The sequence below is a fragment of the Heteronotia binoei genome, chromosome 2, assembly GCF_032191835.1.
Source record: "Heteronotia binoei isolate CCM8104 ecotype False Entrance Well chromosome 2, APGP_CSIRO_Hbin_v1, whole genome shotgun sequence".
NCBI classification, from domain to species: domain Eukaryota; kingdom Metazoa; phylum Chordata; class Lepidosauria; order Squamata; family Gekkonidae; genus Heteronotia; species Heteronotia binoei.
In genome coordinates this window covers 127,228,577-127,331,139 of record NC_083224.1, presented here as the reverse complement: position 1 = coordinate 127,331,139, position 102,563 = coordinate 127,228,577, and the positions used below count along the sequence as shown (strand labels likewise).

General features: G+C 44.0%; 1 protein-coding gene across 2 annotated transcripts; it reads left to right on the top strand.

The window, feature by feature from the left end:
- The first annotated feature begins 14,371 nt into the window (after positions 1–14,371).
- ANKRD13C (ankyrin repeat domain 13C) lies at positions 14,372–101,155 on the top strand. Of its 2 annotated transcripts, none has more exons than XM_060232015.1 (13): positions 14,372–15,014; positions 28,858–28,899; positions 37,152–37,256; positions 45,240–45,325; positions 48,365–48,410; positions 49,166–49,232; positions 51,103–51,247; positions 51,964–52,095; positions 52,395–52,556; positions 65,395–65,474; positions 70,638–70,736; positions 86,132–86,232; positions 99,748–101,155. In XM_060232015.1, exons 1-13 carry the CDS (start codon positions 14,651–14,653, stop codon positions 99,876–99,878), a joined length of 1,560 nt encoding a protein of 519 aa, XP_060087998.1. In that variant the 5' UTR covers positions 14,372–14,650; the 3' UTR covers positions 99,879–101,155. The 2 variants fall into 2 exon arrangements, with proteins under 2 accessions (XP_060087998.1, XP_060087997.1); XM_060232014.1 differs by having other exon boundaries at positions 14,413–15,014; positions 65,392–65,474.
- The last annotated feature ends 1,408 nt before the right edge of the window (positions 101,156–102,563 follow it).

The window sequence follows — 102,563 nt, the reverse complement described above, 5'->3', positions numbered from 1 at the left end:
TTCTACATGCATTAGTCCTTAACTTGGAAATAACAGTTGGCACAGAACACTGTAGCCCAGCTATATTCTCTATAGCAGCCCCCTATTGGTGGAATCAACTGCTGGAAGAAGCAAGAGCCTTGCGGGACCTTGTTCAGTTCCACAAGGCTTGCAAGACAGCTTTATTTCAACTTGCTTTTAATCGATAGCCACATATGGGGATACTCAAGAAGACTGAAACTGAAATTATTGGAATGTATTATTAGCATCAAACTGTTTTAAAATGTTTTAATTGTTATATTGTTTAAGGTTTTAATTAGTTAATGTTTAATATCTGTACATGTTTTTACAGTTGTGAGCCACCCTGAGCCTGCTTCGGTGGGGAGGGCAGGATATAAATCCAATAAAATAAAAATAACTAAAAAATTAAAAAACATATTATCTAATGCCAACCAGAATCTGCATCTCACTCCCCTTCTGCAGACACTCCACTGATCAGTTACCAGGTTCAAGTCAAGTTGCTAGCAATCTCATATAAAGCCCTAAAGGCATTGGACCTACATACCTGCAGGATCACCTCTCTTGCTATGGTTCTGTTGTGACAGCTCTGCTCACCTGAGTAAAGCCCTCTAAAGGTACCATCCTGAAAACAGGTACAATGGGCAATTGCCCATTCACATGCATTTTCTGCAGTGGCTCCTATACTGTGGAATAGTCTGCCTAAGGTATTAGGAAGGTCCCTGCATTTCAAGCTCTCCACAAACTGTGCAAAACAGAATAGTTCAAGAGGGCATTCCTGTAAAAGGAGCAAAGCTGCAGCATAATGGTTTAGCTCAGGAGGTAACATTTATTAGGGATAATAATTGCTACAGTGATCGCTCTATTGCCTTAAACAGATATATTTGCATGCACTGTTAGTTTTTTCCTGCATTCAACAAACACAATCCAACTGCCTTTTTGTCTTACTAAGAATCTTTGCTGTTAGATTCAAATGATTTCATACTTTGTAATCCACTTACTGATTGACTGAAATATTTTTCCCCAACCATACTTGTAATCCATCTTGGGTCCCAGTGAAAAAGGTGGACTATAAATAAAAATAATACATGAAATAAAAGGGCAAGATTGGAACACTAGAGAGACAAACCATGTAGATTTTCTTCATCCCATCCCAATAAGATTGAGATAACTAAGGAATCATCTTTTGCATGTTGAGATTTTTTTTCCTTGTTGTATATATTGGGCAAACACATACAGGAAAGGACAGGCAAACATTGAAGGACAGGCAAACACTGAAGATGGCAATGTTTACAGGCAAACACTGAAGATGAGCAAGGCTTAGAGTAAAGTCAAACCACACAGTCCCTCCACCCAACGAGCAAGGTATTATATGCCTTTTTCAAAAATAGTTTTAAAAATGTATATTACAAAGAGGCTGGGTGAGGGATGGAAATGGCGAAAACAGTACAGGAATGCATATAAGCAGAATAGTTTTGAACATTCCAAAACAACTGAATGTTTTTTCAAGGTTTGAGGATCCTGCTTGCAATCTGTGAACCAACTGAAGTCTAAATGAAGGGGTGATTGAACATCTCAGGTTTTATTGTGACATGAAGATGTTATCTCCCTTGTAGGCTTCTGACCTAGAGCTGAACGGAAGTATCATCCAACAAATTATTCCTTTTCATTCACTGAATAAATGAAACACCACTTATATCCTTTTCAGCTGCAACTGAGTCCTAAAACATCTTACAGGATGAAGACTAAATAAAACAACAAAGTTTAATACATGTTCCTTGGAGGGGGACACTCTCAGCTAAACTGGATCCAGTCTCTCAGGCCTATCAATGTTATTTGGAGGTTGGTGGTAGTAGGGTTGCCAAGTCCAATTCAAGAAATACCAGGGGACTTTGGGGGTGGAGCCAGGAGACATAGGGGTGGAGCCAGGAACAAGGGTGTGACAAGCATAATTGAACTCCAAGGGAGTTCTGGCCATCATATTTAAAGGGACCGCACACCTTTTTAAATGTCTTCCTTCCATAGGAAATAATGAAGGATAGGGGCACCTTCTTTGGGGGCTCACAGAATTGGACCCCATGTTCATGTCACATCGTGCTTTACTCTTAGTAGCATGAATGCTGGAATGACGGGGGTATGAACAGCAATTGATTGTGAACATAATCTCTACTCCAGACAATTGTAAATAAATGTGGGTTCTTTGCATTATTGACAATTTGATGTAATGGTTAACTGTGCGAACTCTTATCTGGGAGAACTGGGTTTGATTCCCCACTCCTCCACTTGCAGCTGCTGGAATGGCCTCGGGTCAGCCATAGCTCTTGCAGAGTTGTCCTTAAAAGGGCAGCTTCTGTGAGAGCTCTCCCAGCCCCATCCACCTCACAGGGTGTCTGTTGTGGGAGAGGAAGGTAAAGGAGATTGTGAGCCACTCTGAGACGCTGCGATTCGGAGTGGAGGGCGGGATATAAATCCAATATCTTCTTTTTCCGATTTAATTATCAGTACCTTTACCTTTAATAAATAATTCTCCTGGTGTGGTAGCAAATCTGACCATCTTGATTCATTGGGGCTCAACGTACAGTACAAGCCTTTGGTCCATCAAACTATCAGTCAAAAGTACTTGGGTGCCATTGGTTCAGTCTGTTTCTCTCCCGCCTGAGTGGCTGTTGCCAGCCAGCAAAGCTGATGCTCTGCCTCCTGCAGTCCCAGGAATGTTGAACACACTGCCAAAAAATTTTTACTAGATGTTTAATCCTGGTTTAACTCTGTCCCCAAGCTGACATTCTACACTAGAATCATAGAATCATAAAGTTGGTTTCTATTATTCTAGTGTAGAACGTCAGTTTGGGGACAGAGTTAAACCAGGATTAAAACTCTAGTGTGAAATTGGTCGCAATCTTACCTCAGAGACAGCCATGTCTCCAGCTCTTCTCTGTCAACCAGCCTCAGAAAGGGCTGCAGAGCTCCTGTGGCCTCACGAAAGGCTCAATCAATAGCCCACACAGACAGCCTCCCAGCACACGCAGCCTCTGAAGGCTGCTGCAATAGCCAGGAAGCCTGGTGCCACCTCAGAGGGCAGGGCTGTCCCACCTTTACTGTCTTTCACTCCCTCCTCCCCTCAGCCTTGCTCCAGGATGGTTGCCTGAGAAGAAGATAGGGAAGTATCACAGGGTTATTGTTCAGATCAAAGCATGGAGAAGAATGAGGAGAATGATGTAAGCTGCTTTGGTCTCCCCCCATGTGAAGAAAGACTGTTGTTTTCCTATCTAGAGGCTGCAGGGTTGCCAATTCCAGGTTAGGAAATTCCAGATGCCAGAGATCACCTCCCCTTGAGGTGGGGGGAGGGAGAGTGAATGCCTTCACTTAGGCGGGTAAGGCTGCCCTTGACTCAAATTCAGAGTCTGCAACTAGTGCAAAATGCAACAGCCAGGTTGCTAATGGAGCTACCTGTACGGGAGCACACTCAACCTGCGCTGGAAACGTTGCACTGGTTGCCTGTGGCATTCCGGATTTGCTTAAGGTGCTGATCATAACTTTAAAGCCCTATATGACCTGGGACCTGTCTACCTTCAGGACCACCTCTCCCCATAAGTACCCCAGAGAGCACTACGTTCAGGATCCCAAAATCTTCTTAAGATCCCTGGACTGAAAGAAGCTCGATTGTCAACCACCAGAGCCAGAGCGTTCTTGGTAATAGCCCCTGCTCTGTGGAATGCCCTCCCCAGAAATATCAGGGCCCTGTGGGACCTGCCTCAGTTCCTCAGGGCCTGCAAGACCAAACTGTTCAAACTTGCTTTTAACGGTTAAGCGGAGGTGGCTATTATTCCACAGCACTGACAATCTCACTGAAAAAAATATAACTGAAACAAGAAACATCAGAATAACTAGAACATCAACGTGCATTTTGGACTTTTAATGATTATATAATAGAAAAGATTTTATTGTATATTTGTTTTTAATATTTGATGTTGATTTTATTTGTTGTTAGCTGCCCTGAGCCCGTCAGGGCGGGATATAAATTTGATTAAATAAATAATTAAATAAATAAAATAAGACACCAAGGATGGAGAGGGGACACTTACCCAGAGGCCTTTAGTGGTACCTTTTCAGGTTGATGGGAAACTCCTGGAGATTCTGTGGTGGAGTTTGAGGAGAGCATACAAGTTAGGGCTTCAGAGTGGGGTCTGCCAAACACAGGTTCTTGCTGTGGAAACTGACTGGGTGATTTTGGACCAGTCACAGACTTCCAGCCTAACGTGCCCCACAGAGTTGTTGTTCAGATCAAAGAGGGGAGAGGAGAATGATGTAAGCTGCTTTGGTCTCCTCCACACTGTGAAGAAAGACTTTCCTTTTCCTATGTAAAGGCTGCAGGGAAGGGTAAGGCAATGGAAACTTGAAGTCAGAGGGGCAGATAAAGGGATGGCTGCATCTGGGGGTTGGCTACCTTACACCTGGCTGCTTGCTACTGTTCAGCAGCAGCCCCTCTATGAAAGCCACTGTTGCATAGGAGTTAGGGCTTCAGAGTGGAATCTGCCAGACCCAGGTTCTTGCTGTGGAAGCTGACTGGGTGATTTTGGACCAGTCACAGACTTCCAGCCTAACCTGCCTCACAGAGTTGTTGTTCAGATCACACAGTGGGAGAGAAGAATGATGTAAGCTGTTTAAGTCCCCCCCCCGCCCCCAGGAAGAAAGACTGTCATTTTCCTATGTAGAGGCTACAGGGAGAGGGAAGGCAATGAACATAAGAACATAAGAGAAGCCATGTTAGATCAGGCCAATGGCCCATCCAGTCCAACACTCTGTGTAACACAGTGGCCAAAAAAAATTATATATATAAAATTATATATATATATATATATATATATATATATACACATATACACACCGTGGCTAATAGCCACTGATGGACCTCTGCTCCATATTTTTATCTAACCCCCTCGTGAAGCTGGCTATGCTTGTGGCCGCCACCACCTCCTGTGGCAGTGAATTCCACATGTTAATCACCCTTTGGGTGAAGAAGTACTTCCTTTTATCTGTTTTAACCTTTCTGCTCAGCAATTTCATTAAATGCCCACGAGTTCTTGTATTGTGAGAAAGGGAGAAAAGTACTTCTTTCTCTACTTTCTCCATCCCATGCATTATCTTGTAAACCTCTATCATGTCACCCGCAGTCGACGTTTCTCCAAGCTAAAGAGAAATGGAAAGCTGAAGTCAGAGGGGCAGATAAAGGGAAGGAGATAGGATTGCAAACTCCAGGTTAGAAAATTCCTGGAGATTTAAGGGGTGGGGCCTGGAGAGGGTGGGGTTTGAGGAGGGAAAGGACCTCAGACAGGTACAATGCCATTTCCTCCTGAGGAACCACTGGAGATTACTCAGATGTACAACTGCTCTCTAGATGGCAGAGATCAGCTCCCCATTAGGTGGGGCATAGTTAATGCCTTAACTTGGGTGGGTGGGAAGACAGAAAGGGTGGCAGGTACTCGCCCAGAGCCTCCTTCTAGAGCCCGTTGTATTTTTCTTCACAAGGGGCCTTACTCCTAGTCATTAATAATACTGAAGGCTTTAGAACACGGGTGTCAAACTCATTTGTTATAAGGGCCGGATTTGACATAAATGAGACTTTGTCGAGCCGGGCCATGTCAGGCCGGGCCATCTGTGTTCCTATTTAAGATTAGGTAACAGAGATATAAACGTTATAAAGGACACAGACAAACACAATTAACATTTTTTTTTCAAAACTTAAAAATAAAACATTAACACTCATTGGTCTTAAAGGTGCTTTCTTTGAATTTCTCCCATGGGGTCCAGGGAACTGAGCAAAAGAAGCTCTGGCTCTTTCCTTCCTTCCCCAGGGGACCAGGAGGGGGAGGAGTCTCAGTCAATAGAAGGAAAAGAGGCTTGGCTCAATAGCTCTGCTGTACAATTAAGCAAGCCTGGCAAAGCAAACTGTGATGCAGAAGGAAGCAAGAGAAAGGTAGAAGGGAGCAGATGACAGCCAATTGCTTGCAGGTCTGACAGGAGCCCTACGGGGGCTCGATTCGGCACTTCTACACAGATGTTTGTTGGCAGGTTGATTTTTAGACTTTTTATTATGTTCTGTACTAGCAAGCACAGAAACAAGATCCAACTGTGTGTATTTTTCAAGCTATTGTAAGAAATTTGGATTGTGAGAGCTCTTTCTGTTGAATACTACAAATGTATCTACTAAATAAATTTTAAAAAGAGGGGGAATGGCAAATTTGATTCCTTTTATAACAAATCTACTTGCAATGCCACACTGGATCACTACGTTGATTGCTTTTGCCATAGAATTCAAACTGATGTGATCAACAAACACCACCACCCACAGCAGAATCTCAACTACGCTGAAAGGAAGGACAGAGACAGTCTCAGGAACAGTATGAATATTACTATTAAAGAGGCAGATAAAGGAGGAGCTGTTGTTATCATGAACACATCAGACTACATCCAGGAGGTTCAAAGACAACTCTCAAATACTTCTTTTTACAAACCACTGGACTCAGACCCCACACAGGAATATAAAAAAGAACTAAACAAGATTACAAAGGAATTACCACTGAACATTCAGGAACAAATCCTGTCAGACACATCACAGGAACCTCAACCAGGTACTTTTAATCTCCTACCCAAAACACACAAACCAGGCAACATGGGACGCCCCATTGTGTTAGGGATAGACAGTATGACCGAGGGGGAATCAGGATATATGGACTCTAATCTAAGACCCTATGCCACCAGTGCTCCAAGTTATGTTTGTGATACCAAAGATTTTTTGAGGAAAATATAATCTTCGAACAATCTTCCAGAGAATATTATTTTAACCACCATGGATGTGGAATCTCTGGATACCAACATCCCACATCAAAATGGATTACAAGCCAGAAGTGACTAACAAAAACACAGCTAGACTTTGCCACCAAACTGTGCCATTTTGTACTCACACATAACTAATTCAGATTGAACAATGAACTGTTGCTACAGATCAATGGTATACCATGGGCACCCGCAAGGCCCCACAATATGCTAACATCTTTATGGCTGACTTGGAGCAATGCTTCCTAGACTCCCACCCACTCCTACCTCTCTTATACCTGCATTACACTGATGACATTTTTATAGTCTGGACAAATGGAAAGAAGCCCTGCATGCATTCCGACCAGGCATTCAATGACTTTCATCAACCTGACAATGAACCAGTCTACGCAAGAAATAAATTTTCTGGACACCAGTGTAAAAATACACAATGGACGCATAGATACTACCTTATACCAGAAACCTACTGACCGACAAACGTACCTGCATGCCTCCAGCTACCATCCCAAACATACCAAACAATCCATTGTACACAGCCAGGCTCTATGCTACAGCTGCATCTGCTCCAATCCCACTGACAGAGATTCGCACCTGAGAAATCTACAAAAAACCTTTTTTGGAACTAAAGTACCCACCAGATGAAGTCAAGAAACAGATTAACAAAGCCAGCATTATACCCAGAGAAAACCTGTTACAAGACAGACCCAAAAGAGACAATAACAGAACACCACTAGTGGTCACACACAATTCTCAACTGAAAACAGTTCAACGTATCAACAACTCACAACCTCTATTGGAAAGTGACAGCTCTTTTTCAAAAGTACTGGGAGGTAAACCTTTTCTTGCACACAGACAGTCCCCTAATCTCAAACAACTCCTCACCCACAACAATACAATATCTCATCTGAGCATGGACACCGGTACCAGAGCTTGCAATAAAGCCAAGTGCCAATTTTGCTGCCACATACACCCAGACAAATTTCCAAGTATTACCATACTTGGAGGGTGACCTTGCTATGAGAAGTAGCACAGAAAAAAGGGTAGAGATCCCAAATGCTCTAGTGAGTCATAAAAACCTTATAAAGTCATTATTCAAAGGAAGAAGAAAGAGTATACTGGAAAACTATGGCAGGAACTTATACAGGCTGTGAAACTAAAAAACTCTGCGCTTTTTTGGAAATTAACAAAGATTGGGGGATTTAAGAAAGCCTTTCCCCTGGACATGTATATCCCTGTGGAAACATGGGCTGCTTTCTTTCAGAATTTATATGATGACAATGTTCAACCCCCTTTCTCAGGTAACACAGAGAACCTCCCTCAGTGGCCACCAGTTAGTACGCAAGAAATAAAAGCTTATATAATGCAACTGAAAAATAGGAAGGCCCCAGGTATGGATGGCATACCAGCTGAGATGCTTAAAGAGAATGTAAATTGGTGGGCACAGTTTCTGGCATCTTTTTTTACTTATGTTGATCAAACAGGCCGAATTCCAAAGCAGTGGGGGACGGCTATAGTTGTCCCTATTTTTAAGAAGGGCAATCGAAATAATCCCGCCAATTATAGGCCCATAAGTTTTTAAATATTATAAGTAAGATTTATACAAGACACCTTTTAGAAAAATTAGAAATATGGATGGAACAAGAAGAAACCATCCCTTTGGAACAGGCTGGATTTAAGAAAGAAAGGTCGACAACTGAGCATTGTCTGATATTGCAACAGTTAATTGGGAAGTACTCTGATAAAGGTACAACTGCTCTGTATGCTGCTTTTATTGATTTAAAGGCAGCATTTGATTCCATCTCAAAGCAACGATTGTGGCAAAAACTAGCGGCTTCTAATATTGATAAAAGGCTGCTATTTCTCATCCATGGACTTCATGAAGAATCATTTCTTAGAGTGAGATGCAATATGCAGGGATTACTCACAGAACCTATAAAAACTCAGAAGGGTGTAAGACAGGGTTGCCTTTTGGCCCTCATCTTATTTAACTATTACATCAGTGATATGGTGAAACATATGACTGACACTAAATTACACCCTCCAAAGCTGGCTCTTCGCCACCTTTCAGTACTGCTATATGCAGATGATGTGGTACTGTTATCTAGAACACCTATTGGGTTGTGGAGGGCATTAGACAGCTTTGCTAAGTACTGTGAAAATGAATGTTTGGTAATAAATTTTGAAAAAAAACAAAAGTGATGGCATTTGGTAAAAAAAGCCGAGGTATTGGACTATGAAAGGGAAGAAAATAGAACAAGTAACAAAATTTACTTATTTGGGAATGGTAATTCAGGATACAGGCATTTATACTGAACATTGCAAGATGAGGGTGGAGAAAGCGGAGAAATCAATGTATGCTATCTTGAGATTTTTTCATACTAAGGGGGGCTTTTATGTCCCGGCAGCACTGAAATTGTTTCAATACAAAGTTTTAACACAACTGCTCTATGGTATTAACCTGGGCATTTCGGTTAAAAATCTACAGGCTCTTGAGAAAGTGCAATCAAAATTTCTCCCTAACATCTTGCAGCTTCCGCCAGGTGTGCCAAATGCCCTTTTGCGATTAGAAACTGGGCAAATGAGAATTGAGGCCAGAATTATGTTATCTTCGGCATACCAATGGCTAAAGATCCATACAAACAAAAAAGGTCTTTTCCCTCTAATAATTTAAGACCTCTACAGGCTAGGGTTGCCAAGTCCAATTAAAGAAAAATCTGGGGACTTTGGGGGTGGAGCCAGGAGACATTGGGGGTGGAGCCAGGAACAAGGATGTGACAAGCATAATTGAACTCCAAGGGAGTTCTGGCCATCACATTTAAAGGGACAGCACGCCTTTTTAAATGCCTTTCTTCCATAGGAAATAATTAAAGATAGGGGCACCATCTTTTGGGGCTCATAGAATTGGACCCTCTGGTCCAATATTTTTGAAACTTGGGGGGTATTTTGGGGAGAGGCACTAGCTGCTATAGTAAAAATCTGGTGCCTCTACCTCAAAAAACAGCCCCCCCAGAGCCCCCAATACCCATGGATCAATTCCCTATTATTCTCTATGGGAATCGTTCTCCATAGGGAATAATAGAGTGCCTAGTAGACATTTCCCTCCCCCCCACACACTTTCTAAAGGGGGGGAGGGCCTCCATACCAGAGAATCCCCCCCTCCCTGCCCCCTCCCTCTCTCTCTCTCACACACACACAAACACTTACCGTACTTGGTCTTCCAGCAGAATGTGCTTGCTGGGAAAACGAAAGTAAGGCTGCACAGGAAAAGAAAGGGAGGGGCCGTTCCTGTTTCCTGTGCAGCCTTAAAGGGCCATTCCTGTTTCCTGTGCAGCCTTAAAAATGGATCCCAAGCTGTAAAACAACATGATGCCTACAGGTATGTTCTCTCTCCCCCCGCCCCCAGATTTTTTAAGAGCGGGGGAGGAGGCTGAAAATTTGGGGGTCCCCCGCCAGGGCGGGAGGGTTGGGAAGCCTACTACAGGCCAAGGTGGCTGCAATTGGTCAAAAGCAACTTACAAAGTATAGGATTTTCACTTGAAAACCTCTTGGTGCAGGGTTATGCCAAAGCAAAAAGTATTATTAAACAAAGAATTTGTGTTTCAGAGAGACAAAGGGATCTAGAACAGGCCCCTTCTTTTTTGGCACCTACTGAGACTAAATATGTTATGAGGATGGCCAAGTACTTTTCTTATTTGGAGGTATCAGCTCACAGAAGAGCCTTTACGTTCGCTCGATGCGCAGTCATGCCCTCAAAGGTGTTAGAAGGGAAATATAGAAAAGTCACGTATGAAGACCGATGCTGCCCTTGCGCTATGGGAGAGATGGAGTCGATTACTCATATGTTTTTTTGATACCCATTCCACCAATTACATAGGGATAGGTTTGTCTCCCCGTTTGTAGTTAAACCAATGGCAGACGCGGACGGGGTGTGTTTGGAGAAACTCTTGGTGGATGCAAGTCCATATATCTCTAGACAGATAGCTAAATTCTGCCATTACCTTGTGAAGTTCCATACTAAGAAACAAGAAAATTGCAGTCTTGTATGAACTGTTGAATTTTAGGTTATATATGATTTTACAGATTATGATTTAAAGGATTTTATATAAATTTGAACCAACTTTGGATTTTATAATCAGTAAAATGTATTTTAGTTATCCTGGATCTGTATAGCTGGGGAAAAGTTTTATGTATTTTATGGTGTTTATGTATTTTAGGAGGGTTTTTACATGATGTGTTATAGCTTTGATATTGGTCTATGACCGTAATAAAGTTTACTCATTCATTCATTCATTTATACTAAACCCATCTTCCACTATATTTTAATGTATTTTTCCTAATGGCATACTAGAATGATGTTTATACGTATGTTACATGTTGAAAGGTAAAATAGTTGGAAGGGGAAAACTTCTGAGAAAGAAATGCCCTCATTTTGGCCCAGGCTTACAAGCAATAGAATAATTAACAGACATTCTCACATTCTGACATGTTACTGTTCTATTGGTTTTCCATACTAATGCTACCCAGATCAAAGGTTTGCTCAATTAGTTAATTTTGCTATTCTGCCATTGAATTTTAACTTTGTACCATTTTGCATTCTAAACCACTGCCTACCAGCTATATGTAACTCTGCTCACTGTATCCCATTTCATTGTGCATGCACAGAAAAGCTTACATTCTGAATAAAACTTTGTTGGTCTTAAAGGTGCTACTGGACTCCTACTTTGTTCTATACTTTCTGCTGATACTATAAGAACATGGAGTTAGAAGTAGGAGTGACAGCAGTGAAAAAAGGTAACTTTTGTGCTATTACTGTGTCAGCTGAATCCCATACAGCTGGATTATTTAAGATCACCAGAGGTTTAATAAACTCAATAAGGGAATCTCTAGATTTTTGGCTAATAAAATCTCTTTCATCTGATCCAACTTGGATGCCTATTTTAGAACCACTTGTGAAGTTAGTATGGAGCGTTTTGGATTTCTCTCCCTAAATGAAGTGGAGTTTGGTAAATTAAAAGCTGCTGTGTAAAGATGCTTGTCCCTCTGGCCAAGATAACCTCTTTGATAAAAGATTCTTTATCAAAAGGAGGCATTAGTGCCAAGGAAGATTTTTCAAATTATAGGTCAACATCCCTTTTGGAGGCAAGGTAATTCATTGGATTGATGTCTGAATGAGGCTTATTCCTTTTCTTTTTAATTTCAGAACTGGTTATGGGACAGATGCAGCATTGGTGGCAACTGTGGCTCCATCTGAAGAGGAACAATAAATTTGTGTAAATATTAAATTTTTCTTCTTGGTATTTCTGTATTTTGTGTATGTACATCTGCACCTGGGTCATGGCAACTTCTGGTGACTGACCTCTACTGGGGGCCTGGAGGATATTCAGAGAGGTGGCTGAATAAAGCCTACCCCTATCCTCCTGACTGCTGGTATTTCAAGAAAGTCTCCCATTCAAGTACTTGCCAGAGTTGACCCTGCTTAGCTTCTGAGATCTGATAAGGATTTATAACCCACCCTTCACTACCCAAAGGAGTTTTTTTGTTTAGCCTTCTTGTTGTGGCACAGTCTTCAAGTTCCACAGGAGTCCTATGCATTGGTCTTCTTTCTGCAACATTCAATTGTTGGGAATGGATATCAGGGCTAGGAGTTTATATGCACTGGGATCGCCAACTGGATCCAAGCAGAGACAGATATTCCGGTCTTTTGTTAAACTCCCTGAAGCCATTCCCCTAGCACCATTGTTCAAAATAATACAATTTGAACGAGTTAACAGTAAAACAAAGAATGATAGAGAGGTATCAAAATGTGAATAAAGATAGGTATTGACCCTACCAGTCAGAAAGGAAGCACTAAATATGCAGAAGATGTATAAAGAAAGTCCCGTATTCAATGCACCATATTTCCAACAGTGCCTATGAGGGGAAACAGAGGAAGGATAGCCTATCAGAATAACAGTGAGATCATGATCATTCCTTTCCCACTCCAGCCTTCCAAATCAGGAAGGGGGGCATTCCCCTCACCCAGGAGAACACTGAGTCAAAGTACATAAACGTGCATAGGACTGCAACCTAATAGCCTGCTTTTATGTATACTGAAGGTGTATCTAACACCAAGGATTTCTGTCTTGAGTAAGACCAGCTGCACAATTCCACGAGGCAGGCATGGGATTGGGTTGTGATAAGATGGGGTACATAAAGCTGTGTGACAAATTTAATTTTTTGGAGGGGAGGAAATCTTGGCTTAACCAACTGTGGTATATGGGATGGTAATAGTGATCCTGATGTGATGTAAAAATGTGGCAAAATAATGCTAACACCCATGCCAACATGCGGTAAGAAGAAGAGATTTGATTTATACCCCACCCTTCATTTGGAGTCTCAGAACGGCTTACAATCTCCTTTCTCTTCCCCTCCCCACAACAGACACCCTGTGAGGTAGGTGGAGTTGAGAGAACGCTCCCAGAACTGTTCTTGAGCAGAACAGCTCTGACAGAGTTGTGACTGACCCAAGGTCATTCCAGCAGTTGCATGTGTAGTGGAGAATCAGACTCAGTTCTCTCAGATAAGAGTCTGGACACTTAACCAGTACACCAAACCGGATCTCGGATAATGTATGGTTGCATTAAGCTAACAAAACTATAAATATAGCTGATGTTTGCGGGACTGGAGGCTGATCAGATGAGCAGCACATGGCAGTGCTCAGTGACCACAAAGAGAGAAATCAAGGGAAAGCATATGAACATCATGAACACAAATATGCCTGGTGTGGAGAAAACTGAGAACTTTTCCTCCTTCTCTCATAGTACAAGAACTAGGCACACCCAGTGATGTTGATTGGAGGTAGGTTCAAGATAGTGAATAGAAAGATCTCCAGGCCAGGGACCCTGGAAGAGGGTTGTGTGGGGTTTTTTGGCCATCTTCTGGGCATGGAGCAGGGATCAATGGGCATGTGTGTGTGGGAGGTATGTGTGAATTTCCTGCATTGTGCAGAGGCTTATATTAGATTATCCTGGAGATACCTTCCAACTCTATGATTCTGTAACCATGGGCCAATTATATACTTTCTACCTAAGACACCCCACAGAGCTGTTGTGAGGATAAAATGAAAGAGAGAAGGATGATGTAAGACACTGTGAATCCCTGTCGGAAATATGGGGCATTGGACACAGACTTTCTGCATACATCTTCTGCATATTTAGTGCTCCTTTTCTGACTGGTAGGGTCAATACCTGTCTTTATTCGCATTTTGGTACCTCTCTATCGTTCTTTGTTTTACTGTTAACTCGTTCAAATTGTATGATTTCGACCGTTTACCAATAATGTCGAGCAAGAATGTTAGCATTCTGTTTCTAATATCATATCCTCAGAATACTTCTAAGCAGCACTAGCCCTCCTCTTTCCATCCCACCATACACCCTTCTGTTTACCCCACCCCGGAGGAGCCCTACCAAGCCTTTCACCACCGAGTAGCCAGACCTATTAACAGGACCATCACTCATTCACGCCTTCCGTTTGCCATTTGCTGTCAGAGAATGAACATCTCGCGGTAGCTTCTGCGATCTCGCTTTATTGAGCCTTGTCAACTCGCGAGATCCGGGAGACAAGATGGCGGCGCGGTCGAGTCGCTGAGAGAAGCGGCAGGTGGAAGGAGGTTTGAAGGCGGCTCTGCAGGGCTTCTAGCCCCTGGGCCTGCAGAACGTCCCCGGATGAGGGGAATGCAGACTGGACGGGAGTCACCGCCGCAACTTTGAACGCCTCGAGGCCCCCGCAGCGACCGCGGCTCCCTATCGGGGCTCCCTTGAGCTCGGGGCCGCCGCTGGCGATGACCGGAGAGAAGCTGCGCTCGCTGCGCAGGGACCACAAGCCTAGCAAGGAGGACGGGGACCTGCTGGCACCTGGCGAGGAGGAGGCTGCAGTCGCGCCCGGCGGCGGAGGCACCTTCACTGGGGGCCGAGCCGGAAGCGGCAAGGGCGGCCGTGCTGGGAGCCACCGCATCTTCACCAACCACCACCACCACCGGCTGCCACTCAAGGGAGGATCCGGGGGGGCGGCCATCGCCGCCGGCCCCGAGCCCGACAAGTGCTCTGCGGCGCAGTTTCCTGTCCACGAGTGTGTCTTCAAGGGGGACGTGAGGCGGCTGTCAGCGCTGATCCGCACGCAGGGTATTGGCCAGAAAGACAGTCACGGTAAGCGGTGGCTACCCCACCCCTGAGCCTTGAAGGGGGCCGCTAAGTAAGGAGCCTGGCTTCATCCCAGCCTATTTCTAACCCCCGTGGCCGGTCTTCCTATTAGTAAACACCGTGCGTATCTGGTTTGTTTCGCTCCCCAGACTGAGGTCGGCTGAGCGGGCCTCCACCCTTGTGTGGTTGTGGAGTAAAGTGTTTCTGTTCCACCCGTAGAGTTCAAGCCCTAAGACGGAGTAAACGTTAAAAACGCACCCCACCCCCTTTCCTCTTCCTAAGGAACTTGGCCATAGCCCGTCCGTTGACAGTACTGTGATCCCTTTTCATCTGCAGGAATATGCGTCGTTTTAAGGAGTTGCATTCTTCTCTTGGATGCCAGGGGCCTCTAGGTGTGTGACCTAGGAAAGTAGCTTTGGTGCAGAATGGCTTTGTGACGGCGCAGCCCCTGCTAACACCGTTTGGTGTGGCGTCACACTAAGAACTGTTAATTGAAAGAGGATGAAACGCGCATCTTGGAGAGTGTTGGCAACAATACCTTTCTAAGGGAATTTAGTTCTTTAGCTTTCATTGGTTAGACGGGAATTCCACGATGTCCCCAACGGTTCTATTTTTACTTTTACAGCTGCTGCGGAGACCTCCAGATTTGATTGGAGCAGCTGCATTGGGGAAAGGAAGAGGAATTTAACCCTTTCTATCTACACTCCCCGTCCCCCAGTCTAACCTACAGCTCTCCCCCCCTCCCCCCAACCTACAGCTTCCAATCTACTGTTTATCTTGTTAAAGAATGCATACAAGTATTCCCTGGAAGAATGCTGGTGGGGATCTTAGATTTAGAAACATATTGTACTTAGATTTATTATTCTGTGGGAGATCTCAGAGCAAAGGTTGCAAATAGATCCTGACATACTTACTAGGTTGTTTTCATGAATGCAGGTTAATTAGCGCTCAGTGCAGAGCTGATTTATCAAGGAATTAATCTTTCAAATAAATAATGGATTAGGTCATCATAACCTTTTTCTATGAGACAATGTATTGGTCCAAAGTACAATCATGACCTGCTCTTCTCATGGTCCTAATTCTTGTAAAAATAAAGAATACAGCCATAATTCTTTATTATTTTATAGCAGCATACTGAGGAAAATCATCATTCTCTTAATCAGGAATCAAAATTTTCAACCCTTATTATGGTCAACTATGAAAACATGTTGCCTTTTCAATTTTTAGAGTCCACACTGAGATGCCTCCTTGCAAATAGCATTAGTTGGCTGCATTGTGGTGGATTCTTGAGTGTAATTCTTGTTGAATTAATTAGGATTAAATGTATTATATCAGAATTATGTATTCTTTTCTATTCTGTCTACAGAAATGACTGTCCCTTATATATGAATTTGGACTTCCGTTACTCCATTCTAACATCTGGAGACATTTCTGGAAAGCAACTTGCTTTTCTAATATTTCTTCATTTTTACTTGGTTATTAGGTTTTGCAGGATGTTATGGTTTCATGCCTTTCAACCACATATATGCAGTTTTATTACCGTCAGTTCTTCGTATACTATATGAGAAATACTGTATCTTTATTCGGACACAACTGAATGGTTAACAACAAACAGTATTTTTTTCAGCTCTTACCAGCAGTGTTCCCTCTAAACTGCAGAGTCTTGTGAGCAAAAATTCTACTTTGTGAGCTACTGGCATTAAAGTTGTGAGCTACTGGCTTTAAAGTTGTGAGCTACTGTATAAATTATTGTGCTTTGGGGACATCCTTCTTGAGCAAAGACAAAATGTGCAAGCTGGAGGCTAAAAATCTGTGAGCTAGCTCACGCTAACTCAGCTTAGAGGGAACATTGGTTACCAATTGTGGCTTTTAATAAGCAATTGTTTTGAATCCTTGAGTTTCACTCTTTGCCATATTTTTTAGAAATTGTGTAATAGTAAGGTATTCAATAAAAAGTGTAACTGTTCAGTAGAGTTTTAAATTTGTTAGCTTTTCCCTATTCTATCTACCCCTTTATCATAAACAGCAAACTTGGTGGTGTATGATTGCATGCAGTCAAGGTATTTAATAATGTTATTTTCAAAATAAGAAAACAATGGTCCTGGTACAGTAACTGTTACCAAAAAAAAAGCAATTTCAGAAATAACATTTTCTGTATTCATTTGGTTTAGTATGTAGCTAAACATACATTAAGGATGTGATGCAGTCATGCTGAAGTTTCAGTATATAAACCCGATTATTGCAAATGTTTAATTTTTAGCTAGGATAACAGTTGAATGCATACAATCTCCAGTTTGCTGTTCCAAGCCCTGGTTACTTCAATATAAGGTATATCCAGGCATCAATGTATATGTGTGGGTTGGTTTTCATTATCTCTTTAAGCTGTCCTCTGTTCTCCACACATTTAAAATCTTTCTCAAGAACTGTGCAGTAGCATATTCCTAATTGCATCTGTTCAAATAATAATTTATATTTTGTTATTGGAGATGGCCATTGATCCTTTTGCGTACAGTGCCATTAACATCAAACACTGTGACCAATTGGGTTAGTATAATGCCATTTGATTAAGGTGGTGGTAACCAATTTGACATAATTAGCAAAATTCTCAACAAGTGACTCACAGAACATTAAGTCCAAGTGTAAATAAGATGCTATTGTTCATAAGTATGTTGAAGATGCACACATGGTAATGTGTTTTCCCTTTGCATCTAAGGGATGGATGTGTTGGCATTCCTGGACTTTTAAGCAGTAGAAGTGAGGGGAAGAGATGACACTGTTGCCAGACAAATCAGCACTGGTATTAACTCTACATTTATTTTTGCTTCCTCAGTATAACTAGGCACTGGCTCTGCAGTCTGTTGCTTTGGATCTGTTTTCTAAGTGTGAATCTGGAGGTTCTCAGCAGAAGACAAACTCTGTCTTTGCGAGCATTCAGTCACAGTACTGCGGCCATTTAAGCAATAAAATCTGAGGCTGCGTTCAGACATCAGGAACAAACCTCAGCTTGTTTGTTACTGCCATGAATGTGGTTGGTGGTGCTTTCCCTTTCTACCACATACATGGCTATTGGGAACAGAAATTCTCAGTTCAGTACAGTTAGGCATGATGTTTGAATGTTGGTGCCTGACCAAATTGATGTCTGTATCTTCCTGCAAAACGGGACACTAATCTATGATTAAACCATGCTTTAAATCCCATTTCTGTGAGGAAAATAGAAATTCCGGTTTGTCCAGGCACTCGCATTCAGACATCACACCTAACTGGAGGTTATGGCTTCAGTCTTCTCTCTAGGAGAGGTGAAAAGAGGGTGAAAGTGCACAAGTACAGATATTAATCAGGTTCATGCCTGCCATAAACAAACTGAGGTATGTTCAATACAATTCAGGTAAAAATGTACCCTGGCTGCTTGAGACATTGAATCCATATGACTCCTGATTAGTCATATAATACATTTCCCATTGAGACCGTGTGGGAATCAAAGCTACCTTTCTCTTGCCTCAGAAGCTGAAACAGATGCGTTGAACAATGAATTCCAAGCCAAGAGTTCATACATAAAAATGGTGATAGTTAAGATTTTGATACTTCTGTGCAGGTAAAAAATAAATTAGGAGTTGTAACTGAGAGTGTCGTCTTAAAAATATGATCATAATTTTTTTGGAAACAGCTATTACAGATAGAGATGTGAAGGCCCAGGAAAAAACTGTGGATTTTGTTTGTTTTTTGTCCGTCCCCTCCCCCCCCCACTCTTTCTGATGGAAGAATTAGAAGTTTGAGGGGTACTGAATCATATGAATGAGTGAAATGCTTTTAAAGACGAGGTGGACAAGCTCTGTGTGTACACACACATTCACCTCTTTAATCCAAGGTGCGTTGCTGCACCTAGAAAGATACCAAATCCTCATGAGGAGGGCATGAAGGGCTTTCATTGCTTTTCAATAGTTGTATGCCTTTTGTTGTCTTTTTAACCTACCACAGTTAACCTTTTCACCTCTCCCTCAAACCAATGTAGTACATTTACCCACAGACTGGGTAAAACGTAGCTAATTGCCCTAACTTGAAGAAGGGGAAAAAAAGATCAGAAGGAGGTGGGGCAGAAACCACACCAAAGCCTTAGAGCTTTGTCTTTCTTTGGCTGGGCCATGTGTGCCATAAATGTAATGCCAGGTAGGAGACGTAAGTGTATTATAAAAGTAGAGTACTGTTCTAAGGTTGTTGCCGGATGCAATACACATGAAACTGCTTTATATTGAATCAGACCATCATTCCATCAGAGTCAGTAACGTTTTGGACTGCCAGCTGCTCTCCGGGGTTTCAGGCAGACGTTTTTCACATCACTCACTATTTGGTCCTTTTACCTGGAGATGCCAGGGATTGAACCTGGGACCTTCTGCTGGTCAAGCAGATGCTCTGCCTCTAAGCCATGGCCTCTCCCAACCAGACCATTCTTGAAATTTCTTTGAGGAAAGGCTGTGGATTTTTTAATAGGTAAAGGAGAAACCCAGAAATGGTTACAGGTATGGGGTAGGTGGGAGACTGAGTTTGGGGTACTGCTTTGCCTGCAAGTTGACAGATTGTGGAATCACCTCTCCCTGGCCAGTGCAACTTTCCTCAGGATCTGTTGCTTTCCCCACAAAGCTGTGCTTCCCACAGGATTAACAAGATTACCAAATTGAAATCGAGGCCTGGTGTTCTCTCAAAATTACGACTGATTTCTTAACTACAGACATCAGTTTTCCTTTTGGAGTGTGGACTCAAGTCTATGGCATCACATCCCTCCTGAGCTCCCCCTCCCCAAACTGAGGGATATGCTGACTGGAACTAACTGAGATCTGTCCGGGTCAGGATTTATCAGTAAAGTTTATTTGCAGCAGGTTTTGTGGGAAGTGCTTTGAAAAAATGGCTAGAAAGTATTTCTTAATAAATTATTTCTTAATTCAATCTTTCTTGATAAACATTAATTGGGGTAATGATAGCAGATGCTTTATAATGGCTTGTTTGCTTTTAAAAGAAAGGTGGGGAGTAAAATATTCTGAATAAACCCCCCTTAGGAATTTGCAACAATTTCTTCTAATTTTACTTTACTTTAAAAAAAATTTCTCATTTCCAGGAAAACCCCATAACAAAAAGTCACTTTGGTTTCCCATTAATTCCTTCTTTATCACTCTTTTAAATGGAACGCTAAAGACAATCTTGATATTTAGACCCTCCAGGAATAGAACTGAATAATTTCTCTTCTTTTCTCTCACACAATGCAAAGCCTCCCCCCACCAGCAGGGTCTTAATCAGCAACAATAAAAGTTAGGGGGAAATATATTCTTTTCCTGTCTTAACTGTGCTGAGCCAGAATGCATTCTTTTCTTGCTCAGCACAGTTAAGAATGTTGAGCAAGAAAATAATGTATTTTGCCCGTAACTTTTTTTGTTGTTGATTGAGACGCTGCTGGAGGTGGGGCTTTGCACTGTGGGGAGAGGAGGAACTATCTTCTTTTCCAGAATCATGATGAAAGCCAGGCAGGCTAAGTGTCCTCACAGCCCATTCTTCTCCACATCAATGCAAACTCACCCTTTGGGCTTCTGGGCTCTCCTCATTGCATGCTCCTGGTGTGATCCACTCCCCCTTCCCTATCCTTGGTGTTACTGGAAATGCTGGGGGGGTCTCCTCTTTTTATGAGAAGAATTAGCAGGAGAGAGACTTAGGTAGAGCCAATTAAAGTGGGGATCTTTTCCACCTATGATACAGAGGTCCAGTTTCAGAAAGAAAACTCCAGAATAAATATATTTTAAAATGTTTACTATAAAAATATGTAAGAAATACAACCACACACAAGCAATAAAATACACACACTCAAGGGCAAGGAAAAATAGAGATGATTGATAGGGATTTTTAAGGATTGTTGAAGAGGGTGATATTACCTGTTCCAGGTGTGCAGATGCCCATTTAGCAGGGGAAAAGGAGAAAAGTGCAGATGTCCATTTAGCAGGGGAAAATGGAGATGTGCACTGCCATCGTGCCATGTCTGAGGTCCATTACTTAGAGCAGGGGTCCCCAACCCCTGGGCTGTGGACTGGTACCTGTCTGCAGCCTGTTAGCAACCAGACCACACAGTCTTGCCGCCCCGCTCCCCACAGCGCCACGCAGCCTCACCGCCTCCCATGGCGCCTCCTCCCCTCTCTGTTTTCATAATTTTAAGACCTGGGAAGGGGTGTTGAAGCATCTCCTGGGCTCTTTAAAGGCTGACCCCCCCTGCCTATCAGCTGATTGGTGGGGAAAACTGCAGTAGCGGTGGCGAGCGACCTGTTGAAAAAGCGGCGCTGCCCTTGCCTCCCCCGCATGCCCAGGAAGGAAGTGGGAAGGAGGCAAGGGCAGCGCCACTTTTTCAGTGGGTCGTTCGCAGCTGCCGCAATTTTCTTTGTCGATCAGCTGATCAGTGGGGGAGGTTGACCTTTAAAGAGCCCGGGAGGCACTTCAACGTCCCTTCCTGGGCCTTGAAATTGTGAAAACGGGGGGGGGGAGGCTGAATTCGGGGTCCCCACCCTGCTGGCCCTGGGGCCGCAGTGGTCAGGCTGGCCCTGGTGCCAGTCCCTGGTGCCAAAAAGGTTGGGGGTCCCTGACTTAGAGTAAAGGGGGAACAATCTATGTGCTACAGATTGAACAAAGAAGTGTGGCTTGCTGTCATGCTTTATAGGATTTGGAGGGGAGGGGATACTCCCAGGCCATGATGACTCTTAATAGTTGTTTGATGGGTCTTTCCTGGGTTCACAAATGGATTCCCAGCCTTGGGTCAGCCATAGGTCTGGCAGAGGTTGTCCTTGAAAGGGTAGCTGCTGTGAGAGCCCTCTCCAGCCCCACCTACCTCACGGTTCTGTTGTGGGGGAGGAAGGTAAAGGAGATTGTGAGCCGCTCTGAGACTCTTCAGAGTGGAGGGCGGGATATAAATCCAATATCATCATCATCTTTTTCTTCTAATTACAGGACAACTACAGGCTTGAAAAGATAGTTTGGCAAAGACTGAACTGCTGTTGCCCAGAGAATTTGATTACCAGAAGGACATTTATTGGATGTAGAAATTTACATTCTTGCATGCATTAGGGATGGGGCATGGGCTGAATCTGGGCCATGTTTTGCTTTTCTTGCAACTGCTGCATTTTACTTGACAAGCAGTAGGAGAAACACATCTGTATGTGCAGCTTCTGTAGCACTGCTCTATGTTAAATAGGTCAGAACTGTGAAGGTTGTGAAGCTCTATTACAACTAGGGCTGTTGCCCGATTAAAGAAATAGTAGGTGATTATTGAGTTGGTGATTAGTAGGTGATTAATGAGTTGATTAAATTTCATTCATCTGCAGAGGTGTAAAACATTAGTTTTGAAGATGATTTGTGTTTGGCTTATTCTTTATGTGATTCATATATGTGCTGTTGGCTTGCAGGTGCTGTTTTTAGAAGAGGCATTTTCTCCATTGTATGAGAGAATAGGGTTATGCCTCTAATAAAGGAGTACTTGACAACCATGGATCTGAGTCAGGGGTGTTGAACTCATTTGTTATGAGGACTTAAATGGGTCTTTTTATGCCATCCTGTGCATATCATAAAATGTAATGCCAGGTAGTAGAGATATAAACTTTATGAGGGATACAGAGAAACACATTTAAATATATTATTTTTTACTTTAAATGCAAACATGCTTAAAACTCTTGAAGTGTTTTGTTTAAAATGGAAAGGTGGGGGAATAGTTGGATTTGGCAATGCAATTTCTAAAATAAAACATCAAGAAATAGCACAAGGATCACAGAAGAAACTAAAAATATGGACCAAAAACATAAAATGCTCTGCGTTTAGGAAAACATGAAATGGCTGGACATTGCATGCTTCTCCCCTTGCCCCCAGGTCTGCTTAGATTTGCAATGGCTCTTCAGTGTAATATTCCCCTTTGACTATGGGTTTTATGCTGGCTCAAAGCATCAATTCTTTATTTGCAAAGTCACACAACTACAGTAAGGAGCATCTTCTAATTGGCCATATAAACTCTGTAAAGTAAAACTGAGCTTCACTCTATTAAAATACATTGCAGCACAGACAAAGTTGCAAGGAAAACATGGAACGGATTTTCCATTAAGGTCTCTGTGCCCAGATAGACTACTCCCAGAGACCTTAATGGAAAGTCCATTCTGCATTCTGGACATTTGACATCTCTAATCTAAGTATTTTAAAAATAATTTTCCTCCAAAAATTATGTATTCTGTGCCTTTTTAGTTGATCAAAAGATTCTTAATTCAACCAGCTAACTCAAGAAATGTTTGTGCCCCAATTCCAGCAGATTTAAGATAGCAACTGGGACCTAGGCTGATGGAAAAAAACTGTTATCTCCTGTAGTTTTAAGTTACAATACTTGATCTACTCTGAGAATCATTTGTGGTTTAGTCCTTAAATGTCGTAAGTTGCAGTTCTGTTGCTTCACACTATGGGCTGGGTGGGCTCCAGTGAAAGAAGTAGAAGACAAGAAGAGTTGGTTTTATACCCCTCCCCTACCTGAAAGAGTGTCAGAGCAGCTTACGATCACCATCTCTTCCTTTCCCTACAACAGACACCCTGTGAGGAATGTTTCCTCTAAACTGCAGAGTCTTGTGAACAAAAATTCTACTTTGTGAGCTACCGGCATTAAAGTTGTGAGCTGCGGCATAAATTATTGTGCTCTGGGGTCATCTTTCCTGAGCTAAGACAAAAATGTGTGAGCCAGAGGCTAAAAATCTGTAAGTTAACTCACGCTAACTCAGAGGGAACACTGCCTGTGAGGTAGGTGTGGCTGAGAGAGTTCTGAGAGAACTGTGACTGACCCAAGGTCACCCAGCTTGAGGAGGAGGGGGAATCAAACCCATCTCTTCAGATTAGAGTCCGTTGCTCTTAACCACTACACCAAGGAATTTCCATCAGCAGAATGGAGCTTCCTGATCTTGCTGCAGCCCAAGATGCTGTTCCTGAGGGACAGAGAACCCATAGGAACAGTGTGAGGGATGAATCTGCAGTGGACCAGGAGAGAGGGGTTCAGCAAACATCTGTTGCTGGTTCCAACCGCATTATTCTTTGAAACCAATTTGTTTATGCATTGGACAGGATAAAAAAGGCAAAATCTTGCTTTCTTTTGGAAGCTCTTCTCCCATTACTTTGTATATAAGACATTTTTCTATCCCAGACTATCCCATGTGCCTGGAGTTTAAGATTGGTGATAACTTGCTCCACACAGTATGTTCAAATGACATGACAGGTAAGACCAGGGCTGTATGGTTGTGGTTTTGATTTTGTGGCTCTTTCTGCCCTTTTTTTTTTACTGTTGTAGAGTTCCATTGTTTAAGTAGAAATTATGAAATTTGAATAGGCAAGCTTATCGAAATTGTGAATTGCAATATGAAATGGAGAATGTACATCATATTTCAGATCATATCACAGTAAAGGGTCTAGATGTGCTCATACTGATAATTAGTGTCTGTTTAATAAAGTTCATATCAAGAACCCCGTGGTGCAGTGTTAAAGCTGCAGTACTGCAGTCCTAAGCTCTGCTCACGACCTGCATTTGATCCCCGGTGGAAGCTGGCTTGAGGTTGACTCAGCCTTCCATCCTTCCAAGGTCAGTAAAATGAGTACCCAGCTTGCTGGGGGGAAAGCGTAGATGACTGGGGAAGGCAATGACAAACCACCCTGTAAAAAGTCTGCCGCGAAAACGTGAAAGCGACGTCACCCCAGAGTCGGAAACAACTGGTGCTTGCACAGGAGACCTTTCCTTTCCCAATATAGTTAATAAAAAGAAGTTAACATTGAAACAATTCTGGACCTCTATTTTCTTTCCCCTTCCATTTGCATTTGTTCTGTAATTTTAGACATTGCTGAAGATTTTAAGGTACACTGAAGTCATTCCTTGATAGAAAGAGGAGCTGAAGAATGTCACATTGTGGCACTTTGAATCTTTGCAATTAACAAGATTCAACCAATGAATGATAATTCTTACTTATTGATGGGATTCAGAAGTCCAAACGGTTAGTTTCTTGGATTTGAGATGATTTCTTTACCATTCCATATAAATTGTTATTGAGGAAGAAGTCCAGCCTTTGAAAAAGGCACCTATCTTGTGTCAAAATGATCACTGGGCAAGAGACATAGGCATTATTTGGGAGAGAGTCCCTTCTGCCTTAGCTATCCATTTGCATTTTCGCTATATTTTGTGTAGTTCTATTATTTGTAATGTTAATAATAATATGATCAGAGCGTATAGCATTTTCCCCACATATTTTTGTCTCTCCACAAGATTTTTAGGAGTCCGTTAACACACGTTAGCGTATCAATATCAATAAAAGGATCTTTCCAACTTGTGGCACACCTATGTCCTTAGAAAATAAAGCTAGGAGTCTCAAAATGGTCCATGACTTCAGGATCATCAGTTGCAGTCCAGACATGAAGGGGATTGGAGCATCCTGGTCTGTGCAATCCCCAGTCCCCCCCCCCCTTTTTCTTTTTTTTTTGCTTTGGGAGTTATGGTTGTCTGTGGCAGGCATAACTCATCTCAAAACTAAAGTCAGGAGCCTCAGAATTACCCTGTAGCTGCAGGATGATGATGGGAGTTTCTTTGTTAATGAAGGGAATCAAAATATTCTGGGTCAGAAGGAGTATTGAAACATCAGGATATTCTCCTCTTCCTCAAATAGAAGGAGCCTTCACCGTAAGCCCAAATTTCTTTCATCAAGAGTGACAACAGAAATGATTATACAAAACAGGAGGTATAGACCTGTATACACTAGTTGGAAAACTGTAGTTGACTGACTGAGATTCTTCTCTATAAAGAAATCTGACTAAAATAGGTGGGTTTGTTTCTGCTTTTCGCCAGCTGATGAATTATTGAAGCACATGGCTACAGGGGTCTGATTCAAATCACCCTGTGTACCTTAGGCCACGGAAGTGCTAAGATTGTCATTGGTGAACAGTCATGCCACTTATGTACACTTCAGAGAGAACAGTATTTATAATTCCAGAAATACCACTGTTAAAGTATGAGTGACATCCTAATTTGGACTGCATAGAACTATTTTTTAAAAGTGAGATGCATTCCTAGTGGTACAATTTTTTTTCCTTGAGCCAGTATTTAAAAGTATAATAATAGTTTCTGCTCATGTCCCTTCTTATAAATGTCTTGATTTCAAATAAAATATTTGAAGTAAAATAACTTGTATATGTTATTTTATTCTAATTTGCTTAAATTATTTTATTTAATGCGTAATTTTATTTTGTGTTAATTGATATGGTGTGACCTGCCCTGAGCCCATCTACAGGGGAGGGTGGGCTATAAATCTAAATAAATAAAAATACTTAATACAGAATACAGTTATGGAACAACCTCCCCTAGGAGGTGTGCATGCCCTCTGCCCCATTGATCTTCTGGAGGCAGCTGAAGATAAGCTTGATTTAGGATTGCAATTTACTCAGTTTCTGTTTATTGGCAGTTCTAATTGGAGTTTTTATACTGTAACTTTTAACTGTTTTATCCATATTTTATTATGGTTTTTAAAATAATCATTTTATTTATAGTGTAAACTGCCTTGAGTTCTTTAGGGTTTGTAGAATCTTTCGGGCTTGAGTTCTGCAAGGGAGAAATGTGGCTAATAAATGTTTTAAATAAATAAATAGTATAAAAAGTGGGATTATTGCTAAATTCACCCCATAGTTTGTAAATCTTTCCTGTTAGTATGGCATGAGAGAAGCTTAACTGAATTTCTTTAGAAGTTTTCAGTGGTAATGCAAGTCAGCGACTCATTTTCTTATATATTTCATAGTTAATGCCATAACACGTGCTATACCTACTCAGAAAATCATGAGTGTTGGAGTCAGTGGGCCATCTTTAGTGTATGGTTAAAAATCGTTTGCATTTGTGGAGATTTTAATCAAGTGTTGCATGATTAAATTTGTTGCAAGAAAGCAGAACAGTAAGGTAAATATTATTACAGAAAGTTAGAACAGCTCACTGCTCCAAATCAGACCTGCATACCAGAATATTAAAGAAAAGCAGAGGAATGGATGCACTGGTAACTTCCATAAACAGAAGGATTTCTGTTTCTGGAGCAAGTCTCCCCCTCCCATTGCAGCATTAGAGTTCTCCAGAATGCTGCTTCTGGGATAGAGGAGTGTGGGAAAGATCCATGTAGAATCAGGGTCCAGCTGAATGGCTCTATTCATATGTAACAGTGTATCATGATTTTTTAATTTCAGAAATAATCTTGAAGTCTTTAGGCTTGCATGTTCCGCCTACCATGCTTTAACTCATATTTGAGATCCTGATTTGTATCAGGTGAAGGAACCACATTTTTTTCTCTTCATTTACCTGGTATGTCAGATGCTAGTTTGGTGTAGTGGTTAAGTGTGTGGACTCTTATCTGGGAGAACTGGGTTTGATTCCCCACTCCTCCACTTACAACTGCTGGAATGGCCTTGGGTTAGCCATAGCTATCACAGGAGTTGTCCTTGAAAGGGCAGCTGCTGTGAGAGCCCTCTCAGCCCCATCCACCTCACAAGGTGTCTGTTGTGGGGAGAGAAGATATAGGAGATTGTAAACCGCTCTGAGTCTCTGATTCAAAGAGAGGGGCGGGGTATAAATCTACCGTCTTCTAGTTTATGGGGAACCATGAAATCTTCCATTTCCAAGCTGCACATGAGAAGATGAATGCATGTAGGCCTCAGAATTTTAAAAACATGTTCCTGTAGTTAGATCCAGATGGGCAGCTATGTTAGTGCAACGCTGTAGATTCAAAATTTGTTCTAATGTTCCTGTAGTGACATGCATCCCTTTGCCCACTGATATCCAGCAACGAAGTACTAAGGCTTAGTACATTGCAAAGGGAAGAGAGAAGCAAGCAGAAATCACTATCCCTTCTTACGAAATCTTTAGAGCCTTTAAATCTCCATAGCTGTGTAGTCAGATATTGATCCTGGGTTCTGAACTGCAATTTAAATGCTGGATTTTAGGCAAGAAACAAATGACAGTTTGTTTCATAACAGTTTGCAGACATTTCTAAACCAGAAATTTGCAATCCTATAGTGGGTGGTGTATGTGTGTGTTGGTGGGGGTGACTGGGCCCAAGGACTTCTAAAGCTTAGTTGTGTTCAAATACAGACAGTACCCACTGTGTTTTTTTTCTCCAGAACTTTTTTTTTTGCCATTAAATTGTAGCCAGAACGATGACTCTGTAGACGAGATGATCAGAGGTAGTTTGCCATTGTCTGTCTCTGCATCTGTCTCATCCAAATACTAGCCTGGGCCAACTTTGCTTAGCTTCCAAGACCTGTCCAGGTCAGGAGAGAACTACTGTTCATGTGCAAATGTATACAGATTTGATTTCGTAGAATGCATCTCATACAATCAGATTTCTCTAATTGGGTGACATTCCTAATGTATTTTTGTAGTATTGCCAAAACCCAGTATTTTTGTATAGCTGAATTGTTTGCAGAGCTGTATATTTAGTTGACTCTTAAAAACTGATTCCTGTATAACGTAAATTGTCAAGTAATGATATATTTTGAGAGATTTTTGATGTATTTTATTATTGATACAATTCAAAAATTTACAGATCCTAAGTTAGGAAGGCAGAATATTTTTGCCTTACTGTATTTTTAATCTTTAACTCATTTTTCATATATAAAACTATGGAAATACTACAGATACTATAGCAAAATGACTTTTCATGTCATTGTCAAAGCTTATTCAAGGGAAGCTGAAGTGACTCTTTAGACTACTGATAGTGTCAAATTTGATTCCCCCTCTTTCTGATTAAACTCCTATACATTTTTATTCAGTGAATTTATATTTTCTTTACAGGAAACACTCCTTTACATCTTGCTGTGATGTTGGGACATAAAGGTTGGTAAAACTACTTTGCTCTTTCTTTTTTAAAAAAGGCATTATAAAAACAGCATTACACAGCATGGAGGGTAGCAGCATTACACAGCACGAAGCCTCAGACCACATTTGCACTCTTTTGAACATCTTGATGCTACTTGCAGGAATGATCAAGAAAAAGAGAGAGTAAACAAGAGGAGTATTCCTCTTCATTTCCTTTCATCTTTCTTAATTAAAAAATAGCTCTGGGAACTGAAGGAGGGAGCTCTGGGACCCTCCTCACATGCCCATCTGTTTCTTGTCTAGCACCAGCTTCTTTATGTAGTTGGGTGATTGGCTATTTGGGAGCTGTATGGAAGGAGAAGTGGCTTTACAGGACTAGTCTTATTGTACTTTCTTTTCTTATTCTGTACAGGAGGGATAGGAAAGTGGGTGGCAGTTGGGAATCGGAAGGTACCACTAGCATCCCCATTGCCTTTTCTCATTATTGTATACTAGGAATATATATAGAGGAGGAACGGATGGAACTCTCAAGACCAAGGCTGCTGTGTAGAGTCTGAAGGGAAAAGGAGTTGCAATAGTTATAAATTTATTGGGGGGGGAGGGGCAGGTTATCTGTCTTTTAGGTAGGTACTGTCAGTATTGCTTTATAACGAACAATGGATTTTTCTAATTTCTGTTTCAGTTTTTCTAATCAGGGAGGGGCACAAAAATGAGAAATTTGGGGAAGGAACGCTAAAAAATCCCCTGTGAAGCATGTTCTCTTTCAGAATGAATTTTTAAAAAATAAGGTTTTACTCATTAAAAATGTATTACAAGACTACCGGAGTACTGCATAAAAAAATTCCTATGTATGCTGTGTAACATATTTTAATGATATGGTTGTTTTAATGAATAATTCGGCAAGCACCAGTGTTACAAAGTTTAATTTGATATCCAGATAAACTGTTAGTCCTTTTGTGATTGTATGAGATTGCTTCTGTTCAAACAATAAACTTTCTTCTATTTACTACATATTTTGTTTTCTAACTTCAACTTTTATGTTTTTCTACCTCTCTCAAATGGCAGAAACTAAGGTACATGTGATAAACTAGCATAGGGTTCAGCAGTTTTCACCTCTCAAGTATTTATATTTTTCTTGATCAGAGGTAGTTTGCCATTGTCTGTCTCTGCATTTGGATCTCATCCAAATACTAGCCTGGGCCAACTTTGCTTAGCTTCCAAGACCTGTCCAGGTCAGGAGAGAACTACTGTTCATGTGCAAATGTATACAGATTTGATTTCGTAGAATGCATCTCATACAATCAGAATTCTCTAATTGGGTGACATTCCTAATGTATTTTTGTAGTATTGCCAAAACCCAGTATTTTTGTATAGCTGAATTGTTTGCAGAGCTGTATATTTAGTTGACTCTTAAAAACTGATTCCTGTATAACTTAAATTGTCAAGTGATATATTTTGAGAGATTGCATACTTTTTGATGTATTTTATTATTGATACAGTTCAAAAATTTACAGATCCTAAGTTAGGAAGGCAGAATATTTTTGCCTTACTGTATTTTTAATCTAACTCATTTTTCATATATAAAACTAAGTATGGAAATACTATAGATACTATAGCAAAATGACTTTTCATGTCATTGTCAAAGCTTATTCAAGGAAGCTGAAGAGACACTTAATTTAGACTACTGATAGTGTCAATTCCTTCTAAAATTCCATAAATATGCCAATTAGTGCAATTGTATATACTGATAGATGATGTATTCTGTGTTATTAAAGCAGTGGATTAGGTTCACATTTGATAAGAAATGATTGCATATATTTCAGTTTTCCCCAAATTCCTACTTTTAAGCAAAAAACCACAATGACTTCAAAATTTCTAGACAGACCTAAGAATCTGTCTTTGACTCTCTTCTGATTTCTCTGTACATGCTAACCCCAGAGTATTTCATTAAATCCCATGACTTTCAGCACAACCAACATAATCGGGACAGCTCTACCTCTCAACAACTGAACTTCTCCCTTTATTCAGTCCTGCTTCTCTGTCTGTGTGATATTTCTTCTTAGATACTTCATTGCTGCCTAAAAGTCAGTATGTCCAAGACTGAAGTTTTATTTCTTCATCTGCTGTCTTTACCCATTGTCCACTGTGTTTATCAGGCAATATGGATTATATTTTTAGGATAACCTTTAGTCTCCATTTCGTCCTTTTTCTATTCCCTATTCAAAAAGTAATCTTTGGTACTAGATGAAGACTCTACAGTAGTCTTCTCTCTGGCCTTTAGTTTTCATATCTCAGCCATCTTACCTCTTATCAGAACTCTGCTGCCAAAATAATTCATTTCCTATTGCTGTGATCGTGGCAGCCATACATCTATTTTCCGTAAACTCCTAGTTGTAGTGCAAATTCATTATTCTTACCTTCTGTGAATAATAACCAAAACCTTCCATGGCCTTCTGTCCAACCACATATCCTGATCTATTTCTGCCTGTGGCCTCAGCTTCTTTAGCTCTAACATCCCCAGCCACCTGGAAATCTTCTGCTTCTTTAAGTGACTGTCTTTTCTCCCTTGATGCTGCTTGTGCCTGGAATTTCCTCGCAGAATACCAGTGTGATACCATCTTTCTCTCTCCAGAACTGTTCTGGTGTCTGATAGAGCTGAAGGAAATGATCTGTATGCTGTTCTTTAGGGTAGAATTCTTAATTAACATAGAAGGGGTAGTTACAAAGAAGGGTTTGTTAGGGTTATCAAGGCATTTTCCTGACCAAGACCAGACCAACATACAACATCAGGAGATTTGGGCTGGGTTGTCACCAGTATGCTGTCTTGTAGTTTCAGCTAATTCCAGAGAGGCTATAGAAACCCTCAGCCAGTGCCTGGAAACAGTTTTGGAGTGCGATGCAAGTTTATAAACTGAAGCTTAATTCCCACAAGTTGGAAGTGGTACTAGTGAGTGGAAGGTCTGACCTGGGATTTGAGGTGTCAACTGTTCTTGATGAGGCTGCACTCCCCTTGAAAGAAAAGGGCCATAGTCTGGGGATGCTCTTGGACCTAGGCCCACTGCTTGATAAGGAGGTGGCAGTTGTAGCCAAGAGTGCCCTTTATCAGCTTTGCCTGGTTAGCCAGCTATGGCCTTTCCTGGGCAGAAAAGTTCTGGCCATTGTGGCACATGCTCTGATTAGATTAGATTAGATTACTACAATGCAATCTAAATGGGGCTGTCCTTGAAATGTGTTCAGACACTACACTTGGTGCAGAACATTGCAGCCAGGATGTTGACTGAAGTGGGTCATAGGGACCATATCACTCCAGTCTTGGATCATGCACACTGGCTTGCAGTTTGTTTCTGGGCACAATTCAGAATGCTGGTCTTGACTTTCAGAGCCCTATATGTTTTAGGACTGACATACCTGAAAGAGCGCCTAATCTCTTACAAACCTGCTCAACCATTACAGTCATCTTTGGAGGCCCTGCTTCATGTGCCTCTACCTTCTGAGATTAGTCTGGAAGAGGGCCTTCTCAGTCATGGCACCAAGTCTCTGAAATTCTCTTGTCATAGAGATTCACCTGTTCCCTTCTGTTGCTGTGTTCTGCCAGTGAGTGAAGACTTTTTTCTTTCATTTTGCATTCCTTCAATGACCCCTACTTCCTAACCTATGTTTTATGTTTTGTATGTATTTTAACTTTGTTTTAAACCTCTTTTAAAAGTTGTTTTAATGAGATATGTTTCTGAGGAAGTTTATTTTAATGGTTTTACAATGCATTTTATCTTGTATGTTCTAAATTTTTAGCTGTCTTGGTGGCTCTTATAAGAGCAGAATGTCAGGATATGAGTTTTGTAAATAATATAAATAACATGCTGCACTGACTAGGTTTTAAACTTGAAGCTGTTGCATAATACCCAGCTGTACTATAGTGCTATCAGTTATGCTTGACTTAGTCCTGTGGACTTGAATGAGGCTAAAGCAGCTCAGATAAACTCATTTCAGTTTTACTTGGTCAAGTTGTAGCTCACTTAAAGTGGCACACTTCATGCAGATTTAGTTAACCTGAACAGCACACTCTTAGGGAAACAAGCAAAGAAATATTCAGGATATTATAAGCTGTAAGAGACCAGCTAGTTAAAATAAACATCCTGTTACAGCACTATAATAGCTTTGTTATATGAACTGTTGAATACCACCATTTAATCTAGTTATCCAGAATTGAAGGGGCAGGGTAGAAAAGAGGATCTAATAATAGTAATTTGTTTAAATTTATAGATTGTTTTTATCTTGTAAACTGAGTTTTATGTCTGTGTGACTTGCAGCTTCATTACATGATGTTAGCTAGGCATTTTGAGTCTAAGAACATAATGCAGGATATAAATATTTTTAAAAAGTGTGCTTGCATATGAAAACTTATACCCTGAATAAAATTTTGTTGCTTTTAAAGGTGCCATTGGACTCAAACTTTGTTTTACTGCTTCAGAACAATACAGCTACCCACATGAATCTTTGTTAAATAAATAGTACACACACGCACATGAAACTCTATGGGCACTTAGATTAAAACTACCCACCTGCATAGTCTTAGTTCTCCCCAAAATGGCTTTGGTTTGATAAAGTAGAGTTGCTCATCTCCTGTGCATGGCATTCCATGTTCCTAAACAGTTAGAGCAGAGATCAAACTGATTTGTTATGAGGGACAGGATCTGACATAAATGCCACTCTGTTGGGCCAGGCGGCGTGTACTATAAAAAATAATGCCAGATACTGGAGATTTAGCCTTTATAATGAACAAAGGCAAATGATGATATTGGATTTATATCCCACCCTCCACTCCGAAGAGTCTCAGAGCGGCTCACAATCTCCTTTACCTTCCTTCCCCACAACAGACACCCTGTGAGGTGGGTGGGGCTGGAGAGGGCTCTCACATCAGCTGCCCTTTCAAGGACAACCTCTGCCAGAGCTATGGCTGACCCAAGGCCATGCTAGCAGGTGCAAGTGGAGGAGTGGGGAATCAAACCCGGTTCTCCCAGATAAGAGTCCACACACTCAACCACTACACCAAACTGGGAAACCCAATTAATGATATTATTTTTTTTACTTGAAATAGAAACATGCTTAAAACATGAACACACTTAAAACACCCTTTATTTAATATTCTTTATAACTTACACCTCTTGCTCTGAGTTATTGCATCAAAATCTGAAGCCTTTTAAAACATTTGCTCAACATTTGCCTTTTAAAACATTTGCTGGCAGATGCAAAGGGAAGGAGGCAGTCTACCATCTCTGGATTCTGCCTATCAGAGAAAGAAGGGCACGGGGCAAAGTACCCAACAGAATTGCAATCATACCCTCCTCCCATTTATGACCCTTCCTTCTCAAAAAAGGCAAAGAATTCACTACTCCCCCTTTTCTGGTGTAGTATTAGGACCAACTAAGTGTCACATAACAGAGGGCAAAGCTTTTGAGTTCTTCAGAATTCTTAAGGCAAATGGTACTCAATTCTCCCCATAACCCCCCCTCCCCCCAAAAAAGAAAAGACACTGGCTGGGAGATGATGCAAAGCCTGGTGTAGTATGTGCAATGCTAGGGGTTAGATACATAAGAACATATATATATACACACACACTGTGGCTAATAGCCACTGATGGACCTCTGCTCCATATTTTTATCTAACCCCCTCTTGAAGCTGGCTATGCTTGTAGCTGCTACCACCTCCTGTGGCAGTGAATTCCACACGTTAATCACCCTTTGGGTGAAGAAGTACCTCTTTTTATCCGTTTTAACCCAACTGCTCAGCAATTTCATCGAATGCCCACAAGTTCTTGTATTGTGAGAAAGGGAGAAAAGTACTTCTTTCTCTACCTTCTCCATCCCATGCATAATCTTGTAAACCTCTATCATGTCACCCCGCAGTCAACATTTCTCCAAGTTAAAGAGCCCCAAGCGTTTTAACCTTTCTTCATAGGGAAAGTGTTCCAATCTTTTAATCATTCTAGTTGCCCTTTTCTGGACTTTTTCTAATGCTATAATATCCTTTTTGAAGTGTGATGACCAGAATTGCACACAGTATTCCAAATGAGACCGCACCATCGATTTATACAGGGGCATTATGATACTGACTGATTTGTTTTCAATTCCCTTCCTAATAATTCCCAGCATGGCGTTGGCCTTTTTTATTGCAGTCGCACATTGTCTTGACATTTTCAGTGAGTTATATACCATGACCCCAAGATCTCTCTCTTGGTCAGTCTCTGCCAGTTCACACCCCATCAACTTGTATTTATAGCTGGGATTCTTGTGCACTTTTTTGGGTTTTTAAAACAATTGCACAGGAGAATGCAGGTACCGGGGAAAGACAGTCTGCACTCTCCCAGGGGTATTGTCTCCTCTACCCTGGGCAATTTGGCAGGCTCATCCAGACCAGGGTTGAAAGCGGGGAGGGGCTTGAAGGGGGTAAGACCAATGCACCGTAGGAGATTCAGACAATACTTGGTCAGTTAAGTCTGCCAGCACCAAAGAGCAGCTTGGTTCTTGGCAGCCAGGAGCAGTTTCTGGAACTTGTATTTGCTACCCTGGAGGAAGAAAGTAAGAGAGAGAGGCACTCACAAAGAGGTGCTTGTTGGCAGAGGTCAGTTCAAGGTGATCAGCTGAGTGAAGAATAGCAGCTTCTCCCCAGCCAGCCAATGGTAGTGCCTGGCTCTTGTCCAGGTTTAGCAGAGCAAGAAAGGGAGGGAGAAAGAGGCTCATATGGATGAGGTGTTTGTCAGTGGCTGCATGAGCCAGGAGCACTGAAGATGATGTGCACCCGGACAAGTGAGGGTTACTGGCTTGTTGGTGAGAAGGGACTGGGAGGGAAGTGCAGGCACTGGGTGGACTCCGTAGGGTTGAGTCGGGTGAGGGAGGAACCAACCAGCCAACCTACCTGCCTCCTCCTCCTCCAGCACATCAACAGTGGAGGCAGGCCATGTGCATTCGTTTTTATGGCAGCAGTGTAGTCTCCATAGAGACTACAGAGGCAAAAGCAGAGTGTCCTTTTATTACCAAGCAAAGAGATCTATTGACAGGACAAGGCAATTTCAGCATATGCCCTCTCACCCTTCCAGCAGCCTCCTACCGTCCCTCCCTTGCACCAGTTGCTTGGGGCCTGATAAGAGCTCTGGATGGGCCAGGGCTGTCCCACAGGCCATGTTTGACACCCTTGAATTAGAGACTTATCTCATGTAAAGTTGATTTGGTGAGTCTTGATTTTCAAATGTAATTGTAAGAACTCTTACAGTAGCACTGTTTTAAAAAGGAATGGTTTGTATTAGGGATGGGCATGAACTGATTCACAAAGACTATCATGACCTTAGAAGCTTCTGAACTGGTGTTTGGGGAAGGCAGTTTCCCCAAATTTCACTGAACTTTTGCCTAGTTTGGCTATTCAAGCAATTTAAACCTAGCAGGTGAGCAGCACAGGTCTGCCTATAAATTGTCAAGTTGAATTGGCTGATAGCCATATAACTCCTCCATTTCATTCCCCCCCCCCCACTTCCGAGCAGCAGGAAGTTAAGCAGATCACTGAAATGGCTTGCAGCCATTTTAGCCTGCATGTGGGGTGAGTGCGCCTGTTTGCTGTTAGGCAGAAATTGGCTGCAAGCCATTTCTGTGATCCATTTAACTTTTGCTTGGAAGCAAAGGGAAGTAGAATGGACAGGTTAAATGGCTGCCAGCTGTTTTACCATTCTCGGGAGATCCTCCTCCTTTCTCCCAGCCATGGCTTGCCATAGCTGGGAGAAAGGAAGTCTGAATTGGCCAGTTTGGTTCAGGTCCACCCTGAACTGGAATTCTTAGGTTTGTGTGCATCTCTTGTCTTATTAGTGACATTATTTGAGGGAAGCTTAGTTTGTTAGGATTTATTTGGTTAAGATTTCTGTGGATTGGATTATTAAGGATTTTCCTTCCTTCGTGTTTTTATTTCCCCCAAATTGGCAGTAGCTCTGGAAATACTGGACTGGAATGCATGTTCTTGCACTAGCAGGAAGTTCTACTGTTAGCGAAGCGGTGTAGAGTATCTGACGAGTTGTCCTGTTGCAACATGTGCATGATGGTAAATTTTAAACTAGAGCATATTTTAAAATGTTACAGAAACAAACTATTCTTGATTGCCTCGATTAACACGATTGTCAACTATCATAAATAGGAAAGAATATTTCAGTTTGTCAGACTATAAGTGGTTTTTTGCATTGGAGCAGATAAGTTTTTTTAGTAGACTAACTGCTATCTCTTACATTATTACAGAATGTGCCCACTTGCTTCTGGCTCACAATGCTCCTGTGAAAGTGAAAAATGCTCAGGGATGGAGTCCTCTTGCAGAAGCCATCAGCTATGGAGATAGACAAATGAGTAAGAAACAGTCATTCCAGTTGTTCAGCATAATCATGGAAGTACATTAGAAATCTTCCCTGCCCTTGGACCAAAAGCCTGTGGGGAGAAACCTGTATTATTCTCATGACACCCCCCAACCCCTGAATTTGGTTTATAAAAGGCAAAGAAACTGCAGTCAGCTCAGGATGAATAATTTAGCAGTTTAATTATATATAACTCAAATGTAACTCAGCCTCTGTTGGGTGGCAGATGAATATATTTGCTTCTTTTTGAAAGCTTCTGATGAACTCTGTTGTTTAAGCAGAGTTGTTGTTTTTTTATTCCCAACCTATTTTTATCCCACCACAGCCCCAGAACCAGTGGCTGCCCCCCCGTGGCACCTTCCCCCGTTTCCTCCTCTCTCCTCTGCCCCGCCTCCCGCAGCCTTGCCACCCACCCCCACACAGTTTCACCACCTCCTGTTTTTACCACTTTAAGGCCAGGGAAGGTGAAGCGCCTTCCAGACCGACCCCCCCCCGCTGATCAGCTGATCCAGTTGGCCAGGAAAACTATGGCAGCGTGGTTGTTTCAGCGGTCGCTCGCTGCTGCTGCCGCAGTTTCCCCTGCTGATTGGATCAGCTGATCAGCTGGGGGTGGGGGAGGTCGGCCTGGAAAGCGCTTCATGGCACCTTCCCCAGCCTTAAAGTGGTATAAAAGGGGGACGGCGAAGCTGCGCGGGGGGATGACGAGGCTGCGCAGGGTGTGTGTGGATGGGCAGCTGTGCGGCCCACCTGGAAACAGGCCACGGACTAGTACCGGTCCGGGGCCCAGGGGTTGGGGACCCCTGCAGTGGGGTCACACATGAATATGAATTTCAGAGCTGTCTTAATGGAAGCTTCTCTTAGAGATGCACAAGCTGTAAAATTCCTTCGGAGAGCAGTTTGGGAAGCTGAATTCAGGAGCTTTTAGATGGGAAAATGCCACTGTTCAAATGCTGAGAAGAGTTCATGTTCTGAGAAGAGAACATGAATGCTTTAAATATTTGCTATTTACCTTAAGTATCCTGCTCTTACTTTGGGCCCCTACTGTGGTCTCATTTATAAGATTGATCAGGTCCACATCTGTTTACCTTTAGTACTATTGCAGCATCTGGTGCGGCAAACCATTCAATTGGCCCCCATGAAAGGTTTATTTATTCTCTTTAAAGGAGATGTCCTGGCATGTTTGAATACTCCTCTTCCCATCATACTTGGAGACCAGAGCTGGATTGTTCTTTCCACCGCCCCAAATAGGTGTGCCTGCCCTCTTCAGTTCTTTTCCTACCTTATCAGAGGGTGCACTGAGCTCTGTGAGACACCAGTTCTCACAGAGTGGCTAGATTGTATAATCTTTTCCCTTTTCTGTCTCTAACCTTTCTCCTTAAAGTTATTTGTCATCCATTTGTCTTTTGTTCAGGCTTTACTGCAAAAAAAAAAAAAAGCTGTTCATATGTTCAGAGTGTCTCCCTTACTTTCTTAGGAGATGTTTGCAGATTGTTATGCCTTCAATTGACACAGCTGACTGAAGTTTCAGATGCAGTAGCATCTTCAGAAGAGGAGCTGGGAGTGATCCTACTAGGTGTGCACAGGGCCGGTGCCAGGCTTGCAGGTGCCCTAGGCTGGGAGGATGGGGGCTGCCCCCTCCCTCCTGGGCAGTTTAAATCGTGCAGGAGGGCTCCTGGAAAAGTCCTGCCAATCACTTTAAATCACCCAGGAGGCCGGCACCTGTTCCTGGACGTTCTCCTGATCATGGGTAGTGCCAGCAGAAGCAGCAGGACCAGCGTCCCCCTCCATTTAAAGAGCCCCTGAACAGTTGGTTGGCAGGGTCTTTAAATCGTGTAGGAAGACAGTGGCTGCTCCTGCCATTCTTCCTGTGCGATTAGAATTGGGGGCGGAGGCGGCCTTCAGGCTGCGGCAGAGATGCTTGAAGGTTGTCTCCACCCCTGCTGGTGATTCAGATCACATGGGAAGAGTGGCAGGAGCAGCCACTTCCCTTCCCCCCACAGTTTAAAGACCCCACCAACAAGTTGGTTGGCAGGCTCTACAAATGGAGGGGGAGGCCGGCCTGGCTGCTTCTACTGGTGTTACCTGTGATTAGGAGAGCACCCAGGAGCAGGCACTGGCCTCCTGGGCAATTTAAAGGCCCTGCCAATTAGCTAATGGGTGGGACCTTTCCCAGGTGTGGGAAGGTCAGTGGCTGCTCCTGGGCTCCCTCCTGCATGATTTAAATCTCCCAGGAAGGAGGGGTGGCCACCACCCTCCCAGAGGGCACCCAAATCAGTACCCCTCAGGGCTGTGCCCTAGGTGACTTCTTAAGTTCACCTAGTGGGAGTGCTGGCCCTGGGTGTGCATAGCAGGAGGACATAAGAATATAAGAGAAGCCAATGGCCCATCCTGTCCAACACTCTGTGTCACACAGTGCCCCAAAAAACCCCAGGCTCCATCAGGAAGTCCATCAGTGGGTCCAGGACACTAGGGCCCTGCATAAACGCTTTCAACAATCACACACAGTGCTAGAGCTTCAAACCAGCAAGGGAGGTGAAGAGCAAATTGGCATCAAAATGCTAGCTCTCTGTAGTGTAGGAATGAAGCCCAAAGGCATCCACTCTGAACCAACCTCAATTATGAAAACTTTATATATATATAACTTATTGCATAACAAACAATACTAATAAATACAGTAACAAAGTGCCCCGAACACACCGTCCTCTCATTCAGTACAAGTATGTATCTTGATAATGGACATCCGAGGAAAACCTTACGAAGCCATGAAGTGAAAGTCCAAGGTTACAGCGATTCTTTCAGCCAGGAAGGTATTGACAACAAGCGGCACATCGTTATTTCGCATTAGCGGCACAGCACAATTCCGTAATCCTTTCAGCCAGGAAGGTGTAAACACGAAAAACGGTGAAGCGCTATTTCGTATGGGCAGCACAGCGCAATAAAGCAACAGGGAAGCGCATATCTCCCTGTTTCATCTGGGGCTTTAACAAGCTGCATAAAAGATAATATCAAAAGATCACCAGCAAGCTAAGGAACAGAATACAATAAAATATAACAGGCAAAATTGCAAAATTACAAACCTTCACAATTCCTGAAAAATTCATACACAGCCATAACTGAACTTTTTTCTGGCAAATTGAATGGCACCACATGGCCGCACCGTACATGATTTACATATGAACAGGTGTTAAACATTAACTCAACTCTTAAAGAAACATATTTCGACACTTAAGTCACAGAATTACAGACACATGACTTCACTTCATGACTTCATAAGGTTTTCCTTGGATGTCCTTGGATGTAACAAGATGTATCAAGATACATACTTGTATTGAATGAGAGGACTGTGTGTTCGGGGCACTTTGTTACTGTATTTATTAGTATTGTTTGTTATGCAATAAGTTATTTATATAAAGTTTTCATGATTGATGTTGGTTCTGCGTGGGTGCCTTTGGGCTTCATTCCTACCTCACTTTTCCACGTTACTCTTTGTGTTTCTCTAGCTCCCTGTAGGGGGCAGTGAGAAAGGCCTCCTGACTCCCCAGAGCAAGCCTCTATGTCCAGAGAAGAAATGACTGGAGGGCTGAGTGAGCAGGAAGCTGTGACCCTGACTCCCTTGGAGTAGCAAACTAATGGAAGATTATTATTGTTCCCCCACTCCTTCCAGTCTTGGCCGGAGGGAAACACCCCCCCCCCCCAGTAAGCTCAAACAGACATCCAGAAAGAGGTACTGTGAGTCTAGTAAGCCAGCTCTCTGTCTCCCCCCTCACTCCCAGCATCACAGGCATGCTGCTCAGGGCTGCGAGAATACTGTGCAACAGCACACACCCTGCCTGACTGATCACAGCAGAATTTAAGGGGCATCCCTCTGCTTCAAGCAGTCTTTCCATGTCTCCCTCTTGCAGATCAGAGGAAGAATATTCATTCACAGATTCTGAGCTCTCTAGTAACTAATCTGATAAGGGGGATGGGGAATTATCAGAGGATGAGCCTGTGCAACAAAGCCAGTAGTTTAAAAGACTGTTTACACAGGAGAAATTACCTCTGCTACTCTACAGAGCTCTTAAAATTCTTCAGCTTTCTCTCCCTTTCCCCAAGTTTTTAAAGCAAAAAATTAAGGAGGAATGGGCTACCCCAGCATATCAGCATTCACATGTGGGGCAAGCTAAAAAGTTGTATGCCTTCTCTCCTAAAGTATTTTAGCCTCTTAAAATTCCAGTCATTGAAGTCCCAGTAACCAGCTTGGCATCAGATATAGAGCTTCCTTAAGAACAAAAAGGCAAACTGAAGGATGCTAGTGACAGGAGGAGTGAGGCAGTTCTATGCAGATCTCATGAAGCTGTGGCTCTGTCTATCAGAGCGGCAGCTGCAAATTCACCTATGGTCAGGGCCTCTATTATGTGGCTCCAAAAGGTCCTAGCCTACCCTCATAGGCTGGAGAGAGCAGCTGCCTTCATTACTGATGCCAACTTAGACTCCCATTAAATTCTCAGTGAGGGCTATGGTGTCCAATGTGGTAGTGTTTAGGCATCTCTGGCTATAGTTCTGAACAGTGGATATACTCTCTAAATCAAATGTCACCACATGGCCGTTCCTCAGAGGCAAGCTCTTTGGGAACTGCCTAGATGACATCCTCATAGAAATAAAGGACAAAAAGGCTATGCCTTTCACTAAACACTCTAAGAACCCTGGAACTCAGTCCTTTTAATCCAGTAGAACTCTACCTAGGTTCCAATGAGACGTCAAAAGAAATTCCTGGAAATAAGTCAAGACAATCCTATGACTCCAGTCACCAATCCAGTTTTGCTGGACAGTCAGCTGGAATCAACAAGAATATAAAGCAACAAAACCAGTTGTCCTGATGCCAGGGGGGAAACTTAAGCAATTTCAGGCAACTTGACTGAGATCTACCTCTGCCAGGTGGGTGAGAGCAGTGGTAGTCAAATGGTTACCTCATAAGAGTTTTCTACTCCTCCACCCAATTGCTTCCTGAACTCCCCAGTCTGAAACTGCCTGTTAAAATGACAGCATACTCTCAATGCAATAAATCATGTTCTGGACATAGATGCAGTAGGGCCAGTACTGTCACCACAAAGGTTCTCAGGAATGTATTTAATTTTTTTCACAATTCCAAAGAAAAGAAGACTGGAAAATGGTCTTGGATCTAAAATTCTTGAACAAAATCATAGTGACACTTCAAGATGGAAACATTGAGAACTATCACAGAGTTGCTACAAAAGTCTACAGAATAGACTTGCCAGAGACATATCTCATGTACCAGTTTTTTCAGCACACCCATCACTTCCCAAAGGTTCACCCTTTGGGAAACTCCATTTCCAGTACAAGACCATGCCTTTTGGTCTGGCATCTGTTCCCACAATATTTACAAAATTCCTTGTTCCATTAGTAGCTCAACTGAGGACTCAGGGGATCCATGTGCATCCATACCTGGCCATATGACCTTCTAATTAGGTCACCCTCCTGCATGAAAGCTGTCAAGGATCTACAAATCACCATGCAGTGTCTCACAGGTCATGGGTTCCTCATACAGAAGACTCAGTTGTCTCCATCACAATCAATATTCCACCTCAGGGCAATCATTAACTCTCAACAGGAGGAAGCAGCATGCATAATGAGGTGGGCTATGTAGCCTCAATAAAAGCAGAACACATTCAAGACTCACTAAATATTCAAGCAGATTGGCTAAACAGAAGCCAGCTAGATCTAAGAGAGTGGGCACTCAACCTAGACCTGTTTCAACTGATAGTTGCCCACAAGTAGAGCTGTTTGCAACAAGAGACAATGCCAAAGTAGCAAGATTCTTCTCCCAATTCACATACTCCCAAGCAGAATAAGTGAATGCTCTAATGGCACCATAACCTAGAAGTCTTCTATTCCAGTAATTTCCAAAATGCTATGCAAAATCAAACAGGAGAAGGTGGAAGTCATGTGTGGCTCCCAGATTGTCCAGGCAGCCATAGTTCTCCAGTCTAGTAGCCCTGTCCACTCTTATCAGTAGTTCAGAATATGCTAATGCAGAGCTCTGTCCCATACGTGGACTCATCATGGTTGCATTTGGCCATTTGGAAATTGAGTGGCAGATGTGGTTAGCAAAAGGTTTCTCCAAGCAGGTTGTTCACACAGTGTTACCTGCACATAAACCTGTTCACACAGTGTTACCTGCACATTAAGTCTTCTCTCCTTTGCTGGATTTGAACAAGTAAACAATCTTCTCATCACAGATTTGGTGATAGGAAAGGCACAGCAAACAGTCCTTACAAGCAAGGGGTTTGTGGAATTTATAACCATAACAATTTTCAAACAAAGATCACTTTCTTAGCCAGGTTCTAACCAATACAAATGTCAAAACACTTTCCTGACTTAAGCCGGAATAAGATTCATGTCATTCTTTCCTCTGCCAATGCATCATTTCTCTTTGTCATGCATTTAATACTTTCTCCTACTGAATTTAGAACCAAACATAATCTAAGTAATTAAATCACAATTTATAAAGTATGTCAAGCATTATTTTAAAAAAACAGGCACAGTGTTAATGCATACACAAACAATGATTTAAAGCGGGGGGCGGAGATCTGTGCAAATTTTAAGGTTGCCTTTTTGCAGCCCAGTCCTAAGGATATTTACTGAGCAGTTAAATCCTAGGCACTTTATTTCAGTGCTGGTGCAAAGCTACTTAGGGGCCGCATGGGACTCTATGTTATGCAAACATTCTCTGTTTACTGCTTGGCCTGTGAACCACAACTAGTAGGAAAGCCAAAAGAACCAAGTCAGCTGCCGCCACAACTGTCATTGGCATCCACCTGCGTGAAAGTGAAGCTCCTTAAAAGAATAATAAAAGTTCCCTGGAACGATCTTTTTCCCCCAGTTCCAGCTTGGGAAATATGTATTTAATAGACTGCAGTTGAATGAGTGAGATGCTCAGGCATTCAGCTTTCCATCCCTCTTAAATGTCTGCAAATCTCTTTCCAGTGCAAGCCACATCCCGTTTGCTCACATGAGGAGAGTCAAGATGTCTCCCTTTCCCCAACGTCACAACTTTCCAACCACTGCCAAAGTTTGGGAGCTTTCGTCTGAGAAGCCCCTTTCAGCCTTCTCCCCCTCCCCAGCAAAAGGTGCTGGTATTCCTCTCTTCTCCTGCCCCAGTTCCCCAGCTCTGCCTTGCAAGCCTCCTCTTCTTCTCCTGCTATGCACCAAAACCAAGTTACAGTGCTGAGACCAGCAGTGCCAGGAAGAGCCAGTAGCCCTCCATTTCCCTCGCAGTCCCTGGTGGATGTCATGAGTTGGCCTCCACAGATCCAAAACAAACTTTTTCAGGGCCTAGGGGGAAGGTAGGCACCTGTTTCCAGAGCCGCATTCCCTTGTGGGGGGTTCTCAGCTGGCACTGCAGCGTCCTCCCAGCCAGGACTGTGGTCCAGCTCCCAGCAGGAGAGATTGATATTTCCATGGGGGCGGAGACGAGCAGTGGCACTCCTTCCATCAGGCCTGCTGCTGCTTTTTTCTTGGGGGTGGGGGGTGGGGAGCAGGCAAGTTTCTCCTGCTCCTACTGGCAGCAGCTTGCTTAGCGCTTGAATGGTGCAGTAGCTGAGCTGAACTTCAGGATGCAGAGTACAGGGAGCAGCCGCTGCTGACCTGCTACTGCTAGCAGTAAACATGAAGCCCTGGCCAACCAGAGCCCTGACCAACCCAGCCGGAATGGCACTCTGGTGTGTTCCAGCTAAAAAAAAAGCCCTGATGGAGGAGTATCCAAATATGTCAGGATTGTCCTCTTTGTTCTCAAACAAAAAGAACTTTCACAGTAAGTCCAATGTGTTGTGTTCAATAGTCCAGGGGAAAGTACTGCTTGGAAATACTTTAGTGTTGGCTGATATTTTGTACATGTCATTCAAACTTTTTTGATATTTTCCAGTTTTTTTGTCTGCTCCGTGAAGTTCATTACTTGGCTTATAGTATATTTATTTAGTTACAGCACTTCTAAGGAAACTGAAACAACAGTCTAGGGAAAGCGTTGAAGAAAAGCGACCTCGATTATTAAAAGCCCTGAAAGAGGTAAGTTTGTAAAAATTGTGTCTATCATAATTTGAGAATGTGGAGTCTTTAACTTGCAAATATTCAATAGGTAGTTACACTTAATGAGAATGTCCAGCCTAGAGATTAAAACAGTATGGGTCAGTATGGCATAAGTCAATATGAATCAGCCAACAATTAATACAGGCCTCTTCCTGCTGGAAGCTGGTGTTTGTGTTACAGCTTTCTAGAGCAGCAGTTGACAGGCTTCATTTTGTGAGCTGCATTTTGCCTGCCAGTACTTAGCATGATGGGTGAGTCACCATGGACTAGGGAAAGGCTTTGGAAAGCTGTATGTGATCTGGGGCCAGAAATTTAGAGTTATAATATTATGTGTCTGCTATGGGTTTCCAGTACAGTAAAGCTGTAGGTTGAAAGTACTTTTCTGCTGTTGAGTTTTTGTTTCTGATTACTGTCTGCTTACTTAATATATCTTTACTGTTACCGATTTCTTCTTAGTGTTGCTTCACCCCCAGGCTTCTGTTTTCCTTTGGCACAAGCAATGGATTTCCCACCAATTGCTCTGAGGGCGCATTTTGATGCATGGCTCCCTCTAGTTCCCCTTACAGTTTCTTAATACTTAAAAGAGAGCATTTCAAAGCCTCAAGGGGAACTGGAGGAAGCCGCACATCAAAATGCACAAGCAGAACAACTGATGAGCTCCTCCCAAAGACTACAGATCTTCAGTCACCTTCCCTAAGAAACTGCGTTCTGAGACAGCTGTAGTCTCTTCCTTAGAAAGGAAGTCTCCTGAGAAAGACTTTTGTCTCCCTACCACTCTGGAAGCACAAACTCTATGGTCGTTTTCGCACTTAGCGTTTGCTCCCCTTATTCCACGGCGCAATTATGTCCGGCTCATTTTCCTCGTTTTCGCACATGGACTCATTTGCGGAGTCGCTTTCCATGAAGCCCCAGCTCAAATCGTTTTCCCACTGGCATCGACTTGAGTTCGATGCCCTGTCAATCATTTTTTTTTTAAGCGCAAGTCTGGTTGCGTAAGGACGTAATAACGTAACATCGAGCAGTCACAGCTGTTCCTTCCCCTTCTTTTCGTGGACAAACGGCATCACGTGTGCTGCTTCTGCTTATGGATTGGCTGCAGCTGTAGTATCCTCCACAGCCCTTTATGTATTAACAGAAGCATTCACAGTGGAGAATCCTAGCACTAGATTCTCCTCCCAAATTCTGAAGTTGCGAAATATCGCAATAACGAAGAGAGAGAAATCGAGGGGTTTCTGTGTGTGTGTGTGTGGTGTGTGTGTGTGTGTGTGGCAGCTTCTTCCTTTCCCAGCCTCGCTCCCTCCCGGGTGGCGAAGCTGGGATTTCCTCCGCGCTCTTCCCCCTCCCCGGCTGGCGCTTGCAACGGGGACCTGACTGATTCCTGCCGCCAGAGCTCCCCCCCCCCGCCCCATTCTCTCCTTCCCCTTCTGTGGCGCGTGTGAAGAGCGAGCTCGTGTCTATTTTCTAACCGAGCGGAATGTAACCAGGGAGAAGAATGCAGGACTCCAACTTCCCATTTTATACATGGCGATTTTGTGCAGGTCCAGAAATCCTGGTGGCACAGCTGAGGGAGGCATTGCCTTTTTAAAACACACACACATGAACGCTTTGGCCCGCGCCGGCACTAAATTCCCCCCCCCCAACAATGTTTAATGTAGTTGCGAGATAACGCAACAGCGAAATAACGCAACTAAAGTCAATAATAATAAAAAAAAATTCTAACGAAACCAATTGAAGTGGCAATTGAGGCTATTCCAGGAGGGTTTTTTTTTCCTATTTGTTAATTTTGAAATATCGCTATTACGCAAGAAATATGAAGTTTAAAAAAAATGGCCGTGCGGGCACTTTTGGGAAGCGCCGCGAACGGCTGATGATTGGCCAAGGGGGTGGATGGGGTGGGAGGACGGAAAGGGAGAGGGTGACGCCCACAAAGCAGTCGATCCGGCGTGGATGGATTTCCCACAGCAAACTCCGAGGAGTGGATCCGGAGGTTTTCAAAAACTCCGGAAGCATGTTGAAAAACATACTCCGGCGTGAAACCCCTGAAGCGCTGGAGCAAACCGCAGCGCCGGAGCAACAGGTGCGAAAACCAGGAAAAGATCCGGAGGTAAATGGGGTGCTACGCCGGAGTAAACGCTAGTGCGAAAAAGCTCTATTTGATCTGAGCTGACAATGTGACTAATTTTACTCTCTCTCTCTCTCTCTCTCTCTCTCTCTCTGTGCCATCTGGCTTCTTCAGTTAGCCATGGGTCCTGATTGGCTGAGCTGCTCTGCATGTATACACATATATGCACACATGGGTTTAGTGGCTAGCCAAAAGAGGCAGGACCTTTGCTTATCCTATCCATTATGCAAAATAATAATAATAATTTCCCACTTTAACTCTAATTTGCCATGACATCAGCAGGTGGCTCAGCAAATGAAAGCTTCTCCCCACTCTCCCCCCTGCCCAACCCCATCTAAACTGTGATTCTAAACTAGAATTTATCTAAGATTTAGAATCCCAGTTTATGGGAGGAAACCAGCTTGCACTTGTGGTTTGATGTCATTGCAAATTGGTGTTTGACTGTATAGGAAGTGTCCAATTGGGATCCTCATAATAGAACCAGGAGAAATGAAGGTGAGTGCATGAACATAAAGAACGAACTGTTTTTGCATAACACTGACAAACCTCTGTTTAAAGTTTATTGTGATCTCTGAATGTACCCTAAGTAGTAATGGCCCATGTGATTCTGCATGAGTTCATAAGGTAAGTATTTCCGGGGGCCCTAGATAGCTGTAAAACCCTGCAGTACAGTGTTGAGGACCTTTTCATCAGGAATTCTGAAGCAGTTTCTCTTATTAAATAGGAATTTGTATTACTGTAGTCTTCCCATTCCTTTAAAGGGGAACATATCATTTATATCAGTAATGTTAACCGTACTCAGACCTTAGATTTTAGACGTTGTTTCCAGTTGTGCATCTCAGGTCTAAAAAATGTCAGTTTACTATAATTTAACAAACAATTATATTTTTCTTCAGCTAGGTGACTTCTATCTTGAACTTCACTGGGATTTTCAAAGTTGGGGTAAGATTTTTATTTTAAAAATTAGGAGGCTGATAACTTCTCTGAAATTACCTAGCTGTCCAGAAGTATTATATTATTGGCTAGAGTCAGCTTTATATTGAAAATTCAAGCATTGTCAGTGCAAAATATGTCCCTAAAAGTACCTTGTTTACTCTCACATTCATAATGCAATTTATAAGTTTATAGTTAGGCTTTCTGTGTGTTTCCTCTCTGAATCTTCTAAGAACTCTAAATTGTCTTAATACTAGTGATGTGATTCACACATGCAGTTAAGAGATTAATAGCAGTTTTCAGGATTGCATATTCTGGGGGTTTTTTGGCTCACAATTTCTCCGCATGTCCAAATTCCCTTCTTCCTTTTTTGCTGTGCTAACTGGTTATCAACTTAGTGGAAACGTTTAACATTTTTAGATGTTGTTCACTGGTGGTCAGTTTTGCAGCTTTTGTGATGCATATTTGTGTATGATTTTATTATTTCAAATTTCATTGACATATGTTTTTAATGTCTTCTCATAGGGAAGTTAAACTGAGAGGCATAGTGTCAGTAATCTAAATAAATAATAAAACACAGTTTTCTTTCAACCAATGTTTTAAAGCAGAAATAAATGGTGTGTGGTATGTTTTAAAGATATAGGGCTTCCACCAGATTACTTGTCTTTAAGTCTAGTCTCATTGATATAAAACAGGAAAGTAATTCGGTATTCTCTACAATATTTGAATGGAATGATATTAATGAAAACTTTTTTTCCAAATAGTGCCTTTACTTTCCCGAATTCTGCCTTCTGATGCTTGCAAAATATATAAACAAGGTATAAATATCAGGTAAGAAAAGTTTTCATCTTTCTAAGATTATGTAATACTGCAGAACACAGTTTTAACCACAATAAAATCTTTTTATTTTTTGTTAAATTGTGGTGTGACCCTTAACTGTATTCAGTTATCTGTGTTTTTTGTGTGTCTGCACCTGGAAGTCATGTCGACCTCTGGTGACTGATCCCTTCTGGGGGCCTGGAGAATATTCAGGGAGGTGGCTGAATAAATCCTGCCCCTGTCCTCCCAACTGCTGGTATTTCAAGGAGGTCTCCCATCCAAATACTTGCCAGAGTTGACCCTGCTTAGCTTCTGAGATGTGATGAGATTGGCCTTGCCTGGGTTATCTAGGTCAGAGCTAGTCAGTCATCTGCTGCACTGTCTTTTGCATAGCTGGATTCTCATAAATTCTGAGTATTGAAAACTGAATAAATGATTCATATCACTCTGTAAAGTGACTCTCTTTGAATCTTCAGCATGAATAACAGTGTGTTTGGTGGTGTGAAGCCTAAGCATGCTTCAAGGCTATTTTCAACAAAGTCTTCTTATTTGTAACTTTGATCTTGAAGGGATTGTGCAGGTGTTTCACAGTGAGCACCTGCATTTAATTATGTGGTACACTGACCTATTAGATTATTTTGAGTTATTTACTTCAAATAAAATCAAGATAGTTTTATAGTTTCTTTTTAAACAAAGATCTTATTTAAGCATATGTATCAAAGGAAACATTCCTCCCTTCCATCTCTTCTTCATCTTTAATTTAAAGATTCTCACAATATTGGAAGAAAGAAAATAAAAACACTCTATTTAGTTCAATCCAGCTACATTAGACTGACTATTGATGTACTTTATAACCTGCTTCCTTTAGTGCTAGTATTTATAATTTCTTCTATCGTGTTTGTGGGGAACTTTTTATTTATGAGGGCATCTTTAAATAAAGGCATTTATCAAGTGTAATATAAACATATAAAAAACAGAAGTAGTTGATGAAGTTTTGCAGTGTAGAATTTAGCATTTGTTCCTTGATTTAGGACAATGAGTGGTAGAGGATTGTTGTAGATTTTTGCAAATTTGTAGAGGATTGTTGTAGCATAGATGAGGGAGGATACCTTACCTTGTTGTTATGTTAGCTACTAACATTATAGAGTAAATTAAGAGCAAAATTTGCCCAGGCTTTGGACTGAAAGCTGTACTATTTATGGCCAAAGATCTGTTTCATTAACACTCTTCTGGTTACTGAATGTTGCTTATCTAACAGGCACTATGCTTCTTTCACGACTGGTTTTAATATCAATAACATTTATATTTTTGTAATTTTATTGTTATGTTTTTACTTTGAGTTGCCTTAGGCAGGTCTTTGGAGAGGCAGCATATAGAGTTTCATAAATAAAGTGTGCTTCTAAGCTGGAAAGTTTAAAATAATTTATTAACTCTGCATGCATACAAGCAGAATGGTCTACATATATATCCCATTTCTAAAACAGTGAATGAGGTCCTTTTGCAAAGAGAGCCTTTTCATGACCTCATATTCCCTTCATGTGCCTTTCTTCTCAGCATTCCCATCCTTACTTTCTGAATTGATTCCCCCCCCCCGCCCCCATTACTCTTTACCACTCTTTGGTTTATACTTTTGCACATCTTTGTTTGCTTCCATATCTACTTTCTATGTACTTGTCTCTATTTTTCTGCTTGACATTTTCTTCTTTCCTTGCTTGTTTTAGCCTTTTCAATTTGCTTGTTCTTTTTCACCTCAGCCTTCCTAGAAGCAAAGCTTGATTTGAATTAAGGCTTCTTGAAATAATCTTTTTTCATTACATTTTTGTTTAAGCAGTATAATTTTCTGATTTTCTGAGTCTGCTCAAGTGTTGGGATATTTCTCCAGGCTCGACACAACACTCATAGACTTTACTGACATGAAGTGCCAACGAGGGGACTTAAGCTTCATTTTCAATGGTGATGCTGCACCCTCTGAATCCTTTGTAGTTTTAGACAATGAACAAAAAGTTTACCAACGAATACATCATGAGGTAAGCCATAACATGACTGAAATGTTTCAAAAAAGTTACAAACCAGAATTAAACTGTTTTATATGAAAAAATTAATCTTAATGCTTAGGCTTAAAAAATCTTGCAATAATACACCCATTGTATCTTGTAAAAGTCAACAGCTGCATCCTATGAGGACTTACTCTGAAGGCCTGAGGAATGTGTGTTTCTTCTCAGTAAACATTGACAGTACTGTCCAGCATATATAATGTTCTGTTCATATTTATATTGTTGCTTTAGAGGATGCTTAGTTAATTTGTCAGTTCTACAGTGGTATGGCACATCCTGAGCTACTGTGCTGTAGAAATTACAACTTGTGTGGCAGTAGTGCTATTCTGATTTAATTGGCAACGGTACCAGGTATATGTGAAGTCTGGAAAGGCCAGAAAACTGCGTGTGGAACTGACCGCTGCACATCTTCCAGGACCCTGCTGCATGTATAAACATAGCTTCAAATGTAGCTGAAATCAAAGTGCACTGCAATCTGCTACTTGAGAATTTGGCCAGTCTCTACATGTAGTTATATTGGTGTTGCACACACATTTTCAGTGGATATCTTCTCAGAGAATTTGTTGCTTTTTGAAAAGTTCCTAATTACTTAGAGAAGAATTTGGCAAAGTTGAAGATAATGTTATGTTTTAAGTACTTTGGGGATTTTGCTTCCTTGTTTTAAATAATAGACATTCATTCTCTGTTAGGAATCTGAGATGGAAACAGAGGAAGAAGTTGACATTTTGATGAGCAGTGATATTTATTCAGCAACATTATCAACCAAATCAATTACTTTCACGCGTGCCCAAACAGGATGGCTCTTCAGAGAAGACAAAACAGTAAGGCTGGCTTTTTTGAAATGGCATGCATTCTATGCTGCTATGATGTCCAAAGCTGATAATAAGTCAGCTCTTTGGAATTGTGAGGCAGACAGAATTATCGTCAATCCTGTCATGCATGTTGCCCAGTTATATAGTTTTGGGAGAAGGGACAGAAGGTGATGTTAAAGGCTATACTAGGAGATGCTTTCCCTAATCAGAGCATGAGAAAATATGAAATATATTGAGGGAAAGACTATAGACAGGGTGCCTAACACGGTCAGGTTTTCTTTTTGTAAATTAACGTGTTTTTCTTGCAGGAAAGGGTAGGAAATTTCTTGGCAGACTTCTATCTGGTTAATGGACTTGTGTTGGAATCAAGGAAAAGAAGAGAGCATCTCAGTGAGGAAGATATTCTTCGAAATAAGGCTATCATGGAAAGCTTGAGTAAAGGTGGAAACTTAATGGAACAAAATTTTGAGGTATAGCTAAAGTTTATAAAATGTTGTGTTAACTGGTATGATGGAAGTTTGAACAGACTTCAACAGATTTCCTTTTAGATGTGCAGTACTTGTGTCTGTCCATGCTGCATGTTCTCTTTTACTGGTAACAACTTGCAGGATCATGTTTTTGAAACTGTCTGGGCTGCAGCTGTTTGTTGGAGACTAAAACGAACAAGGGGACCGTGTGAAACCACAGAAACAAAAGCCAAAGCCCATGGTCCGAAACTGCAAGAGTACTTAAGAAATATGGAATACACTGTAGAAAACTCTTTTTGAAATATTTATACTATGTGAAACCATGCACAACAAAGCTGACTCAAGAGCAAACACTTGTAACCACAAATGATCGACGCGAACACTTATGTGTTCAATAATGGGCATCCGTTCCAACTTCTGCTGTTCACGTGGATCTGAACTACATCAATTGCAGTAGACTGTGTGTAGTCTCAAAGTCCAAAGTCCCAGATTATCAAAACAAAATGCGCAACGGCACACTGGTAAAAAGCCTTTTCCCAGATGGCTTCCTCAGACAGATGTGTATTGCAGAGACTATGTTACTCGTGATACAATCACAGTTTATACATCGAGTCAAGCTGAAAATGCTTGTGTCAAGAACATTCTGTGGATTAGGCCTTGGTTAATGATCAAGCTATCAATGTGATTAATTCACTTTTTAATCTTTCAAACCTATGTTGGTTTATAAAAGTGTAGTAAACATATTAATTTCTCTGACATCATTTACATGAACTGAAATTCTTGGCACCCACCCCTCCCTTTGGTTCACTGAACAGGATTTTTATTAGGGTTTGTAGAATCTTTTGGGCTCAAGTGCCGTGTTCTACTGGAGAAAGTTTTTCTTCCAGACGTTTCGTTCTCGGCTGCAGAGAACATCCTCAGTGGCGTTGCAGCCGGAGCAGGCGCTCTGACCTTCTTGGCTGCTGTGCATTGAGTGAGGCCAGGGCTGCTGGAGAGCTGCTATTTCTAGGCTGGAGGGGGTGTGGTGAAAGGGCAAAAGGTTTGTGGATGTGCCCATTGTTTGGTGGGGCTTCCTGGAAGGGTAGTGATAAGGAAACTGGCTGTTGAATGTGACCATTGTTCTGTGTTAATTGCTGGGAGGGTTGGAAGGGGTGTGAAGATAAGGAAGATGGTTGTTGACTGTGCTGATTGTTCTGTGGAATGTACTGGTTGTTCTGTGAATTTCTGCAATTTATAGTCTGTAAGGTGTTTTGCAGAGCTGGATACCAAGAATGGTGGATGGAAATGCCTTCTTCCTTTCTGTTAAAGTTGTGCTGGTGTTTGTAAATCTCAATAGCTTCTCTGTTCAGGCGGGTATGATAATGTGAGGCCGTAAAAAGGACTTCAGTTCTTTCAAAGTGGATGACGTGGTCTCCTTCTTGAAGTGCATGTTCAGCTACAGCTGATTTTTCTGGCTGAAACAAGCGACAGTGTCTCTTGTGTTCGGTGAGGCGGGTGTTGATACTGCGTTGGGTAGTGCCAATGTAGACTGCACCACAGGAGCAGGGTATTTTGTAGACTCCAGGGGTTGAAAGTGGATCTCTCATATCTTTGGCCGAGCGCAGCATGTGGCGGATCTGTTGTGTGGGTTTGAAGACTGTGTCAACATTGTAGCATTTGAAAATTTTGCCATTGCAGTCGGTGACAGATTTTATGTAGGGCAGGAAGGCTGTACCTACATTTGTGTGTGGCTCGGGATTTGGTGTGGATGGTCTTTTGGGATGGAGGGCTCTTCTAATTTCTTGTAGGGAGTATCCATTGGCCTGCAGTGACTGGTTGAGGTGGTGTAGTTCATGCTGGAGTTGGCTTGGTTCACAGATGCGTGATGCTCGGTGAATGAGGGTTTTTACAACTGTACGTTTTTGGCGAGGATGATGATTGGAATTCTTATTTAGATAGCGGTCGGTGTGTGTGGGTTTCCTGAATACAGTGTGGCCAAGTTTTCTGTCATCTTTCCTGGTAATGAGGACGTCAAGAAAGGCAAGTTGACCATTGTTTTCTTTCTCCACGGTAAACTGGATACGAGGATGGACTGAATTCAGATGAAGGAGAAAGTTATTGAAGGAGAAAGTTATTCAAAGCAGCCTCTCCATGACTCCAGATGGCAAAAATATCATCCACATATCGGAGCCAGCAACGTGGTTTTAGGAGGGCAGATCTTAGTGCTGTATCTTCCAAGGTTTCCATGTAAAAGTTAGCGATGACAGGGCTAAGGGGGCTTCCCATGGCAACTCCATCAATCTGTTCATAAAAGTTATTGTTCCATTGGAAGTAGGTAGTGGTGAGCACGTGGTGGAATAGGGCAGTGATGTCATCAGGAAAGATGTGTTGTAGTTGGACAAGGGTTTCTTTGACGGGAACCATAGTGAACAACGAGATGACATCGAAGCTTACTAAAAGATCGCTGGGTTGGAGTTTTAGGAGTTTGATTTTTTCCAAAAAAATGTGATGAGTCCCTGATGTAAGAGGTAGTGTTGCCCACAAGGGGTTGAAGAAGGCTGGTCAAGTGTTTGGCTATGGTATAGGTAGGTGAGCCGATGGCGTTGACTATCGGTCGAAGAGGAACATGTGGATCTTAGGGAGGCCATACAGTCTGGGGGGCAGAGCTTCACACTTTCTGAGCAGGCGTTGATCCTCAATCGGTATTGAAGAGCCTTTGATTAACAGATTTGTTTTCCGAAGTATTCTTGTGGTGGGGTCGCAGCGAAGTCTCCTGTATGTATCTGGCTTGAGAAGGTCCTGAATTTTGTTATGGTAGTTTTCTGTATTGAGAATAACTGTGGCGTTCCCCTTATCTGCGGCAAGAACCAGTATGTCCTTGTCAGTGTTGAGGGTTTTCAGAGCTGATCTTTCCGCAAGGGTGAGGTTGCTTTTTGGAGGTTTAGCGTGTTGTAAGATTCTTGATGATTCTCTTCTTATTTCTTCTGCAATGTGTCGTGGGAGGTTGCGGATACTGGCTTCAATGTTGGCGACAATGTCTTCTATGGGAATTCTGGAAGGGGTGATGGCAAAGTTCCCTCCTTTGGAGAGCACAGAGATTTCAGCTGTTGTCAGTTGTCGATTGGACAGGTTGACAACTGTGCGTTGTGTGTCCAGTGTAGGAGAGGGTTGCTTGGTTCTGGAGATGTTGTTATACTTTCGTTTTTGTCGCTCAGTAGCCAGACCCATGGTGGATATATGAGCAGTGTGGGTGATGCGGTCAACAAGGTCCCAGTCATTTTTCTTTAGTTTGTTGCTGAGTTCAAGGTGAATGAGAAGAAGTTGGCTGTCGTTGAGGGCTAGATCCCGCCGGGTTTGGTGTATTATGACACATAGGAGGGCTCTTTCCATTCGGTTATAAATGCGGTGAGCAGAAGGAGTGCTGAAGTGGCCAAAGTGCGCTCGGCCAAAGATATGAGAGATCCACTTTCAACCCCTGGAGTCTACAAAATACCCTGCTCCTGTGGTGCAGTCTACATTGGCACTACCCAACGCAGTATCAACACCCGCCTCACCGAACACAAGAGACACTGTCGCTTGTTTCAGCCAGAAAAATCAGCTGTAGCTGAACATGCACTTCAAGAAGGAGACCACGTCATCCACTTTGAAAGAACTGAAGCCCTTTCTATAGCCTCACATTATCATACCCGCCTGAACAGAGAAGCTATTGAGATTTACAAACACCAGCACAACTTTAACAGAAAGGAAGAAGGCATTTCCATCCACCATTCTTGGTATCCAGCTCTGCAAAACACCCTACAGACTATAAATTGCAGAAATTCACAGAACAACCAGTACATTCCACAGAACAATCAGGCACAGTCAATAACCATCTTCCTTATCTTCACACCCCTTCCAACCCTCCCAGCAATTAACACAGAACAATGGTCACATTCAACAGCCAGTTTCCTTATCACTACCCTTCCAGGAAGCCCCACCAAACAATGGGCACATCCACAAACCTTTTGCCCTTTCACCACACCCCCTCAAGCCTATAAATAGCAGCTCTCCAGCAGCCCTGGCCTCACTCAATGCACAGCAGCCAAGAAGGTCAGAGCACCTGCTCCGGCTGCAACGCCACTGAGGATGTTCTCCGCAGCCGAGAACAAAACATCTGGAAGAAAAACTTTCTCCCGTAGAACATGGCACTTGAGCCCGAAAGATTCTACAAACCCTAATGATGTTACCAGCCGTGAAAACCTGAAATCTTTGATAAGATTTTTATTGCTCTTTGGAAGGGAAAAGAAAAGTCTACATTTCTCTCTGTCTCTTTGGCAGTGGCAGTGTGCCCACTTTTCAGTTCTTTTTCTCTGAATAGTTTTGGGGGGCCGGAATCTTTTAAACTTAGCCAAGTAGCTGACTCTTTGAACGGCCTTTATTGTGTGCTGCTTCCTCCCACATACCCCACCTCCTTTTCCATGTATGAGTCGATATGATTCTGGGGAAACTTAAATGTGTATTTAAGTGTCTTACCTTCTGACTGTGCCACTAGCTTTCTCAGTATTCTGCCACCACCCACCCAATCACAGAAATTACTAGTGTAAATTTGTACTTTTTTTTTTACATTTTAGATCCTGCCAGTGCTAAGGTTTTTGGTTTTTTTCTGGAGGTTAGCATCATTGTAGAATTTCTAGCCCTATGTGTTCTGGATACAAAACATATACTTGGATAGTTACGTTAGGGTTTAATCCCTCGCAATGGCTTAACTACTGCTTAATCATTCCATGTCTTGAGTTAGATAGTATATCAAGAGGTATATTAGAAGCATCCATTTTGAGAGTATGTTTCTGTGTTTTGCTTTGTAGGAAGGGATCACAGGATACAAAAATTGTATACTTAACTTGCCAGGAGATGCTGTGCATAATGCAGACAGGAATTCCAGGAAGCAATTGAGCCAGAGACCCTAGAAACTGCTTTTGAAATTTGCTTTTCAAAATTCCCCTGCCAAATATAACTTTTATTTCAGCATATAGTTGTACTTTTGCAGTCTCGAGGTCTAAAAACTTGGGGGAAGTTTTAAGAGCAGGGCTCATGGTAGTGAGTTGCTCTGGGACTCAGGGATCCCCAACCTTTTTGAGCCTGTGAGCACATTTGGAGTTATGGCATGACATGGTGGGTGCAGTCACAAAATGACTGCCGCAGGAGGCAAAAACGATTGTCACAGCTTAACTTCAGCAACAGGATTCAAATCCTTATGTTGTGTTGGCAGCTGCTGCCAAAGCAATATTTTAAAAATATCTGCACAGCTGGCTTCCGGGTTTTGGTCATGGAGGATTGAGCTGCTCTTCAGTTGACGAGCAGATCAGAACCTCTGTTCTGGGCAGAGAAGATGATCTTAACACCTGCTGCCTACCTCTTCCAGGCAGGGAGGGGGCCAAGATATGCTTATTAAGTTCTGAAGGGATTTACTTTGGCTGATGAGGGACTCCAGTGGGGCTTCTTTTTGGTTTTGAAGAGTCCCCTGAGAAGGATTGCATTCCATTGTCTACAGAGGATCTCTGAGGCTATTAAATTGGCTTAAATCCACCAAGATACAAAACTTCTTTGAGACTGATCAACATCTGCTAACCAAGAGAGCAGTGCGTAGAAGGATATCGGAATAGAAGGTAAAAGATTTATATCTATCACTCTGGGACAAATAAAAGACTAAATAAAAAAAAACACAAATGTCTGGATCCAGAAACGTAATATTATATCTAGGAGGATAAAGGAGGGGTTAAAACTGGGACTTAAAAATTTGGAGAATTGAGACTAAAAGAGGAAAAATGAATGTTGTTTGGAATACCTGTGGTTTGAATAGACAACCCCTCCAAGAAGATTTGCTGAGCTGGTGATTATAATACAGGAAATGTCGTCATTGAAATAACGTGAGACTTCACAACCACTGAAAACGAGACTTTGTGTCAAGAAAGTAAGGAAGGTAAAGGAAGGCGCCATTAGGAGAAGGGAAGAATAACAAGTCTCCCAATTCTCTCTAGGACTCAAAATCATAGAGAAGTATCAGCTGCCATTATAAGAAGGTCAAAATTTTAAAAGTTAATAAAAAGAAATCTGGACATTGAAAATTAGTAGAGCCAGCAGATATCATTATTAAAAGGTAAAACCTATTGGACTATATACTTAGAATCAACTTTGGTGTAGTTTTGGAGAAAAAAGGGGAAAAAATTAAATGGACAGAAAAACCGCGGCTGCCATTTTGTGTAAAAATGTTTTTAAAAAATCAATATCTCAATTTAGGAACATCAGAGAACGGCGATTTTGGGCTTATGCAACAAGGCATGATCTAATCTACAGGACTATGTACTTAAAATTTGAATTTGAGAGGTCAACTTCTGAACCTATTTAAAGCAACAGACAAACAGTAATGTCGGAGCAAAGATTAGCAGCAAAGCAGATGCGAACGAGGGCTGGGTCACTTGAAGAAGAGAAAATGGCTAAATTTAAAACTAAGACTGATAAAGCAGGATGGCAAGAGGCAATGGATGCTATGGAAGCAAGATTGGCAAAGATAATTAGAGAAACAAAAACAGAACTAAAAAATATTGAGACCAGTGCAGAAGAGGTTAAAAAAGACATTGAAGATCTCAGAAAAGACTCACAAGCAGCTCTACAGAAAGTGCAGAAGGTAGAAGAAAAGGTGAAAGACCTAGATACAAGAATGGATCATGCAGATTCCACTATGCAAAAAATGCAGGAGAAAGCATTATTAGCTAATTGTAAATTAATGTAGAACCAAATACGGTTAAGAGGGGTGCCTGAGTCTACTACTACTGATTTTAAGGCCATATATAATTGAAATTATTGCTAATTTTTTAGGAGAAGACCCAGAAGGAACTGATCATTATTATGATTATATCTACAGGGTAAATTCAGAATATGCAAAAAAAAAAATAACTTACCAAGAGATGTGGTGGTAAAATTGGTGACAAGAGATATGGTGGAAAGGATACTTAGTAAACAATTCAAGAGCCCACTGGAGGTGGATGGCAGTAAAGTAAGAATTATGAAAGAATTGCCAAGGAAAGTCATCAGTGACAGGAGACTTTATAGAAGATTGACAGAAAAGCTGAGAGAAAAAGAAATAAGATATAGATGGGAACTTCCAGAGGGTCTGAGTTTTGAATTTAAAGGACGAAGATTTACCATCTCAACCGCTCAACAAAAGACAAAATTTCTGAGTGAACATAAAGACTTTGGAGAATCAGATTAAGATTAAAAACCGTTATGGATTAGAAATTAATATAAACTCAAAGATTGTACCAGCAGAAGTAATAAAATTGTATTTAGATATCAAAGAAGAGAAGGGATTAACATATAACGAACTCTTAAAAATTCAAGGAAAAAAGGTGGAGTTGAAAACAACTGAGGAAATACAATATAAATATAATTGGTTTCAATTGCAACAAATAAAGAGCTTGCTTGAACAGGACATCAAGAATTACGGAATAAGGCAAGAACAAACAGAACTGGAGAGAATGTTGTTTGAAGAAAATGAAAAGCTGGTCTCAAGGACATATAAATTATTATTGAAATGGTCTACGGAAGATGAAGTAGTCAAATCACAAATGATAAAATGGGCGATAAATATAAATAAGGAAATACAAATGGAGTCATGGGAACATTTATGGAAGAACTGTTTAAAAATTTCTACATGTTATAACATCAAAGAAAATTATTTCAAAATGTTATATAGGTGGTATATGGGGGGAGGGGTGGGCTCCCTCTTGGGTATCCTGCCCCCCCAGGGAAAGTGTATGCGCAATACATAGCCTCTCCTTTCCCGGTGTAGTGAACGCCGCGTGGTCACTGTCCGGCTATGCCTGGCAGATGGTCACTGCAATGGCCTCTCCTGCATTACTGCATCCGTGGCAACACTTTCCCGCTGGTCCCCACCGTTTCTCACAGAGTTTGCCACATCATGGTGCGACCAAATGTCCGGCGGTATAACCGGATGGGCAGGCTGGGCTCACCAACCTCGCCAGCCAAGAGAAGGAAAACTCTAACATCAAACCCGGGCAGATAGAGCTCGTTAATGTAACACCTACCACCTGGAGGACTCGCTGCCGGCGTCCCGGCTTACTGGGCCATGGCAGATGACCCCAAGGTGAAATGGTGGAGCCAGTACCACGCATACTGTGCTTCACCTAAAAATTCCTCTGCGCAGGCCTGAAGGGCATATCCACATCCACAACCCAGAACACACCAAGTCCTGCAGTGATGGGCAAGGGGCGAAACGGCAGGTGGAAGATGCCACTGGAAGCCGCAGTCCCGATCCTGCATGTAGGCGGTTCAGGGTATTGGTCGCCTGATGCTGACCCGGAGACGAAAGCATTTTTCGGCAGCACCCTGAACGACCAAGCAGCCTTATCTAGGAACAGCACTGCTTGCTCCACACGGAGAGGGTCCTAGAAAAGGTGGCCTAAACAAAGCTAGTCTCCCCCACCCCAGTTGGCTAGCCGCAGTCAACGGGCATCCTTACTTGCGGTCGAAAAATAACAACAAAGAAAAGGCATGCACCTGCCTCACAAAGTGTGCAAAGACTAAAGCTTGCGTGTTGGAACATCAGAACCATGCTTGACACAGTAGACAGTGGTCGCCCTGAACGACGCTCTGCTCTAGTTGCCCACGAACTTCTCAGGTTGAATATTGTACATAGCAGCTCTCAGTGAGGTCCGTTTCCCTGAGGAAGGTAGTCTTCAAGAACATGGTGCTGGCTATACCCTCTACTGGTCGGGTAAGTCAGATGCTGAGAGCTGCCTTTCTGGCGTTGGCTTCATGGTCAGGAACTTCATTGCCTCCAAACTCGAAAACCTGCCAACAGGTCACTCAGATCGCATCATGTCCATGCGCCTCCCACTTCAAAACAAGCAGCATGCAACACTCTTCAGTGTGTATGCCCCAACCCTTCAAGCAGATCCTGCAGAAAAGAACAAGTTCTATGCTGATCTACGCAACCTCGTACGGAAGACCCCTACAGAGGACAAGGTGATCATCCTTGGCGACTTCAATGCCAGAGTAGGTAAAGACTCGGAAGCCTGGAAAGGAGTACTTGGCAAACACGGCATTGGCAACTGCAATGATAACGGGCGCCTCCTGCCAGAATTCTGCACGGAGCACCAGCTCACCATCACCAACACTATCTTTCAGCAGAAGAACAGCCTGAAGACAACCTGGATGCACCCACGGTCCAAGCACTGGCACCTTATCGACTACATTCTGGTGCGCCAGAGAGACCTTTGAGATGTCTTACACAACCGAGTAATGCCCAGTGCAGAATGTCATACGGATCATCGTCTTGTACGCTGCAATCTCTGTCTTCATTTTAAACCCACACCCAGGAGAGGAGGTATCCCTCGGAGGAAGCTTCAGGTTGGCAGCCTTCAGTCAGCCAAAGTTAAAGCTGCCTTCCAGGCAAAACTCCAGTCAAGAATTGAGGACCCCAGTTGCCCCACAGACCCTTCTTCAGAAGCACTCTGGGAACACCTAAAAACTACCATCCTGTCGATCTCTGAAGAAGTCCTCGGGTTCTCCACAAGGAAGAACAAGGACTGGTTTGACGAGAACAATCAAGAGATCCAAGAATTACTAGCGAAAAAGAGATCTGCCTACCAAGCACATCTTGCTCAGCCCTCCTGTCCCGGGAAAAAAGCAATCTTTCGCGCTGCATGTAGCAACCTCCAGCGCAAGCTTCGAGATATTCAGAACGAGTGGTGGACCAAGCTTGCAGAGAGAACCCAGCTGTGTGCAAACACTGGTGATTTAAGAGGGTTCTACGAAGCCCTGAAGGCAGTATATGGCCCATCATATCAGGCTCAGAGTCCCTTGCGTAGTGCAGATGGCCAAGTGCTCCTCACAGACAAGGCATCCATACTGAACCGGTGGTCGGAGTATTTTCAGGTTCTCTTCAATGCCAACCACGTAGTTCAAGATTCAGCAATCCACCTCACCCCACTTCAACCAGTGAAAACAGAGTTGGATGAGATCCCCACCCTATTAGAGACTGTTAAAGCCATCAAGCAACTGAAAAGTGGCAAGGCAGCGGGAGTTGATGGAATCCCACCAGAGATCTGGAAGCTTGGGGGCACAGTACTACATAGCACGCTTCACAAAGTACTTGTCACCTGCTGGGAACAAGGCAAACTACCACAGGACTTTCGCGATGCAATCATCATCACTCTACACAAGAACAAAGGGGAAAAGTCAGACTGCTCCAACTACCGGGGGATAACCCTGCTCTCCATCGCAGGCAAAATCCTTTCCAGAATACTCCTGAACAGACTGGTGCCCACCATTGCAGAAGAACTCCTCCCAGAGAGCCAGTGCGGCTTCAGAGCTAACAGGAGCACCACCGACATGGTATTTGTTCTCAGGCAGCTCCAAGAGAAATGCAGGGAACAGAACAAGGGTCTATATGTGACTTTTGTCGACCTTACCAAAGCTTTCGATACCGTTAGCAGGAAAGGCCTGTGGCAAATCTTGGAACGTTTAGGATGTCCCCCAAGGTTCCTCAGCATGATCATCCAGCTACATGAAGACCAGCGAGGCCAAGCCAGACACTGCAACGACCTCTCGGAGCCCTTCCCAATAGGCACAGGTGTAAAGCAAGGCTGCGTTCTTGCGCCAACTCTCTTTACGATCTTCTTTAGCATGATGCTTCAAAGAGCCGCAGTAGATCTAGATGATGACGATGGTGTCTACATCCGCTATCGCACCGATGGCAGCCTGTTCAACCTGAGGCGAGTAAAGGCTCACTCCAAGACAATGGAAAAACTTATCCACGAGCTACTGTTTGCTGATGATGCTGCACTCGTCTCCCACTCGGTATCAGCTCTGCAGCATATGACGTCCTGTGACTTTCATCAGCGCTGCCTTCGCACCATCCTCAACATCCACTGGAGTGACTTTGTGACCAACAGTGAAGTCCTCAAGAGGGCGGAGGTTACAAGCATCGAGGCACTGCTGTTGAAGACGCAGTTGCGCTGGGCAGGGCATATTTCTAGGATGGAAAACCACCGCCTTCCCAAGATTGCTCTGTATGGCGAACTTTCCACCGGCCATCGAAATAGAGGGGCACCAAAGAAGAGGTACAAGAACTCCTTGAAGAAATCCCTTGGCACCTGTCGCATCAACCATCACCAGTGGTCTGACCTAGGCTCAGATCGCAAAGCATGGAGGCACACCATCTACCATGCTGTCTCTTCTTTTGAGAACGCACGCATAGCTGGTCTTGAGGACAAAAGGAGATTGAGGAAGAATCGCACTGCTACAGCACCAACCCCAAATCAGACTTTTCCCTGCAGCCACTGTGGCCGGATCTGCCTGTCCCGCATTGGTCTTGTCAGCCACCAGCGAGCCTGCAGCAGACGTGGACTACTGCACCCTTCTTAAATCCTCGTTCGCGAAGTCAAGCCGAGAGAGAGACACATAAGAAACTAGCAAAAATGAACGATCAGTTGTCGGATAGATGTTGGAAATGTAAATGTCATGAAGTATCTTTCTACCATATGTGGTGGACTTGTGAAAAGGCGAAACAATTTTGGCAAATGATTAAGCAGGAGATTTCGAAAGTATTGGGATATAACATTAAGAAGGCACCAGATATTGTCATGTTGGGATTACAAATGGAAAAATTCCAAAAGAAAGATAGAACAATAATTTGGTATATGCTTTCAGCTGCATGGACTTCATATGTGCAAATGTGAAAACAAGGTAAAATATCAGAAGTATGGGAATGGACTTTGTAAGTTTTATATTGGAGTGAAATAGACAAACTTACAAGAATCTTAAAAGAAAAAGATTTAGAGAACTTTAAAAATGACTGGGGAAAATTTCAAATTTTTTTTGAAAAACAATGGAATGTTAAAGGACATCTGGTGATCTTTGACAATGGTTAACTTTTAAAGAAACGATATATGGATTACAGTTATTGGACTATTGGATTAATGGGCAATAACAGTTTTTGGTTTTGGGGGGTTTTTTGTTTTTACTTCCTAACGATTAAAAAGAAATAACATGATGATGGATTATTATTATAATTTGGGGGTTTTTTGGGAAAAGATTTTTTAATCGATAGAGTTTATTACCTTATAACAAATAAGATTAAATAACAATATGGGGACGTTTATTAAGAGGTATGCACTGCTGGGGGTCACAAAAGGGGAGGGGTGGGGTGGTGAGAAAGTTATATATGTGTACTAACATTTAATGATAAATGTTGATATGTGGATACAGTATATTACAGTACAATAAAAAATGTTTTTACACAAAAATATCTTCACAGTTACTCAAATCTCCAGCAGCCAATCAAAAGCTTTGTTGGGCAAAAGCCCTACCTGGCCCCACTTCCTTGCTAAAAACACTTGGTGGATGCCAGAAAAGGTGTTGGTGGGCACCATGTATACCACATTGGGGACCACTGTTCTTGGATCTGCATACTGTATGCAGACTGTAAATTGTCAGTTCTGGAAATAATTGTAGTGATCATGATTGTATACTGGTTACATATTTTAAGGTTATCTTGCCTGTCATTTAGGCCTTGGGTATTATCTGATACTGAATTAACTTTGATCTCCTAGGTAAATTTCTGCTTGGAGCAGAATATCTTAATGGAATGTTGAAATAAAATCAAGAAGTGGCAGTATTCTAATTATGGACTGGTCCAGTTTGTACCGTTTGGCAGATGTGCCACTTTGATCACCTGAAACAAAGGGCAACATTCAAACATGACACATGGGTCTGTGATGTAAATTATAGGACTTTACTAAGCAGTGTAGTTCTTTGATACCATGTAGCATTTTACAAAGAATTATATTTTCTTTAGCAGCCTGTCAGAAGGCAGTCCCTCACGCCACCACCACCCAACACAATTACATGGGAGGAATACATATCTGCTGAAAATGGAAAGTAAGTAATAATTATTATCTATCTATGCTTCTGTCTGTAGATAAGGTTATTTGCAATGAACAGCAGTTAGATCTGAACATCTGTGAGTACAAAAAATGGTTGTTAATAGTTCTGTAAATGTAAACTCATGAGTTCAAGGTGTTGTAATGGCAGTTCTACTGCAGAAGTTGAAAAATGGTTAGTTCCAGTGTGAGATGTGAAACAGGCTCTCCGTGAGCATATAACTTATATTCTGCTTGTGGATAGAAGCCTTTGGATCCTACTAGAGATGGTGTGGATTTGTTCATGATGTCAAAAGATCCATAGGCTTTCAATCAATGGAGGTCCAGAAGTTTTGAAATACTAGTTAAAAAGTCTGACCACTTTTTTCCATTTTCCATTTCATTGTTTTTTTTAGATTAGTCTATTTGGATTCTGTTCCAATCAAAAAAAGAGCCAAGCAATTGCTGCACTGAAAGGAAGTTCACTGAACAGTTCATCCATATGGCTTTTCCCATGAGCACTTACTGGTGATCAAGAGTATACTTAAGGAACTACTTAATGTCCATGATAGCCAAATTTTACATTCAAGTTGCTGTTCTTGGCTAACCTTTATGAAGATAAAGGTAGACATGTGGGATCCTTCCTGTATCAGTAAAGAGAAGCCTGATTTATTAAAACATCAAACAAAGTTTAGGAATCTGTGAGGCGCTCCAACCATGTTAGATTCCGTTGGCTTTACTTGGAGAAAATTAACCTATGACTGACATTCTCACTGAAATTAAGCATATCTGAAAGCTCCACTTCAGTTGAGTTTGTGCCTGTAGTTTGCATTTTGTTCCTTTTTTCTGGAGAACACGTAGAATCTGTCACATTATATTTCCCCCCTTCCTTGAAGGAGCTCAGAGCAACATGCACTGTTTCTTCCCCCCTCTCCTTTTAACCTCACAGCACTCTTATGAGGTAGGTTACATTGAGAGTGAGTGACTGGCATAGTGACTCTTATGCCTGAATAGGCAATTAATTCCAGATCTTGCTAGTTCTGACACTCTTAGTATAACACCTTGTGGCTAAGAGCTACAATTCAGAACCAGACAATTACTTCTGAGCTCTGTGTGTGTCTTTCTTGACACCATAAGTATAGGTGTAAACATTAAGGAATAACTGGTAACCATTTTAGCAGGATTATATGCAAGGAAAAAGTTGTGGTTCAGTATGAGGAAGTCTTCATTTATTTTTAGTACTTGAGTAGTGAATTCATAGAACTCTAAACTTACTTGGCTTCATCTATTACTTTAAAAATGATTTTCTTATTTCCATTCTAGTTAGGTTACATGAAATTCATTGCCTAAGGTTCCTGTGGAAGAGCTTCTCCAGTTGGAAGTGTTTTTTATACTGTAACAATTCCTGTGACATTGCCAACATTGTTTGAAACCATATGGATGCTGAGAAATCTCACTATGCAAACATAAGTTCTTGATGTTGAATAAGGAACTCTTTAGAGCCTGACATTTGACTTGTTTAGTTTTTAGTTTAGTTTATTTATGATTTATATCCCGCCCTTCCCACCAAGTGGCTCAGGGCAGCTCACAACATAAAATCCAACATAAAAAGTTTAAGCATTTAACACAGTTAAAACATTTTAAACATTAAAACATTAGGAATAACAGAAGTCTAATAGAACCACACTTAGTTTCTTGTGCCGGTTAGTTATAAGCCAGCCGGAAGAGGGTTGTCTTACAGGCCCTGCGGAACTGAGCAAGGTCCCGCAGGGCCCTCACCTCTTCCGGCAGCTGGTTCCACCAGGAAGGGGCCATAACAGAGAAGGCCCTGTCCCTGGTAGATTTTAAGCGGGCTTCCTTTGGCCTGGGGATAACGAGAAGGTTTTGGGTTCCCGATCACAGTACTCTCTGGGGAACATGTGGGGAGAGACGGTCCTTCAGGTAGGCAGGTCCTAGGCCATATAGGGTTTTAAAGGTAATAACCAGCACCTTGTACCGGACTTGGTATGTTATTGGCAGCCAGTGCAGAACCCGGAGCCCCAGCCGAATGTGCTCCCATCTTGGGAGCCCCAATAACAGCCGGGCCGCGGCATTCTGCACTAGCTGCAACTTCTGGGTTCGGCACAGGGGCAGCCCCATGTAGAGGGCATTGCAGTAGTCCAACCTCGAGGTGACCGTAGCATGGATCACTGTTGCTAGATCGCTGCGCTCCAGGAAGGGGGCCAGCTGCCTTGCCCGCCTAAGATGAAAAAATGCGGACTTGGCAGTGGCTGCTATCTGAGCCTCCATCTTTAAGGAGGGCTCCAATAGTACCCCCAGGCTTTTGACCCTGTTTGCCGCTATCAACCACGCACTGTCAAAAGCTGGCAGGGGGATTTCCCTCCCCGGACCCCGACGACCCAGGCAAAGGACCTCTGTCTTCGCCGGATTTAGCCTCAGCCCTCTCAGTCTGAGCCACTCAGCCACAGCATGTAACGCCCGATCTAGATTTTCTGGGGCGCAGACCGGTCGGTCGTCCATAAGCAGATAGAGCTGGGTGTCATCAGCATACTGATGGCAACCCAGCCCATACCTTCGGGCGATCTGGGCAAGGGGACGCATATAGATGTTAAATAACATTGGGGAGGGAACCGCCCCCTGAGGCACTCCGCAATCAAGCGTGTGCCTCCGGGATAGCTCACCCCCAATCGCGACCCTTTGTCCCCGACCTTCGAGGAAAGAGGAAAGCAACTGTAAGGCCAACCCCTGAATCCCCGCGTCGGCAAGGCAGCAGGTCAGTAACCGATGGTCGACCGTATCGAACGCAGCCGATAGGTCCAACAACATCAGCACCGCCGAGCCGCCCCGATCCAGATGCCGTTGAAGGTCATCTACCGGGGCAACCAACACCGTCTCCGTCCCATGGCCCGGGCGAAAGCCGGACTGTAGTGGGTCAAGGACGGAAGCGTCCTCCAGGAAGGTCTGTAACTGCATCGCCACTGCCCTCTCGATAAGTTTGCCCCAAAAGGGCAAATTTGAGACCGGCCGGTAATGTGCCAATTGGGCCGGGTCTAAGGTTGTTTTTTTCAAGAGGGGACGGACCACCGCCTCTTTAAGCGGCGTTGGAAAATGCCCTTCCATCAGGGATCTATTTATGATATCCCGTACAGGATATCTGAGCTCCCTCTGGCAAGATTTAATAAGCCAGGAGGGGCAAGGGTCCAATTTACAAGTTGTTGGGCGTGCAGATAAGAGGATCCTGTCAATTTCCTCCAGGCTGAGAGGACTGAAGCCATCCAGAACACAATCCGAAGACAGGCCCGGAGCCTCGGTTTCGCTAACTGCCTCAAATATGGCAGGGAGGTCGAGGCAGAGTGACGCGATCTTGTCCGCAAAAAATTTCGCAAAAGCCTCACAGCCAATCTCCAATTCAATAGAATTTGGTCCGCCTTGTGGCAGCGTTGTAAGACTCCGAATTATATCAAACAATGGAGCCGGTCGCGAAGTTGCGGACGCAATCTTAGCCGCAAAGTATGCTTTCTTTGCGGCTTTGATTGCCATCTCATAGGATTTCAAACTCTCTCTATAAGATGTTTGGATCACTTCGTCTCGAGTACGCCGCCATTGCCTCTCTAGTCGCCTGAGTCCACGCTTTTGTTGCCGCAGCTCCTGGTTAAACCAAGGCGTCGGCTTCAAACGGGGACACAGAGGGCGCCTAGATGCGATCTCCTCAATGGCTCTGGAGAGTCCATAGTTCCAGGACTCTACCAGGTCATCCAGGGAGTCACCAGTGGGCCAGGGATCCCACAGAGCCGTTAGGAACCGTTCCGGGTCCATCAGGCTCCGCGGGCAAGCTAAAATACGCTCTCCGCCTAAACAGGCTTGGGGTGACACATCCACACGAGCCTTGAGGGCATAGTGATCCGACCATGGCACTGCTTTAGTAGCAATATCGTTCACTAAAACTCCCGCCACGAAGACCAGGTCTAACATGTGTCCTGCCTGATGAGTGGGCGTTGTAACAACCTGGGAGAGTCCCAGTGTCGCCATGGATGACACTAGGTCCATCGCCTGACTGGAGGCCGCGTCGTTGGCATGAACATTGAAGTCACCCAAGACCAATAGCCTTGGGTACTCCAATGGCCAGCCCGCCGCAGCCTCCATCAGGGATGGTAAGGTGCTAGCCGGTGCGTTAGGCAGTTGGTACACCAGCCAGATCGCCAACCCCTCCCCAACATCCCACATCAGGCCAGCACATTCCACGCCTGGGATCTCCGGGGCCGGGAGAGCCCTAAAGGAGTAAGCCTCTCGTATGAATAGTGCCACTCCTCCCCCCCCGCCCACTAGTCCGGGACTGGTGAAAGACCGAGTATCCTGGGGGGGCCATCTGGGAGAGAGCCACGGTCTCCCCATCCCGCACCCAGGTCTCGGTCACGCATGCCAGGTCCACGTCCTGCTCCAGCAGGAATTCCCGGAGGATAGCGGTCTTATTATTAATGGACCTGGCATTACATAACACCAGTGACGGAGGCGAGTGAATTCGCCTGGCCCCACTACCTGTCACCATCGGGATGTGACGCAGGCTGGAAGGTGGTCGAGCACCATCATGTCTCGGCCTCCTTCGCCTATAGGTCTGCCTGCTCCCACCGTCATACCTTCCCCTCCCCAGGAGTACCGGAATCCACGCTTTTGTTGCCGCAGCTCCTGGTTAAACCAAGGCGTTGGCTTCAAACAGGGACGCAGAGGGCACCTAGGTACGATCTCCTCGATGGCTCTGTTGTAATTGTGTGGAAACTTTTATGTCTTAATTAGAGGTATCTTCATAACTTCCCTTTCTTTTTATATACAGTTATTTTACTTTGCTATACCTTGAATTGCTCACCAACTCTGATAACTAGTATCTGGATTCTTCTAGATTTCTTGTTAAACATCTCTTAAAAAAAATTAATCCAACAGTATTACATTTAAAAATCAAACAGAAAACCAATGGAAACATAAATAGATGCATTGCTGTATGTAATCTAATGCAATCCTTCGAAGTCTGACCTTCATTGCGTGTTACATAAAACTAACCAATGATTGCTAAACATCTCTTGTCCTCTTGCTCCCCCACTCAGTATAAATATGTTCCATAATAAGATCAAAATATTGTTGATCTTGTATTCTTAGGGTGACTTTAATCTTTCTCCTTTTTTTAAATTAGAGCACCTCATTTGGGTCGGGAACTGGTTTGCAAAGAAAGCAAGAAAACATTTAAAGCTACGATAGCCATGAGTCAAGAATTTCCTCTAGGAATTGAATCGTAAGTCCTAAACTGTCTATTAAAATGGTTGTGAAAAGGAATATCATGATCTTAAAGCATACTAATAAATAGAAAGTATGTCCATTCCAGATACTATGTTTAATATATTCTCATGGAATATAAAAATGTGATTTACAGTAGGATTTAAGGTTGATTTAGTACTAGTATATAATAAATGGGACCTGCAGAACCCTCAGTGCCAAGTTTGGGCCATTACCTGTCCCATGGCTTTTCATGTTAGTGTGTTCACTTCCACAATAAACCAAGTATCTTCTTCGTGGTCTCTGTGCTTCACACTCATGGGGATAGTACGCCTGCGCCGATCCCCGAATCGGTACCTGAAAAAGCCCGGGATTTTTTCGCGCTCGGCGCCAATGGGCATGCGCAGGCGTCCCAATGCGCATGCTCACCAGCGCCAGCGCGGGGATCCCGCCAGTTCCTTTCTGACCGCTGCGCTGAGAGGTTTCCTTTCCGTTTCCCCGGTCGGTGAGAATCCTTGGCTTTGCCTTTTTTTCCCATCTTAGCCTGGTTATCGTTGTTAGTTAGTTAAATTTATAGTTTAGTATAGTTAGTGTTAGTGTTAAAAAAAAAAAAAAAGCGTTCTGTTTGTCTGGCGAACTGCCCCTTGGGGTGCTTCGCTCCCGCTTTCCCCCGTTTTTCTCTCAGATCATTCTGAGTAGTTTTTTCTGAGGCTTCTTTCTATGGAAAGTCGCTGGGGTTTTTTCAAGCGCTGCCGTGCTTGTGGAAAGATCGCCCCTCCGGACGGCCATTCCCTGTGCCTGTTGTGCCTGGGAGAAGCGCACCGAGTTGAATCCTGTCCGCACTGGCTCCGCTTCTCGAAGCAGCCCAGAAAAAATCGGGCGGCGCTCATCGAATCGGCGCTTCGGCCTCATAGACCGATGGAGTCGTCGGTACCGAAATCGACCGACGCCCCGGCACAGGAGCTTGCATCGGCCGATGCTGCTCCGATACTGACTCTGACCGATCCACCGGAAGAGCGTGGCTCCACAAAACGTTCCCATGAGGGCTCGGTGGATACGCCCGCTAAGAAGCGCCGAGAGGACTCGGGGACCCGAGCTCCTAAGAAGGCGAAATCAAAGGAGAAGCGGAAGTGACCCCGCACTCCTTCCCCATCGGCCAGTACATTGGCGTCGGCGATCTCTAAGCCGCCGAAGAAGATCTTGGCCTCTCCACGCCGAAGCCCTGTGAGTCAGCAGCGTCTGTCGGCATCGGAGCAGGAGCAGGAGATCGACCTGACCCAACGCTCGTCATCTTCTGGGTCCCGTCGGCGGTCGGCTAGCGAATCGGCCTCGGAGGTGGAACAGTCGGCACCGATAGTCCCGTCGGTTCCGTTCAGACCTCGGGACAGACGTGCACCGGAGCCGTTTCATGCGCCTCAACGCTTCCCGATACCACCATGGGAGCAACGCAGGTGGCAACCGCCCTACTCTCGGTACGACTCCTGTCATTGGTACCCGGAGGACTACCAGGACTGGGAGCGAGCGTCAGAATATTCCTCCGTGTCGAGGGTCTCGCACCGATCCAGGAAGGCGTCGGCTTCGGTGTCGGTCCCCCCGGATCGACAGTTGGTTCCGGTTGAAACTTCGCGTAGACCACTGCCGGTCCAGCTGCCGCCGCGAGAGTCGACCCTGATCCTGTCAGAGCATTCCACCCATCAAGACTCTTCATCGGAGTCGGACGGTGAAGTCCAGGACTTAGACCCTTCACCGGTCTCCCAGACGGCTGAGGATCTTCCGATTTCCCCATCGGAGGATCTAAAGTCTTATGGGGACCTTGTGAAACGCATCGCTGCCACCCTCCGATTACCCGTGACCCAGCCAGAACCCGTAGTGGACGACAACGTGTTCGACATAATGCAGAAGAACACGTCCACTGCGGTCGCTCTACCGGTTACCAAGGTGATCCTTCAAGTGGTCAAGGAACCTTGGAACAAACCATCTTCGACGCCGGTGTCATCCAAACGGCTGGACCACATGTACAGGGTCCAGGAGACGGGGGCTGAATTCTTATTCACCCATCCACGCCCTAACTCGGTGGTAGTCTCCTCCTCCTCGAAGGCCAGGAAGGTTCACTCCTCTCCACCGGACAAAGAAGGGAGGAAGATCGACGGTATGGGCCACAAGGTCTACTCAGCTGGGGCACTCGGCATAAAAATATCTAATTATGCAGCCTGCATGGCTAGGTATCAGTATGCCGTGCTGGAACAACTTGCCCCGTTCCTCTCTTCTCTAAGTGAGGACAAAAAGGCCGCTGCAACCAAGCTGCAGAAAGAAGGTCTCGCTGTGGCCAGACAACAACTGGCTGCAGCGAAACACATGGTGGAAGCCTCAGCCAAACAGATCACCTCTGCAGTCTGCATTAGGCGTCACTCCTGGCTTCGGTCTACGGCACTCCACCAAGATACAAAAACCTTTATCGAGGACCTGCCTTTTGAGGGTGACGGGCTCTTCAGCACCACAACTGACACGGCGCTGCAAGAGTTCGATAAGAGCATCAAGACCTCCAAGAACTTGGGCGTCCAATCCACCCCCAAAACTTCTAGATCCAAGCAGTGGCCTAAGCCCTGGACCAAGAAGCCCTATCAAAGGTTCTCCCCTGAACAATGGCGTCCCCGGCCTGCACAGCCTGAACGACCCTCCTTCTCTGGTAACAGCAGGAACCGTTACGGGGCCCAGCCCTCCAACAAGTCTAAGGGGGCTCGTCCCCAGAAGCAGGGAGTTTGACTTCCTGCAAGCACGCGTCATCGTTCCCACTGTTGGCTCTTCCATCCGCCTACGCCCTTTCCTGCCTGCCTGGGAGTTGATCTCCACAGACAGGTGGGCACTGTCCATCGTAAAAGAGGGCTACAAAATAGAGTTTATTCAGACCCCAAACCAGTCCGTGGTAGTTACCACTCCCCCTTCCCCACCTCTGCTGGCGGAGGTAAACAACCTCCTTCAGAAACAAGCCATAGAGGTGGTTCCGCCGGAGGCCAGGACAGGAGGCTTCTACTCCCGTTACTTCCTGGTCCCCAAACGGGACGGGGGTTTGAGGCCTATCATGGACCTTCGGAGTCTGAACAAATTCATTCTGTACCAGAAGTTCAGAATGGCTACCCTGCAAACTATCCTGTCTCTCATCAATCAGGGAGACTGGATGGCGACCCTGGACCTCAAGGATGCCTACTTTCATGTCAGCATCCACCCTGCGTTCAGGCGTTTCCTAAGGTTTGCAGTGGGTGCTCGGCACTTCCAGTTCAGGGCCCTGCCGTTTGGACTGTCTACCGCTCCTCGGGTGTTCACGAAGCTGATGAGTGTGGTGGCTGCCCGCCTTCGTCTTCAGGGAGTTGTTGTCTTCCCATACATCGACGACTGGCTTCTTGTGGCGAAGTCGAAGGAGAGTTTGACAACGCACATTGCCATCACTCTGCGTCTTCTTGACACCCTGGGATTGCAGGTCAACCTGGAGAAGTCCCATCTGACTCCATCAAGGACAGTTCAGTTCATAGGGGCTCTGCTGGACACAGATCAACACCGAGCATTCCTTCCTTCGCAGAGAGCAAAGGACATCATCAATCTGGTACAGCTTCTCCAAAGGCGGCAGTGGGGCACGGCTCAGCAGCTCCAGCGGATGCTGGGGCTGATGGCTGCGACGACAAGCGTGCTACGTTTCGCAAGACTGCGAATGAGGGGACTGCAACTGTGGTTCTTACGCCATTTTCGCCCTCTCAGAGATTCGCCCCGAAAGAGGTTTTCCATCCCACCCGGGACTACCCAATCTCTGCAATGGTGGGGATTGGAGAGCAACATCTGTCAAGGGGCTCCCTTTCATCTACCAACCCCTACTGTGACTATTGCCACCGACGCTTCCATGTGGGGGTGGGGAGCTCACCTGGAAGACCTATGTGTGGGGGGCCAGTGGCCTCCGAAACTGAGTCGGTGCCATATAAATTACTTGGAACTGCTGGCGGTTCACTTCGCCCTTCGCTCCTTCCGCCCTCTGTTAGCAGGGAAGACTGTGGCACTGCTTACGGACAACACCACTGCCCTGTGTTATATAAACAGACAGGGGGGGATAGTGTCCCGCAGACTGTGCTCGCTGGCGATGGATCTCTGGACGGAGTGCCTCCAGTGGGACATTTTTCTGAAGGCAACACACCTGCCGGGGGTCCTCAACATTCAGGCGGACTCTCTCAGCAGGGGTGGAGCTCTCCCACACGAATGGGAGCTGCAATGGTGGTTCCTGGAGCCGGTGTTCCAGCGTTGGGGGTACCCACAGCTAGATGTCTTCGCCACAGCGGAGAACAAAAAGTGCCCCTTGTTCTGTGCCAGGGGAGGTGCGGATCCAGCCTCGCTGGGAGACGGACTCCTTCTTCAGTGGGGGGGCTGGTTCCTTTACATGTTCCCACCCTTGCCTCTACTGACAAGGGTAGTCCACAAGTTAGTTCAGGAGAAGCCACGTTGCATCCTGGTGACTCCTTGGTGGCCCCGTCAGAGTTGGTTCTCGATCCTGCTCCAGCAGTCGAGGGGGGTATTTTATCAGTTCCCGACAGTTCCGGACCTGTTGTCGGCCCAGGGCAGGCACGTACTTCACCACAACGTGCCTCACTTGAAGCTGACGGTGTGGTTCATCGATCAGTAGGTTTTTCCACCAGGGTCCAGCAAGTCCTCCAAAGCAGCAGGAAGCCTTCCACTCGTGCCTCTTACGAGAGGAAGTGGAAGAAGTTCAGTAACTTTGTGGCTGACTCCCCTACGTCGCCTGACTCTGTTGGGCTTTCGGCAATTTTTGAGTTTCTTTTAGCCTTGGTGGATGAGGGGCTGGTATTCTCCTCCATCAAGGTTTATTTGGCGGCTATCTCTGCTTTCCATGTTTCAGTAGAGGGCTACTCTGTTTTCGCTCACCCTCACTCCAAGAGGTTCATGAAGGGACTGTTCCGCCTTCATCCCCCTTCTAGATCCCCTCCACAGTTGTGGGATTTGACTCTGGTTCTGGACAGGTTGACTCATCGTCCTTTTGAGCCCATGGCAACATGTTCCTTACAACTTTTGTCTTGGAAGACTGCATTTTTGGTTGCCATCACCTCAGCATGTCGTGCGGGGGAGCTCACGGCGATGCGCTGTGATTACCCCTACCTTGCCTTCAGGGAAGCGGGGGTCTCCCTAGCTCCAGACATTACTTTTCTTCCCAAGGTGGTTTCCCAATTTCACCTTAACTTAGAAGTTTGGTTACCCACGTTTTACCCTAGCCCTTCCTCGGATGAGGAGCGCAGGCTGCATGCCTTAGACGTTAAACGTGCCCTCTTGTTTTATTTGAATCGTTCACGGGGCTTTCGTAAGGACAACCAACTTTTTGTCTCCTACTCTGCCCCCAAGTTAGGGTCCAAGATTTCGTCTCAAAGGCTTTCCAAGTGGCTCACTGAGACGATTAAACTTTGTTATTTGTTGGCGAAGAAGCCTTTACCTGGACCTGTTCGTGGACACTCCACAAGGGCGATGGCCACGTCGGTGGCATTCCTGAAAGGTGTGTCCCTTTCCGACGTCTGCAAGGCGGCTACCTGGTCTTCTCCGCATACCTTCATGAAGCACTACGCGCTGGACGTGCATGCTCAGCAGAGGACTCGGTTGGGAGCTGCGGTGCTGCAAGCTGTTTCTTCAGGATGACCGTCTTCCCACCTCCAGGTATGCTTTGCTTGCTAGTCTCCCATGAGTGTGAAGCACAGAGACCACGAAGAAGATAGACAGGTTGCTTACCTGTAACTGTAGATCTTCGAGTGGTCATCTGTGCATTCACACTACCCGCCCTCCTTCCCCACTGCTGACGGTCTCCCTCCAGTAAGAGGCTTTCAGCGGTCAGGAAGGAACTGGCGGGATCCCCGCACTGGCGCTGGTGAGCATGCGCATTGGGACGCCTGCGCATGCCCATTGGCGCCGAGCGCGAAAAAATCCCGGGCTTTTTCAGGTACCGATTCGGGGATCGGCGCAGGCGCACTATCCCCATGAGTGTGAATGCACAGATGACCACTCGAAGATCTACAGTTACAGGTAAGCAACCTGTCTTTTTCTGAGTTAAACATCAGTTAAGGAAAGGCTTCTCTAAAGTTTAAGTGAGAAACAGCTTCCCCTTGTTTATAAAAATGTGTATACTGCTTTCCTTCTTGGCTCAACATGGCATAAAGGTAACAATTAAACCAAATGGAATAAAGACCCTTGATACCACCCCCTCAAGATGCCACCTGTTCATACCCCATGAAAAGTCTTGGCAAACAAACAAGATTTCAAGCCTTGCAGTTCCTTCTAAAGATCTCCAAGAGTGGGAGCCATGATGTAAAAGTCTGGGTTCTGGTCAATGCCAAACAAAGTGGGTAAACAGCCAGTAGATGGCAGCCTGACCCAACAGTTGGTGCACAGGAACTAATGGGAGGAAATGATCCTTCAGATAGGCCTTGAAAGGCTTTAACCAGCACCTCGAACTGAACTTGGAAACAAACTGGCTGACAATTAGTCCATGGTCCAAGAGCAAGGAAATGGTGTATCAGATAAGGTGACAAATATTCTTTGTTTTTTTGAAAGGTTAAGTGTATGTATTATGCTTTGCTCTCATAACTACTTCTGATTGGTAGTCTAATTTTTTATGGTTTCATGAAGTGAAGAATAAAGGAGGGCTGCACCAAGGCAAAATGAAGAAAAAGAAACAAAATGGTACAGAGCGAATGGAGTATTTAGTAGTTATACAACCCCTGTGTTTTTTGCATACAGCTTCACTGGGGAATCTAATAGAAAATATATTTAATACATAGTTTTAAAAAAATTAATAGAACATGAGACATTTTCGCAGGACGTGTACAGAGTACAATTTATAATAGGTTGTTATTGAGAAAACCAAAGCAACATTAACAATATTACACAGTATGTTTTTATAAAGAATTAACAATTTGTAAATTTTTATAAAGAATTAACAGTTTGTAAATTTGGACATTAAAAAGTCTTACTGTCCATGTGGCTTATGTAATAAGTGGATGTAGAAAAATGTAATATTGGCAAGACTAGTAGACTTCTTAAGTTAAGACTGAACACAAAATCAGTATGTCTCATAAAAGAACTGGTGCTCTTTTGGTGTAGAACATGTCTTAGAATACAATAACAAACCGCCACAGACTTTCTTTTGATAGACAAGATGATGTGAAAAGAAGCTGAACGGATATTGAAATGAACACTGGACTCTAATGTGTTAAATGAGAACATCTCCTGGCATACGTTCATGTAGACATGGGGCAAAGCAAGTCTGGACAGCTCAGTTTGCTCCAGTGTATGTATGGGAATGGAACAAAAAAGAATCTGAAAAGTCAGTAGGAATTTTTAATGTCCAAATTTACAAACTATCTAAATTGTGAATTCTTGATAAAAGAAGCTATATGTGAAATGCATAGGGGTTGTAGAAGTATGAAATATTCCATTCCCACTGTACCATTTTGTTTCTTTTTCTTCAATGTCATGAGTGGCCAAAGCCAGTTTTTCCTAGAATCTTCTTCGTGGTCTCTGTGCATCACACCCTTGTGATCTATGGCACCTGTGCTGGTTCTGATTGGTGTTATCCTTCTAATAGAGGGATTTTTGTGTCCCTGCCTTTGAGCATGTCTAGAGACTCCACCATGCATGCTCAGGAGGCAGGGCACAAAGAGCCAGTTCTCTTCTGAACACTGTGTGATTAGGACTCCAGCTCATTGGCTCTCTCGTTAGTGAACTACCTTGTTTTTTCCCCTCTGGTTTTCTTCCTCAACTGCTCCCATCTTCTATTCATTTTCCTTGCTCTTCATCTGTCTAAAAAAAATGAGGGGGACTTTTCTTCATCTTCCCTAATGGGGACCCTCCTCCTCGTTTTTCCCCTAGCCCTAGTTTGGCTCAGCTTATGTGGGCCTTCTTCAAACACTGTTCCCGGTGCAGCAGTAAACTCACCTCTTCAAACAGACACTCCTTGTGCCTCCTTTGCCTAGGCAAAGCCCACCGCACTGACTCCTGTGTCCATTGCCAGAAATTCAGCAGACGTTCAAAAACTGAGCCGCTCGTTTCCAAACAGCACTACTCAGCTTGATGTTAGCACCTCTGAATGGACTCTAGCTTAGCTGTGGAAGGTGCCGCCTCCTCAGCTTTGATCTCTCTCACCTCTTCACTGAAGGCTTTGACAACGCCATTGGTAATCGATGCTTGTGCATCTGCATCAAAACCAAAAGTGGCTTCAACTGAAATCAGCTTTGGCGTCACCTAAGAAATGTAAGAAGGATAAGGGGCATAAGTTGACCAAAGACCATCAGTTGCACTCCAGATGCAAACATCTCCATCTGCTTCTACTTCATCAAAGTCACGATTTCAGAAGATGATTACGGCTGTACTTCTGGGCCTGATAGCATCTAGGTGGGTGCTTCAAAAGATCTTGGCATCCTCTCATTGGGTGGACCTCCCCAGTTGGGGCTACAGCTACTCAATCAGTCCTGTCTTCTGATTCTGACATGGAGTGGGTTAACTTGACACAGCAGTCTCATCATTCCTGTTCTGTAAGCAGAGACCACGGCTTCGACCCTCAGTTTTCAATTAGTATCGCCTTCCACTGCCTCTGCTGAGAGATTTCAGTTCTGACCATTACTTCTAGGATCACTTTGACAATGAGCACTATTTTAGTTGGCATCCACCAGGCTCTGCTCTTTGAGGCCAATGACAGCTTGGGTATCCTTATGGACCCTACCACCCACCAATGCCATGGCTCACAGCTTGAAGCCCTCCATTCTACCAAGACTTAAATGGGCTCCAACTCTAACTTTGGCTCTGAAATGACCATCCAAATCAGAGTCCTTTGAGTGTGAAGAAACTTGCAGCACTAATGGAGCAGTCTCAGACCATGAAGGTTTGGAGAATCTACCCAGTGACCCCCCCTTGCTTCTGACTCCAGAAGAAGAAGAATTGAAGAATTGCAGATTTATACCCCGCCCTTCTCTCTGAATCAGGGTCTCAGAGTGGCTTACAATCTCCTTTATTTTCTTCCCCCACACCCTGTAAGGTGGGTGGGGCTAAGAGGGCTCTCACAGCAGTTTCCCTTTCAAGGACAACCTCTGCCAGAGCTATGGCTAACCCAAGGCCATTCCAGCAGGTGCAAGTGGAGGAGTGGGGAATCAATCCCAGTTTTCTCAGATAAGAGTCCATGCACTTAACCACTACACCAAACTGGCTCTCTCCAGTCACTGAGGATGCCCCCATTTCACTATCCAAAGACCTCAAATTTTATGGCAATCTTATCAAAAGAATGGCCTCCACACTCGGTCTCTCCATTCAGCAACCTCAGCTTGAGGTGGATGACCTTGTCTTTGACATTGTTCAGAAGGATGTCTGCACAGCAGTGGCCCTTTCTTTAATGAAGGTAATCCTCCAGGCAGTGAAAGTCTCTTGGGATAAACTAGCCTTGACTGCAGTCTCTACCAAGCCACGTGTACAAGCTTCAGGAAAAGGATGCTGAGTTTTTATTTTCACATCTGAAGCCAAACTTGATGGTAGTTCCTTCTTCCTCCAAAGGAAAGCACTCTACCTCCTCCCCGACCACCTGACAAGGAGGGTGAGAAAATGGATTCCTTTGGTAGGAAATTCTACTCAACGGCACCTCTTGGGATCAAGAACACCAATTACTTCCATACCTCTGGTTTCATGAACAAGGAGTGGCTCTCTCAGTAGATATTAAATTCCTTCCCATTGGATTATTAAATTCATCCCCCTCTGATTTTCATTGCCACTCTGAATCCACTTTCTTCCTGACTCCTCAGAATCAGGAGGACAGGCATGTCTCTCTGGACATTAAAAGGGCCTTACTCTTTTGCCTGCACAGGACTAAAGAACAAAGTTGGAGTCCAATATCACAAAGTGGTCTTAAAGGCATGCATACTTCATCAGACAATGAAATGAGGTACAGTGAGCAGAGTTACATATAGCTGGTGAGCAGTGTTAAGCATGCAGAATAGTGCAATTAACAAATTGAAAGAACAAGCAGTTTGATTTAGATACCTTTTGTTGTGTTGAAAAACAGCAAAGTCAATAAACATGTCAGAAAAGTGTCACAGGCAATACATGCAGAGTCTGCTAATTGCTCTACAGCTACTCGACGCTGGATTAAACTGAGAACATGTTTTTCTCAAAGGTGTTCTGGTCCACCTAGTTTGATTTTTAACATGTAGCATACATTATAAACATCATTCCAGTCTGCCAATACAAAAAATACATTAGAATATAGTGGAAGATGGGTTTTGTATAAGTAAGGAATATAATTTAAGTTTGTCAGTACAAAAAAAAATTCTGATACACTATTCTGAAAGAGAATTACATTGGAATACTGTGGATATATAGTTCTACTTAGTGAGAATGGGTTTTTGCATATGTAAGTTTCCTCACACTGAACATCTTTTTATTGCGTACTCTGGTCCCTCCAAAGGCAACAGGATCACTTCTCAGAGAGTCTCCAAGTGGATAGTTGAAACTATCAGACCATGTTACCTGTTAGCAAAGACACCTTTGTCTGGTCGGCTAAGAGTGCACTCTACCAGAGTGTTGACTACCTCAGCCTTCCTCAAAGGGGTTCCCCTGCAGGATATATGCAGTGCAGTGACATGGGTAACATGGGCAACCCCAAACTTTTTTTCCAGACATTACGTTCTTGACATTCATGAGCGTGCATGAATGGCTGTGGGATGCTCAGTTCTATGGACTGCAATACTGTGACTGCCAGTTCCCTCTTCCAGGTAGGCTACAGCTTGCTCTGTGTGATGCACAGAGACCACGAAGATAAACAGGTTGCTTATCTGTAACTAAAGTCCTTTAAGTGGTGGTCTGTGCATTCACACTAACTCACCCTCCCCCTCTGCTGTCAGCTCAATTGCAGTCTCCTCTTGGGCTGGACAGCAGTCAGAAGGATCTTGGTGTCCTACCTCCTGAGCATGTGTGGTGGAGTTCTTGCTTAGAAGCAGGGACACAAAAATCCCTCTACTGGAGCTACCTAACACTGATCAGAACCATCATAGGTGATATGGATCTCAAGGGTGTGAATGCACAGAAGCCCACTTGAAGATCGTCAATACCAGGCATGGCTTTTTTTTTGAGCAGGAATGTACAGGAAGGCAGTTCTGACTGGCTTGGCATCAGGAGGTGTGCCTTAATATGCAAATGAGTTCCTGCTGGGCTTTTCTACAAAAATGCCTTGTGCAACACTTTGGTGACCTCAGGGGGTGTGGCCTAATGTGTAAATAAGTTCCTGCTGGGCTTTTTCTACAAAAAAGCCCTGGTTATAGGTAAGCAGCCTGTTTTTTTTCTGATTTAAGCTATAACATGAACCAAAGGATCAGTTTAAAATTTTATACCATTGTTGGAAAGCTAACAAATTCTCCTGTAAATAACTGATACTAATAGTGCTTCTGTCTATTACTCTTTTTGTAATGTAAGTTGTAAGTAAAGTAAAAAGTTATTTTCACACACATTTATGTATGGTTTACTGTATGTGATGCTTTACCTACCTAATCAAGATAGCAACCTAAAGTATATTAGACAATTGTAGTTTATTCTTTTGCCTTTCCAATGAGATCAATGACTGCTATAGTAAAATCTCAGATGAAAAAAAAATTATATTGCTCTGATAACAAAAAGAAGTTCTGTGGATCTATCCTTATGGTGGAATTTTTCTGTGGTGCAAAGAGCCTTCCGTTGATGCAGTAAATTATTATACTGGTGGAAAGTAGGGATGGGCGTGAAATGGAAGTTGTGTGGTCTCATGAACCTCCATGCAGTTTGTATGGCTTTTGACCTTTAAATGGTTTTAAGCAGTGCCACTTGCATGGCTTTTGCTCTTTAAATGGGATCCTTAAAATGGTTTTTTGCAAGCTGTGCCACTGCCCTGATTCACAAGTGAAACTCAGAAGGCATTTAAATGCCTGCTGAAGAAGAAGAGATTGGATTTATATCCTACCCTTCACGTGGAGTCTCAGAGTAGTTCACAATCTCCTTTCCCTTCCCCTCCGTACACCAGACACCCTGTGAGGTAGATGGGGTTGGAAGAGCTCTTTTGAGAACTGCTCATGAGAGAACAGCTGTTTGAGAACTTGTGACTGATCCAGAGCCATAGCCAGGATTTCAGGTTTGGTGGGGGACATAGCCACAATTTTTGGTGACGGGAGGCAGGGGGCCATAGAGCCAAAAATGTCATCACAAAATGATGTCATAAAAATATTAAATTTAAATCTGGGCTGACTGACTGGAGAAATGTGAGATCCAAAGAGCAGAGCAAGCTGAAGTGGCATCTTGGCCCCACTGAGCGGGCACCTTTCAAGCCTCTCAAAGGAAGAGCAGCTTGGAGGGGTGCCATAGAGAGAGCCTTGAAAGCCACTCCTCCTGTTGCTACTGCTAGAAACTCCTCCAGGGCTCTATGACCCCAGGGTGCCAAGAACTGGCCAGATGTGGGCAGGCAGGGTGGAGAAAGGAAAAAAGGAAGTCAGGTGGGCTAAGCCAGCACCCCAGGGTACATTGGCATGCATGAAACCTGCTAGATACAAAAAGTCAGGAAGAAACAGGCAGCATCTGATTGGAGGGCAGCACTGCAGCCCATCTGTGATTGGCATGGGTCTACTGGGAACTTCAAAGAGAGCACACAGTGGAAGATTGGGGGAGGCAAGCGCAAGAAAGCAGCGGCAGTGTAGGTCGCCCCCTAGAGTGGCATGTGGCCACAGGAGTGCCCTGCAAGATGGAAGTGTGCTGGTCAGTTTCACACCTCTGCTGCAGCCTCTGCTGGGTTAGAAGAAGAAGAAGAATTGCAGATTTATACCCCGCCCTTCTCTCTGAATCAGAGACTCAGAGCGGTTTACAAACTCCTATGTCTTCTCCCCCCACAACAGACACCCTGTGAGGTGGGTGGGGCTGAGAGGGCTCTCACAGCAGCTGCCCTTTCAAGGACAGCTCCTGCAATAGCTATGGCTAACCCAAGGGCATGGTAGCAGGTGCAAGTGGAGGAGTGGGGAATCAAACCCGGTTCTCCCAGATAAGAGTCTGCACACTTAACCACTACACCAAACTGGCTCTCAGCTAACCTCTTCACTTCCACAACAGCCAGCTGACCAGCCAGTCTATTCCTAGCATGGGAGAAGGAATGGAGCTGCCAGGCAGTCTCTCCCGCAGGAGGAGAATGCTGCCAAGAAGGTCCAGGGGCGCCTCCCCCTGCCAATTCCAGGCACCCTGGCTGACTAAGGGGCTGCAAAGCCTGGTTGGGAGCCATAGTTCCACTGGCTGCCCTACCCTCCTGCTCGCTCACTAACCCCCCACCTCCTCAAGAAAACTGCGATAGAAGTCTCTGAGCAGGCTAAGGAGAGCTCTGGGATAGTTTGTAGCTTGTCTGTGTGGGCTCCTGTCAGAACTTAAGAACTTCAAACGGATCCCATACTTGGTTTCAAAGCTAGGATTTTATTAGAGAGAACTAAGTACTGGAAGAGACGAGATAACAGTGATGGCAAGGGCCAACACTGGTACAGTTTTATACACTAAAGAAAACACATCACAAAGCCACAATTCACACCAGTGCAAGCACATCTGTCTTCCCACCATCCACTATCAGTAAGGAGGTTACCTCCTTGTTCTGAAGGCCACACGGCTTGGCTTCAAAGGGCACCAGTGTGAGAATGTGCAGAGACACACCATAATTCATTCTACAGCCCTAAATATTTTGGATACCAGTAGGGCAAGGTTAATTGCTACATAGGCACTCGGGGTTGTTAAGAGGTTACAACATGGAGTCAGTTTGGTTCAGTTACAATCTGAGCATGAGCAATACTGAAAGTACAAGGCAGGTACTGGTTACATTACAGTGAAGCCTCAGCAATAGTTACAAGTTCTGACAGCTCCATCTGCACTGGGCTCTGAGAAAAATGTGTCAATTGTTCTGAGCACCAACACCCAGCAGTAAGTTTGCCCACTGGATTTGTTGATGGGAGGATATAATTCCTGAGGGAGTTTTGTCCAAGAGTCTGTTTTGCTTATTGAGGAAAGTAGCCTTGGAACACCCGGGTGCTAAGTCAGACAAGCCAGAGTAGGCAGCGAAGCTGTTTGTGGGAAGCCCCTGGAGCCAGCTAAGTAGACTGCCCTCCTCCCTCACTTTCAAGCCCCCCCATCATAAGCTATTGCTTTAAAAAGATGCCCCCACTTAAACCAGTGGTGTCAGGGACTAGTTCAGTGACACTTCCAAGCAGGGCAGCTGCCACAGTCTTTCCTGGGACTGTTTAACAGGGCTTGAAGAGGAGAAAGGCTGCCTGCTGGATGCCTTGAAATACCTCAAGACTCCCTGATCCTGGCATGCCAAATTTATAAGCTGGCTTTACCCCCCCCCCCCACTTTATTTAATGTTGATGGTGAGAGGGATACAGAAGAGGCATCATGTCTTCATAATCTGCTGAGGGGCAGTCCCAAAACCACCTCCCCTCAAAGCTCCATCTCTCCCTCCTCTCACACCCCCGGCTCTTGGTTTGCACTGAATGAACAACCTTTGCTGTGCCAAAAGTCTGTCAGTGAAGTAAGCGTGATGTCGCTTAGGGTGCCAAAAAGCCTGGCATCAGCCCTAGGAATTAGGGAGGTACAAATTAGAATAATGTTTTGGAATAATCTCATTTTTTTATGTTTCAATAGCATGGTTCCTCCTCTCTCTACCCCCATTTTTCTTTTTCCTTTCCCTTTAACTGCTGATCTGCTGGAATATCTGGTATTACTGTTCTTGACTATTTGTCTTGATTACGTTTGTGTTCAATGATGGAGTCACTGTAAATGTTAGATCTTTTGAGACTAGCTTTTAACCTTGTAACAACAGTTCCTCAAATCTGACAACCTTCTGAGCGTATTTCTTTCTTTTATTTATGCTAATAAGAAATGTTTAATCTCTAAATACTGAAAAAATGTTTTGCCTCCTTTTCCTAGAAAGTCTTCATAGGAAATCATATTGTTATAATATGTGATACCCAGCACATCTTGATTTTTCCCACCTGTAGTGTTAAATTTCCAGAGGACAATGAGAAATTTATTGCACAGGGTATTCTTTTTAAAAATAGTAATTAAACATTGTGTCTGCTGTCAATACAACATCATAGAATTCAGTGGATTAAATTCAGTGGAGTTTTGGAGTAATTGGACCAGTGTTGCTTAATCTGTGTTTGTGTTGGCAAACATGGTTCCATCTGAATGTATGTATGACGGCCAAGAGTAGTGTTACCCTTCTGAACATGGCTTGATTTTTTTTTGGTACCTAAGTGTTCTGCAAGCATCTGTCTTATAATAGAACAGTATTCTACTAGGCATGGGCAAGATGCTAAAAAGAAATTGTCATATGTGTTTCTTTTTCAGGTTGTTGAATGTTTTAGAGGTAATTGCACCCTTCAAGCACTTTAACAAACTGCGGGAATTTGTGCAGATGAAGCTTCCACCAGGCTTTCCTGTAAAGTTAGGTGAGCTGTCTTTTATACTTAATCAATTAAAGTTTCTGCCTGTTGTGCAAGAGGCGGGCAGTTTTTTATGAGTGGTTGCCTTTTGAAGTGAGAAATGTAGTGACTTGCCAATCAGGAGGAATACAGTTAGATCCTGCAGAGGAATTTGCTTGCTACTTCAGGGTGCTGAATAGAAAACATGCAGAAATAGAAACTGAATGTTATTGCTTAAGTCAGAGGTTCCCAAACTTTTTTTAGGCTATCACCCCCTTGGTTGTGTAAATTCATCCCCAGTACTTTGTATTCTACCCTATAAAAAGCATTATTCACAATAGCAGTTTACATGGCCCAAGAAGGAAAATAATAACTAGGGGTATGAAAGGAAAAAAATGGTCTCCCCCCCATTCAGGTGTTGTATTCAGATTTGGGAAATATTCAAAAATATCAAATCTAAATCTCCTAGAGTATATTTACTGGGCTGGGGGTGGAGAGGGTTTGAAGTAGTGGCACCAAATTTGCCTCTACCTCAAATTTGCAGTGTTGCTGCTGGAGCCTTTCCTCAAAAGAACCAAATTTCAAAAAGATTGAAAAGGGGGGTCCAATTATATTTCCTTTGGGCACCCATCCTCCATTGTTTCCACTGAGGAAAAAATAGCAATGTGTACAACAAGCCCAACAGATTGCCCCAGAGAATCTCTGCAATAGAGAGTGAAGTATGAGGAGAGGTATGTCTTCAAGGCTAGCAGCAGGACCAGTGATATGTGCCCAGCAGAACTAATGCCACTATGGCAGTGCCCCAAATCCACTAGTACTAAGGTCAAATGTGGGCATCTCTGAAGTACAAACTGAGGGGGAAAGGCACTTCTGCAAGGACAGCAGAACCAGTGCATTGAACTAGTTCCCAGCAGCAGAACTCAGTGCTATCATGGCAAATGTCAGCTCAACATGACTGATGTCAAGCACCAAATCACAGTCAGAGGAAGCAGGATGGGGGTTGGAAGGACAACAGAACCAGTGCAGTTGAACCCAGCAGCACAACCCTATGTCAACCTACTAGGGCTCAGCAGCTGAATGCAATGTAATCATGGCAAATGCCAGCTCAACAGGACTAAAATCACAATCCAAGGAAGCATGAAATCACAATCCAAGGAAGGGGGAGTGGGGTTGCAAGGGCAGCACAACCAGTACAGTAATGTCCAGCAGCACAACTTTTTGCCAGTGTGGCAGCATTGCAAAGTTAACCCTACAGAACGAACCATTGTCACACCAGAGAATCCCAGCAGAAGCAAGGGCACAGTAGAAACCCTGCAGGACACTCAGAAGTCCAGGGTGGGCAGGCACTTTTGCTAGCATACCTGAGCCAAGGCCAGCCCAATACAGAGCAGCCCTGTCAGTAATCCTTTGTTTTCTTTCAAAGCAAACTCAGAAAAACTTTATGTATCATTTCCCCAGGGAAGGCCTCTGAAAGTGAGAGGAAGTGGGTTGTGTGCCCACTTTGATCCTCCTCTCTCAGCAGCAGTACACACTCACATTGCCTCAGTGGAGGAGCCTTAGCCTGGTGCTGCAGCTGCTTTTCATCACTGGCTCTTCCTTTCCCACTTCCCACCCTTGCAAACAAAAATGTTGCAATTACTTATGGTGCTCCTGTGGATACTGCTGGTTTCCGCTTGGCATCTGACTATCCTATTCTATTCCTTTCTTCTCCATCAAGATGAAGAACAGTTTTTGTGCTGTTAATTTCAGCATGCATACGAACATACGAAGCTGCCTTATACTGAATCAGACCATCGGTCCATCAAAGTCAGTATTGTCTTCTCAGACTGGCAGCGGCTCTCCGGGGTCTCAAGCCGAGATTTTTCACACCTCTTTGCCTGGACTTTGAGGGTGGAGCCAGGAGCAAGGGTGTGACAAGCATAATTGAACTCCAAAGGGAGTTCTGGCCATCACATTTCAAGGGACGGCACATCTTTTCAATGCCTTCCTTCCATAGGAAATAATGGATAGGGGCACCTTCTTTGGGGGCTCATAGAATTGGACCCCCTGGTCCAATCTTTTTGAAACTGGGAGGGTATTTTGGGGAGAGGCACTACATGCTATACTGAAAATTTGGTGCCTCTGCCTCAAAAAAAAAACAGGGCCCCCAGAGCCCCAGATACCCGTGGATCAATTTTCCATTATTTTCTATGGGAATAAGTCTCCCTAGGGAATAATGGCGTGTCCAGCAGACCTTTCCCTCCCCTCCCCTCCCCCCGCTTTCTGACGACCCTGGAGCGGGGGGGGCTCCAAACCAGGGGATCCCCTGCCCCCACCTGGGGATTGGCAACCCTCGCTGCCCTTCAGTCCAGCAAACCCAGTCCTGGAGCAATTTTGGTTTGGGGTGGCTGGTGGTGACTCATTGAGTGAACTTTTGTGTATGTACACCACTTTCAACATGGCCCTGTGCTGCACTGCTGCCAGAGCTCTGTAGTATTCTGGTGCAGGTGGATTCAGAATGGCAGTGGAGATCGGTAGGACATTTCTGTGCCAATTCAACTGATTTAATGGCCCTCCTACTTCTCTCTAGTCTCTTGTTTTAATTTTGGGAAGAGAGTTTCACCCTACCTTTCCAGCACAGACTGAGAGAGGATGCAGGCACAAGTATGTGCTCACTTCAGTCACCCTCAGAGTCCAGGACCATGTAATCAAACCTTCAGGAAGACTGCTTTCTCAACTAACCAGGGGATTACAAAAGGAACACTCTGTGTAAAATAGTCAAAACAGTGTTATCACTGAGGAGCACCGTCAAACATTCTCTTCATTAAACCAATTCTATTTATTCAAATTATGTTATCTTTAATAGAAATCATAGATAATAATTCCCTCTGGGTGACTTGATGCCACCTGACTGACATGACTTAAATAGGCCTGGCTGCTTGCTCCTGTTCAGCAGCAGCCCCCCTAGGACATCCAGTGTGACAAATTTCTGGATATTTGAGGGTTGGAGCCTGGAGATGGTAGGGTTTGAGGAGGGGTGGGATCTCAGACAGGTACAATGCCATAGACTCCACCCGCCAAATTAGCCATTTCTTCCTGGGGAACCCTTGTTGCCATTCTCCAGCTGAGGGATGGAGATCATTCAGAATTACAACTGCTCTCAAGATGGCAGAGATCAGATCCCCTTAAAGGGGTGGGGGGGTGAATGCCTTCACTTGGGTGGGTGGGAAGACTCCCAGAGCCTCTCTAGAGTCTGTTGTATTTTTCTCTCCACAATGGCCTTATTCTCAGTTTTCTAATGTAGCATTACGTGGAGCTCTGGCAACTGGGAAATGCTCTTGGGTGACTTAATCACTTTCACATGAATACACCAAACCATATACAATAAATCAAAGCAGTACACAATTCTAGTTCCTTCATTTCCATCTAGTCCTAGGGTCCCACACATTCCAAGGTCAGTGCATAAAAAGTCCATTTGTGGGTCTGGATGTGATAAATTCCTTTAAACCAAAGATGAATGAGATAAGTTTCTGGTTATCTTTCCTGCGTATCAGTGTCCCTTATCAGATCAAACGGCTATAATACTGGAATCCAACAATTCCTATCTCCTACACAATGGACAAACTTCTCCAGATTTACAGACGGAAGGATTCAACTAACCAGGGGAGTAGGTGTGAGTGATGTGAGCAGACAATGTTGCCCACATGGGAAAAAACACATTCACTTTGCATGGTTGTTGGAAAGCATGAGAGGAGCCTCTAAGCTACAGCAGAGAGTTCTGGCCACACTGCCTCCTTCACGGTTCAGTAGCTCAGTGGATAAGTGGCCTGTGTCTTGTAGGGCTCTGCAAGGTAATCCCTTGCCATTGCAGCCATTGTGTCCTGTCTCATGTGCCTGCTACTCCCAGAGGGACTGAGGATCGGCCTGATGACTGACATCTCAACAGTCATTGTGGTGTGAGCCATGGTGGGGTATGCTGTCTGGTGGGGGATGAACATCAGCAGAACTGTTTTCACCATTCGTTGTCGGCTTACGCCAACACGCCCTTCTAGGCTTGCATGTGCTCAACTCACTGGGAGAGCTTGTCTCTCCATTGATTGAAGTCAGCCTGCTTGGTGGGTCATGCAGTAAATGCAGCTGAGGCTGCATCAGTCACCATGAAACTGATGCAGATGTCCCTGCCTACCTATGCTGCTGTCTCTCAATGGTGGCTGAAATGCTGTCCATCGTGTGCAGCCTGTTGAGGTTCTCGACATGGAGCAGAGCCTAGCAATAGCTGGCTCAGCTGCCCTGACCCTGCCTAACACTACTTTCTCCACCCTCACCCAGAACATTGCTGGGTTGCAATCAATGTGCAGTTAGCGAGAAATGCAAATTGTGCACATGACAGGAGATCCAGATGTTAGACATGAAGAGCACAGTTCTCCTATGAGTGTGGAACAACTGTGCCTTCAAATGCTCCCTGGCAGCCCTGTACAATGAAACTCTCATGGTCCTGCTCAATGTGCTGCAAACGGGATGTGTTCCAGGGATAGGCATCTTGGAGCACCCTGTGGAAACCAGTGCCTTTTATTGTGGAGAAGGGGTGAGCATTTAAAGCAAACATTTCAGCGATAAGGTGGGTAAACTTCTTGCTAGCCTGCTATCCCCCCCCTCCCCGGCACCTCAGTAGCATCCTCTCCAAGCATTTCTGATAGAGATGCTTGGTGTCTCTTCCCTATCCCTACAGTGGAGTGCTCAGGGACAGCGCTGGAGGCAGTCACAGGATGACATGCCTCCTGGCTGGTGGTGTGTGCTTGGGCCCCCCAGCAGCAGCCTCTCTTTCCCCCTGAAGAAGCATAGTCTGGTGGTGCTTCTTAAGATGGTTCTGCATACCGGTAGTCATGAGATTATTGGAGTCTCTCCCATGACTGATCCAGGCCCTGCACAACTGGCACTGTGCAAAGTGGATATCCTCCATCAACTAGAAAACCACAAACCAGAACCAAACAGAACCAGGAAGAGGCCTGAGAGGATCTACAGCCCAGGCAGGAGTCACCTCCCCACTTACCACCACCCTTAAGCCACCAGCCCACAGTTAAATGAGAAGACTTTTTAAAAAATTGTGCTATAATAAGTTAAACCTGCCAGTGTCTCCAGTTTTCTGTTCTCCAGTAGGCAGAATCTGATCAAAAGTAGTCCACACAAACAGTCTCTCAGAAGAGTCACGAGCATAGTGCAGCAGCTGAAGCAAAAGTCAGCCATACCATCTCCAACCAAAGCTCTCAGCAGCAATGGAGTCTGCCCAGACCCTTGCCTTTATGCTCTGTGCCCATGCTCAGAAGAATTTCAAAAAAGAATAAACTTCTGTGATTGGCTAAAGAGCAATGTATGTTCTCATCTAAAATCCTATTGGCCAAATTGCTAGTGCTCCTTCCTGATCAAGTTTCCTGGAAAAGCAAGGTAGATAGTACTAGCTGGGCTTCAAGTTTGAAGCTAGCAATGACAGCCTTGCAAAGCTGCAATGCAGTGCTATTTGCCTAAGGGGTATTCACCACTGGTCTGCAGAGATCCTTCTTCCCCCTCCCTCTTGTTGCCATGGCAAGCAGAGCCAGAAACGGAAGGTAAATGTATCCCTTTAAAGTTTAACACACACATCCCAAGCCAATAGTTGGTATTGTTTAATAATTTTGTCTTTTAATTGGGATTCTCTATTCAGTAGCCAAATAAGATAGGAAAATCTGATTCAGGTTAATAAATACCTGAATAATGCAGATAAGACATTATTTGGGGTAGGAGAAGAAGAGGAGATTGGATTTATACCCTGCCCTTCACTACCTGAAGGAATCTCAGAGTGGCTTACAATCTCCTTTCCCTTCCCTTCCCTTCCCCACAACAGATACCCTGTGAGGTAGGTGGGGCTGAGAGAGCTCTCCAAGAACTGCTCTTGAGGAGTACAGCTTTGAGAGTTATGACTGACCCAAGATCACTCCAGCAGTTGCATATGGAGGAGTGGGGAATCAAACCCAGTTCTCACAGAAACGAGTGTGCACTTAAATCAGTACACCAGACTGGTTCAGTGTATACTGAATGTACACCCCCAATAATAACGAAATTTAAATCAATAATTGCACACTTGTTCATAATCCAGTTAAAACTTTTTAGTTTAATTTATTCAACAAAATTGATGAACTTGATCAACTGATGCCAGCTTTTCAAAGTCTGATAGTCATTTATCAGGAATCTTAGACACCATGTTTAGTAACTATTTCACAGTTCAGTAAATTCTTAATGAGATGGATAGGCTTGATGAAGTGATACCAGTTTCCCAATGTCCAGTATAGTCACTTAGGAGCCTTAAATAACTACATTTAGTAATATGGAGATGATTTCTTTCTTTGGAGAGAAGTTGGATGACCCCACTAAAACTACATTCCACCAACTATTATGTTGGAAATACTACGAGAAGCTTCTTAACTACTGTCCATAGTGCAGGATAGCTATCAGAAATTTCCTTCTGTGACAAAAGCTCCTTAGTATGATTTCTTAAACTTTGACTTCAGCTTGATGTCATTTTGTGGCTCGGTTAGATCTTCGTGGTCTCTGTGCTTCACACTCATGGGATAGAGCGCCTGCGCTGATCCCCGAATTGGTACCTGTGAAGCCCGGGATTTTTTCGTGCTCGACACCAATGGGCATGTGCAGGTGTCCCAGTGCGCATGCTCGCTGGCGCCAGGGCAAGGATCCCACCAGTTCCTTTCTGACCGCTGCGCTGAGAGGATCTCCTTTCGTGTCCACGGTTGGTAAAGTAATCTTGGATTGCTTTTTTGCCTTTGTATATAGCCCGTTTGTTATTTTCTTAGTGTAGTTAGTTGTTAGTTAGTTAGTGTTGTTAAAAAAAAAAAAGTTCGTTGGACGGTTTTTCCCCTATTTTTCCCCCTCAGAGACTTTCCTGAGCGGGGTTTTTCCCTGGGCATCTATGGAAAGACATTGGGTTTTTTTTAAGAGGTGCCGTTCCTGTGGGAAGATTGCCCCCCCTCCCCCCTGGCCATTCCCTCTGTCTCCTCTGTCTGGGCGAGGGACATCAAGTTGATTCTTGCGCTCACTGTTTGAGCTTCTCGAAACAAACTCATAAGAATCAAGTGGCGAGGCTTTCGGCGGCTTTGGTCGAGTTGGCACTTCGTCCGCAGAAGATGGCATCGGTACCGATGGGTGAGACCGTGGCCCCAACGGTCACATCGGCTGAGACTTCGCCGATCAGGACCGAGATGCCAGTCGAGCACGGGCGTTCCATGAAACAGCCTTCTGAAGGGTCAGTGGACACCCCGGCTAAGAGGCGTCGGGATGATTCGGGGACCCGATCACCCGCGCCGAAGAAGGGGAAATCGAAGGAGAAGCAGAAGAAAAGACCATCTCACACCCCTTCACCTTCGCATGACGCTTCAACATCGATAGCCTCACCGAGGAAGATCTCGGCGCCCCTGCGTCGTAGCCCTTCAGTGTCGAGAAGCAGTGCTTCGCAGCTGCGCCTATCGGCATCGGAATACAAGATCAACCTGACTCAGCACTCCCACTCTTCAGGGTCCAGGCGTCACAGTGAGAGCTACTCGGTCTCGGAGGTGGAGGTGGAGGTGTCGGCACCGATGGATCAGGCGAGAGGCCGGAGAGAGCTGGAACCGACTGCAGTAGCTCGTCGCTTCCCACCGCCTCCACCATGGGAACAGCCTCCTTAGCCTTATCCTTACCCACCGTACCAATGGTACCCTCCTTGCAAGCTCACAGACTGGGACCAGCAGTCCAAGGCATCCCACATGTCCAGGCTATCTCAACATTCTAGATGGCATCCTTCGGCATTGATGGCTGTCCTGCCTGACAGAAGCGGTGTGGTGGTGGAGGAAGTCCAACCTCAGTCGTTGGGGTTGATCCGGTTGCCCGTCAGAGAGTCTACTCCGGTGCTCTCAGAACTGTCTCTACGCAGAGAGTCTTCATCGTTGGACTCCGAGGTCGGTACCGACAATCCAGACCGGGCTTTGGAGCCTTCCCCAGTGTCTCATACGGCTGAGGATCTTCCCATCTCACCGTTGGAGGATCTGAAGTCATACGGGGAGCTGGTGAAAAGGATGGCACTCTCCCTCTTGCTTCCGGTGTCACAGCCGCAACCCGTTGTAGACAATAACATGTTCAGCATCATGCAACGGGATACGTCTACAGCGGCTGCCCTGCCGGTGACAAAGGTCATCCTACAGGCGGTGAAGGAGCCTTGGGCGAAGCCTGCTTCTACACCTGTGTCATCAAGAAGATTGGACCATATGTACCATGTCCAAGAGTTCGGGGCTGAGTTCCTCTTCACACACCCAAAGCCAAATTCGGTGGTTGTTTCCTCCTCGTCGAAGGCCCGCAAGATGCACTCCTCTCCACCAGACAAGGAGGGAAAGAAGTTGGATAACGTCAGGAGGAGGTTCTATTCTGCTGGGGCGCTGGGAGTAAAGGTATCTAACTATGCCACGTGCATGGCTAGATACCAATACTCAGTATGGGAACAGCTAACCCCCCTCCTGTCTTCCCTGAGTGAGGAGAAGAGGTCGGCTGCAAAGAAGTTGCAGAAGGAAGGCTTTGCTGTAGCCAAACAACAACTGGCTGCAGCAAAGCACATGGTTGATGTCTCAGCAAGGACCATCACTTCTGCCGTCTGCCTCCGCCGTCACTCCTGGCTCAGATCTACGGCTCTCCAGCAGGACACCAGGGCCTTCGTTGAAGATCTGGCCTTCGAGGGCGAAGGCCTGTTCAGCTCTACCACCAACAATGCGCTCCAGGAAATGGACAAAATTATAAAAACTTCCAGGAAACTGGGCGTACCGGCATCTTCCAGAGCTGCGAAACAGAAACAGTGGCACAAGCCTTGGGCAAAGAAGCCATACCAAAAGTTCTCCCTGGAACAGCAGTGGAGACCTCACTCTGCTCAACCTGAGAGCAGGTCCCCATACAGGGGGAACAACAGAAACTGTTATGCTTCACAGACCATCGGCAAGTTCAAGGGCACTCGCCCTCAAAAGCAGGGCCTTTGACTTTCTGGCAGCACACGTCACCGTCCCCTCTTCCACTTTGTCTATCTGCCTCCGCCCATTCCTGTCGACCTGGGAGTCCATCACTATGGACAGGTGGGCGCTTTCCATCGTAGCGGAAGGCTACAAAATAGACTTTGCTCAGATTTCGAGCCAATCTGTGGTAATTACGACTCCCTCTTCTCCACCTCTGCTGGCGGAGGTGAACAACCTCTTACAGAAACAAGCCATAGAGAGGGTCCCAATGGAGGCCAGGACGGGAGGCTTCTACTCTCGTTACTTCATGGTTCCCAGGCGGGATGGGGGTCTAAGACCAATCATGGATCTTCAGAATCTGAACAAATTCATTTTGTACCAGAAGCTCAGAATGTCCACTCTGCAAACTATTCTGCCCCTCATCAACCAAGGGGATTGGACGGCAATGCTGGACCTCAAGGATGCATACTTCCACGTCAGCATCTATCCTGCATTCGGACGTTTCTTTCGGTTTACAGTAGGTTCTCCGCACTTCCAGTTCAAAGCTCTTCCGTTCGGCCTGTCCACTGCACCTCGGGTGTTCACGAAGATGATGAGTGTTGTGGCTGCCCATCTCCGGCTTCAAGGGATAGTCGTCTTTCCATACATCGACGACTGGCTCCTTGTGGCGGAGTCGAAAGAGAGCTTGTCATCCCACATTGCCGTCACTCTTCGTCTTCTCGACACCTTGGGTCTGCAGGTCAGTTTGGAGAAATCACACCTTACTCCATCAAGGACAGTTCAGTTCATAGGGGCTTTGCTGGATACGAACCTTCATCACGCGTTTCTGCCTCAGCAGAGAGTGATGGACATTATCAACCTTGTCGAACTTCTGCAGAGTCGAAAGTGGATCACGGCGCAGCAGCTGCAGTGGATGCTGGGGCTGATGGCAGCGACTACAAGCGTGCTGCTCTTTGCGAAGCTGACGATGAGAGGCCTACAGCTTTGGTTTCTTCGTCAGTTTCGCCTGTTACGGGATTCACCTTGAAAGAGGTTTGTAATTCCACCTGTGACACTTCAAACACTGCAGTGGTGGAAGTCAAAGGACAACATTTGTCAAGGAGCTCCCTTCCATCTACCTGCACCGACAGTGACTATCACAACAGATGTGTCTTTATGGGGTTGGGGGGCCCACATGGACAGTCTGTGTGTGGGGGGTCCTTGACCTTTGAAATTGACTCACTGCCACATAAATTACTTGGAACTTCTGGCAGTTCATTTTGCTCTTCAGTCTTTCCGCCCCATAGTGGTGGGGAAGATTATTGCTCTGCTAACAGACAATACCACTGCCCTGTGTTACATCAACAGGCAGGGAGGGAAAGTCTCTCGATGGCTTTGTGCGCTGGATCTGTGGTTGGAGTGCCTGGACCACGACATCTTTGTGAAGGTAGCACACCTCCCAGGGGTCTTCAACTTGCAAGCAGACTCCCTCAGCAGGGGTGGGGCTTCCCCGCACGAGTGGGAGTTACAGTGGCGCTTCCTCCAACCCGTGTTTCAGCTCTAGGGGTATCGCCAGGTGGATGTCTTTGCCACAGCCGAAAACCGGAAGTGTCCTCTGTTTTGCTCGAGGGGGCTCAGATCCAGAGTCGTTGGGAGACGGTCTGCTATTCCCGTGGGAAGGTCGGTTCCTTTATCTGTTCCCACCTCTGCCACTACTGACGAGGGTGGTCAACAAGATAGCGAGAGAGAGACCATGTTGTATCCTGGTGACTCCCTGGTGGCCTCGCCAGAACTGGTTCCCGATCCTGCTCCAACTGGCAAGGGGGGTCTTCTACCAGTTTATGGCGGAACCAGACCTTCTGTCAGCTCAGGACGGTCATGTACTCATCATAACGTGCCCCACCTGAAGCTGACACCGTGGTTCATCGACCCTGTGGGTTTTCTAGCAGAGTCCAACATATTTTCTTGAACAGCAGGAAACTTTTTACCCGCGCTTCCTATAATAGGAAGTGGCAGAGGTTTCTGCAGTTCTTAGTTGGTCCTTCAGTTTCACCCCAAAGGGTGGGATTGTCGGCAATTTTTGAGTTTTTGTTATGTCTGGTGGATGCTGGCCTTGTTTTTTCTTCCATCAAGGTTTATTTGGCAGCAATTTCTGTGTTCCATGAACCACTTGAGGGCACTCTGTTTTTGCACACCCTCATTCTAAGAGGTTTTTGAAGGGTTTGCTTAGGCTTCATCCTCCATCGAGATCACCCCCACAGTTGTGGGATTTGACTTTAGTGTTGGACAGGCTGACTCGACGTCCTTTTGAGCCGATGGCCACATGTTCGTTACAGCTTCTCTCTTGGAAGACTGCTTTTTTGGTAGCCATCACATCAGCACGCCGTGCAGGGGAGCTCACGGTTATGCATTGTGACTACCCATATCTAGTTTTTTAAGAGGCTGGAGTGTCGTTAGCTCCTGATATTTCTTTTCTCCCCAAGGTGGTTTCTCAGTTCCACCTCAACTTGGAAGTTTGGTTGCCCACTTTTCATCCTACATCTTCCTCGGATGAGGAACGTAGGTTGCATGCTCTAGATGTAAAGCATGCTTTATTGCTTTATTGTTTTATTGTTTGTTTTATTCACACTACCCGCCCTCCTTCCCCACTGCTGACGGTCTCCCTCCAGTTGGGGCTTCCAGCGGTCAGGAAGGAACTGGCGGGATGCTCGCACTGGCGCCGGCGAGCATGCGCACTGGGACGCCTGCGCATGCCCGTTGGTGCCGAGCGTAAAAAAAATCACATTTAAATGGTCACAAAAATTTGCAGATCATTATCTTGTATTCTGCCTTTCTCTTCTAGCTCAGACAAGCTTGGAAATTGGTATAGCTCGGGATGGTCTATATCACATCTGAATAAAGTTAACTTTGAAATAAATGTAGACACAACAGAATTTGGCCTTAATAAGATTAACCTCATTTCCTTGCAATTGCAAATTCATTTCATGGCATGAAACATTGGAACCTATCTAAAGGTTCTTCAGTAGGACAGTCATCCAAGTTGGTTAGGGCTTGGTAGGGCTATGCAAAATGGCTGGCAGGGCATTGAATTTGGCCAAAGAAAAGGCTCTGCGCAAATTTGGAGCTAGAAATTGATAGAGGTACACAACTGGAATATTTGCATTCAGAACAATCCCTAAGTTTAGGGGAGAACAGGTTCTGTTGGCAAGACTATAAAGAGTTTGTAGCTCTGAGCCCAGTACACTAGAATTATTTTTAACAAAGCCTCAGACTCAGAAAGCAAGGATAAGGATTCTAGAGATAAATCCAGGGAACTTATTTTAGCTTCAATGTAAGATAGCCAGCTAGAATGATCAGATTCAGAAAGTACCTGGTACAGAAAACTAAGCGGATCAGAGTTGAAGTGGAGTCGTAACCAGAATTTAATAGTGTGAACACATGCCTTAGTAGCCAACAAATTCTAGCTGCACTCCAAACATAAAACAGCATAAATTCCCTATCAATATGAAATGCACAATATGGGGTTTGGACAATTGTTATTGCATTATTTTGAAGCACAAATTGGAAGATATTAGCTTGCTTTATTTTTAAAATGTCTGATCGCAATTGTTTTGTTAAAACAATTAGGAACGTTTAGTTGATGTTTGAAAACACTAGATAGTCTGAGTCCAAATACTGTACTGAGAAAGTCCTATTCTTCATGAATCAAGATCAGGTTTATTGATCAGCTAAATTAAAGTGTATTTAGTTCTTTGTGTTCTATTTTTGTTCACTAAAGTATGCTGTTTAAAAAAAAAGTGTGGATTTTTTTAAAAAATTATTCCTTTCCAGAATTTTTATGAGCGCTTCAGTTTTGAGTCACAAGGCTCAGGATGCATTATTTGAGCAGTCTCATTCCTGTGTGAAGTGTGTACTAGGATATCACTATCATGATTTCTTTTGTAGGAGTCTAGAATCTTGAGTACCTTGGTTTAAACATGTCTGTAGTTTACATGTGATTGAAGGATAAAATGGTCCTTAAATGTATTGCGTTCTCCAGTCTTTGCCAGTTTGGTGAAGTGGTTAAGTGCACAGACGCTTATCTGGGAGAACCGAGTTTGATTCTCCACTCCTTCACTTGCACCTGCTGGAATGGCCTTGGATCAGCCATAGCTTTCACAGGAGTTGCCCTTAAAAGGGCAGCTGCTGTAAAAAGCTTTCTCAGCATCACCTACCTCACAGGGTGTGTGTGGGGGGGGGGGGAGGTAGAGGACATTGTGACCACTCTGAGACTCTCTGATTCAGAGTATAGGGCGAGATATAAATCCAACATCATCATCATCTTTTGATTTCTAAAATTTCTTTCTCTCCTTCCCCCTTCCCCTACACTAGGAAGTTTCCTCCCAGTAAACAGAATCCAGGGCTGCATGCCAATATTGTACAATTGTGTAAATTTTACATATGGTGAGTCACCATAGAGCAACACATATGGTTGGATTCATTGTACCTGGGTACCCGTTTCTTTGCATTTATATCTATCGTCATTTTCCTGCTGTAATCTGATCATCCTTTGTTCTATTCTTCCTAGACATACCTGTGTTTCCTACCATCACTGCCACTGTGACTTTTCAGGAATTTCGTTATGATGAATTTGATGAATCAATCTTCACAGTACCCGATGACTACAAAGAGGACCCTAGCCGTTTTCCTGATCTTTAACTTAACTGGAAAGTTAACAGTGAATAAAGTATACCAGCATGCCACAGTGAAAGAGCGGATGCAAATTGCCCACAGATGTATATCTGAAAGTGGGTGAAATTGGAAGGGATAAACTTGCTTAAATGAATTCAGAAAGGGAACATACAGTGAATCTCAATAGGTTGTACTATATAGCAAGCATCCATGTAGTGTCTAAATGACAGCAGATATCCTGATGTGTCACTTGCATTTTTATACATCCTGCAAGCATGGTAGCCTGGCACCTCAGTGACACCCCCCCATGGATACTTATGTAACAGCTATAAGGACTGTAACTATTTTTAAAATTTTTACATTTCTTCTTGGTAATAAAAAGCACTCTTGGACCATTAGCATAAACTGAAATGTCTTATTTGGATATTAAGCCCTTTAAAGCAACCAACTTACTCAAGATGCCCATAATCTTCCTTCATGCTTTTTTTAACATAAAGTATGTAATAGTTCAGTAAATTAAATGTTGGTTGAGCAAATAGTAAAATAAATTAATTTTATGTAGATGAATGAACCAAATGGTAACCACTTTAAACAGTTGTATTTACATACTGCAATACATTTCCAGACTAGAGCGTTCACTCTGCAGGGAATAAGGTACCTCCTTTAGCACCTTTAGTGCAATTCATTGTGGTGCTACCCGTATTTTTACCCAAACTGTAAATTTCTCCACTGAAAATTGTTTACTAATATTCTCATGAAATCTGCAGATGTTATTTTTTTTTTCAAAGTGGTTGGAAATGTCCTTGCTGTGTTTGATGTCGAAGAGCATGCATGGGAGAATTCTTCATTCATCCAGAAGGCTGAATTGCTGGCGTTCTTTTGGGTGTATCGAATCTGTTGATGTTGCCCATCAAGCAAACAAACTAGTATTGAAGTCCAGCAGCATGTGGGAATATGCTAAATGCGCCTATATTACAAGCAGACTTTTGGAAATTAATTTTTCCCCAGTTGAATACATTGAGATAGTAGAAAGGGTCCTAAAATAGTTTTTTTTAAATATGCAAGAAAAATTATGGTTTCAACAGAAGTGGCTATAGAAAGAAGAATGTTTTCATCAAATGATTACTTTTAAAAATTAGGATCTTCACACAGTTCCATACTATGAAACTTGAAGATAACCTAGTCTTTTTTGCTGTACTGGAAAGAGTGTGCCCCAAAATGTCAGTAATTTGTGTCATTTGTATTCAGAGATTTAACTTCCAGTAATGTGTAAATGTACAGAAATGTAAATATTTTCAAAACTATATTCTTTGTGCTGTCTAGTCACTCCACCACCCCGCCCCCCCCCGGCGCCCTGTAAACTGCTCAAGTCAATCCGACTTGAAGAAAACTGCCAGGCTGCGTAACACCGTCCAGTGCTGGTGATAACTTGTAATGTGAAAAGGGTGAGTCACTGTGCAATAAAATCAGATTCATGAGCCACATAAGATTTGTCAGGAAAATCATTCAGAGAATATTCCCTGAGTGCTATAGCTTTGTATTAATGCAGCATGAAGAGGCAGTTTCAGAGAACTGTACCCTCATGTTGGGCCCAGTTCCAGAAATATTCTAAACTTATTAAAGTGTCAACAACAGTCTTTATAGAAGACAGATGGCTCTGCTGAATGCCGCCTCTATTGGCTCTGTGCATAGAGTTGTAGCTATGATGTCATAGAGAGTACCATTTCATTCCCAATATCCTTTATGAGAGTTGCAGCCTGCTCTGTGTAAACAAGTTATGGTTTTTTAAATGCAAATACATTTTAATCAACTGATAGTAGACTTTCTCTATCAGTTGATTCCTATGGGAGAGCCTGGGTTTAAAGGAGTTGATTCTTGATGCAGTCACAAAATTGAGATGTGCTGTTCTACACGTCACTGTGAAAATGAGCAGTATAGGAAGGATCAGGTGATGGCCAATACATTTTACACATTTGAATATGTCTAAAGTTAATGGATAAATGATGCCAAAGTTGTTACTCAAGAATGATGCATAAAACTGTGGAAACTGTCAGAGCAGTATTTAGCGAATGAGTGTATTTTCACAACTCTTAAATAATGAAATAATTTGCCCTACTTTGTAAAAATAAAAACCACAAGTTCTGATCTACTAAGGTAGATTTTTGGAAAGATCTTTGGAAAGGAGTTTTGAGTTTAGGCCTAATGGAAAATTTAGGATATATTGCTGTACTGTTATACCAGACATAAGTCCTGATAGTCTTACCTGTTCGTTAGTTACCCCACAAAAAGAAGCTAACCCTCACTGGCTTCAGAAGACTTTATAGGAGCAATTTGTTCTTTGTCCAATTTTAGATACATATGGAGAGTGTATCTTTGTTCTGGTATGGCGATTTTGAGGAAAGTATGTTACCCGCTTGCCTCTAGTTTACCCCATTTATGGGTGGATCCATGTACATGCTCCTCTCTTGTATACATGAGTATCCTATTTCTTTGGAGTTTGGGGAATTGATCTACATATGCAAAAGAATGTATCTGTGGATGAACTGTTTGAAATAAATGAGAAAGCTACACCACATAAGGGAGCTCTTTGCATGCCCTGAATTCCCTACACTGGGAGCACACCATGGAATTAGACACCAGTGTACAAAATCTGAATGAACACAAACAAAACCTAGATTCTCAGTTATTATGGATCTAGATTCTCAGCTATTA

Excerpts from the sequence above, each read along its gene's own strand:
- ANKRD13C (XM_060232014.1), top strand. The coding sequence starts at position 14,651 with ATGACCGGAGAGAAGCTGCGCTCGCTGCGCAGGGACCACAAGCCTAGC. Across the intron at positions 49,233-51,102 it reads AAACAAGGTATAAATATCAG|GCTCGACACAACACTCATAG; the intron begins GTAAGAAAAGTT and ends ATATTTCTCCAG. Across the intron at positions 86,233-99,747 it reads AGGCTTTCCTGTAAAGTTAG|ACATACCTGTGTTTCCTACC; the intron begins GTGAGCTGTCTT and ends TATTCTTCCTAG.